Raw genomic sequence first — 144,179 nt, forward strand, 5'->3', positions numbered from 1 at the left:
TGCTAACCATGAAGAAAGTTGTGACTTTGTTGGGATTTTCTTATTATATTTTTTAGTACACACCAGTTTTTTTTAATGTTTGGATCTGGTGGTCTTGGACAGGTGTTGCAGGCTTAGGGAGCAGTCCGGTTCCCTGGTAGTGGTTTTTTACTTCACGATGCAGTTTAACAAAAGCATAACACCAAATAGAGGCAAGTGGGATAAGGTGTGAAAGATACATTATATCAGTCATTCAAATTTAACATAAGAGGGAGCAGCGAAATAATAAAATAAGTTAGAATTTGGAAAATCAGAAGACGGGAAAGGTCCAGGCTTAATTTCTTGGTATACTTGTTTTTTGTCTTTTTTTTTATCATTTTAAGTGATGAAAATAATAACTTAAATTCATTAATAAAACAAGGGAAGGAAGGCTCAGAGTTCCTCCATTTTGCAAAATGGATATGATATTTACCCAACAGAATGAGAATGTTGATAGTGTCTGAAACTGACAAGGTTAAGGTTAATCCAAAAGCTGCCTCGCTAAACTGAAATCCAGCCTTGTGATACAGGCCTCAGGAGGTGGTGTTCTCTGAACAAGCCCATGTGCCAATATTGAATCATACAGTAGGAGTCTGGACACGTGTGGAAATTTTGGGGCAGATTGGATGATGTATGCGCTTGTTGTGAGGAATTCCTTGCTTATCAAATCAAATCCAATTAATTTATATAGTGTGAAATTATAACAGATTTGAATCAAGGCACTTTACACATAGAGCAGGTCTAGACAAAACTCTTTATGGAATTGTTAAAGAGATCTAACATATCCCTCCAAGAGCAAGCACTTGATCACAGTGGGAAAGAAAAACTTCCTTCTAGAGGCAGAAACTTAGGGCAGAAACTCTGCCTCAAATGGTCGGGTTGAGAGAGGAGCAGAGAATGTTAAAGACATGAGAGCAACCTTTAAGGAGAGGAAGGGGGATTCGGTAGAGGGCTGGTAACTCAGTGAAATTGGTGCCACACTAGTGAATGTGAAGTCATTTGGATTAAAATTGTAGGACTACTTTTATCTATGAGGCATGGTTCATGGAGAGTGACTTCTTGTGTCCAGCAGGCGGCGCTCTACGTCTGATTAATCATTAATACATCTACGTATTCAGCGGATTTCTGCCTGTGCTGACCTGTCTTAAGTCCTTCACCAGCCATATTCCACACATTTTAGCAGTTTTAAAATAAAGACTAACCCTTCACAACTACATTGTGAAATGCTTTGTTGCATCAGACCCATACAAAAACATCTCACATATGCAGGATCAACTTTTTTTCATAGACCTGACTAAGAATCTCCACTGCGAAACAACATTGCTATTCTTTAAAGCACAATGATGATGTTGTGGACTTTGTTGTGCTCACTGACCATTTAGGGGCAAGTATTTATGTTAGCACTGACGAAAGAATACAGAGTACGAATGCTAAACTATATTTTGCAACCTCACAAACATGCTGTTAGATTGATATCTAACAGCCCAGTCTAAATTAGCACAATTATGATATGATTACAATCAGCATATAAAATACCAGTAAATTGCCTGCCCTTTATATTAACAGCTCACATACAATACAGTCACCACATTGTTGTTTACCTATACAATAATTTGTTATTATATAATAATATAATTTATGCATTACTTCAGGTTCTTAGCCCACGGTTTGTTGTGATTTGTGTAGCTATGTAAACCCAAAAGTGATACTGCAAATTTTAATGTCAAATTAGCAAATCATAGCCCCTCCCCCTTGTGTTGTTTAGACAGTAGCAATGCATCATATATATATATATATATATATATATATATATATATATATATATAAATGTCGATAAATGTCGTTAACGACAGTTATACATACGTTGGAATAAAAATTCCAGGATTGTTGCTTACATTTTTGCGTTGCGCCCGCCCCTTTATTGTCAAAGAGGCTGGCTGGAAGATGTTGCTACGCTGCGTTACGTAGCAGACGTCATTTGACGTTGACAGAATCGCCAGGACCTTCCGCGTTCTCTCTCCTCAGGCGACTGTCACTTTGGGATTTTGGCTGAGAAAACGCTCCGGTGACACGATGAGCAGCGAAAAATACCCGCGGTCCTCTATTGAAGACGACTTTAACTATGGCACCAATGTGGCCACCGCCAGCGTCCAGATACGGATGGGTGAGTAAAGTCGTGTTTGGCTGGGACCGCTCAACGCCAACCGTATCGTCACTGGACGTTACTGGACGTTAGCCCAGCATTAGCCCGATGGCACAAGCCTCAATATATAAAGTATGATGCTGAGCCGTCAGCAGCGTCGTTGGCTTTGAGGAATTGTTTACAGTTGATAAGTCGGCTATTGTCATGAAACTTTATGAAGCGTTACCTGGCTGTTAGCTTGTAGTAGGAGCATGCTCAGTTAAACAAGCTAAGCGTGTTGATGCTGACTCGCACTGCTGCCTGTGGTTCATTGTGAGGCAGCTGAGTGTCCCCTGCCTCAGCTGCCATAATACAAAACTGTCTCAATACTGATGTTTCCGTTTATCAGACTTCCTGAGGAAGGTGTACAGCCTCCTGAGCGTCCAGATCATCCTGACCACGGCCACATCTGCCCTCTTCATGTTCTCTCAAACCATCAAGGACTATGTCCACACCAGGTGAGGTGATTTGTCAAACCTGGGTGCAGAGTACTTAAAGTCACTGGAAGTCTAGAACCAAAGAGCTTCAGATTACAAAGCGTTCAGCCTGGCTCTGTAACATCCCCCAATAAAGACTGAAGGCCAATCATCAGCTCAAGCCAGTCTAAACCACTTCCAAGTAACCAGTCCAAACAAACAAATGACAAAAAAGTCATTGTGATGTCCTTGCTTATGCTGAAAACAATATTCTAATATAGACTGTGAAAAGTCTATATTACTTAAAAGGCTGTTAATGTGACACAAGCAATGCAAAAAGGGAGATCTCTGAGGCCTTCTGAGTTTCAGTTTTTGCTTTGTGTGAAATTCAAAGGTTTAAAAAGTCATCAAAAGATTTGGATGCCCAGCTAAAATGACACCTAATGCCCAGTTTAGAGGAAAAATTGGAGCAGGATGGAAATCAGAGTGCTTGGAGACAGGAACCATGGTGTCCTGTCATGAAAATCATGTAGTCAGAGGAAACTGATGCTCTGTGTGGAGGTTCTCAGTCATCAAGTCCTAGTTCTGAGGAAGTTGAATCAGGTTAAATGGATTTCACCAGTTCTTAGAACATGAAACCATCTTCCCAAAGATGAATTACTGTGGAGAAGCATGGGTGGCTCATGGGCAGTTCATCAGCATTGAGGGCAAAGACTTCCCATTTTTTTTTATTAATGTCTCTTACAGGATAATTTCAGATTGGCTTGACCTGCAGAAACACAGGAGAAGTTGTGTGATGTGGGTCAATGAACTTTACCATGAATTAAATTACAACAGAAGGACTTAAATCAATGAATGAAACCAGAACTCAGACCTTAAACGAAGAGACATTCTTACAAAACATGGTCAAGTCTGAATACCTCTTGAACATTGAGCAGATCTGATCAGCAGTTACGGAAAGATCTTTCAGTTCACTGATGCCAAAACAGGTTTGCTCAGTGTTTGAATCCAAGGTTTGACTTACTTTTGTACCAGATCTGTAAATGTTCCATGGGTGTGTCCCATAAAGACCAACAGATTACAATAGTTTGTATGATATCACCTAAGTGATGCTGTATTTATGTACATGTGTGCCCAGGCTGATCACATCCTGTTTAATGGACAAATAGAGACAAATCCAAAGCTGATGATTTGGAGACACAATGGTCCACTTTCTGTAGCTATTCTCTCAATTATATCTTGAGACTTGTGTTAGCAGTGTTGTCTGACTGTTGTGGTTTCCTTCTCAGTCCTGCTGTGGTCTTGATCTCAGGGCTGGGCTCCCTGGCTCTTCTGGTGGCCCTGGCTGTGTACAGACACAAACATCCAGTCAACCTCTATTTGCTGCTTGTGTTTGTAAGCACGCTTTGTCTCCTATGTGTAGCGCAGTGGTACAGTGTGTACTTACCTCTAGCTTTGTATTGTCATGATAGATTATCTACTTGGGACAGTGTCACTAGTTGTGTGTTGTTTGCAGACCCTCCTGGAGGCAGTTTCTGTGGCCACAGCTTGTAAGTATTTTTTGAAGGCGTCTGTGCGTTCCCATTGTTTCAAGGACCTCAAGGACCAAGCATCCTGACTGCAATCTGTCTCCCCACAGTGACCTTCTATGAATACTCCACTGTACTGCAAGCACTATTCCTGACCAGTGCTGTGTTTGTTGGACTGACAGCCTACACCTTCCAGTCCAAGAGAGACTTCAGCAAAATGGGTGTAGGGTGAGTGTGTTGCAGCTTCTAGTGTTTTTCTCTGTTCCTGTAAAAGTTCATCAGTCACTGTCTAATGACTGATCCAAGTCCAAAGCTTCTCAGTATCCAGAAGTGTTTTCATTTTGGATGTATAGGGCGTGACTTGCTGGGATTTAGGATAAGCTAAATATCCCAGAATGCATTGAACACAAAATGACAGGAGAAACTCATCCAGGCTTCATTTAGAGTAAATATATCTCAGGTGTTAATACAAATATCATCGATTTGAGGGTCCTGGCAGGTGGCATCAGCAATTCACTGCCCAGCTCAAAAGGTCGCCTGCCATTCAGTGAGCGCCACAATCCTATTGGAACGGTGTTCTTCCTGCAGCTACATATTGATATATGGTGTCATTTTTCTTCTGGAACACGAACTTTGGTCTTTGAATTAAGATATAGCATTTGTTGCTCCTCTTGAATCTGAGCTTGACGTGAACAAACCCAAATTTCTTGAACAATGTAACAGTAGCACACCTAATATGTACAACTACAGGACCACATTTGAGTAGTAATAAATAACTATGAAAGGAAATGAATGGCAGTAGAGTTTAAATTCAATTTCATTAAATTTTATATATATTATATAAGATATTATAATATGAATTGGTATGTATGTTTCTCTTCAGTGTGTCTTCTGAGTTTTGTGGATCTATTGATCATCATGTCATTTTGATTATTATTTTAAACTGCTGATATCAAGAAGAACACACACTTCCAATTCTTCATAGTCCTTCAGTTCTCAGGAGTCTGGTCTTAACTGAACTAATTCAGAACTGAGAAAGGTTTCTATTACATGTCTGCTCAGTGGTTTTATCCCTCCGGTAGAGGGAGCCCCTACTAGACTTATAGTGTCCCATCTCTGACCTTCCAGCCTCTTTGCCTGCTTGTGGATCCTCATCCTCGCCAGCTTCATGAGGGTGAGTGGATGCTGCTATACAAATGTGGCTATTTCATGGAAGAGAGGCTGTGAGAAAGAGTGTGTTCAAACACACATACATCACTTCAAAGGCTACACCACACCATGCAGCATACACACACCTGTGACACTGTAAATGTGTTCAGCCTCAGCTGACTTCACATGGACTGTTCTCTCTGCAGTTCTTCTTTGACAGTGACACCACAGAGCTGGCCTTGTCTGGAGCTGGAGCTCTGGTCTTTTGCGGCTTCATCATCTATGACACCCACCTGCTGATGAAGCAGCTCTCCCCTGAGGAGCACATCCTAGCTTCCATCAACCTCTACCTGGACATCGTCAACCTCTTCCTGCACATCCTGCGGCTCCTTGACTCTTTGAAGAAGCACTGAAGTATCCAGCTTGTTCTCATTGGAAACTCATACGCTTGTGCTGTGATTAACATGTGCTCATGTGAGTTTTTCTGTCCTGAACCAACAAGATTTTAGGGAATACTCTTCATAAAAAACAGAAGCTATTCGTTTTTATTCAACTCAAGGTGATTGTGCTTTTGTATTATGTGAAGCAGATGTAAATCAGTGAGACTGGATTTAACCATCATGCTATGAGACAGGCTCAGTTTCTTTCACCTGCACAATTTAATTTAATATAGCCCACCTGGCACAATGGTTGCTCCCCTTGTTCCATTGAAGCGTTCCAGTACAGTAGTATGACAGTGATTCAGAGCTGGTGAGTCTGGTTTTTGTTTTTAACATTGTGTGTATATGAGAAGTGTGCTGTACTGCCAATGTCCTCTCATGATCATGATCCAAAAATCAGGATTTTTTTTTTTTTTTTTAACTTCACAGCAAGAAGAGGATATCATCTGTTCATTATAAATGCATGTTTGGGGTTTGTTAAAATATGTGATTGTACATAGTGTCATTCTATTGCACTATTAACTATTATCCTAAAAGTAAATCAATATGTGATTCTTCAAGTTTTGCTTAAACCCTTTGTAGTGTTTGTTTTAATAAAGACAATGTGAAATGTTCTTGTAAAATTTTTTTGTGTGAATAAGCAGTGAGAGACCATGAATATCTTTTACAGGATAACACGTCTGTCTTTTCCTGTGAACACTCGTGAAAAACTTTTTCAAGGTAAGCAAGGGAAAAAGGTGGTCATTGTGTTTTTGTTGCTGTTTGTGACATTGGTACATTATAATTGTGTGATTCTTATGTAACAAGTCATGTTTCCAAAACAGTACAATTATCCCAGAAATTGAGTGTCACAGAGTGGGCAGGATAAAAAATATTTTGATCTTGCTCGCTGCCAGCAGAGGAATACTTCATATAGCACTGAAAGCACTGAAATGGCTATTTGGACTCTCAAGGGATGTGTTGCTTCATGTCTTCTTTAAAAAGTGTGGGAGTGTTGGGAATGATTGAAGACCAGACAAGCTGCTGCGTTCTGCAGCTGTGAGGGTTTCACTGGACCAGGAGGTGAGAGGAGCACTGAGTCAGGTAATACTTGACGTATGGAGCAAAGTGCCCCGACAGAGGCAGCATGGTCAGCAAAGGATAACTCGTAATTTAACAAAAAACCCAGGGTTGTTGCATCTTTCAGGTAAGAGGTGATTTTGATATTGTGGGGAAGAGGTTGATTAGTCAGAATGAGTGGGACATCCAGCTGTTGACTTTGCTGGAGCTACCTCTTAATCTGCACTTCTATATTACTGATATTATTGTGTTTTTTTAATGTAAAGCTCCTAGATAAATCTTTCATTAGGAAAGAAATGTTTTGAGATAGTAACTTGCAGTTTGATGGGCAGCATTCTGAGGAATACCCCCCACCCTCAACAAAAAAACCTTACTGTTCTGTCTGTTATCAATTTGGCCCTTAGAAAGGCCTGTGGGGATTGATGCAAACCCAGATGAAACTCTTAATGGTCTTATATTATTTTTTTTCAATTTGACTTATTGCATAATATTCTGATGTCAGGCTACAGTCAGAACCTTTGATTTTGTACCAAGGAGAAACTGCATCTGATTCATAATCACAAATTTGATGGCATCATGGAATAAGCTGGAAAAAAATAATTCCATATTTGGGTGAAGGTCTTTTCTGCACCAGTCTCTCCCTGTTTGGACATTGGACTGTCCAAAAAGGGTCACAAGCTTTTCACACACTATTGAAACCACAAACACATTGGATATAATAATAATCATCTAAATTGTCACCTTGTCAAAGGTTTGGAACAGATTTTCAAAAAGTTGTTGATACTGAGCAAAGACAAGTCTGCAAGACTGCAAGAACACATCAATGTATGCAACATCTTTTTTCTTTTTTTTTTTTAATCTTCCAGCTTAAATAGATTCAAAATGGCCCAAATCATACCAACATGACATCAACAGACCACTTGTGACAGAACAATGAATATGCTGTTGAAGTACAAAATCTGAGATTTACAATAGTTGGATATGAGGATAAATTAAGGCATGGAACATCAACAGAGGATACAATAAAATGGAGTACAAATAGAAGCAATAGAAACTATGGACAATACTAGTACAGTAGCAATAAATAATAATCTTAATATAAATATAAATTAAGATGAGCAGGTACAGAGATAAAAATGCAACTCTGAAAAAATCTTAATCAGAATTAAATACAGAAACCAGTTATTGTCTCAATTAAATTATAGTAATAATGAATAACTTGCTATGCAACAGATTCATAATTTAATCATTCATTTTGACAAATTTAGGATGAAAGCCACAAAATAAGCCCCGTGCATTGCCAGACCGCGGTATTTCTATTGTTCTTGTTGTCTGAATATAAATATATATTAAGACAAATACAAATATATAATATAAATAATATAAATATACTCTTCTTGCTTCAAACTCAATGTCTTTTTTTTAAGAGAAATTACAATCCAATTCAATCCAATCCAGTTTTGTGAAGCAGACTATTGTATATATCAAATTTATTAAATAAATGTTTCATTGTCTCTTCTTCTGTTTTCCAAAAATAACTTTTGTTGAGGACTTAAATATTCTTCACATTATTCTATTCGACCTCTCCTGATTAATTGATATTAATAGTAATATGGCAGGAACTCCTGATCATTTTCAACATGTATTAACTTTTCTTGTTTAGAAATAATATAGTGCATGTTTTTTGCATATTTATTGATTTTAATTTGCACCACATAAATTTACAGAGCAAACTAAGAAGTCCTGCGTCATTAAGAACTTCAGTTAAAGATTGCAACCCGCCATAAAATGAAAAGAAGTCATTAAGAACAGTTTCTAAACTGGATGCTGTTGTTCTTGAACGCAGCACAGTTGGTCAACTGCCACTTCACCCTAACGTCACTTCCGTCACACAACCTTCTCTGGGAGTTTTGTCTAAGATGGCGTCAATGCAGTTAACGGATGAGGAGCTTTTCTCCGAATTAAAGCGCTTTGGTTTCACTCCAGGCCCGGTTACTGAAAACACCCGTCCGGTTTATTTGAAGAAGCTGAAGAAGCTTCGGGAAGAGCAACAGCAGCGGAACTCCCGGTCTGGTAAAACCCGGAGCAGTGGGGCCATCAACAGCACCACTGGCGGCGGCAACACGGCGGGATCCAGGCCAGCCAGCCATGACGTCACGCACCTGAGCTCTAACAGGAGACCGGGCCGGAAGTCTTCCGTCCTCGGCTTCAGCTCCGACGAGTCTGACGCTGAAACGCCACTGAAAAGAAAGGGCCTCAATCACAGCGGCAGAACGGAGCGAAGCTGTGGTTTTCAGCAGCAACCGAAAACACGGCCCGCTGCAACACCGACTGTGGCGATCAGAAGTCGGTATGGCGCTGGGAGTGCTCTGAACAGCAGCGGTTCTTCCCCGGGTCCGGACGGACAGAAAGGTGTCTCGCTGGGTTGGGGGGTCCGTGCCAGATCCAGCCCTGAGGCGAAAGGGAGGGATTACGACGAGTCGGGAGAAGACGACGATTATGAGGGGGGGACTGAGAAGAACTCTCGCTCTGTAAATGGCTGTGGGGCGTCTCATTTGATCACTAGCAAGTTAGCCGGGGATTACTCAGACTCGGACGAGGAGGAGGTTGGGGCCCTTGGCGCCGCCGAGCGACAGCGGGATAGGTTGGAGGCTAGACGGAGCCACCCAAAAGCGGTGTCCCCTTCCCACGGAATCGGCCGAGGGTCTCAGACGGGAGGGGCAGCCAGTGAGGTTAACTCGCCTGCGCGTCTAAACATGGTGGGCAGACGGAGGGAGGAGGGGGAGGAAGACGAGGTAAAGAAACGGGACTCGGACCCATCGGGAGGCTTGCGGAGCCACAACTTTCCCAGGAAGTCTATCTACGTCTCCCTCACCGAGAACCACGGAAAAGAGGCCGGGAAAAACAACCACGTCGACAGCGAGGACGGATCGTTCAGAAGCAGCTCCAGTAGGTTCAGTATTGGGCTGAGACCGCGCTTCTCCAACTACAGCAGCCTGTCCCAGCCTTACAGGGGCAACCACTCCAACCACACCGCCCCCAACCACTCGTACAGCCAGACAGCGCTGAAGCACAAGCTGTCTGTCCCGGAGGATGAGCTGCTCCAGCAGTTCAAAAGGGAAGAGGTGGCCTCCTCTGGTAGCTTCAGCGCTCACTACCTCTCCATGTTCCTGCTCACGGCAGCCTGCCTGTTCTTTCTGCTGCTAGGCTTCATGTATCTGAGGATGAGGGGCTCTGGATCCCCAGAGGTGGATGCAGTCAGTAAGTATCTCATCAGGTGTTGATGCTGTTTGGGCTTTCCCATTCTACCAAGCCACTTTCCAAAGCCAGTGTTTCTGCTGCATGTCTTACTCTTAAGTGGCACTACTGTTTCCTTTTAGGTCCACATCTGTTTGAAAATTGAAAAAGTATATGTGTGTGTGTGTGTGTATATATATATATATATATATATATAGTAAGGTTTCATGAGATTTACAAGAATAATCAATTTAATTCAAGCTCAGACTACCTCAAATAAGTTTTATTAAAAAGAGCTCACAATTTTTAATGAACAAATTCTTAGCTGGAGAACATATCAGAGTCCTGCTCTCTGTCTGTCCTGCATTTGTAAGAGACCAGCAGGAACGTAAATCCATCTCTTAACAAGTCTCCAAAACACTTAACTGGCTTTCACTTTTCCTTTTGGGCTGTTCTGCACATGCAGACCTGCACACTTAAAAGTTGTATTGCCAAAGTGTGCTAAGAGCCACAATTCATCAAATTCACGCAGACTTCAGGGAGTCAAGAAAATTATGCATTTTGCAAACCAGTATGTACGGGTAACGATACTCTATAACTGAAAGGCTCACATGGTTAAAATCAAAGGTCAGGGTGCAAATCTTATCTTTTGCGGTTCTGACCATTACATAGAAAACAAAAGGTTGCTTCTTCATCCATCATCTTTTTAAATGTGGAGTCCTGAAACACCAATGCAACCTCAAACATTACACCTCTTGCACATTGCCAGCTACAAATGCTCTATTTTACACCACACAAAAAAATGCTTTTGTGCAATGCTGCCTTGATGTCTGATGTTTATGAATTTTATGCTAAATGAATCCAGGCCTGAAGTGCCAAGCTGATGTGGTGAGGTTTCGAGGGTTGAGCCTCGTGTACAGACACTGAGTCACATGTGATGTCTGAGCTCCACTCACATCATGTCGTCTTCCTGTTAAAGACCTAGTTTTTCCTCCTGCTGTTCCAGTGTGTCTTTCGTTGAAGTGTGTTTCTGTCCCCTCACTTTGTTGCTCTCTTCTTTTGCAGTTAAGAGCCACCCTTTTGGGGGAGAGTTTGACTCTTCTTATGTAAGTATACATTTTCTTTTTTAAGTTGTAATTACAACAACGGTTTATATCAAAGTTTCTTTCAATAAATCCATCACAGGAAATACAGTGAGTACATTTATCCTGGAATTAGATTACAAACATAATGGATGTAAGTAGTGAACGCAGGCAAAGTGCTGTAAGCAGTACTGCCTACCACACTCTTATTATTTGTTGTGATATGCACATTGTCTTGCTGGGAGGTGTTCCATACGCTTCGTCCACCCGCATTGTATCATCAAGGGTGGATCAAAGCTTCAGGCTGTAGAACCAGTTCATCTAAACTGAAACAGAACACAATAACTCGCATAAGTTCCCAAATTAATTTGAAGACTAAATCTCAGGTCATAGATTGTGCACAGGTCTTGACCTTAATCAGGCGTATTTTAATGCTGAAACAAAGCCGATTAAAATCCATTTGACTATGCTGCTTTGTGATTCTGCCACAATGGCCTGTTAGAGCTATAGTGCTGTGCTCCTCCGTGACAGCCGGCCTCTAGAGTGCAGCACTCTGCTGCTTATATGAGAAAACTGCGGGTATGAACATGTGGAGAGTGACTTGGGACCAGTGAGCTCAGACACTGAACTCTGTTTACAATCACTGACAAAAAAACAACACCAAGAGCACCAGACCTTGCGTAACATCAGCCATACACCTGCTGCTGCTCTCTGGTTAAATTGGTGATAGAGCCTGTTTGCAACTCATTGTTTATGGTTGTTCCTACAAATCTAACAAAGAAATACATCTCCCAGCCAGTGGTGTCAGGAACTGCAGGTTCTCAGTTTTCTCAGCAATCTTACTCATAACATCTTGTCAGAAGGCCATTATTTGGCTTAGGTATGCATACATAGATAGATAAACACTTCATTTAAGTTGATAGGATGTGGTCTTGGACTTGGTGAATATCTAGTAAGATATAGACCTGACTATACCTATACTAGACTAGTAAGTCTCTACTGCAGTTCAGTTGTCCACTAAGCATTTATTGTGTTTGCAGAACAAAGCAGAGAAGGACCTGATCCTGAAGCTGCTGCTCAATCTGCACGACCACCTTGCCCACATAGCAGGTAGGTTAGGTAACCTGAACCCATCTCCTGCTTTAAGATCACCCCAATCACAGTTTCAGTTTACATTCACTCATAGTCACAGGTCTATTGCTCTACTACATAATTTAAAGATAACTAATGGACATCCATGGAAAGTGCAGACACAACTTTGGGTTCATTTCACAGCGTGGTGAGAGCCTTATTTATCTCAATACCAATAATGAGTGGCACAGAATTACCTACTGACATCTGGCTTTTTTGGCACTGGAAAAGGTTGCACTCAGCATTCAGATCCGAGTCACATAACTGCAGCAGACAGACTCTAATCAACCAATTGCATATCGGTATTCTAGGAGCAGCGGAAGATCCTGAACACTCATAGTATGGTGTTTCTAATAAAGTTCTCAGTGAGATTTTAGTATACTGGACACATATACTACCCAGTATTTCAGACGTGTGCTCGCTCTCGTTAAGTCTCTGATGTAAACATACAAACAGTATGGTTGTATTGATTGTTTTGTTTTCATCAGCCTGCTGATTGACACTGTTGTTACAGGCCAGCATGACTGTGGCGACCAGAGGTGTCCAAACAGGAGTTTGACCATGGACGAGGCCTCTGCATATTTAGTGGTATATTCCAGCCACATCAACCTCCCTGCCTGTTAAACAACCCTTAAACACAAACTGTTATCATCAATAATGCAATTCTAACACTTGAATGTTGGAAATTCTCAAAGGAAATTCTTGGAATAACCATTTGAATCAGGAAGTTGGGAAAATCAGGAAAATCTGAGCTGGATTCAAGAATGGGAATTCTGCAGCAGAAAATAGTTTGTTTTCCAAACCAATAAGTGGAGAGCACAAGAGGAGCAGTGTGTTTATATCTGGAGCATTGATCATCTCTCACAGCCAGTATACACAGATATCCCCACAGCAGCACAGTAATATACACAGTGCATTTATGCCCCTGCCTGTGTCTTGCTTCTTGAAGGCCACCATTCACTATGTTTCCTTACATTTACTATAGAGGACATCTGAGTGTTGTTTTCTGTTGGTAAAATCTATTTTAGGGCCATATTTTAACTCTCATCTTTCCTTTTGAAGCGTTGATGTTCCTAAGAGGATATATTTATGGTTTTAAGAACCAAACCATCTCAGTATAGTTTTACATCTCCTCTCTCAGATGTTTTCTGAGTGATTAAGTTAATAAGTAATAGATTTTGGGTTAATGCACAGACAAACTATATCCTGTACGACGGGAAGGTGGGTCCAGTCGAAAAGGGCTTGGGTATGGCTGAGGGCAGTTACTGCTTCATGGTGAAATCACAGAATTCTTGACAACTGTTTTTAATGTTCAGTGTCTAAACACACTTTATCTTTGGACTGAGACCTTTGATACTTCCAATGTATTAATATAGAACATAGATCTGGTTTCTAAAGACAAATGGACATCTACCTTTTAGACTGGACCTTTAGATTAATCAAGCCAGTGCGCTTTGGTTCCCAAACTGTATCTACCTTTATAGTATATGGGACCACATGTAATATTATTGACAGTTTGATGCATGTTGTTTCTCTGTTAATTAACAATATGTGTCTTGTTTAGGCCCAGAATCAGGAGTTCAAAAACTTCATTCTCACCTCTCTGGAGTGGATCATCCGAGCGGGCCAGGATGTTGGCATCAGGCTGACAGGGCACATTGCAGATGATCCAGTGACAGATGTATCAGAGATCTCCCGGCTGGAGTCCACGCACCCCAAGATGCCCTTCACATGTCGCTTTCGCAGAGCCTTCGTCACTGTCATCAGTAGAGTCTTCCTCATTGCAGTTGGTAAGATAGAATGTTGCACAGCTAACACATGTTTTTCCAAAATGCAATTATGTATAAACATATCTACTGCCAGTCTCAATTAGTGTAACTGAGACAAATGGAACCATTCAAATAACACTTCCAGAAACAAGACAATAGTTGCTGAGTTGCTAATATCTGTTACCTAGGTGACAAACCCATCTATGATAGCTGATTTGTTTTTAAGTTATTATGGTCATATCTATGTTTAGAGATGAGATTTAGAGACACAGGAATCAAGTGCCCTAAGTATCTGTGTATGTTGTTTGTCTCCATGCAGCAGTCGGATGTGTGTGCAGTGTGGTCTGGTACATCAAGTACCGCTGGAGGAAAGAGGAGGAGGAGACGAGGCAGATGTATGACATGGTGGAGCGGATCATCGGTAAAAAATGCCAAGTGCTCACATCCAGTTCTCACACTCGGACGCAGATTAGGGAATTTTTATAGTTGGAAATCATTTCTGATCTGATTTCTCCATTTGTTGACTTGCATTTCAATTACATGCTATTATCGCTCTTGTGATGTTCAATGTGAAGGTTGTTGTTCATATTTGATTTGGCTGGAAATCGCGTAATTCAGATTTTTTAACTGTTAATATTTTGGCTAGCTAACGGCAACAGAAAAACTGCACTTGTTTCCACAGTAACAGTGAACTGTCACGTTGTATGAATACACTTACCCGGACAAGGATGGGGTACACTCTGGACAGGTCACCACTCCATCATAGGACCAACACTTAGAATCAGACAGAGAAGAACAGCCACTCTCATTCACACTCAGACCTATGGGCAATTTAGAGTCACCAGTCAACCTTGTATGTTGTTTATAGCAAGTCCATGTAGAATTTATTTACTACATATTCTACATGGACGTGCACTGGAAAAAGTGCAAATGGGGCTGCCAGCAAGTGCTTAAATACTTTTCAAAAATGGCTGAATGGTATGAATTGATTTTTGTTCAGAAATTATTGAAGTCCGTGTCCATAGAGAGCATTATGTGAGATGATGATGATGATGATAATAATAATAATAATATATAATTAATTGTATTAATTATTGTACCAATTATAATTTAGCATTTTCCCAAATATTCTTCACTCACACTAGAATAACACATTTGGAGTATCTTCAAATTAGATTCAGTTTAGGGAGATCTGTGCATGTGTATGCATTAGGTCCTACAATTCTTCCTCCATGTCTGGAATGAAAGAACAACATGAGGGAACTATATAGACTAATTTGCAGATGGTTTTCTCAGTAGTCATCAGTCAGGTCACATGACAGCTTCCTCAGTTTCACAAAATGCATTTAAAGATGGCAGCTCACCAACTCTACATTCTGTCTGATACAACCTGAGGCGATATGGGTGGAAGAATGTGGCTGAATGCTCTTTTTGATGTCTGATACATTTGCAAATATTTAGTTAGTATGTATTGATTTGGGTGTTAAATCTAGTACAAAAATTTCGATGTGTAGATTTGATCCCCTCTCTTAAACTTTTTATACTCTAACAACCTTCTGTTTTCCAGATGTGTTACGGAGCCACAATGAGGCTTGCCAAGAGAACCAGGACCTGCAGCCCTACCTACCCATCCCCCACGTCAGAGACTCCTTGGTTCAGCCTCAGGACCGGTCAGTACCAACACACACAGAAAGCCTCAACAGGGTCCAGAACAGTATATTAAGACCTTTGATTCACAGCTGGCATCAATTTTGGGCTGATCATTAACAATATGGAATGCCACAATGTTTCCCACAATATAAAATATTTTTATATTGTTGAATATATCATGTACAACACCCAATTCATAAAGCATGATAATCTAAATACTATATACACTTACAGGCAACAATAGAATTATATAATGTGATGTTTGGTATTTGCTGCATTGAGATATTAAATATTAAACATACAGAAAACAATTTGAATGAATGAGTTTTCCTATGTTTAATTTAATGGGCTACCTTAGCACTCTGTTTTTGCTCCCAAATATCACTTCTAGAGCATCATAACTCTTCGAACTCAAAATGAAATTTTGGCCTCAGAGACTTGACTTGATTATTCTGAAAATGTGTCTCATGTTGCAGGAAGAAAATGAAAAAGGTTTGGAGCCGGGCTGTGAACTTTGTCTCAGCTAATGAGTCAAGGATTCGTGAAGAGAAACAGATGATCGGTGGAGCAGACTTCTTTGTCTGGAGATGGACCCAACCACCTCTTAGTTGTGACAAGACTTCCTTAATGCCCTCAAAAGTCTGGCAGGGAAAAGGTAACGTGCATTAAATACTTTTGTGCTCATTTGACTTGTAAAGTAGTGACAACTCCCTCAGAAATCCAAAAATGCAAGGTAGCCTGAGTAAAGAAATACCTAGGGCTGGCAGCACAGCATCACTGCCCAGCCAAATTTTCTGGCAGTAAATGTATATCTGACCCTTTACTTTAGAGAGTAAAGGAGTTAGCTGTGACATGATCCTGAGTTCATTTAAATGCTTTGCCTCCCTCTTCCAGCGTTCCCTTTGGACCGGAGGAACTCACCCCCCAACAGCCTGACTCCATGTCTGAAGATCAGAAACATGTTTGACCCAGTCATGTGAGTATTTGCCTCCCCGTCCTTGCTAATTGAGCTGTCAGCTGATATCAGGCTCATTATGATGGGAACCTGTGATGTGTTTGTTTGTTTTCAGGGAGGTTGGGGAGAACTGGGATTTAGCCATCCAACAGGCAATCCTCGAGAAGTGCAGTGACAATGATGGCATTGTTCACATCACTGTTGACAAGAATTCCCGAGAGGTAAGCACCATCGTCCAAGTGATGACAAATCTCCTTATGCAGTTGGCTGCAGTGATGTACACTGTGCTTCTTCTCTCCCCACAGGGATGTGTCTATGTGAAGTGTCTTTCTGCAGAGCACTCAGGGAAAGCATTCAAGGCACTTCATGGCTCCTGGTTTGATGGTAAATTACACATTTAATAATGTTTGCATTTTCAACACATTGCATGACTATATGCAGAAAGTCCTGACCAACGCTTTATAACAATTATAAGGGATTACAGTTTGCTGCATCAGGAAATGAATGCAAATGAGGGCAAAATTTGCATGGGGAATCATAAAATAGTGACTCCAGAATTGACAAAAGTAAAACGTGTGACAAATGTTGTTATAAGTACATTATAAGTACTTAAAATACTGATAAAAAATTTAATAACTGTATTGAATGCACAGTAAACGGTTCTACTAACAGCAATGTCTCTTAGTAGTTGATAATATTAAACTATATGATCTATTTTTCAAATGAATCCTACATATCATTTTATTTATTTACTGACATTGGCTGCAATGTAAGGTAAAGTTAGTCCGCTGGGGGTTTCTGCTAGCTGGCTAGGCTAGGGTGGCTAGTTAGCAGTGACTGACCATTCTAATTAAAACTCACATACAACTAATCAGAAAGAAGTAACAGCTCCGTCCAAACAAATATTAGACTTGAGCTAAGAAGAGGTAATGATTGGTTGAGATTTAATTTGGAAGAGTGTCACGGGTGTGGAGAATAGCAGCAAGAGGACAAACATCATAAAGAAACTTGAAAGCAGCAAGAAGATACAAAACTTCACTTCTGGTTAGGACTTTCAGATTAAGACCAGTGGAGACAGGATGCAGACTGTGATTATCATAATGGTTTGCAATTCTAGCCACAAATATTGTGATCTTTTTGCCAAACTGCCCACCTCCTCTTTTGTTTGTGTGTGTTCATGAGAACTACACAGCAAGTACTCTTAATTTCATGTTTTCTTATATTTAATTTAATTATTTGTTTGTATAACTGGTGAGGTGGTGATTGAGAACAGATCAGTGTGTGGGAGGATTTGGGTCACTTGTTTGAAAGCAAACTTTAGCGTCCTACATGCAGCTGTGGACTCATGAATGCTAATGTGATAATTAGTTGCATTTGTTAAAGGGCATTATAGTGATGGCACGGTTACGGATATCCAGTGTTTCTATTTGATAGGTAAGCTGGTGACGGTCAAGTACCTGCGTTTGGACCGATACCACCAGCGCTTCCCTCAGGCACAGGGCTGCAACACACCCTTGAAGGCCTCCAGCCTCCACCTGAAACCCACAAGCAGAATGGACTCCACACCCGGCCTGCAGCACCATGGCTCAGATAATTCTTCAGGCTTTTCATGAGATCACCGTTAAGCATTAGAATTAATGTTCTCTTCTGTGCCCTCCCAGCATAATGGCACCAGTTTGCTGCTTCTCCTTTACTGCTTTATAACGGGGAAGACTTAAATTTAATGTTGTCTTCTGTGCCCTCCCAGCATCACAGCACCAGTCTGCTGCTGCTCCTTTACTGCTTTATAACGGGGAAGACTTAACTCTGTGCAATGGGAGAGCTTTTTTTTTTTTTTCTCCCCCCCCCCCCTCCAAACACAGGATCTTTGCAAGAAAAGCTGTTCAGCGTTGCAGTGTTTGTTTTCTATAATCTTTGTATTAGAAATGTCATGGATTTAACAAGGAAACAAAGCTCTTCTCGAATATTTAAGATGTGTGTAGATGCTCTGATCCACCCTCCTCCTCTTCCACAGTATAATTAACTGATCCCATGATGGAGTTAATTTGGGCTCTGTATGGAAACAGCTGCATGTTTCAGCGTATGCCTCTTTTTCAGAGTATGCCTCTATGTAAGCTTTTCAATGCAACACAGCGTGGATGTTGATTTCCTGAAGATGTTGATGTACTCCTTGTTATTATTATTATTATTATTATGATTATTATTATTTAGTCAAGCAAGGAAGGCATGAACAGAGGGTGTCCTGTAAATACATGTGACTGGTGGCACAAGCTTTATTACATCTTTTGTCTTAACAAGCAAAGCATAAGCTCACTTTTTTTTTTCTTTTTTTTTTTTTTTAAACTTGCTGCTCACTCAACAGTGTACATCCGTATCCAGAGGCAAACACTCCCAGAGAGGCCACAATAGTGCGTGCGTACACACACACACACACACACAGAATAGTTCAGACAGGAATGCTGATTCAGCCACTGTGTTGTTCACTCCGTGTATTCCATGTATGGGCTTTTCCTTACCTTTGTCCTTGGTTTTGTTATCAGTATTCCCATACCCCCAGCTTTTGAGCAAAATAAGAAAATCAGGTGTACCTTTTTAACAGTCATGAGAAACTTTCTACTGCAGATATAATCCAATGTATCCCCAAGTTATTATCACTAATTATATTTATTATTTACCTCTTTCAAGCTGGGTCTTCAATCGGAGTGAAACAGTGAAGTCAGGATGTTTCATAACCAGGTCATAGTGTGTGTTTCTTGCCATGATGGAGCCTGATTATTTCACTGCAGCTCTTTCATCATATCTTTCTTGTAATGATGCTGCCATCCCTTTTTCTGTTTGTCATAAGGAGTACTGTGAGAATGTTGACAGTTTGTGATGCACTATTCTGTCTATCCCGACCCCACCCCCTTCTGTACAGAGACTTCAGTGAACTTAGGGATTCCTGATTGCCTGTGTGTTTTTACAGTGGAAAACACTAAGAATCCAGGATATGCTAGACATGACATTTTTTAATGCAGTGAATTAAAAGTTGGATTCAGTATTTGCAGTGTGAAATTGTACAAATGATGCACATTTCAAATGTTAAAAAATTGCAGCAGTAAGCTGCAGACAACCCAACAGTGCCTTAAATTTGTGCTTTTTTAAGACTGGCACTGCATTACTGGACAATACTGGATTTAAGAAATAGAAACAGTTCAAAGGGTGAGTAAGGCCTGCCATAGATGTAGTTTTGTTAGAGTTTTACATCTTCAGATTTGGTATTTTCTAGCAGTTTCCTTTGATATTAAACCAAATGCTTCTCTATATTTATTTCTTTTTTTTTTTTTTTTAAACAGCCATGGTGATGTATTATTTTAACATCACTATAAAGTACCTGTTGCATATGTTTCATAACTTTATTTCATCAACAATCGACTTTACATACACTTCCAAACATGTCAGAATGTCTAAAACAACAAAATAAAGTGAACACTTTAAGAAATAAGCCAGTTGTTAGTGCATCACTGTAATCTATTTTTGTACTCCACCATAATGGTGCTCCTGCAGAGTCTCACCTCACACTGACTATGAGGCAGAATGTAAATGTTGGTTTGATATGACAGCACCTCTCCAGACTTGTGCTTCACCTATAAATACATCCTCATGGATGCCTCCTTTTCCTGATGTATTTTATGTAAACACTGTACATTGATATAAGTGTAGTCTGTAGCTTTATCTCCAATGCGTTTTATGTTTGGATTTCCCACTATCCCTAACCTGCTAGCCAGAGGGTGGGTGGGGGGTGTAATATACAAGATATAAAAATAAATAAATAGATGTTTTAATGTAATTTGTCAATTGTACAAACGGCTCAAATTAAAGATTTACTAGGGGTTTTTATATTTTGTTTGTTGTCATTTTCTGTCATTTGCAAATATCGGCGTACAAGATTTTAAAAAATTAAACGGACATATGTTATGAGGCTTCATTTGTTATTGTAACAATACATACCATCTACTATATACTATATATATATATAGTAGAATTTAACGTGCGTCTTATAAATATATGTGTGTGTGTATGTGTTGGTTATCCGTTATCTGAATAAATAGATATATAAACTCAGCTAATTTGTAATTTAAAAAACTCAGGTTTATTAATTGTAATTAATTTCCACAAACTGAACAACCCATCAAGTAATTTCTTCATTCGTATTAATTAACAATAATTTAGAGACATGATAATTTACATTGCCAATTTTGGATCTCCATATTTTCTTCTACGTCAGTATACATTAAACGGGAAATAATCCTGTCACAAACTGCAAGCGGCATGGTTAGCACTGTTTCGGCTCCGCGCCTTTCCTCCCACAGCCAAAGTCAAGCTCGATTTGCCTTTAAGTGCGAGTGGCTGTTTGTTTCTGTCTGTTTCTATGCGTTAGCCCTGAGATGGACACCCGGAGAATTGATCGGGATTCCTACGACCCGAAGAGCTGCGGAAAAATAAGTGAGCGGGTGAGAAACTGAGAAAGCCGGTCGATGAAGTTTAATACCCAGACGAAAGGGTGAATGTGATTGGTTGGCGTCCGGCTTCGTTGAGTGTGACGTGGCTGCTATGTATAAGCAAAACGGAAACTGAGTGGGGTCGTGGCCATATTTGGAGTTGCGCAGGTCGCCGGTCAGCCTGTTGCTCAGCGGTAACGGACCTTGTGGTGGTGAGGTCTCCGGTGTCTCTGCTCCTGGCCCGGGCTCATGAGCCGAGCCCCCTCAACCAGATTACCGGGGACACACTTCTTCGCTGTGAGCGTCGCGCTCCTTCTGCTGCTTTCTTCTGGTACGTCAGTGTGTTATGAGCGGGTGTGTTTTGAAGGGCATGGTTAGCATTCCCGGTGACTTGGGCTGGAGCTCAGCGGGGGATGGAGACCGTTTCACCAAGGAACACAGCAGCAGAAAACTATACACGAAACAAGTGTGGCGTTACGGATAGGTTCTGAAGAACGTTCTGCCAGGAAAGGAAACAGAACATTCTATTGGACTAAATGTTATTTTGGGGGGGTTCGCCTCGAAGGGCTGAAATTAGCAATGGCGGCAGGCTTCTAACGTTACATAACGCTGTGTCGGACAGTTTGCTCTGACGTCTCTCGGCACTAACAACTTCAGCTGAGCGGACGTTTGCTAGACAAGAGCTGTCTGTGTGAGATAACATCAGCAACACACTGTGTTTTTTGCCTACTGTTACTGGCTTCTAGTGAAGGAGTTCACAAATTCAGCCCCGCAGTGTTTGTTGTTAACGTACGCCGAGTCATTCATGCTGACGTCAGGCAGAAAACGTTAATGAGTACTCACTTTGGTTACTTTAACTTTACAGCAATGATTCGTATTTCAATGTGTTATTAAGGACTTCACACCTAACTGGCATCTAGTGGAGGTGAGTGCCTCAGTACTTCACTGCATACATAAATGCATCCTATTAATGAGCTGCTCCTGAATACTGCACAGTGGAATGAATATGAATTATTGCTGAGGGACTTTGTTTACATGAGGTTAAAATGTCAAGAGCTCTTATGCTGTCACACAAAGTATTTGTTGTAAATGTGGTTTAGTTAAGCAGTCCCAGAGCAAAGTTAATTGTCCTTCCTGGCTTTAATTATACAAATGCTGCCAGGGGAGGAAGCTGAATATGGCACAATGTTTGAGATTGTTAGGGTGGGACCTGTTCAGCACAGAGCCAAGACTAAAAAAAAATGCTGTGAGATGGAAAACCTAAGGGAAACCTGAAATTTGTGCCACACAGATATCCAAAATTGGATATCTATATCTAGGAGTCATTATAACACATTTACCTGTTTTGATGGAAAATGTCTAATTGTAACTGTGTGTCATGTAAAGCTGAGCCTGTCTAAAGCTAGAGTGGACAGGTTATAAACAGAAACTCTTTAATATGAGAGGGCCTGACTCTCCTCAAAATACCAAGTACGGTGAAACCGGTATAATTAGTCCCTTTGTTTTGGATCTGAGTACAGCTAGTAGTCAGCAAACGGCCTGTGTGAGAAAGCAACTAATCTGCAGTCACAGAACAATACAAAAGAATTTGCACACCATTGCCAGTCTTTTTAAATAGCCAGTCAGTCTTTGATGTGGAATGACTGCAGCCAGTGACGCAAGACATTGTGGAGGACATCAGGCAACGCTGAACCACAGACACTGTTTGGTGTGTCTCTTCAGTTTGTTCATTAAATCTGCCATATGCCATCTGAGTGCTACTTTCTCTTTTACTATTTTCAGGAAAATAAATATTTTGTCTAGCTTTCATTCTTTGCGAAGCTGATCGTCTTTCCTGTTTACTTTCTTTAGGTCAGGATTACTTGACACACAGTTGCAACTTGATCATTGTTTTCAGACTGCTTGAATGACAATATTGCAACGTTCAGGGATACATTGGGAGGAATAAAGCCCTGAAAATTAAATCATGGATTCCGATGGGCTGAGCTATGAGCTGATGGCTCTTTTAAAGAAACACTTGTTAGATATGGGCTGTGTGTATTTTGTTCATTAATTGCACATCTTGATACTTGATAGTATTTTTATTAGGGCTTCACATGTAACAAAAACTTAATTGAAATTACAATATGGCCAAGTGCAACATCCAAAGCATTGTTGAGCCCCAGAGATGCCCCGGCGAAGGGATCTTGCATGTTTGTCTCATATTGCATCATCATTTTAACATTTTTCTTCTGTGAAAATGAATTAAATAAACAATCATAAATAAGCTTTTTAATATGGGGCCTTTAAATATACAGCACAAAAAAGCGTGCAGATTTCAAGGGGTCTGAGTACTTTCTGAGGCCACTGTTTATCCTCTGGTAGAAAACTTCAGGGTTCATATTTGCGTGCTGCCAGAGACGCAGCCATATAAGGTCAACTCTGCAGAGCTTCTCATCACAGAGCTGCACAGACAGAGACTCTCCTCTTGGACTCTTGGTCTTTGAGTATCACTTTGTATAATGTGAATACTTACTTTTGTGTATCCAGAAATGAACTACAATGCAAACTTCATTGTTAAGAGGAATGTTTAGTAAGGTAGTTAAATATTAAGAAGAAATTGGCTGTTTTCTTTCCCTTTCTCTATCTAGTTTGACACTTTGTCTCATGGATGTCCTCTTCAGACGTTGTGTGTTTGTGTCCGCGCGTCTTGCTGTCAGCAGAGCAGTCTGCCGCCCTGCCTTGCTTGCTGCTCCACTAGGTAGAGTAACTTAATAGCTTCACTATTAATGTAGTTTTGACTGTTTAAACCCATATATGGTGCCTACTTTATGGCTTAGCATATCATGACATGGCAAGTCATACAATGTGGAGTACTACCATGCACTATTTGACCTAAAGTATGTGGACAGTCCATATATCTAGAGCTTATCATATGGATAGCTCTACTTATCACAATTTTAACTGTACATATTTCCAAGTCCTAACAGTGACATACAATCCTAAAATCACGCTGCACAATATTAATATCACACACACAATGCTGTTAGATGCTGGAGCAGCAAAAAAAATGTGTTTTAATTAATCAAATTCTACATCAATCTATTTGAAGATTCTTTGGCCTGGAGAAGCTCCCTCCAGTAGAATATAGCACCTCTTGCAGCATTTGATGAAGACACCAGGTCTGTTTTTGCTGGTGTGTCACAGGAAATCCCTGTGCTCTGACATAAAATGACTTATCGTGAATTTCTTATATGCTAAAAAAATCGACTGTATTATAGATATGACCTTACAGCTCTGTTTAGTGACCCTGCCACTAAACAGACCTGTAAGATGGTTGCAATTGTTCAGTTAAGGAGGCAAAGTATAAAAACAAGCTAACTTAATTTAAATAGTAGGAAGTGCAGTTAAATTATTGTGTTGATTTGATATGTGTTCTGCACCTCTTGGTCACATTACACTGGAGCTTCAACTGCAATTCAGGAAGCAACTATGGGAGACAGAAAGTCTGAAAATAGCAGATTGTTGCCATTTTGTATTGTGTTGTGTGGCTTTGATGAAATAACCTCATGATGCATATTTGTGTTTCTGTCCCTCTATCTTTCTACTCACAGCTGCTGGCCCACTCTTTCTGTTTTTCTTGTAAACAATGCTGCAGACTTTACACTAAATCCATTTGTGTTGTCTCATTATCTTGTGTAATTGTACGTGCTGTAATTGTTTAAGTCTGCAGTATGTTGATTTCCACGCCCTCTGGAAGAGGAATTAAACAGTGTCCCCAGACTTGCAGTTTTAAAAAATACTCCTGTTGAGAAAATAAGTCATGTATTATTCTGTTTTTTTCACAGAGCAAGTTTGATTGTCAACTTGATTCGAGAACCTGTGATTTCTGAATATATATATATATATATATATATATATATATATATATATATATATATATATATATATATATATATATATATATATATAAAATAATAACAATAATAATAATAATTATTATTATTATTATTATTATTTTTTTTTTTTATTTCAAAAGTTCAACTGTGAGATACAAGATGATTCTTCTCTAACCATTTTTGTGCAGACGGCTTGTGTGAGATTGGTTTTCAAACTAGTTCAATCTTAAACTAAGGTGAGCAATTTTTCTGTTTGTGGGAAAAAATGCTAAAGATGATGCTATTGATTTTAAATGACTATACATAAAAAACAACAATTTCTATACCCCCCCCCCAATAGTTTTCTTTATCCTACTATTCTTGTGGGGGTTATTTTCTGTGGTTTGTGTATTTGGGCTCTATCTCACAGTCGTTACTGAGTCTGCACAGATTGCAAATATTTAAAGCAATAATTTGTTTCAGTTTTCAAGGTAATCTATTTTGGTATATGATGAATTATAGACAGATACTAGTCCAGAGTATCAACCAGTTGAAATCCACTGAGCATCAGCATGTCTATGTGGATGACAATAAAAGAATTGGTCACCTACCCAGGAGAAGGTATTACCAGCTGTGTCTCTAATCGGGGGTCCTTCAGGGGACAAAGGCATGGCCCTTTATAACCCTTGTGTACCTTTTTTAAAGAAGAAACCAATGGTCAGGTTTATGAAAGATTTTCGCTTGGTGTTACTCAGCAGTTGCAAGGCCTTTGGGTATCGCATTTGTTCTGTTGAACTGAGCTGTAATGAATGTTAGGTTGGAGGAAGGTTTGGCCATGAAGGGTCCTCCATAGTTGCCTGAGGAGAGAAGAATGGAGGTCTTCACTGCTGAGTCATACAGAAGTGATGCAGTCTGTCTTTAGACTCTGAAGGATGCTGCCCCTGAACTGAAACTCAGCCCATAGGTGTGAATCCATGTTAACCAATGCCCCTCAAAACAGATTCCAGTGACCCACTCTTGCTCCACATTTTGTCTTCTCGTGGTAAACCTGTATTGTCATGTTATTTCTCCTTCTATGTGCTCCCCTCCATCTAGCCCGGTCCCTCGTGTAGTCCTGCTGAGGGGTGTTTGTTTCTAGTGGTGGGTGGAGCACCTCTGTCCAGCAGCCATGTCGGGCTTCAATCTGCTGCACCTAATAACCAAGAGTCAGCCTGTAACTCTGAGGTCCTGCAGTCTTCCCTCAGGTCCACTGACTGGTCGCTGTGTGCCTGCTGTGCTCTGCCTCTCTAAAGCCTTAACACCTGGCTGGTGTGTCAGCATGTCTTTACTGTCCCAGTCTGTGTGTGTTTAGACTGATATGAGCTGCTTTCACTTCTTTTCCCACATTTGATTTGGAAAAACAGTCAGTGTTTTGCATTGAATTATGCTGCAGAGCTATTTCATTGGACCAAATCTGAACAGGGCTGGGTACTGGACCTAAATACCTATCCAAGTAGTTAATGATCTGTATTTTAGAAATATCATAAGCTATGATATTTCTAGTTCTAGTTCACAGTGCTTGGTCAGATGGTCAGATTTTAGTATATTTTTATTTCATATTGATTCATCTTGGCATGGAAGGTGCTTCTCCAACTCAAAGAAAAAAGTATGCGTGTACCTCTGCTATGCTAAACTAATGACACTGCTTGGCATTTAGTCTTGGCAGGTCAAAGTTGCCATTTGCTGGAAAACGCTGACATGAAATTCACCAATTCCTTTATCTGTGCTGTGATTTAGTTTTAATGAAGCATGGAAAATGCAGGTTACAGTGAAATTCAATTCAACAAGTTGTTACAGGGCTGGAACATAAAAATTAGCAATTTATTAAATATTTGTCATTTAAATTATACCATTATTAAAAGCAAGCACAAATAACCATGTATTGCATCTTATTGAATCTTGCATTGTTGTTTGTTTGTTTGTTTGTTTTTTTTTTTTTGGTTTTTTTTTTGGGGGGGGGGGGGATTGACTGCAATCAAAATTTTCTTAAAGATGTAAATATTTGTTTAATTTAAAGATGCCAAATGTTAAAATGTTGTAGAAATGATTGCATTATTTGAAATGGATTCACACAAATCGTCACATTCAACAGTAAGTAATAAACCCAAAACGATCCTTGCGGGATACAAATTAATAAGACTTTAACAACTGAACCACTGTGGTCGAGCATATAGTGTGATCAATTGTGAAATTCAGTATTCAATTGTGATCGCATTTAGATTTTACATGCATTTTTGTCAATGTTTCAAAATATTTTTTTCAACACCACTCCTACAAATATTACATTCCTGAGATCATTTGTTTTGGAGAATGTTAACCTATCATTTTGTGGCCGCTTGAGTCCAATAAATTGCTCTGAGATCTGGAACGTAGAGCTGTGGAAAAAGACCCTGTTAAACACAATAAATCACTAAGTCTTGTGTCTGTACCAGAGAGAAAGCCAGGGACCAGTTATGTCTGGCTTAATTTTACTTGATTTGTTAGCTCAGTAAACATTTTCCTTGTAAGTATATGGCCTCAGTCCCAAGTTTTACTTAATACAACACAATGTAAAATTTATGAAATGATTGTCCCATTTAGATATCCAGTACAGGCCAAAAGTTTGGACACACTTTCCTATTCATTTGAATGAGAAGGTGTGTCCAAACTTTTGGCCTGTACTGCATATGCATAAGGGTGTGGGTACAGTGTGATTGACAGACTGTACCAAACAGATCTGATCAGATCAAGCCATTACTACTCTGCAGCCCCACCTTCTCCTCCAAATATTGTTTCTCATGGTTATTAAAAACACAGACAAAAAAAAAAAACTAGAAAACTAGATGGCTGGTGGACAAATTACAAACTGGAAGCTTCAAAACTGTAGTTTGCAAACCAACAGATGATGTCACTGTTGGTCGGCACTTGTGTGCAACAGATGAGTTTTGACATCTAATCTTGCCCTTGGGCCACAATTAAAATTTCCAGCCATACCAAGCCATTAAATCTGGAAAAAGAAATGACTGGGACGACTGTTTGTGATCCAAACTGACATTTCTGTGTGTACGTGTTAGTTTCCTCAAGATTTAAAAAACAAATAACTCACTGAATTTAGATGTTGAAGACCTTATTAGACTAAACATTCACATCCTGGAGAAACTGCCACTTAAAGTTGTCTAGACTCTTCTTTAGTCGCCTGTATCACATTACCCACTCACTCTTGACTCGGTCTCAGACTCAAACAGTAGCACCACCAGTGGTCATCATGTCCATATTGGACCCTTTTTAAATGGTCAATAATAGCATCTGTTGAGTTTGTAGCTCAAGTCACATGTTTCCCTCACACAGCTGAACTTTCAAATACTAACACAATAATCAAATGAGTCACTGCTTGGCTTTGGTTTGTGATTTTGTTGAGTAATTTTTATACGTGAAAGGTTTTATTGCTCATGGACATTTTGTGTTTTAGGATGCAGAAAAGATAAATAGTGATGTGAAAAGTTGACATATTTCTATGTACAAGGATTTTAATTTCCTGGTGCGTGGCTACTTACTATTTATGTCCTCCCCTCAGGAGCACGCAGGACTAAGAAGACATGGCCAGTAAACTTCTCTCAAGAGGATTTGAAGAAACGTCTTACACCAATGCAGTACCATGTCACTCAAGAACAAGGAACTGAAAGGTATGACCAACCACCGGTGTCTGATCATTGCATTTAGTTTTCTTTAGAAGTTTAAAATAGACATCATAGCTCACTTAAATCTCAATTTTATACACTGAACTTTAGCAGTGTTGATTATTTAATTGTTACTAATCAAGCTGTTCTTTGCAGTGCGTTTACCGGTGAGTTCACACATCATAAAGATGAGGGGAGCTACGTCTGTGTTGTCTGTGGAGCTGTGCTGTTCAGGTAAGAAGTGCACTGCATGTGTGTGTGTGTGTGTGTGTGTGTGTGTGTGTGTGTGTGTGTGTGAGAGAGAGAGAGAGAGAGAGACAGGAAAGCGAACAACATTGATTATCTGGTTACCATGGCCCCGATCTACGGGTGGATATATGAGGCATGAGGTGAACATTTAGTCCTGAAGTTACTGTGTTGAAGAAAAAATGGTTCACTGTGAAGATGAAAGAGACTTTGATAAGAACTGTGATGTGTAGACCACTGAGTCTTCAAATTTGTAGCTATGCTATCCTGCAGAATAGACTGATCTTGGTCTGCAGGAAGCACAGCTGTAGGGACCATGATCAAACAAAAGTCGCCCCAGTAAGGTGAGAGCTCATTGATGTGGTAGGGAGTGAAGGCTGGACAGTGTGACTTGATACAACATAAGAGCTACTGTAGCTCAACCTGCTGAAGAAGTTCATGCTGGTTCTGATAGAAAGCTGTCAGGACACACAGAGCTTCACAGTCTGATGTGTATACTGTGTAGCTGCCGGTGGGTCAATAAACTAATATAATTAAAATTTTCTGTTTTGCAGCTCAAACACAAAATTTGACTCAGGATCAGGTAAGTTTAATCACATAACTCTTCTTTTCAACTCTTGATCTATTTTTGCGTTACTTGAGCCTGAAATGTTTTTCATTGAACTTATATTTTTAAATCATTTACATATGGTTATCTTTATGTACAATATAATCAGAAAATCTACTTAGTCTTCTCTGTGTATCAGATCTTGGCATTCTGAATGATTTTCCATTTGCTAATATTCACTGTTCAGGAGACACTGCACACACTTTTTAAAACCTGTTAAACCACAGTAAAAGCCATTAGGTTGCATGTTGGTCATACAGTAAATGAGCTGCCTGAAAACTATTCAACCATGATATAAATGATATGGAGCCTCAGGGCCGCTGAGTTAAACTCTCCACAAGTTCAACTCTCTGGCTTAGAACAACATTGTGTTTATAGTTTGTGCAGGTTCAACAACATCTTCACGCTGTTCACTGTGGTTTCATAACTAGGTACCTTAATGCTGTTCATGAATGCAGATATAGGCCAGAGAAGTCACATTGAGTCCATCTGCTCTGTCATAAGAAGGCTCATGACCTGTATCAAATCACACCACAGTGGTTCTCATTGGTCTAAATTAGAGGTGATGGCAGATCTTGCAGTCAGTTGGCTGTAAATGTTATAGCCTGTGGATTAGTATCTGTTTTAACTACAGTCATTCAGCAGAGGGTGCTGCTCCTCAGTCTGGACATAAGTCGCAGTCCTCTTTCATTCTATGTAATCATACATTGTGATAGCCCACAACTTCTGAATGTTGATCACAGCAGAAGTGAAAAGTTCACAAACTGATTTAAACACGTATATGATTAAAATCTGAGAGTTGTTTATATCTTTGTTCAGCATAAATGGAAACATGAACAAGAAAGGATTCATCATTTGGACATCATGAATATCTATGCAGAATTTGTTATATTTAAATTTAGACGAACTCATCAAAAATAACAATTTAAGTGAATGGAATTATGTTTAAGGAGAAATAAATTGGAACAAACTAAAAAACTATGATAAAGCAGTAATTTAAGCCCCCTCTGAGTCAGTCATATCTTATTGGATTATATTACTTTGTGCTTGTAAACTGATGTATTGGTCAGATGTAAAATGTAACTAACAGGATACTTTCACATCAGATGATCAGTGTGACTAGAGCTAAATTATCACCACATGTCCTCATCTATTATCTTGTGCTGACACCTTTCTTACATGATGCTGGCTTGTTCTCAGGTTGGCCGTCCTTCCATGATCTGTTGAAGGAGGATTCTGTGACTCTGACTGATGATTTCTCCTATGGGATGCATAGAGTGGAGACAACCTGCAGTCAGGTACAGTACTGTTTGTGGACCATACCACAAGAGCTGCTGTTTTCTCTTTTAACACAAAGCCACTCTATGAATAGAATGAAATTCTGCAGCTTTCTTCTGATTTCACACGCAGAGGCTAACCTTTTGACTGTATCTAAATATTTCATAGCTACTAAAGTTTTGTTTTGTCTTGTAGAGGAAAAACTATGACCTCATTCATGAAGGGGGGGTGGTCCAATTCCAAAAAATCCAGTTCTTGTTTCTTTAAGACCATTTAGTTTAGACTTTATGGATGTTTAATGTCTACCTTAATAAAGTATTCTGAATCTGAATCATTTGAACTGCATGGACCTTTGATATCTCCCTTTTAGAATGTATGGCCCTATAAAAAGCCATTAACAAATATGGTTCAATACATTGGACTATACATCCAAACAGTGCAACTTCCTCATGATGCCTTCATATACAAAATTGGTAATCTTGAACAACTGTGTCACAGTAAAACAGGACTTTGGCCACAATCATAACACTGAGTCTGTGTGGTTATGTCTCAATCAGACTGACACATCTGGACACTGCAATTTTTCTCCATTATTCTTTGCAAAACAGCTCAAGCTCTGTCAGGTTTCTTGGAGATCAGACGTGAACAGCTCTTTTCAAGTCCAGCCACAAATTCTCAATTGGATTGAGATTTGGGCTATGACCTGACCTGGGCTATGACCTGGCCATTCAAAAACATTCACCTTGTCGTCTTTGAACAATTTCTGTGTAGTTTTGCTATATGCTTGGGGTCGCTGTCTTTCTGAGAAGAAATCTTCTCCAAAATTGTAGTTCCCTTGCCGATTGAATCAAATTAGGGTTTGGTAATATTTTTCTGCATTCTTGTTCCTTGCTACCTTTACAAGCCTTCCAGGACCTGTTGCTGAGAAGCATCACTAGAGCATGACAGAGCATGACACCATGAGATGGTGTGTTTGTGGTGATGTGTTTGATGTTCACCAAACATAGTGTTTAGTCTGATGGCCAGAAAGCAAAAATATTGTTTCATCAGACCAAAGAACCTTCTTCCAATTGACCTTGGAGCGTCCCATGTCTTGGGCAAATTCCAGGCGAGATTTCATGCAAGCTTTTTTCAACAGTGGCTTTCCTTTTGCAACTCTTTCATAGAGCTTCGACTGCTAAAGAACCCAGACAACAGTTGTTGCATGTATAGTCTCTCCCATCTGGGCCACTGAAGCTCACCAGTGTTCTACTCGCCCGACCACTCAGTTTGTAAGGGCAGCCAGCTTTAGGCAGATTTGGACAAGTGCCATACTCCTTCCATTTCTTATTAATGGATTTAACTGAACTGTGTGGTGCCCAGTAAGTTGGAAATCCTCTTTTAGCAATCTAATTTCTTATACTTTTCATGATCATTTCTGTTATTTGCTTGGAGTCTTCTTTTGTCTTCATGTTGCACTTGTAGCGGGAATACTGATGAACCCGAGGCTGTACCTCCCACACAGGTGTTTTTTTTATACAACAGTCACTTGACAGACATCAGCTGTACTTGGGTGCTCTCCATTTCTGTTGGCATTAACTAACTGGAGCTCTGTTGAATTAAGTCAGTCTGTGATAGGACTGAATATTGATGCAAACACTCATTTTGCACTATGTACATTCATTCATCTTCTGCCCTTATACCAGCTCACATTGAGCAAGGGCAGGGTACACCCAGTGCAATGTAGGACCAACACACAAAGACAAGACAGATACAACCACTCATACTCATTCCCACAGGCAACAGGAATCCGAGGGGATACTTATACTATACTTTTTATGGGCAGCGACGCGTGTCAAAAGCTACATTTCAGTCTTTCCTGCATTTCAGTGTGGAGCTCATCTGGGGCACCTGTTTGATGATGGACCAAAACCCACAGGGAAACGTTACTGCATCAACTCAGCCTCACTGGGTTTCCAGCCCAAAGATGCAGCTTCCTCCTCCTCCCCTGCCTCTTCCACCTCCAGCTCGGCAGTTGAGGGTGGAGCAGCTGGTGGCTCAGTGAGTGAGGGGAAGACCGAGCTCTAAAAGACGGACTTGACAACCAGACAAGACTGATGACTGGGCCTCTGCAGGGAGAGTCCAAATATCCTCATGCATAAATTAGCTAGGAGTTTTGTGGTTTTGATGCACAAAGTACAAATAGAGTGAGGTGAGTTTGTTACAAAATGAAGAAATATGCTCAGGCATCAGGCACAGACCAAATACTCTGATGTTTAATCTCACAAAAGAAAAAGCATGTTCCCAAAACAGTCATGCCGTAGTCAGTCAATGCTGCAAGACACTGCTTGAACTGATTGCCTTAAAGAGAGCCCTCATTGTTTGTCAGCCTGGGTCTTAATCTGATGCAGTTTACCACAGTACTTATAGGAAGTTAAAAAGCATGACTTTTTACATTTGATCTGAAGCAAAGAGTTTCAGGTATTTCTCTTCATCATCCTTCTGGATTCTGTGTTTCCTACCTTTTTACAACGTATTGAATGAAATGGTGATTCAATGAATTAACGAACAGCTAAGGGGAAAAAAAAACCCGAAATTAAACATTCATGACGACAAATCCAAGGATTGCATCCCTTTAATTCCCCAGCTCTGGATGAACACACTTCCACACATGCACAATTATGTATTTGTGTACATCACTAAGAATTTATGTTCGACACTGAGACATTGCTTCCATGATATCACCTATGCAAATGCTCCTGTCAGCTGTGATAGTGGGGACAGATGGCACCTTATTGTAGGTTCAACACTTCTGTGGCCTTTGTTACTTCCTGTATTTGTTACTTATTTAGTCCTTGGCATCAGAGAATATATTTAGTTTTCACAGCTTTGCTTTAAAATATTAAATGGATAAATAAAATATCTTGAGACCCTGGCTTTTTTGTTTTTATTTAAAACTGATTCACAGAAGTCAGTCATGACATTAGGACCACCTTGTCTAGATCCTTTTTGCCACCAAAACGGTCCCAACTCATCAGGACCGATTGAGCTGCGATATCTGGATAAGACAGCAGATAACAGCAGATTCTTAAAGTCCTGGAAGTTATGAGGTGGAGCCTTCGTGGATCTGAATGTCTGGCCCAGCTCAACTCGATACTTCACTGGAGTGAGATGTGGGGAATTTGGAACTAAGTCAACTTTGAGTTTCTCAGTAGTTAAGCTCTTTTATTGATCACGTAGCACGGTAGAGTCCACACAGGTTACATTTCTGAAATCCTTTCTGAAGCTCAAACGAGTCAGAGATTTCTGTTAGGGGCTAAAATGAAACGGTCACTGCTACCACACAGAGGCATTTCTGCATGACGCTGACGTGACGACAATGGTACAATTCTGCAGAAAGATCACTGTCCAGCTTGGCCACCTCATCCTCTAGTTAGGACACTGATGAGCGGTGGCACAAATTTGAGAGAGAGAGGGAGAGATCTAGATGGGACTTTCCCATTCATGGTTTTCATTCAGGATACATCTCAAGACATGCAGATTTGTATCTCACCACACAATGTTTAGAGAATTTTCAAACTGCTGTTTTATTTCTCTGTGACTGCATGTTTATCAATAAGATGAGGAAAAAAACATAGCAATATCCTGTTTTATTATTTTGTTTGGAATATGTCTTATATTTAGTCATCTTTAGTCATTAGTCTTTTTACACTTAAAAAAATACTTCAAGCTAATTTTTACTGCATTACTCCATGGATGGAGGTTTTTTGCTTGTAATAAGGAAAAAAAAACTTGCTCCATGGACAGATTTTTTTTTCTATTAATTCCAAGTGAAAATAGTCTAAAAATAAGTTACTTTTTTAGGTGATGAGTCTTCTTTCTAGTGTAATGAAATGTGTTTTGGCTAGAAATTTTTGGTAAGATTTTGAGTTTTTGCAGTGTACATACACATACACACACATACGGTTTGACCATGTTGTGACTGTTTGAAGTAGGCCTCCATTCTTGCTGTTGTGGTTTTGGTTGGTTGTAGTAACGTGTTTGCATCTTCATGGTTCACCAGAAAGCACTCAGAGCAGAAATGAAACACTTTGAGTAAATAATGACAATACTTACTTGCTCCGTTTTATTTAATGCGGTTGGTTGTGGTTGGTTATTGATCAGTAGGATAACACTGGCTTGGCACAAAGTTGGTTAAATTTAGTAAAAAACTTGGATGCAGTTTCACTACTTACATTTATTTTGCTGTTGCTCAGCTTGCTACATTTCTGAGGGCAATGGCTTTGATGTAGTTAAGCTTCATTTAATGGTAGAGTAACTAGTAGCTTAGCTCACTACACTTTCCAGTGCTTGCCCAACACTGGATGCAGTGCACGAAGGAGCATTATCCTGCTGAAAGAGGACACCGACATTTCAGAATACTGTTTCCATGAAGGACTGGACTTGGTCTGAAAACAGGTTAAGGTCAGTGCTATGTGTCAAAGTATACTCACGTGAATGAAAGTTCTGTTCCCAGTAGGACATTGTTAGAACTGACACCGCCAGCTCGTTGTCTTCCTATTTTCATATTTAAAATGAAGGGACACAGAGGAGGTGTTTGTCTGTCATAGGAAGCAGGAGCACCGATTACAATAAGAGACGGGGACCAGAGTGGAAGTATATTTGGAAAAGAAGTGAGAGGCAAGTTATTCTTGTTGCTGCCTCATGTTGCCTAATTAATTTCGAGGCTTGGAGTGGCAGAAGGGCAGGAAAGGCAGGGGACACTTAGCAAGAGAAACAGGCGTCAAATATGAGGCCGGGAATTTCTGTGGGTTTCGCCGGATAAATGGCATCACTGGGGAGTCTGTTCCCCAGGAGTAGTTCAAGGAGAAATGAGATGAGGCCACCCAAGAGTTATTTACAGATATGGCAGCAAGTCGCCATGCCTACTCCTCTGTCAGGAGCGCTGTGACAACCTGAGGATGCTTTAGAATACAGTCAGCATATATGGCAATGATACAAAGTGAATGACAGATGAGTAGATATATATCACAGCTGGGTTTGTGAAGCTTTTATGTACCATCACAGCTTTTTGCAGAGCTCTTTTGGTCGTGGTGGTGCACCTGCTTTGCAAATGTTTAGGTTTAAAAGATCTAATGAGGAAATACAATCATTTGTCACAATTGTTAATTCTGGGGGGGCAGGTGCTCAGTGAAAAATAAGGGCTGCCTTATTATAGCAGTGTGAGATAAAAAAAAAAAAAAGTCAAAACATTACAGGCATGTTGAATGTAATTTCAAATTTATTTATGTCAATATGTTAATAAAAATGCTTGACCTTTCAATTGGACTGTAGCACTGATCAGTCAATCACTGTTGTTTTATTTCTCTGGGCTAAGCACACATGGAGAGGTTTTTAGCAAGTTAGGAAGCTACAACAAAAGATCAGTGTACTGGTTGCAAAATATGAAGCACATATTTTTTCTTGTCAGAACAAAAGAAGAGTCATTTTGAAGTGAAGTGTGCATCGCTACTTTTAAAGATTCTGATGACCTCACTGGCTGGTGGGGCAAGGGAGGAGGTGTGTGTGGGCTGCAGCTGTGCACGTGCTGCTCTTGCTGCAACGCCTCCGTTTGTGTCCGCTCTGCGAGTTGACGTTCACACTGCCTGTGTCTACCTGTGCACGCCACTGATGTCATTATTACTATATCAAGGTTTTATATTCTGAACGTGTCAGCTTTTAAACCATGGGCCAACTGTAGACAGTTTGTATTTAAAAACTGTTGTAAGAAACCATCAAAACTTCTATGAGGTGTGTTACATTGAAAAATTCTCCACCCTCAGCTATCCCCAGCATGGCCAGCCTGGACTCACCATCTAGCCTTGCAGGATTGTAGGTCTGTTTATCTGTAATATTAATATTTTATTGGAACAGTCAGAAAACAGGTACCCAATCAAAAGAGAGGATTAAGATAATCCAAAATATGTTTTGTTTTTTTTCAGGTCATTCAGGTCATTGTGGACTCCAGACTTTCCTAATATTAACTAAAGTGCCTCAGTATAACTAAAAACCATTTTGACAACATTCTTAGTGGAAGAGGAACTATAAATATTGGTCTTTTTCTAAGAGATAAAGTTAGGACTAGGAACTGTCAGAAAGCGTCTATAAACCTAGAAGCTCTTGTGCTTGACACAAAACCAGAAAGTGCTTTTTTTTTACTCCAGTGTGTAACTGTGACCTCATCTCCTCCTCTTAGGTCCTCTGCTAGCAGAAGAACTTAAAAGACTGATAACATGTCTGTTCTCCATTCTGTTTTGAGCACCGTATTGATAATGTCTGTCCTGACTGCTGAGTGTTGCTACTGTTTGGGTTATGACCTTGTTGACTCCAAGAAGTCTGCGCTCACATTCCTAACATTCCCAAACTACACTTGGCAGTAAGCTGTTTCCTGAAGGTTTGGGTGCAGTTAGAGCAGAGTAGAGGTTTTAGGTTCATCATGAAATGTCAGGGGGCATGATGGGACCCTCCATTCCTCTGTTCGTGGGTTTGGCAGAGTTGTAGAGGAAATAGATGGACCTGCTTCTGCTCTGTGATTCTGGACAACAACTCTGAGAAAACAAACCTGTTTCATCTTCTTATCAGCTGAGGTGATAATGCATGGCTCAGAAGCCTTCTGAGAAACTCCAGGCACCGCTTGACCACAAATTTCATGTTGTCCATGAAAGACTGACCTGTTTTCCTTCACAACAGAGTTGTAAAGGAGCAAAAAGCCAATATTGTTTTTATGTCTCCTGTTCTTACAAATTACTCTGCATGCCTTATAAATTACCCCTCAGGTACAAATAAAGTGTTTTGGGATTTGAGGTAAAATGTACCTGTTCAGGTCACGCCATTCACTGGGTTCTTTTTTCTATTTAAGCTTATTAAAAGACTTTAAGATGTTGGTTTGATGTGGAGTTAAATTCAAATTTTCCTGGTTTTCATAAAGATGTGCCTCAAGAGCACACATATTTGGTGCTGTAAAGATTGACATAAACAAATAACTGTGCATGCTATTGGAAAGGTAATTATATTCTATTTGTGTAAAATTATTTAGTTGGTCCTAAGGTTAGAGGTTTGTCGGGAGTTAAGTTTGTGATTAGGGGAATGAATGTGGAAGCGTGTGTGTGCACACAGGAAGTTGACCTGAACACTCTTAATGCGGATTAGTGTAAATTTAAACATCCTCCGGTGAAAACAGGCCTGGAACATTTGAAAAGAAAGACATGCTGCTTTGGATTGAATTTTGTGTGTTTGAGCTGCAGCTGCTGCTGTCACTTCATCATGTCTGCCTGTTGCCCTATAACCAATACTTCCTGTGCCTCCTACGTGGTGGAGCCTATGAAGAACCAAATATTACAGGCTGTGGGTCGTCTGAAGCAGAACGTGCCTCTCACTTCCAGGACCTCAAATGAAAACACAGCTCTTTCTCTATAATGGAAATGAATGTGTGTGAAGCCTCTTGTGGATGATGGTCTCTACATGCTCCACTACTCAACTCAAGGTTCCCTAACAATGAATCCTGATGACTCAGCAATTTTTTCTAGGAAAGATAGCAGATTAACATTTGGGTTATTTGGTTTATTAATATGTGTGTGCAGATCTGGAGTGTTTTGAAAAACTGAAAGTAGATGCATTTTAGTAACTAATTTAATTCTATACTGACAATCTACATCAGCTGGAAAGGAAAACATAGATGTAAGAATGTATTTTAATAAATAAATACAAAATTATTGATGTATTTCTACATTTCCTTTGCCCCAATATTCTCTAGATTTCTAAGTGTTTTACGAAAAAGCCCATTTGAATCTGAAAAGCCACAAAGTTGGCAAGTGGAGGTAAAACTCTATATCGACACAAAGATGAATGAATACAGAGAATTCAGGAATAAATGAAGAGATAACACCTTTAGCATATTTTTTTTTTCTTTTTTTTCTTCACAGCTATGGCATTTTTTGTCCCTAATAATCTCATCCCATTGTTTTGTGTAATGCTTATTAGCCTTCCACGATGTAAAAAATCTGAAAAAACATGCTGTTTTGTTTTTTTTTTTAAGTTAGGCAGCTTTGTTTAAAAAAATATCACTGAAATACAATCAAAAACGTGTGACAAGTAGGTAGGGCTATATAAGTACAAGAACAACGGAGGAAAGATGTAAAAAATGCAGAGCTCCAGCAGAATGTGACTTCCTGTATTTAATCCTCTGTGAGCAGGTTGATGGGGCTGGGAGATTAGCCATGCAGTGGAGGTTTTAGGGCCAGCAGGTGGAGCCGTCTGCTTGTCATCAAGGACGTGGCAGCGGTAGACTATCTAGAAACTAAAGAGTAAAGTCCTGCTAAAGCTACTCCTGTTTAGCCTGATCATAAAAAAGAAGAGTCAGAATCTTTCAGACAAATCTCCTTCAGGCGCTAACAAAGTGCCCTTGGGAAAGACTAATAAATTCCAAGGTGACCTCTGACCTCTGTGGGTATAGTGGCTGGATTCCACTGCAAATCCACTCGAGGTCAACTGCAGCCCTTTAAAGGCCATGTTTTTCCAGTTTCCTCTGTATCTCCTGCAGGAAATAAACACACCAAGTTGTGACAGAAAGCACACGTTGCGCCTGCACCAGCTCTAGGCTAAAAACACAACCAAGCTGCTGTGGAGACATTTGCCGCCTCTTCTTCATGTGACAGTTTGTTTATGTCAGTGTTTATTGAAGCTGCACTGCTCCTGAATCCTGTCAGAGCAGGGAAGCTCCTCTGTCATCAATAAGATCTTGAAAACTCATCATTTTCAAGAGCATCTCCTTTAATACAACCCATTAACATTTTTCATATGTCTAACAATCCCCTACTACAAACTTTAGTTTTATCATTTTATCTGATAACCTGCACTTAATTCATAGATGCTGGACTAAAAATCCCAGACAAAGCTTCACTTGGACTGGTGTTCCTCATTGTAAGTCATGTTTTTAAGACTGTGAATGTAAATGTATGAGTAAATGTGATATAGTGCAATAACAACAGTGATACTAGATGTAATAGTCAGCACTACATTGTGTCTGCCTCTGCAGCTTTTATAAGAAAACTTAAGAGGGTCTGAGCACTTGGAAACAGGAAGTGAGACACCCTGTGAGGACTTTCTCTGTAGTTTCAGGAAGGAAGTGATCTATTGGCCGCCCATTCAGATTAACTCCTCACTTCATCCTGTGATAAATCACATTGTGTACTGATGATAAATTATTTTCTATGGGACAAAAGCTTTTATTTTTCCTCTCATCTTAGTATGATTGCCTATCTGCCAGTGTCTTTAAACTCTACTTCTATTGAATGATATAGAAAGCCTCTGTTTTCAAAATGAATGTAAATCAGGAATTTGCGTTTCATTTCTCGACTGAAAAAAAAAAAAAAAAAAAAAATCAGTCTGTCAGTCAGTCAAAACAGTTTGAATATGCATAAAAAATAGGATTTTGTCACTAACATGATGAACCATCTGCTGCATGTAACTCTAACTATCATTTTAAATCTGGTACATTAAATTCCCTGTCCACCTTCCAAAGATTCCTTTTGTTTCCCCAATAAAGCCTTTAATAATAGAAATGCGTCCGTTATGGTCTAACTGTAAAGGAGTTACAATATGCACTGTCCCATTCATAACAGTAAAGCATCAAAATCAAACATGGATTCATCGATTTATTGACAGTCTTGAATAAAACAACATTACGGCTTGTTACAAAGGAAGAATGAAATGAACTGCAATACATTTAGTTATTTAAATACATAAAGGTGCATCATCAGCGGACCATTGAAACCACCATGCTTGGTATTAAAAGTCCAAAAGGGCTAAGAAAACATTTGCATCCATCAGCCTGGACATGAAACGGGGTGGGTTCACAGATTTGGGCACTAGCCACTTTCTCTCAAAACTCTCCCATGATACCTCAGCAAAAATTCAGTCATCAGACAATGGATGTCAAATGTTCTGGCTTTTCTGAAAGAGCAGTTTTTAGAATAATGTGTTTGAGTGAGATGATTGATGAAATTTGAAATGTGTGATGATATTTGATCAATTTATGTTGTGAAGAAGCGGAAGACAGGAGGTTAAATAATTGACAGTGGTCATTAAAGCAGACCATCTGGATATTGAAGACAGTGGTGTGGGTCTGTTAGCGACGACTATGTGGATTGGTATTTTCACTTCGGTCAGTATTCTTATATCCATCTATATATATGAAACAGTTTTTGTTCCTTGTGGTGTGGATCATCTGTTCACTCAGCTGTGTTTGCTCCCATGATCAGTGGACAGACCACTGATGTGGCTGCAGCTGAAGTGAACTCAGTACTGAGAAATGTGGGAATTGTTAAAGAAACAGTAAGAGACTCTGAATTTCAGGCAGCCAAACATATGGATCTCCCACCAGCTCCTATATTTAATTTGCCAATTTCCTCTCTGAGAGTGGGGATGAGAGACAGAGACAGGACCTGAGCTGTGAGGAGGCTTCAGGAGCTACATGTTGTCCAGCGGATAGAGCAAACTCAAGGAAAGAGAGACCAAGACAAATGGAGTCTTAATTGGCTTGAGGACACCACTGTAGTGGGACATCCAGAAAATATTTTGTAAAAATAATGTAATCCAATGGCAGATAGAAATAGAAATCCTTAAACATTCTGAAGTGTTTGGCAGATGGCCTCTCAGCTCCCTAAATGCGTCACATATGTGCTGCTGCTTTGATGGAGACTGGGAGGAACATATCTGGAGGATATTCTAAAATTAAAGGATAAGTCTGGCGTTATTCTATATTTTTCTTATGGTTAACAAATTCCATGAAAAAGACCAAAAGTTTCAATGTGTTGGTCCATCTGTGAACACTTTCTTTTCCTCCAAGAAATACTCTGAGTATTGATGTGATTTCATATAAATACATGTAAAATAAAAAAAAAAAAAAATATCTGTAAAAAGTATTAAATGAAATCTGATGGAAACTGCAGCGTCATATTGACAGGCATATCTAGGCATACACAAATGTATGTTTACAAATTTTCTGCTCATATTGTAATTTAAGAACTAAGTTTTATATGTATATTTTGATTGACATTGCTGTCAACATATGACAACAATGTTCATGTAACACCAGAGGAGAGGCTCATTAGTAGTGATGATAAAAGTTGTTTGTAAATGCTGTTTCAACTCTGGAGGTTGTCTGGTTATAGCGCATGCCGTGTTTGAATCTGGCTAGCGACATTTGTTGCATGTCCTTGCCCTTTCTCTCTCTCTCCCTGTTTCCTGTTAGCCTCTCTGCCAAATAATGACTAAACTAAAGGCATAAAAAACACCCCCCACCCCGCCAGTTTGTTAGTTAATGAAGCCACCAAATAGAGACCTTTGTCTCAAACAATTTCCCAATATTTTAATTGTAGGCATGAATTAAAAGTTTGGATGTTGAATACTCTGATGTGGAACACATGAGACAGTCACACAGTGTGATCAAGTATTAAAATAAACGATGTGAGGAGGAAAGCTTGTGAGTAATGAAGCACATTGAGCTTATGCTTGCCATAGGAAATGTGCTGTGCAAATAAAACTGACTGTGACTTTAGACTTTAATGAGCGATAGCTGACTCACAGTCACTCATGCACTTCATAACAGAAACACATTTACTCTCTCTACTATTTTAATTAAGCCTCACTCATCACAGAAAGTTTGAATCATCCAATGTCGCTGGAAGTAAGTCTAAGATACACAAATATTATGTACTCTTAGTTATTGTGGTGTAACTATCTACACTAATAACCGATGCTATTGTTGATACTGTTTATTTTCATAATGATTAATATGTTTAAATTATTGCCATAAATTTATGATGGACATAAACTCACAAAAATCCTGGAAGCAGATCAAATAATCCAATATTGCTATTATTACTACAATAATAATAATAATAATAATGCCCGTAGAAATTTTATTTATCATTGTCTAGTGTGTCTATTTGGTCCAGAGGGACACTTCTGCTAAAGAAGGTGAAAGGTCATTGGCTTACGTACTAGCCATAACCACAGGACCCCCCCCCCCCCACAACACACAACACAACACACACACTGAAACTTTCTGTTTCAGTGCAATAACACATTTATTTCATGTTTCATTGTGCCTCTGCTGGCCCAGCAGACAGGAACGCATGAAAGCACCCTGAGGTAATGGGTCTGCGCAGCCATTGATTGTATTGGTTCGGTGCTGACGCCGCTCTGTCTGAAAAGGAGGGGTCTGCACAGAAACCCCTTCTTTGGGGGTCCAAAGGCTTTGAATGGGGCTTGTGAATGAACTGAATAGCGGCTACAAATTAACCACACACTATGTAAATTGACTGATTCTCGGGGAGGAAGTTATGCAGTTATGGCAATCGATGTTTTGTGCAACAATGACATTTCTGTTAAATGTCACAAAGCGCAGAACACGACTGATCTTCACCGGGTGTTAAACTGCTTGTGCTCATGTTATGCAGGGAGAGCAGGCTGCTGGATCGTGGGAAAGGTCTCCCACGTAAGGCGCTTTATTCTTTGTGTTTGTTGTTTTTGTGTACTTGATCTCATTCCACGTCCACAGCGGATTTCTTCAAAGCACCGCACTTTTTTTTTTACACTGTTACATCATTTGGAAATATTCTTAGTTTATAGTGCATTTTCCCAACATTCAAAGGCAGAGTGTCTGAAAACCATTTGGAGGAATGAACAAATCCTTTTCTGTTGATGTGAACAATGTAAGATGACGTCAGGGTTGTAACCCCCCCCATGCACTGTATAATAGTGAGGGGAATGGGGATGGGGGTGTGCATAGGTGCTCAGCAAATAATTTTGTGAAGGTTAAAGAAATATTAACAGACAGGAACTTGTGGGGAACGTTACAGGAATGCGTACATTTTAGCAAACAGTCTACCTGCAAAAAGAAAAGGGTGAAAATTTGTATAAGCAAAAAACTTTAAAGTAAAGGCTTTAGACGTGAAAATAATTTGCACATTTAAAATACTGTTTCACCGAGAGTTGTCATGTCCTACATCCAATATATATCTTCTCAGTTCACCTAAAGGGCCCATATTGTACTTTTCAGAACTTTAAAAAAAAAAAAAAACATCTATAACTTTCTGTCTACAACTTTCAGATAAACTCTCTGAGCAACCACAGAGGCCAACTCTGAATGGAATCCGGATTTCACTGAAACGCCTGAAAATGTGAATTTAATTCATAAATGCGGGCCTGTCGGGCCTGGATCAGGGCCAGGAATCCGTTTTCTGTCTATTTTTTCTGGCTCCCATCCAGACCCCCCCCCCCGCCTGTGCTATCCACCCACAGGAGAGAGGTGATTTCTTTCCTTTTTCTTCTTCTTCTTCTTCTTCTTTTAAACTCCATCCTTACTGAGTGGAGGGTGGATGTGGCTTTCATGCCCACACTCTCTCCGCCGATCCGGACTGAGCCGTCACGTCCCGCCGCTGCATGGTCCTGCCCGGCGCTGCGGAGCGTTGTAGCCGAGTTTCGGTCGAAACTGCTCGGCGTCTGAGAGTCCGATGTCCCCGGTGTCCTGTCCTCTGCTCCCTGAGCCGACCCTTCCAGCTGCTCCCCGACGCGTCTTATCAGCTTGTCCGGTCTGAGAAGGACTCACCAGAAGACCGCGGACCAGAGAGAGAGCCACTGAGACCACCGCCGTCCGCTCTTTCTGTCCCCTCCTTCCGCTGCTGAAGTCGAGCGTGTTCACCGGGAGAACGGAGCAGCCGCACCGGGAGCCATGAGCGGACGCGGGGACGAGGCCGGGGAGAGCTCCGGCTCTCAGGAGCAGACAGGGGCCGCGGAGCTGCAGAAGAGGAGGCCGGGCAGACCGAGGAAGCCGCAGAAAGTGAGTGTGAGGAATGAAATGTTTGAGCAGGAAAAGTTCATGTGCACACTTCGGCACTTCGTCTCTGACATCAGCAGTGTGTCTGTTAGCTGTGTGAAAGTGCAAAAGGCTCCGATTCCGAGTGAAAACGAGCTGATCCTGCAGTTTTTTTTATTTGTTTGTTTGCTGTTGTTGTTTTTTTTTTATTTTTATTTATTTTTTACATGAAATCAGGATGCGCAAACTTCTCCCATGCGTTCCAGCCTCCTGTTGAACACAGTTTGTGTTTCAGACCGAGGCCACTGCTGTTGGGGAGCCCTGCATTCCTGTACAACTTCTCAGGAATTATGTCTCTCTCCAACTGACAACACTGGGAAGAGGACCGAGCGTAGATGTGCAGATCTTCTAATTAGGAGTTGACCTGAAAGTGTTTGCAGATTAATGAATCTCACGGATCATTATTTTATGTCCATAAAAAAAAAACGCAGGCTGCAGAGTCAGTGTCAGAACCTGGACACTGGGGCTCTGTAGCTTGCAGCTACTAAAAACAAAATATACAAATAAACAAAAACAGAGAATTGCATGTTCAGTTGTTACCAGAAAGCTTTATTGGTCCTTGGTGAATAAAAACACTGTTATTAAATTGTGTGATGTTCACTATGAAAGTTCAAAGTGCAGAATAAGCAGCGGTCTGCCGTTTCCTATGATGTGTGGCCACATGTGCACATAATTCTGCAACGAAACCTTATCCTAACCCGAAACCAGGTCTTCCTCCAACACGTGCTGCATCGGACTCTGTTGTGGAGAGTCTTGCTTTTTGTCCCTAAAAGCAAGTTGAGGCTGTGTAAACAGATTTATGTCCCTACAACATGCACTGACCCAAGGAGGGTGGGGGGTTCAAAGCTTTGTTTCCTGTCCTTGACACCCATGTCATGTCCTCCCTTCCTTTCAGGAGCAGAGTGGAGAGCCTGTCCCCAAGAGACCAAGGGGCCGCCCCAAAGGAAGTAAGAACAAGGGCCCCTCCAAGGCAGCGCAGAAGGTGAGGAGCCTCATGGCACGAAAGTCACAGGCACCTTCGTACAGACTCATTGTTTCCAGACCTGCCACATCACAGATATCATTAGAAAGAAAAACTCTCTCCAGCAACAATCTGCCATGTGTGTTCTCTCTCTCCCTGAGCCCAGTTAACATTTGACTGATCTCATTGCAGCATTTGAATGAAAGCACTTCATTGGCTCAGTGCCTGAATTGCAAACCTCAACTCAACCTCCATACAACCTCAATTACAACACAAACAGACACGGATGCTGAATGACTCTCTTGCAGGGTTTCTGCTGGCGCCTTACAAAAAGCTCATAGCTTCTGATTTCCAACTGACTGACTGGTTATAATGGTCACCTGTTCAAGAACAGATTCTCCAGTCACAGCCCTGAAATAAATCCTGCTTAGTGCAGTTCAGAGTAGAGACCTGAGTTAAAGATGAGTGCATTTAAATATAGTTACAGCAGTGGTGGGTGTATATTAGATAACACTGCATAGCCAGGTGTTTTTGTTTCTTGGGACTGGCTCAAATAAATATGAGGAAAATGGCCAGTGTGGGGGAGTTATTCAAAATTGAGTATATGATCTCATATGGACTATCCATATTTGATATATATGCGAAAATAAAATACGCAATATTAAAACATGTTATCAATTGGGATAATTTTACATATACATACAAGTATATCCCCTATAAATATGTCAGTTTATGTAATTACATTTTTATTATAGACAGATGTTAGCTAACATACATCCATCCAAAAGATTGATATGTATATTTTATACACAACAAACTAGGAAGAAATAACATGTATAAATTGTTTTTGCAAACGTACATATTTTCATATATTTGTGTATAAATGTGAGAATAAAATAAGTCAAATATATGGCAACGCCACTCTTGATTTAAGGACATAAAAGTCAGATATTACATTTTTGAATAGCTGCAAAAATACCCGCTGTGTTTTTTTCTTCTTTTTAACAAGACTTGTGCATAGATTGGTGCGAATATTGGATATTTTCTTTCCTCGGCAACATGCTTTTTTGTGTTTAAGAAACATTACTGAGCCCTGATGCTGATTCAAGAGTATAAGGCTCAAGTTATATGCCTGCAAAGGCACGTCATTCTAAATGTACACAAAGGAAAGGTGTTACAAGTAACAGAAAATATGTCTCTAGGTTAACATCTGTGCATGTTTATTGGCAGTCAACCGAAGCTATTTCTAGTCTGAAAGGGTAAAATACCCCAATAAACAAGGTACTCCAACAACAGGAGCCCAGACAAACTATAAAACAGCTGCAAACATGAACACAGATAGACAATTGCAACCACAACTGAGCAGGGAGACAGTGTGCAAGAGAGATGTGGGGATGATGAACCAGAAAAGGTTAAAATTCCAAAGGAAAAGCTTTGAAATTTTACAGCAATATCCCACCTACCTTTTAGGTTGTGTTACACTTCCCCGTGTCTTCATTTATTAGTTAGATTAAGCCGTGACAGACTCAGAATGACAGCAACCTTAGTGCTCAGTTGCCAGCATGACCCACTGTAAACATTCCCAGCACTGCTTTGAAAAGTTATGAACCACTCTGCTCTGGCCCTAATCCAGCCCAGTCTCATCTGACATTGTTATAATAAACACTGCACATATTAGTCTTTTCAGATGAAAGGCATCCAGGCACAACCCACACCTGTAACATACACTTTTTAAAAGTTCATTTCCTCTTCCCATATCAGTCACTGCCGCAATCTTTGACACTCATCATGGCAGCTTAGCCGAAGTTGCGCTGCACACCTTGACTGGACTATTACTCTTACCACAAAACATAGTCAACAAGGTTTTACTAGGGTTAAACAGGAACACGATATCCCAGGATTCTCTTGAAAATCTGCTCCTGTCCTCATTGAAACATCGCCAGGATAGCTTGCTGCTTTAGAAATCTGAGCAGTCTTTGCTAATAATAGTAATAGTTTCACTGTGTCATAACTTCCTTTGTAGCTGACGTGGACAGATTAAGAGACAAAGATTGTGCAATGCCTCATTTTGCTTAAAACAAACAGCCCTACAAAATGAAGTCTTACCTGATCTGAATGGCTGCGATCAAAGGCAGGAAGAAAAGATGGCAGGCCCAGGCTGATGATTTGTACAATTAGGAGCGGTTTAACCTGGAGGCATTTTTGGTGTTGCACTTGATCAAGCACACAAACAGTATGTGTCATGGGCCTGACTCCTGGACTTTTCTTTGGGGGGGGGGTTAAGAAAAGCAGGCACAGCTAAAGCAGCTTGAAGGCCCAGTTACATAATCCAAAATACTGCAATTTAAGCAGTATATGTTTTTGTAGTGGCCTTGATGTGAGAGATAGAGAGAGACAGGAAACAGCAAATCAGTGAGATGGGCAGCGACAATCAGGAAAGAATCACACACCAGCTGGGAATCAAGCCACAGACACCTGCTCATGATGGGCTCCTATGGTACGTGCCCTAAGGTGACCCGTTCTACCTTCCTTTTCTGCTGTATTATACAGCCTGGGAAGGATCATCTATGCATCACTGAAAAATCTATAAAACAAACTAAATTCGCTATCCATTCTTCGTCACACTGAAGAGAAGCACGCATTGCTGCTTTTTTTTTTTTTTTTTAGATGTGGAAACGCATGTGAGATTAACAATAAGAAGCACCACACATTCTTCCTCCACCTGAACTGTAGAGTACCCGGAGCCAACCCTTACCTTGACCTGCTCACCATCTCTGGAAGGGTGTTCAGATTTAGCTCCTGGAATTCATTTTGGACAGTCTGTTGGAGAACAGTAGAAACATAAGCATTCTTTGAGTAGAAAAGTTTGAGATAAAATTTTAAGACATTCATGGTGTCTGGAGCATGAAAGCTGACCAACCTTTGATGATCCCCTGACTGAACTAGTATTTTACACCACAAACACTCCCTCACCCTGCTTTCACAATCCAAACCACAGCGGCGGAAGAGGAGATAGTGGTCATCATAATCCTCTGGTAATGGTCATCTGGAATGATATTTAATGTGAAAACAGCCACATTCTAAGAAACGAGTTACAAATTACTTCTTCTGAGATTTTCTTAGACCTGCCAAAACAAAACTGCATTAGGTCTTTCTGTAGTTTTCTTCAAATTTGTCAAAAAATAAATTAGACAATGGCTTTTAGGACGAGCAGTAATAGAGTACTTTGTTGCAGCAAAATCTGCTCAGAAAAAGAAAGATTCGCTTGGTGCAATGTAGTTCTGTTTCATTTTGGCTATTGCTGTTTATAACTGTTTATAGAGAGAAAAACGTGAATTTATGGGAATTTACAGCCGCTTGAAATACCCTATTTACTCAGGACTTCTGTTGACTCACTGCGTCTCTCTGCTCAAACATCAAACATTGATGATTAATTAAACAGGGTGTTGTCTTTCAGACCATTAAATCTCCCCATTAAAAATGCATCGTCCCAAACAGAGAACTGGGATTACAGTACACAGATTAGTTGACCAGCAATGTATCATGATGAGGACTGGCTGATGAACATCACATGACACATCATCCATATGCTGTGGATTCAACATAAAACTTGAACTGAAGGGGCCTAACCTCTCCCCTTCCCCTGATTCACCCATCAACACTTAAAACTTTTTCATTTTGGCACATACTCGTCCAACTTTATTTCTTGCCATTTTTTTTGTATTGTTATCAAAATTCAATATTTACATTTCAAAGTGTAATCGTCAGACTCTCTGCTGGTGTTTTTGCTGTGTGCAGTGACTCTTTGGATAGATTGGCCCATGAAGGATCCACCTGCTGTACGCTTTGTTTTTCCTGGATAGGCAAGATACATTTGTCGGCCACACATGAATGGAACAGTCTAGTCGCGCTGACAGTGACGTATTCGGTCTTCAGATGCAACCCCTGAATCAGACACAGCTGTGGTTAAGGCTTAAGGTCAAGGACTGGCGGATTAAGGCACAAAAAAGATCTCAGTAAAGATCATGGTTAAAATCAGGACTTCATTGTCATGGTTACGAGTACAAACATGTGGTTATGGTTATACTTCTGGAACAGTTATGGATAAAAGAAACAATATTGACTACAGCTAAGCAACAGTTGACCCATCCATCAGCCCTTCACCCCTCCTAGTATGGACTCTATGCTCTATGTTGCTCTATGTACAAGGTCACCTGACCTCTTCTTATGCTCCTGTCACTGATAAGTTATCAGTGATAGCACAGCCTGGGGTCACTATCCATGCGCTGTAATAAATTGCTTGTATAGTTGCAGGAGGAGAATGTAGCGTTGAATAAATACTCTATTCCCTATATAATACCCTATTCAAATATTCAACTGAATGATTCACACAGAGAGATTCCCAGGCCTGGGGCCTTTCTGTGCTGAGTTTGTATGTTTCCTCTCACCGTTCAAAGACGTGTGTTTAGGTTAACTGGTGACTCGAAAACGTCCGTAGGTCTGAGTGAGAGTGTGAGTGGTTGTAGTGGCCCTGTGACTGGTGACCTGTCCAGGGTGTACCCTCTCTCACCCAGTGTGAGCTGGGATTGGCTCCAGCACCTTCTCGTAACTCTGGTGAGATATTAAAACCTATGATGCCTGCCCGGTGTGAGGATGACAAATGACCTAAACCAAAACTACACACATGTCCCAACACCACACCGTATCAACGATAAGGGCCTTTTGCTGGCCATCATCTGCAAAATTCATTGCAGCTCAGCGATTTGACTAAGATTTCACCTGAATCCCAGCCAAGAGCCATGGAGCCTGGATATATTGGATGAATTATTGACACAGGTCTGGTCTGGTTGATAAGAGTGAATGCAGGTCTTTGCCCTCTGGTTGTGCCAGACAGCTCTCACCCACAAATCATTCTATTATCTGAAAGAGCATTGTGGAGGAGACTGGCCATTGTTGTTAAGGTTCTTTTCCACAACTGTTGTGTGATGATTGCAGTTCAGACAGACAGTTTTAAAATGTTTGCACTGCACATGTCAATTTTTTTTTAATTGTCCACTGTGGTAGAGCTTATGATGCAAGTAAGTGTTGAGGAAATGATTACTCCAATGCAAGAAAAACACAAACCTACTACAGTCAGCACTTAGAAGGAAGTTTTATAGGTAGCTGGCTGTGTACAATAGCACTTTCTCTGCAATCTCAATCTGCCACTGCCAACAAGTTAGTTATGTAGTTATTTTTCTTATCAGAGTAAATCTTCAGCTGTGGAATTTCATTCTATTCAAGCTTAAATGGGGTGGATGAGTATTGACTGTGTGACCTAACAGATAAGGAGACTGACAGGCAGCATATCCAGCTGCGTGCCTGCCAGTCTCCCGTTTCCCGCTCTGCATTGTCACATTGTGGAAGCAGCAGGAAAACAGTTCAGCGACTGCTATTGGAAAAAGGCCTGTTTCTACAATTACACATTAATGTGGACAATAATTTTGGTGGATTTTGTGTTCTATTTGAATAATTTTTATTCTGTTGTCAAGAGTAATGGCTTTTCCTACCCTGTCAACCTTTGAAGACTGAAATCTTCAAAAATTTTTATTTTTTTTTCTTCACTGAAAGGTTGCGTGATTTCCCAAAAAAGAATGAATAGCACAATTGTCGAAGATATTCTCACAAACAAATGACACTTTCATCTTTGATGATTAATTGCAATTCTTTGGTTGTACAAAACTAATAATATTTCTAACCATATTTTTTTTCACTTGATAGATCATCACATCACAAAAGTATTTTTGACTTCACTGTTGTCACGGATATGAAATCAAGGCATATAAAAGAAATTGGCCATTGAATATGTGCCACCAGTGCAACAGCATGGCTACTTGTTGATGTTGTTTTGTACTCAAGATGTGAATCTTAAAATGTTAAAAAAACTACTTGTTTCAAATGCTCAGAAAGCTATTGAAACACCTGGTCACTGTAGATTTAGAAAACTTGACAGGAGGAAATTGAGCATTTGTTGGGAAGCATATTAAATGGTGGATTAACACACATTTGATGCTGTAGTAGATATTAACAAATTCAGATAACATCTGTTAATGATGTTAAGGATTCGGATGGCCAGACTGGCTGGCAAATCCCCAATAATTCAAACTTGGGCTGGGCGATAAAACGATAACGAAATAACCTTTCCTTGATAAAAATGTCAAACATGGTCAATAGAACTCATTCCATCCATGTTTTGACAGACAAAGCAAACAGCCAATAATAATGAGAATAGCTCTGTGCCGAGCCAATCATGCAGCTGTAATAGACTTACAGCCACGTCATGGCTGTAAGTCTATTACAGCACAGTTCACCAAAAAGAGCCGACTCTTTCTGCTCTCAAGTGGTTCCTCAGATTTTATAGCTTTGTATAATTAACATGGAGCAGAGTGCTACAAAAAATAAACATGTATAAATAAGTACAAAAACAAAGACCCTTCTCAGTTAGACAAAAGGTCCAGTTGCTGATTGTATACCTATTTATCAACATTTAACTATTTAGTGTGTAACAGCAATATATACGAAAAGAACAAAATAAAAACAATAACAACAACACAATAACAATAAATAAAAATGTGTGGCACGAAAAGAAAAACAGGTAACAATTTCAGCTAGTCTTTAGAGAGGATTGGCATTCTCTCTGTAATTATTTGCCCTGTTTTTTAAGAAGTTTTGCTCAGAGGGGACGGATGTGGCCACAATACACAGTCTCTGTGCCATCACATGTGCAAGGCGTGGGTAGACTGAAGCCTCGGTCACCCATTCTGCCTTTGCTTGATCAACGAAACTGAATTACATCAAAATTTTCCTTCTTTTCCTGCCAATCATTTTCAATTCCCACCTGTTTTCAGTGTCTCTGTGTGGGTTTGCTAGTGACTGTTCGCTCTCTGTGCTGTTTGTAGCCCCTGCCCTTTCCCCTCATGCTCAGTACTCATGTAGCTGACCAATCACATGCGGCTTGTATAGAAATTCATCCAGGCAGGATCCAGTTCCCGTCGTTCATTTCAAAGAGCCGTATCGTCCATGACCGACACATCACTAAAGCATACATGCTTATGTTTTGGCCACCAGTACATTAGGAGTGGGAGCAAAATATGTGACAATGGCAGAAAAAGTTACCATGAGCGACAGCGTTCCCGAAGAAGACACACCAATGGACACAGCTCAAGGCTCAAAAGAGGAGGGCATTGTTGAGGAATTCGGTAGTGTTGGGATATTTTGGCTGTTTAAAGTCCAACAAGAAACAGAGTAGCACTGCAAATTGTGTCAAGCTTTTGACTGGTCAGAATTGAGACTTTTCTATTTTGTATTCCTTGTATTTGCAATCGACCAAAGAATTTAACACCTGAAGCTTCTGACTGGTCAGAATTAAGATTTTAGTCTCTTATGTAATCATTTTATTTATTTGAAATACAGTTCTACAAGGTCTGTAGTATATTTCATATGTTTAACTTCTAACAGAAAATTAATAATATTTAAACCAATATTAATTTGGTATCTTCACATCTCACATAGGAGTAGAAAGGAACCTTTGAACTTGACAGAAATAGTTATTTGATTTATATTGTGATATACTGACTAACGATATCGACTGATTTGAAATATCATGATAGAAACTATTTAAGTCAAACTTTTTTGGAGGGGAGAACTAACGTGAGTCAAAGTTTACAGATCCCCCAAGCTTAGTGTATGAAAGTGTGCACGGAGGGATATAAAGTGCGTGTCCAGCCTGTCTAGTCATGCAACTGCTCTTTTCTGACCTGTTTGACTGTGTCGTAATGATCTCTTTCACTTTCAACACTACTGCATGTTTCAACTCTTTGGATGATCAGGCTTAATATATATAACAACATGGTAATGTCTTTTATGGCATGAAGTCTCTCCTGTGTCTTCACAGAAAGCAGAGGCAACTGGAGTGAAAAGACCCAGGGGACGGCCCAGGAAATGGGTAAGTGTGTGATTCCCTGAGACTACATCCACTCTGCTGTGCTTTTGCTTTGAAGTTCATCTCTGGTGCTTTGTCTTCACCTGTCCACACTACTCTGCAATTTGGAGACATTGTCAGTCTGATTTTAGTTGAAAAGTCTGGCAAAGACAAAGTGCTTTGGAAATGATGATGTACTGCTGATTGGGTCTTAACACTATTCCAAGTGTTACTGACCTTGTTGGCTTTGCTAGCTACTACTATTCTGTTTAATCTCGTGTGCTGTTCTACATTTCTTGTAATTTCTGCAACCAATCACCTAAGAGGGCACAAAGTGCTGCCTTTTTACACCTACTCATACACCCAGTGCCTGTGACTGGACAATGTGTGGCTATGCGTGTGTTTTCAGTCAGGTTAGTCTGGATACACATTGTTTCTGATCCAGGGCTAAATGATTTGTAAAAATGAGCCCCATAGTTGTGTAGCAGTTTTAAGGTCTGAGCTTGTGTGTGTGTATGTGTGTTAGCCGCTGCTTTGCTGGACTCTGGTACACGTATCGAAAGCAACACACCACCGAAGAGGAGCTGCGACTAGAGAACTGTGAGAGAAGAAGAAACACTTCAGCAAGTGATCTCATGACTGCTTCCTAGGTATTGCTTTATTGGAAATGAATTCATTTTTTGCTATTAACTTGAATTATATCCTTACTCTCTGGTTGTTAGTGTGTGTGTGTCTGTGTCTTCAGGCAGATGGCCAACATGTTTGTGTTATCAGTGAAAGAAAATGTTTACTCTCCACGCTGACCACAGGAACACTTAAATGATTCTACCGTCAGCTTGAAGGCCTCAGTGTTTATCAGCTCCAAAGTAACAGAGTTGATTGATAATGCAGGGAAAAGCAGCTGGCATGTAGAAGTGCCACCAGGAAGGGTGAGGAGAGATGCATATACCATGCCTGCATTTTTATGTGCCAGAGGGGGAAAAAAGAAGTGAAAGCCTCTGATAACAGAGCTGAAGGGTCATAAAGTGTGTGTTTTAGATTTATTTTCCTGGAACGAATGGTGTGTTCCAAGAATCAGCAGTGCAGATTCAGTATATTCTCCACTGTCAACACTCTGCAGGCTCATGCTGGGACTTGTTCGGTCCATGTGGCAACTTTAAAATCTACAGCAAGTCAATTAGCCGTTGTGCTTCCATGCAGCATATCGAATCCTCAGCATTCACGGCCTTCATGCAGGTCTGCAGCTGCCAGTATGCCAGTTCAGGCTTTTTATCAAGTCTAATATCTGTGGAGAAACTTCCAGGAGCCACTTTTGAGAGTAGGCAGACTATGTGCTTTTCAACCTGTACATACATGAAATTGTTTTAATGTAAAGCCGTTTCCTCTATACATGTGATCAACAGACTGTACCACACGTTCAGGATCGATTGCATGATGTAAACTGCAGGCTTTGTGGTGGGTTGACACTGGCCAATGATAGGTCTATATTCCCTTGAGATTATATATATATATGATAATATATATGATAATAATTGCTGGCAGCACTGATGCCCCATAACAGGAAGGTCACAGGTTCAATTCCCAGGCCTGGGGCCTTTCTGTGCAGAGTTTTTATTTTCTCCCTGTGCCTGCGTGAGTTTCCTCTGGGTACTCTGTCTTTCTCCCACCTGCCAAAGACATGCATGACCCTAAATTGTCTGTAGGTGTGAGTGTGAGTGTTTGTTGGTCTTTGTCTATCTCTATGTTTTGGCCTTACGATGGGCTGGTGAGCTGTCCGGGGTGAACCCTGCCCTTGCCCAGTGTGAGCAGGGATTGGCTCCAGCACCCCTGCAACCCAGAAACAGATAAATCAAAGAAGATGAATGAATTAATGAAAAACAATAATTGCCATCCTGATAATGTGTGTTGCACCTATAGATTAGAAACAAAGAAACAAAGACTTTAGGTAACAAAATGGATGTAGCCTAAAGTGAAGTCACATCAGATTTTTTTATTTATTTTATTTTTTTTAACCCTCAAATTTCTAAAGAGTGGCTAAATTCAGTGTGGGCTGCTCTGCTGATGGCAGTGCATAACTCTGCCTCTACTCTCAGCTGATCAAAAATTGGGTAAGGGGTGGGGCATGTGAAGGCAAGCATTCATGTACCTCTTAAATAAGCCATTTGAGGGGATATATATAAATTCTGATTTGTACAGTTATCACGAGAGAGGAAATTAGCTATAGAGATCAATAAAGTTAATTCTGCTGCCCAAAAGATTATTTTAAAACAGGAGTGCATGGGAGCGACTCACTGTCCAAGGCAGACTCTTAATAGTCTGTAGAAATTTAAGCTCTTCATTGTTGGTCAGTGCAATAGATTTATGGTTACTGGGTAAATCCGTTACAATCGAACTACTATTTAAGATTTGATCAGATGCACCTTGCAGCTGTTTGCCAGACCGTCAGCATCAAAAAAGCCGTAGCTCCACTCAGCTGCAGGCAGCCCCTGAACCCTTGAACTGCACTGATGAAACAGTTGGGATTTACAACATGGCGGCCTCTGTTGCTTTATGGCAACCCTCTGATGGAACTTCAGACAAGCCGCTGTGTCCTGTAGACTGTGATCCCTCTGACTGCTACACGGCATATGCCGGAAGCCACGATAGTCCAAGGTGCTGTGTCCGATGCATGTACGCGAGAAAATGTTTAACTAGCACAATGATTTGTCGCCAGGATCATTAGTCTCTTTAGCAGCGTCTCTCAATGTTGCCTTTAAGGATTGCTCCCCATTTAAGGATCCAGGAGTGCTGACTGTTAAATAGATTAGAAATTCCCTCTGAATGTCAAAGAGCATCATGTGAGAAAAAGACAAACTGACCTTCAATCTTGGTTCTTTTCCCGTAATCATAATTTTTTTCTCTGCATACTTCTGTTCCCATGGCAACATTCCAATTTAGGTGTGTCCTGATTCAGGGGCTGCGTCCTTCAGCAGATGAGGGAGTGGCCCTTTGCGGCCATTATACACCACAAAGGCTGAGGTGAAATGAGACAGTCTAGTCTATGGAGGATTTTAACTTTACGTAATCAGCTCTTCCTGGCTTTAAAGCGCGGTTCCTGTTCCCTAGCAACTTTGACAACACACACCTTTTTTTTTTTTTGTGAAGGCCTGAGGTTTTAAGGGGCCTTGGTTTGAACAGTGTTACAGTTACCTGAAACATAATACCTACAGTTAACAGTGTAACCTTCTGTTTCTTGGTGTCAGCTTACTTTCAATCCCAACGCACAATAAACCTGGAAAGGTTGGGTCACAAAGGATCCACCTGATGGATGATGTTATTGCATCGATATAGCATTGCATGTCTTGAAATTAATTATGTACAAACCCAGAGGAGTGTCTCCCAGCATGCATTGGTTCTCCTGTTTCTCCCTCAGAAGCAGCAACAACCACTCAGGTGAGGGAGATTATCAGACAGTCACTAGGCAGCCGCAGCTGCTTTGTTATTGAGTGAGTGGAGTGTATGGAAGGTAACATGACTTACTGCCATGCTCTGTCTACCAGCTGGAATCTCTTACTGACAGTGCGTTTTATTGTCCTTTTTTTTTTTTTTTTTTTTTTAAATGTTTTAATGGTTTAACCATCTACTTGGATTTTTTTTGGAATTGTCACACAAATGTTTCCTCAAAATAATAATTTATTAATTTTGCATGTTAATAACTTTAACTCCATTGTGTTACATGCACAGTCTCGCCAGGACAAAAAGGGATTTTTTTTGCAGGACTGTTGTATTAGACAACATTAGTTTTAGCTACTAAACCAATGATTGAGAGCTGACTTGGTTTTCTTTTGCTGTCTCAGTGTGGATGATAAACTGGTGTGAATGAATTCGTTCACCTTCTACTGCTTCTACTGCCGGTCCGTCACAGCACAAACACACAGAGACAAACCACTCACACTCACACTCAGACCTACAGACAATTTAGAGTCACCAATCAACCTACACATGCATGTCTTTGGACTGTAGGAGGAAACAGGACTCCCCAGAGGAAATCTGTGCAAGCACAGAAAGGCCCCAGGCCTGGTAATCTAACCTGTGACCTTCTTGCTGTGAGACGATGGTGCTACTATGCCGCCGTGCTGCCCGCATTTTTGGTGATTGATTTGTATTCAAGAAAATTGCTTGTGAACTGCTGTGTCTCCTGTTGGCACATATATTGTATGCAAAATGAATTGAATTTAATCTCAGCATTTACATCTAACTTGTTTTGAATATTGGTAAAACCTTTAGTTGCTTGCAGAGCCAACTACACTGAGAACTGAACCCACTGCCCTCTGTGAAAGCAGAGAATTTTTGGTTGCAGTGTGTTGGGCTATCATGGCCACTGTGTGTGGTGCTTTACTATAGTTCTAGCATTGATGATCTGTGTGATATTGAAGACAAAGATGTACTAACTACTGATATCATATTGACAAACAGGGGTCCTAGTACAGATAAAGTGACTACATAGACTTTGGGGAGAACTTCTTTGCTTATAAACCAGGTCTAGGTTCTGCATTAAACTTTCAAAATCTGTTTCCAGAAACTGAACCTGAAAACTAGCTGCCAGGACTTCTGCACTTGGCCATGTCACAACAAAGCAGCTATGACCCAAATTGACCCACCATGCTGGCAAATTGGCTTGCAGGTCTGTTGTTACTCGAGCTCCAGAGTGAAGAAAGAGATATGAGAAGTAAACTACACTGAGATGGTTTTTGGTTTTTAAAAAAAATATGTCTTATGGACATCAACACACACAGATAATGTAATGTAAATTCAACTGAATAGGAGGCAAGGTAAGTTGTAATCTTTATGTTTCTTGTATCTGAGTAGTTGAAATTCACATGCTCTCTGACCATCTGTAGTGTCAGCACACAGCTAGCAGAAACTACTAGGGTCAGGATGGTCCATGATCAGTCCCTCATTGGTATGTATGTCTTCATGTTCCTCCAGTGTTTGGCTGCAGGTCCACTCCTCCATGTGCAGGTGCTGAGATGCTGACCAGCTGAGCAGCTTCCTCCTGCTAATAAAAGCCTGAAGGGGGACTCTTCCCTCCAATAGATCACATTCATCAGTTGTGCACAACACTTCCCCTTCACTGCTGCCAAGTGGCTGCTCTCCTTTGGTTCCCTTTCTGACCAGCTAAACTCTCTGCTGCTCTTATAGCTTTAATAGCTTAAAGCCTTGGTATCCTCAAAATGTGAGAAAGACTTTTATGTTGTCATTGCATGTCTTTATGAAGTTGTTGTTGTTCTTGGTCCCCTACATGTAATCAACCTGGTTAAAGAGGCATTATCTATGTTTAGGGATTAATCCTTCATTCCTCTGGAAGCGATTTTGCTGCTGTCCTGTAATGATGGATTTTGTGGAGGAAATAAATTAAATTTAGCTAAACTTGGTGTGCGAAACCAGGCCCTTTCTTTTAACTGTTGAAACTAATGGTCTTGCAGTATGTGACTCTTCAATGCCTGTATGGGAGTATGAGTATGAGATAAGTGCTAAGCAACCTATTAGCGAATGGCAAAAAGGTATTTTTTTTTTTTTTTTTTAAAGAGACTTCCGCTTACTCCCCTTCCCTTTATATCTTTAAAATTTCTGCCATGGTCATAATGCAAACAACTTTGCTCATGTTTATTGATGGTATTTCCCAGAAAGACATGGCCACAATTTGCCCATCTGTTTGACCTGCTGAATATTTTCACACCAGTGTTGTGGGTTTGTGCACATGTGGGTAGAATCATGGAATTAGAATGCAACTTGGTGAAGTGGTAGGGGGATGATTGATCCACGTTGGAAAACTGCCTTCAGTTTGAGGACTGCTTCAGGCACATATATGTTTTAACCAGAGCAACAGACTTAGTGAAGCAGAGATGATCATTGTTCCACCATACGAGAGCAGGAATCTCATCATTTCTAAGAGCACAGACAGGATAAGATAGTAAAGAGAAGATTATGTTCTTCTTCTTTCCCCTTTCCTCTGGTCAGCCACTTGTTCTCTGCCACAGTTTAGAACCCAAACTGTTTCGCTGCCCCAGGCGTGTCCAAACAGATGCCCCTTTGTGTTGGATTCTCTGCAGCCACATCCGAAGTAACTACCATCCACGACACTCGCACCCCATCTCCCCTTTTTGTGTCAATGCAAAGCCTCGTGTTAAATGGAGTCCTCTGTGACACTAATGTCCTCTGCATTAAATGTGCGGAAATGAGGTGAATGGATGAGGAAGCACAAGTGCTGCAGCGTGTGTGTGTTAGGGGAGTTGATGTAGTGTGAGGGGGAGAGGTGTACTCCCATCTCACTTATGGCTTTGCTGCTGTTGGCTTCTGGTCAGAGTGAAGGCAGGTGCTGAGCAATGGACGAGGAGGAGGGAAGAGGGAAAGTCAGGCCAAGTTGATGAGTTTGTCCAGCAGCTTTGAAAAAGTGATTAGGGGCCTGAAAGGGGCTAAACTAGCAACACATTAAAAACTTCTTCCTTCTCTGTAAGAAAAGCTGCAACATTGTCAGACATTTAAAAGCTTTTTATAGCCCCGGCACGCCTCACAGAAAATAACTTGGCCTCAAGGGGCCTCAGGAGTGACTCAGGCCTGTGGTGCACAGACATGTTTTATAAATTCTGGAGAATGAAAGCTCAGTGTTGACCTTTTAAAGTTCAAGTTCAATCAAATCATCTCAACTCAAGGTTCACATATTTGCTTTTAACCACATCTCAAAATTTGCATTTGAATTTGCTCTTAGACTATCGTTTGCCTCCAAGCATGCCTCAACTTAAATTGTGATGTGGCTTACTTGTTTTCTGATTTAAAGAATTATGAATCAGACCCCTGGTTTAATGTAAAAACAGTATAAAGCTAGAAACACAAGTGAGTAATTTGTATTTCACAAACTATTTTGAATCAAGGTCTCAGTCAATAGAATAAAAGTCTTGGACTGCTACTTCAGCTGGGTTGTGGTTGTGGTCTCAATGGAAAGTATCGTGGATTTTAGGGTGGATTGTTAATTATTTTGATTCGTTTTCAGTTTTCTGAGGTGAACATGCCACAAGTCTCAGTCATGGTGACAACATCATGGTAAAACTGGTCACTCATTGAAGTTAATTGAGTTTCAACCTCCGATCAATACACAGCATTTAACTACTCAGCAGCTCTGTGGTCACTCTGACTGTTTGAGAAACTTTAAATTGAAGACTAGATAATTGAACAAATTTACTCACAGATGACCTGGTTCACAGACTGCACTTTAGAAAGGGCTTGCCTGGATTCAAGAAAAGATAGAGGGAGCACATCTGATGTCAAAGGTTCTATAGTTTGGAAGCTGCAACTACAAAAGCTCTGTCACCTTTTAGTTTATCAGAAGTGATTGCATAGCACTGAAAACCTGCTTCAGGCAAAGCAGTAGTTGGTACCACACACATACACACAAAGGAAACAATCTTAAGCCTGTATTTCTGCTGAGACAAGAGGCATAAATCAGTTCATTCATGTGTAGTGGAGTCACTTCTGTTTACACTGAAACTTGACACTTTTCTGTGACACAACTAAAGCAAAAGCAAAAAGCCAGGTTGGACTTATTTTTTTAACATCTGATGATTTTGGATTAAAATAAGAAACTAAGAGGACTGCAACGTGTTTATTCATTGAGAAACGTCTGAATAAGATCTGTGTTAATAAGATCAGTCTTATCTAGACGGCGAGAAAGAAATTTACAAGCTAACTTCACTTCTGTTAAAGTGAATCGTTACGCAGCAGTGTTCTCTGCATTGCTGGTGACTTTTTCTGCCTGAGTCAGAGCCATATTATGTTTTAAGTTTATTGTGAATGTGAAATATCAGAAATTAAGGTTAAGGTCACTGTGTCCTCAAAAACCATGTTCAACAAAAAATGCATGAATTTATGCATGCAGACACTATGTTTCTCCACAGAAAAGTTGTCTCTCATTACTATACATCAGCACAAGACAATCTCAGTGGAGACTATTCTGCTCTGCGTTTCCTTGATGGTGGGACCAAGTCCTAAATCCTATTAGAACAGGGATATCCCCCGGGTCTCCCCTAGAACCTCTTATACACTTATCAAAACTAGAGAAAATTTGCTTTCAGCTGATCTCTGTGTGAATAGATGATGTATTTACTACTTTCAATTTGGGATCTGTGTGTTGGTCGTATCTTCAGTTCTCTTCTGTCAGGCCTTTGTTTGCTCACAGTGACGCCTTACTCAGACAAACACCTGAAAGGTATGGTTCAGACCTACTTAAATGCATCTGCGGTTTTAAAAGGATGAGACTGTTTCTTTATTAAGACAGATTTGCTTTAAAGTTCCCATACTTCAAATGTCACAGAATCAGAAGTCAGAATACAGGCGGTGCTGAGCAGTCCTCTGTTGACTGAGGCCTTTGATACTTTCACTGTATTTATACATCTGCTGCTTTACAATCAAATCCTTGGAGAGCATATTTCTACAGTGACTATGAGAGCCCAATGCATTGCAAAAAATTCATTGTGTTCTCACTGTAGTTTCCTCTGCCAGAAACAGAAATGCTGAGAAATATTTACAGTAAAATGCAACTTGGCCCTCAAGTTCAAAGTAAATGCTGAGACAGTAAATGTCTGCTCACCATGCTCACCACCACATGTAGACTGCATGGATCTTTAATGTTTATCTCAACGCTGATCATTCACATTAATGTTGACGGAGTGTCACACTGGATACGGCATGGAAGGTTTGCCTTCAGGAAATATTCACAAGTGCTTTTGTCAGACTTGTGAGGAATATGAAATTGTCCATCTGTTTGTGTGTATAAAGAAGACAGGAGTTGTTGTGTTAAGGTCGCGGTTAATTTCATTTGTAGTGGCATGGTTTTTGTGCGCGATGGATTTAGTTATTTTTAGGTTCCTGCTGTATCCTACTGATTCCTCAGGCTATTTGTACAAGGGAGAGAAAGCAATACCTCAAAGACCACAGAGAAACTCTGAAAGGAGTTGGGGGTGGGCAGAGGATTTGCCTCATTCCCTACATTCTCAACCCCCCACCTTCCTCCAGCCAATGCTGCTGCCCGGCGAAAAGGTTGAATTCCAGCCACTAGAGGCCTTTGTTCAGACAGGGGTTCAACAACGACAAACACAAGGAGTATTCTGGGATCTTAGTGGATGTCTGCAGGTCCCCAAGTCTCCCTCCCCCAGCTCTTACCCCCGTTGTTCTGCTGCAGCTTCTGGAGTTTAAACAGTTTGCTCTCAGTCTTTAGCTACAGCAACATGATAGTAAGCAGTGAGAGGAAAAAGCATTGCAGTTTGAAGTAGAGATAACAGGGGTCACAATATTCAATATCCAGCTGCAATGATTTCATGTTGTTGCACTTCATCTATTTTAACAAAACTGTGACTTAATGTAAAGATCTGACACACAGTGTAATGTTTGCAATAAACAATATATATGGAAGTATATCTCATAAACAGAAACAGGTCGTGACATAGGCAAAGTTTTCTGGGGTGTCTGCACTTTTGTCTATCAGGTCACTCCAACATATATTGATTTTGAGCTGGGGAATGAAGCCTATAAATAAAAAAGCTAAGCTAGGTAACTTTCTCGATGTTCCTTCAGGAATCCCCCTGATGGAAATTTAGGTCATTGCTATAATCAGTTTTGATACACATTTCAGACACAGTGATATATGGATTAGCATGTTGACATAAATCACATTGATGGATTGTTAATACAAAATTGTGGAATGACAACACACACCATATGCACTGTTGTGTTGTTGTTGTATTGCAGAGATGACTTTGATTTCTTATTTTCAAATCCTTTCTGAATGCAGTTCTTTCAAATTCCATAATAGATATGGACATTTATGGCTTAACAGTGTTTCTGCTACCACAATTATGAGGCAGGAAGTGAGTCGCTCCAGACACTACAGGTTAATTCATAACATCTGCAATGCTCTGTTAAAACAAGACAGTGTTGAGACTTTCCTGTTTCAAAACAGCCACACATGCACGCTGGGAAAGAGCCACATGCACTTGGATTAAATGGTTCCAAGAAACTGAAGAGTGCTGAGCTCACACACATAACACACAATGAACCAAACAGAACTTTATTTGTGTTTGTTTTTATTCCTTAAATGGTTTTTATTCTGTAAATGCAAAATTCAATAACCAAGAAGCAAAAGAAGGATTAGTTAAGTCTGAGTAGACATATTGGATTGCCTTTTTTTTTTTTTTCTTCTTTTCTTCCGCTTTTCCTTTGAGATACTTGGGAACAGATTTCACTTCATACAGCAAAGGCTCCTAAATGGAGCTGGTCCAATTTGTCTGTGCCTTTATTTCTTTTCAGAGCAAACCCCCCCCCCCCCACCAAAAAAAAAAGAAAGGAAAAAAAAAAAAAAACACCCTCCCAACAAAAGGCTGCTTGTCTGCAAGGAATTTTCCACATTCTTTGCAACGACAGACATTTTCCCCTTCGGCAAATTCCCCCTAATCACAGGATTTAGTTGGATCCTGATAGGTGCAATTCATAACTCTGGTGGGGCAGTGGCTATACCGGGATTGGGGGGAATTCGGGGGTTGGCTGAGATTGGAGAAGGGTAAAAGTGGTACACAGTGGACAAGGTGGATGAAGGGCAACTTCCAGCGAGGAAATACTAAGTATTTAAGGATGATGGTGAGGCCAGTGCTACTTGTCTGCAGATTCTTGGCTGGGTTTGAGAGGAAAACTTCTGGGTGGCCCAGTTCATCTTCACTGTGGTGGTGTTGAGGTGGAGTTTGCCCTGTGCTGAATGTTTGTTCTTGGTGCTCAGATTGTTTTCTTCTGTGTGTAAGGGGTTAAGCTGAACTCCAAATTTACACAAAACCTTTACATAACCTTTGGAATAAAATACTGTATATTCTATAATCTTTAGAGGAAGACCCATACAAACCAGTCGGACTGCCTAGTCTACAGGCACCTAGACAACAACCAGCCCTGCTGAGACACTCCTACTGATGACATGTTGTTTTTGTCAATTCATACTTAATAATCTGTGTCAAGTTAAAGGTCTGGCAGGGTGCTTGGTGAATGGTGGGGGGCCTGTTATCTCTGTCTCTACAATAAATCATCCCAAGACTACAAAGACACAGGCTTCATGGAGAGAGCTTTGGAAGACAATGGGGAGCAATTTTTCAGAGGGGGTCGTCTACGTAAACCGACCCTTCCTCCAGGGCAGAATGTGGGTCTGCCCTGGAGGTCTGCCAGACCGCTGTTTCAATCAGGGGAAGACAAAGACCTTAATAATACCATTAATTCCTTTTAAGAAATGCAAAGAAAAAAGCAACAGAGAGAAGGCAAAAGCATGCACGTGTGTGTGTGTGTGTCTGTTGGGGGTATTCACATTTTAGAATTGTATGTGTAGAAAACTTGATGATGTCATCAGTATTCAAAGGATTCAGTTAGTGTCAGTGTCATTCCCTAAGAATGGAATGCAGTTCTTTTTTATTATTGAATAACTTTACTTATTCACATGGAAATATTTAAATATATTGCATAACCATATGTGGAACAAGTGTAAGTATAAACTACACGCCAAAAAATATATCTGAAAATGTACATGTTATGTTTGTTATACGCTGTTGCATCCACTTTCCCAGAATCTGGAGATAGAAACCCCCCACCGCCCACCAGCATGCTCACTAGTGTGTACAGTTACATAAAGACACTATGTAATTGATAATACAAATTTTAAATTGCAATCAAACTTAAGCGGGAATCTAATTATTAATTTGACTAGATTATTTTCAAACAGTATTATGTAAACCAGGATATAATTTTTCTTTTTGGCATGGAGTGACCCCCATAATAAGTCAACTCCATACCCCAAAAGGTTCAATTGACTTAAGCATACCCAAAATTACCATTTGTTTTTACAGACTTGCCAGATACGTCAAATTTGTAGCGACCTAAGCACTCCTTAAGGCAAAACTCTCACATTTTAACAATTGAAATGGTAAATATTCTGGGTTTTAACAGCCTCACGCTCTGCTCAGCATTTCATCTGCAGCCTGTTTCACGCCAGGCTTTTCATGCCAGTGTACATTAACTTGAACTTAGCGGGTCGAATTATACATTTTGCTTCAAAGGAGGTCCAAAGGTTAGCAGGTCCGGTAACGGTTAACCAGAAGAAACAGCAGCAACACCTATTTTATCAGACAATTAATACTGACACTGCAAGGACATGTATATGCTCTACATATGTCCTTAGGATACTAGCAGGTATGTCAAATAAAGATATATATATATTCCAAATGTATTACACACATGTTAGACATTTCCTCATGACATTCATGCAATATTAAGGCAAGGCAAATTCATTTCTATACAACATGACCAAACATAGAGGCCATTGGATGGGCTTAACAGCTAATAAGAGAGATAATCTTGTAACGTATACTACTGAGACTATCCAACTTTGATTTGCAACTACATTTCAACAGCGCTGGCTTCTGTCTGTTTGGTATCATGCAGTCTAGTGTCACTTTCACATGAATAAAGTGTAAACCGAGCATGAGCAGTAATGTGGCCCGTGCAGACAGCTGGATTGTTTAAAATAGGAGCGAATCTGTTCCATCAGAAGTGTTTAGGATGGAATTGAGACACGGCCAAGACATCTCCCGTGCAGACATGTCTTTTAAAGCACTTAGCTGAGTTTATTTTACATTGTTGCCTTATAGTTCTGGTCTGTTCTAGGTCTTTTTTACTCTTTACAAACGAACCATGGAGGGTAAACATACATAGAGACTGAGGTTTAAGTGAGATTGTGATACATCATCAGACCCTATGTGGCGAGGTGAGACCAAGCGGTCTAGGTCCACTTGTTTAGCCTGAAGGTCAGTTAACATTATAAAATAAACAAAAGAAAAGGTTACATCTACTTAAGCAATCACTAACCAAGCCCACAACGTTGTGTGACCAACAGGTTCATGCTTGGTCTGACGTTCAGCATTTCCAGCCGTCAAGCCACTCAGAATTCATCATCCAGCTGTCAAGCCTGTGGTCACTGGCTGACCTTGTTGTTATTCACAGTCCGGAGGGGTATGTCAACAATGCGTGTTGCCTTGCAACATAACATTGTGCGTATGCACTACAGTGCAGAACTTTCTCTGCTTTTTATGTGATTGTGAGTATTGTTTATACCTTGGTTGTTTGCCTTAGTGATACTGTATTCTGTTGTCAGTTGTTTAAAAGTGAGGAGGGTTATCCCTCTGTTGAAGAAATACACTTATTATTGACCAGTACTGTATTTTTTTCTTCTTAATTCTCGTGTTCGGCAGCACAGTGGTGTAGGGGTTAGCGCTGTCGCTCCACAATAAGAAGGTTGTGGGTTCGGTTCGCGGCCTGGGGCCTTTCTGTGTGGAGTGTGTTCTCCCCGTGTTTGTGTGGGTTTCCTCCAGGTACGCTGGTCTCCTCCCACTGTTCAAAGACATCATGTGTGGGTTAATTGGCAACTCTAAATTGTTTGTAGGTCTGAGTGTGAGTGGTTGTTGGTCTCTGTCGGTGTCTGTGTGTTGGCCCTGTGATGCACCTGTCCAGGTTGTACCCTGCCCTCACCCAGAGTGAGCTGGGATTGGGTCCAGCACCCCCCGCAACACAATGAATTTTAGTGTTGCTGTGCTGATTACACACTGATCATGCATAACATTATGACCTGCCTCATATTGTGTAGGTCCCTTTCGGGAGGTCGAGACCCCATGGATCAGGCCTTTTCATCCATCTCATCCCACATGTTCGACTGGATATAGATCTTGGGAATTTGGAGCCCAGTCAACACCTTGAACTTGACGTTATTCCTGGGCAAAGTTCCACAGTGTTGGTGTTCCAATGGCTCTAAAAGGTGACTAAGCTGTAATTTGGAGCTTGGTCGACGGATTGCCACTGTCTTGATTAGTAGATTTGGAGAATGTAAATGGTTAAAAGTTTAGGCTAGCACACTGGATAATGATAACAACAGATGCCACAGGCTGATTAATGATGTTCTGAAATATAACCTTTTAGTCTGCCTCAGTCAAATCTGAAAGATAAAAGTAAAAAAAGAGAAAATATAATGATATACATTGCTGTAGATGACCACACAGGTTTAGTAAACTTACCATACTTCAAATCAGTTAACACAACAATAAAAAATTTTTCCTAGCAAAACATTTATTGATCATTATTTACCGATTATTGTAGTTTTCCTATTGTTTTCTATTGCCCACCAAGCACCTCCTGGAACTTTGAGGGGCTAAATAGACCACATGATCGGTGAGCATTTTGAGTTTCACTGCGCCACTCTCTCTCTAAAGGCACTCTAGTGTGAGCTATTTAATGTCAGTTGGTCAGGGGCCAGTGTCTGGCGAGTGAGTCGATCTGACAGGCAGCAGCTTTGTGTGCCTGCTGAAGACTAAACGACAAACATGAACCAGAAAATGAGGAGAAGCAAAAAGATGATGATACAGGGCTGTGTCTCTCTAGTCTTCCCATTCTGGTGCCTGGTTAGGACTCATTGGCGCCACTTATAACAGTTACAGTCTTAATGTGCAGGATAGCCTCAGAGACTTCCAATGTTTTCGCTGCTTTGAAAGTTGACACATGAGTGCTGGTGAAGCGAGACTGCTTTGTGGTGTGGAAAACATAAACTTTTTCTCAAGCAAACCACACTAAAATCTTGATTTAACCTCAACCAAAGTGCTTTTGTTGCCTAAGTGGAATCACAGATGGGACTCTGGGTGAAAAACTTGTCCTGGACTTTGCAACCAACATTGACCCCTACAACCTGCTTGTGACTCCACCGTGTTTGAATAACAAATTTTGGTGTAAAAAAGGATTAGATGGGGAGGACTGGAACACTCGGACATTTTCAAGCTAGAGGTAGTTATGAGTTGGAGATAGTCAGGATGTTTTCTCAGGAACTCTCCAGACTCTAAAAGTCGTGAAAGGTTGTAGCGCATTTGTGGACTGCCCACTGACGGGAGAGTGGTCGTCTCAGCAGGTCGTCTTTACCTGCAAAAGCTAAACATCCCATCATACTGGCCAAGGACATTCTTGGCATTCGAAGGGGAATCCATTAAGAAGTGAGGCATAACCACATGTTATTCAAACTGTGGGAGAAGTGCTAGATCACTGGCTCTCTTGAAGACATGAGTGTTTCATCTGTTCAGTGAGTGTCCCTGCAGATGGCAGCCAACTATTAGTTTGAGGCTGATTTTTACCTGCACTTTAACATTGGCAAGCAGTCAATATTGACGTTACACTTTCACTGGATAGGGACGCACTCAGACTCTTCATAGCAAGTGGTAACGTTTTTGGACTTTGAATGTGCCAAACCCTGACAAAAATGGCCTTCATCACCAGCCACCCAGTTAAAAAGCATTCATGCATCATGTAACCAAATTCTTTGTTCATTTACTTTTCTTTACTTTTATTTTTGAGGGTGCAGCGACAGGAAGCATTACTGTGATGTGCTTGAAAGGTCAGATATCAAGCCAGTCAGTTTCAGACCCAGTGGAAAGTGAAAGGACTGCTACTGTTATGATGGCGAGGGGTCCGCCTATCGTGATAGGTGGGGCTTGGGTGAATGGTAGCCTGTACAAGGTGCTTAGCCGAGCGGAGTCATTTCTGTCTTTGATCAGCGTAAGACTCTGGAAAGAGGCTGCTGGGTGGTTTTCGAGCTTAGAGCCTGGAGCACTGCATTCTTGGAGCCACGGAGGGATTGGGTTTCAGCCGAAATGGGGTCCTCACTGTGGGGCTTCTTTTATTTTATCATAACTCGGAACAGTTTGAGCTGCCCACCATGCACTCATGCTAAGCCTCAAGCTTCCTGCCAAATTACTTGTAGGGCTGAGCAGCTGCTGAAGCCTGCAAGTGATTCATGATGCCCAGCATTATCAAAGATCTGCTCGTGAAAGACAATGCTTTCCCCTTTGTGTTACAGAAAGAGAGGGGTCTGGGTCGGTGGAGTGAGGAAACAGAGGCTTTACTAGCAGCAGTGCCTTCTGGACTTAAATAATGTCCTCTGCTAATGTCTCTGAAGACTTTGTCCCAGATGCCTTGCTACTGAAGCTGCAGATATAATTAGAGGATAGAAATATATAGGACATGCCATTCTTTTGCTATATGGTCATTCAATTTGAAACTTCAAAGCATATGGTCTACCTATAGAAGTATTTACTTTAACCCTGACTTAAGTTTCTGCACACTCTCTCTGTGCTGTAGTTATACTGATATTTCATACATTTAAACATGAAATATTTGTACTTAGATAGAAATATATACAACACGTAAAAAATAACACACAAAACCTATTAAAATTTGGAAGACATATTGATATATGGTATTTCTAGCCCATACAAAAATATATTATGCTAATATGCATAAATTTTAAAGCATTGCAATATACAGTTTACAAAATAACACAAAGTTCCAATATGGGAAGATAGACATGTTTAAAATGTATGAGACAGTAATAAGAAAGGTATATATAAGCATGGAGAATTTATTATTTAATCTCTAGTGTGAATACAGCCAAATCTCAGTCAGGATGGATTTCAGATCCGATCACTAAAACAGCAGAGGCAGTGTGAACAATGTCAACACAACACATGAACATAAAAACCCGATTCCAGTGTAGAGCTGTGTGCAGAATCTTCATTTGCTCAATCCCTCCTTGCCCGACTCTCTCTTTTGCATCCTCTCTCACTCGCACAGCCCATGAACACATTGTGATCAGACCTGTCAATCTGATCGTCTCAAAGCACCAACATACCCGTATGTTTGCATTTAAAGTGAGTAAGTGAGATCTGGTAACTCCAGACGTCCAGATTCTTTTTAAACAACATGTGCACTGTCCACCTGTGATAGGATCACAATACCACGTCTGAGAAGGGACCTAGACAATGTTCAGAGAGTCAGCATCCTCCTGTCTGTGTGCACTAGTTTCCAAATCTTTCCTCCACTCCTGCTTGCATTCCTCATGCCGGGCCCATCCGGTGTTGACATGGACTCCATTACTGTGTTTGAGCCCACTGACATTCCTCCAAGAGCTGGCAAAGAAAACACCAGCTGTTTGAACTGATTTGGGGTGTGTGTGTGTGAGGCGGGTGGTGGTGGGGGGGGGGCATGGAACTCTCTATTCGAGGCCAGCAGCTGGTCGGGCTTACAAGCACCAGGGACTCTCTCTACATTTTTATTCTGCATTCTCAGAGCTGTTGGAGTGCTCAGCTGTTCTGCTCTGGTCCAAAGCTACTTCCTGTGTGTGGGTGCTGTCAAAGGCCAAAATGAAAAAAAGCTGCAGTCAAATTAAAAACTCAGCTTGTACTTGCACCTCTGAGAGCGTCTGAAATTATTTCACTTGAAATGTATGGTGAAAACAGTGCAAACATTAGTTACAACTGTTCGATCATCCCTAATTTAGATATGCTTTTTTTTTTTGCAGTGAAAGTTATTCTATCTTGTTTGCGCAAAGGAAAATCAATACTTCTTTATGCACAATTTCACACTCAAATACAATGCTATCAATGTTATCAATGCTATGATGAAATTGGATAACTCAGCCAATTGAACCTAACTTTGTTATAGAATTCCCAATATTTTCCTTGGATTCATTTCATGTGGCTGTCATTGAAGTTTGAGGTGTCAGAGTCATCATCATAAACTCTACGTCATCTACCATGACTCTAATATCTTAAATTCTCTGTGGTGTGCTGCTGCCTCTGTTTGGCTTTTTGCCCACAATGACAACATTGTTTACTGACTGGTATTTACCAGGTTGGTCACAACTTCCTATCCAATTGGTTATGTGAGCTCAGTGATCCTGATCACCAATGGAATTTTTCCATTGCCCTGTAATACTTTAAAATGCTGAAAATTGCCATTTGATTCTAGGTCAGATTGTGGTTACCTGTTGTTTGAAATAATCCAGATTTTCATTCTATACTGTATTATTTAGACAGAATCAACACACAGTTGTACAAGGACTTCAGAAGTACAAAACTCAGGGACTTAATTGGTGCAATTGTCAAAACTTTAATTTACAAATTTAAAGCCTGCCATCAGTTTATCTTTTTTGTGTCTATATATGTGTCCTCTTCTTCAATCTCTCCCTCCCATCTCTCTCTCCCTCTCCCTCCCTTTCTCGATGGCTGGTTCTCTCTCTCTCCCTCATGCATGTACATTCCATCATTACATGACTAACTTTGTTTCTTCCTGTAGTCTGTGTTCAGTCCCTCCTGTCCTCTATCTTCCTGTGCCCGTCCTCCAGGTTCTGAATCCTCTGTGCTCAATGTTCCTGCTGCAAGAGTTACCTTTAACAGCATCTTTACAGGTTTACCTAAAAAGTCAGTTAGACAACTGCAGCTCATTCAGAAATCTGCTGCTCGAGTCCTCACCAAGACCAAAAAAGTGGACCACATCATCCCAGCTCTGAGGGCTTTACACTGGCTGTCCATCAGAGATTAGACCAAAATACATAAGTGCCATCCTGACCCAGCATGAACCTTCCAGACCCCTCAGGTCATCTGGATCTGGTTTTTTATCAGTCCCCAGAGTCAGAATCAGACATGGAGAAGCTGCATTCAGCTTCTACGCGCCACATGTCTGGAGCAAACTCCCAGAAACCCTCAGATCAGACCTGAGCTATTTAAATCCAGGTTGAAGACACACCTATTTTCAGCTGCATTTGAATAAAGCTCAGAATCTACTGGTACTCTTAAGCCTGAGTTTTAAAATCTAATCATATTTTAACAACTGATTTTATCTATTGTTCTTATTTCTTTCTTCCTTTTCTTTCTCATTTCCCATTTTAACCTCTTCTTCTGCCCTTCTGCTAATATTTACCTGTGCACATTTCAGACTACCAGGTTGCAATCACTGTATGTTTTCTGTATATTTTGTTTGTATTTTCCATGGCATCTTCTCTCCTGCTTTTCTTGTTCTATCTCCATGCCTCTACCGAGTCCCCCCCTTCACACTCTCACTGCCTCTGCTTCTCTCTCTCTACCCAACCAGTCGAGGAAATGGCTGCCCCCCCCCCGCCTGAGGTTTCTGCCTCTTAAGGGAAGTTTTCCCTTCCCACTGTAACCAAGTGCTTGCCCTTGGAGGGATATGTTAGGTCTCTTTAACAACTCCATAAGGGTTTGGTCTAGACCTGCTCTATGTGTAAAGCGCCTTGATGTAACTTTGTTATGATTTGGTGCCACTTAAATAAATTTGATTTGATTTGATTTTGAATGGCTCAGTGTACACTGCTTGGCACAAAGTTCACATGATGACATTATATATGATTTGTGTTCCCACTGCTCAGTTCATAATTGTATGCACTATATAGTATTGTTCTCTAGATTACTTATTTACTGTTTATTTGACTTCAATACATTGACAAATTAATTGCTCCTCATTCTTGGCTTAATGGTGTGTCGATGCCCATTAAATGTTGGTGTTTCTTTTTGTTTTGCCTGGATGCAATCGAAGTTCCAACTTAGGGACCATAATGATACCATTATGTTGCATTATCTCAGAGAATTCATGTCATATAATGTACACATGACATAAAAAATCTAAATGACCATTTCACCCTCTTGATTAGGTGAAGGTGCTTATGTTTCTTCTTGTGCATGACAGCAAGTGGAGAAACGTCACTAACAGTTCCCTTGTTGTTCTCTTGCAGCCTCAACAAGTCGTCCAGAAAAAGCCTGCTCAGGTAAGAGACTGTCCAGACCGTGCATGTTCACATATATTACAAATCACTCAATACAATATTTGTTATTCTGTCTTCCAATACACTGCTTTTATATTTTTTAAATAGTGTTAATTAGCACTCACACAATTCACAGTATTTGACCAAGTTAATTTGAGTTTGAGATGAAATGACATTGTTTGTACTGGACATAGCACTGAATGGTTTCCTTAGCAAACAGTTTTTAGGTATAATGAAAACCAGCCCACATCCAAATATGATACATGTGCAGTATATTGGATTTCCTGATTTAAAATTTTTGTCCATATAAAATAAAAATGAATGTATTCAAATTCGCTACATATAACTTGTGTGTTTATGTTTGTGTGTGTGTCTGTGTGTGTGTCTGTGTGTATATATATGTTTTATATAAAATATCTATGCTAGGTGGACGTAGCTCAGTGATACAGCACATATACATCCCCTGGATAAATCAGTTTATCAGCATATTAAAACCAGTACCTTTATTAAAAATGTTTGTATGATGAAGCTGATGGAAGAAACTGCTTTTTCTAGAAAGGGTTAGTAAGTGACGACAGACACTGCAGAATCATTGACTAGAACTGTCAGACTGCAAACTATGTTCAGATACCATCAAGAGCACAATCTACTAATTTCCAGAAACGCATTGCCTCAGGGCATGCTGGGTAAGGGTTCCACCCGCTAACCGTAACTCCACTCATTGAGCCCTAACATGTGAAGTATATAAAATTTTTGTACATTGTTTAAATGAACTTGCATGAAGGATTAAAAAATGTATGAACACATATAACCCAACTTTCTACATCATATAAAGATGAATCATATAGACATTTCTAAAAAATAGCAACAGATGGCATTAGACACATCCTGGCTGGTACCAGACATGAATCCAGTGTCAAAAAAGTTGATTTTCAGCATGACCTAACTGATGCTGTGACTCCTTGGAAATAAAAGGCCTGCATGTTAAAGCCATTGTTTAATTTCCGTTTCCCCTGCTGCAGTTGTGGCTGTCATATTATTTGTGACCACATAAAGGCTGTGATGGATTCATGGTGGATGTCTTGCATGTGATATCTTGTATGACTTGTGGTGTCTATGTCGCTGATGCAGCAGTGCCTTTGCTTGTAGCTAAAGTTGAAACGGTTGATATGAGATGTTGGCCCAAATGAGTTTGTGTGGCAAACTGTGGCAAAAGTCACATCTGTAAATACAGGCACAGTTTTGGTGAGAGGTGAAACAAGATGTGAGTTATTTCTGGTGCTCCTGGTGAGAAATTCCAAAGTAAAGTGCAGGTCTTCCGTGTCTGCCTGTTGGCATGTAGTAGATAATTAGATATCGTTTCTTGTTGCTGGTGTGAGTGTCCAGATTAGAGGGCCAGTGAAAGAAAAATGGTAGTAAGTGAGCGAAACATGACACAGGACCCCCACCCCCCAGCATTCTCTCACACTCCAGGAATCCACCAGCCTCCCTCCTCTTATTGGTGTGGGCCACTTCTTGGTGTGAATGCATAACTCGGGTCTGATTTGTGGCTGTGTGGGAACAGTGCTGAGGTAGTTGGGAGGTGCAGTGAGGCCCTGGGAGCCGCAAGCCATAAAAATGTCATTTAGCTCTCCCACTTTGATAGGCTGCTTTATATCAACCCCACCTCCATCACCCTACAAAACCTCAAATCCCTTTCATTCCAGAATTTAGTGAATTTGGTGCATGACCCAAGTGGAAGCTGCACAATTTCCTAATAAAGTTTGAACTACTGCTTGCTACCAGATATTCTGTTTTCTCCCTCGCCATGCTGTCTTTTGCTCTAAAATAGTCTTTTATTTTAATAGTCTGAATATCACCCTCGCTGTTGGCTCAACCAAACTAAGGCCAATTAACAGTAGGAGTGGGAGAGGTGTGCTCATAGACAATTTGATGGTAGATGCAACCGGAAATGCAGCTATCTTCTATCATGTGCTGGGAGAGATTAGCATAAATTCAAACCACGCTATACATGGCATACTATGGCGACTCTCTGAATGTTGATGGTTAGAATCAGGCACAAAGCCCCTAATTTGCTCTTGGTCAACTCTGTTTTGACTGACTGACTAACTGACTGATCATATTTCTCCCATTAGTCAGCTGAATGCCACATGACTTGCTGTTGATATTTGAAAATTAATCGTGTTAGAGTTGTCTCTAGATTTTCAGAGGCTGTTTTCTCCACAAAAGTTTGGGAATTACAAGCTATGAGCAGCTTTTTTTTATTTATTTTTATAGGCCACATTTATTCCAACAAATCAACTATGTTTATTACATGTATGATGACTAATGAAGGAGGCCAAGGAATAAGTAAATATCTAGTTATTGCCCACTTGTATGACAACCCAAACAACCCTAGTGGTTTGCTTTCAGTTGTCAGCTGGATTTAGCTGGATTCCTTAAGTTGCATTGAGTAGGCACTTGCAACACACTAAACCTAAGGTGATAGCTTTTTTAAGACAGCTAGCACAAACCACAGTTGCACTGAATATAAGATCAGTGGAATGAGCAAAAGGCATCGACCAGGAATTATTGAACAACCAGAGAACGATGGACATTCCCATTCAATGCTAAAGTAGCAGGCACAGCAATGAATGGGTATGATACAAAGTCAATCTGTGTGAGCTGAGTCAACTTAATGAGTGTAGGTCAATGAGAGGACTGGGAGGAGAATAAGAGGAATTGCAGGAAGTGTTCAAGTTTTGTTTTGGAGGAAATCAAGAGAACGTTGTTGTTCTTTTCACATTTGTTCATAAGCAGGAGGTGTGTGAAACTTATATGCAAAAATATGTAGTATTTGTCAAACATTATGAATGCCCGGGAGAGGTAATTGTTCAAGTGTGCAATTCTAACATCGCTCACCCATGGCACCTTGGGGCAACCAAGGCCAAGTAGTCAGGGCCCCTCACCACATGGACTCACAAGCTTAGACCAGGGAAGTCCCTGGTTTGAGTCCTGACTGGCCAGACTCTTTCCTGTGTGTCAACCATCCCCTCGGTTCCTGCTGGCCTCCGTACTCTGTCCGTTGTAGTAATAGATAAAATACCAAGAAAATTCATTTAAAAAAATAACCTGCAGTTTTGCACCTTGAATCGCTGCTGCTTGCAACAGGTACAAACGCTAAACTTGAGATACACGTAAAGACAGAAAACGGTGACAACAGTAATGGACACTGTCAAACAAAACGCTGTGTAATACATGCAAATATGCAGTACAGTTATGACTTATGTACATAAATAAATAAATAACATATTTTATATATAAATATATCTTGAGCCCAAAACCTGTCAACATATGAAGATATGTTTAGCTCTTTTTTAGTTGACCACCACCACCTTTTTTTTCTCTCCTGCTCTCACTTGGCCCTTGTCACACATGGTAGCATTTAGTGGTCCATTCAAGGCTGAAGTGTGTGAGCACTAATGAATGGATTTGGAGTTGCAGAATTCAGACAGGCCCCGGCAGCAGACCTCTACTGAATGGGCTGCACTGGGAACAAAAGTTGGTTATAAATTGTATCAGTTAGCCTCCCCTAATAAAATGAAGCCATGTGGAAAATGAAATCCATTTAATCCGTGAAGGGAATGGGAACATCTTTGCTGGTTGTCACAGTGGTCGGTAAACAGACAAACCAAGCAGCATTTCTTCTGGGAAAATTGAGCCCCCATTAATACTGCAGCAGTGAGTTCATTTACATTCACAGGTCATAGACAGGTTTTTGCATTAAAATATCTGGGAGGTGTGACACTGATATGAAAACTCATACCCTAAACATTACCATATGACATATGACACGGCAGAAGGCAAAGTGAGCCTGTGTTCTTCATCATGTGTCTAATATGAGCCTCTTTAGTTTTAAGTGGCCGACATGTGGCCTTGACTTGAAATGGTGAATCAGTACTCAACATTATGGTGGGTTTTCATCAGGTGGAGACTTTCCTATCATACACATGACCATTTCCTGTCAGAGTTAATCATTCAACTTGGGACCATGGCATTTAGCTGCTGGATTAATGCTGTGAACAGGTGACTGAGCAGATGTAATTGGGGGCATCCTCATCTTCGTGTGAAGGGGTCTGCAGGAAAACATTCATTCACGTGAAACAGTCAGTCCTGAAACTCAGGAGACATTGGTTTTCAGTGATACCTCAGGAGACCAGACGCTGTCCTGTGTTCTGTTAGGTTTTGTTGAGAACATCTAGTAGTTGTAGTCATGGTTACAGGAGCTAAGTAAACGTTATTATAGTATCCATGACACGATTATCTAATCCTGGTGAAGTAAACATAGTAAGGAGGGAAGGTACATGGATAGCAATACATTTGGGGTGTTTATTAGTGTTACCATGACAGCCAAGGTACAGCAATCCTGTCGCCATAGAAATAGAATCAGAATCAGAAATCATTTATTGATCCCTGCAATGAAATTCTTCTATAAGGTAGTTCATCTTCTAATAGCTCAGGAGTAGTAAAGTCTGATGGCAGTGGGAATGAAGGGTTTTCTGTATGTTTCCGTCCTGCATCATAGCTGGATTAACCGTCCAATGCTGTAGTCTCTGATCAGAAATCAGAAACACTAGCAGATGTTGAAGATGTTCAGTTTTTTCAAGTTACTATCAGAAGCTTATGAGGCACTATGGAAAACTGATATGAGTTGTAGTACAGGCATGTGAAAAATGTGGCTCAGTTTGGTTGACTGGTTGTGCTTGGAGAACTTCAGATTGAAGGACTGGTTCAGGTTAGAGGACTAGTTCAGGTTGAAAGACGAGAAAGACGAGACTGGCTCAGGTTGTGATGGCTGATTCCAGTTAGAGGACTGGCTTTGGTAGGTTGGAGGACTGCTCAGTTTAATTCATCATACAGAGAGGGAGTTGAACTGAAGCTCTGCTGTGCAAAATTATGAGCCTTATGCTCCTTATACTGAAGAAAAGAAAAAAAATACACTGTGTGTGTGTGTGTTTATTTGTGATATAACAGTTTTCAGTCACATAATAGTTAAACCTTCTGGAGATGTCAGTACATGCTTTTATTGCATCACATTTAGATTAATATTAACTCTTTGTATCTGTCTGAACTGATTCTTCCCACAAACTGCCCAAAATACTGTTACCAGTATTTTACCTCACTGACCTCGTCACGTCCTCAAACTCTAACCACTAGCTTAACTTAAATTGACTTAATATGAGTGAAGAGGGCTAATTTTTATGTTTAAAAGCTAAATGCTATTATTTAGTAGTTTTTCTTTATACTGTCTCCATTGTCTTTATGTGGGTGGAGCTGAGAGGGGAGCATACACATACAATACTAGTTATATCTAATTGCATTTTGCGTTGTGTTTTGTATTTCCTTTCTCATACAATAGACAATTGATTCCAAAAGAGTTGAAATGGCATAGCTCATCTTGTTTTTATTTGCAGGAAGAAGAAGAAGAAGAAGAAGAAGAGGAAGAAGAAGAAGAAGAGGAGGAGGAGGCTGAGGCTGGAGAGTCCCCAGAAAAGGACTGAGTTTCCACACCATCAAACCTCTACCTCATTCAGGTGTCAGGTCTTTCAAAGGGAAAAGGCTGCCTTGACCACTTATTTTTTTACTTTTTCCAACTTTACTTTACTTGGTTTAATTTCAGATCCAGAACTTTCATGTTCGTTTTTCAATCTTTGTGTGCATCCACACTGATCCGTCACTGAATAGCCAGAGATGTTCCGTACTACGCATCTTTGAATTCCTTTGCACCATTTTTACAGAGGACTAAGGACACAGCAGCAAGGGAACAGCTCACACAAACCTTTGGTTAACTGTACTGCTGCTGGTTCCTGTTGGCTAATCACATAAGCAAAGCTCATCTCAATTCTGCCTTTTACAGCAGACTCAGATCAGGCACAAACAGACATGTAAAACAAACCGACACTCCTCAATGAGAATCAACTGCAAACAAACACACAAATGCAGCCACTATCAAATGAATGAGGCCCACGGTATCATTCTGCAGTACACACACTATCACACACCTTGTTGACTGATTCTCCAGATGTTGACAGTGGAGGAGAGACTGGAACAGCCTGTTTTTGTCATACAGAGATGTAGAACAAAATGTCTACAGTTCCAGTTTATCACTTGTGGCCCTCAAACAAATGAACAACCCTGACCTTCCCGCCGATGTCAATATGGTGTCAGACCGCTAAATACAGGGGGACACAGAAATGTTTTCTCATGGCAGTAGTTTGTCCTGTGGCTAAGCAAAGATCATCCCTGTTAGCAGTGGCACATATTAGTTTCTCTAGATTAACTTGCAGATGCAGGAACAAAATGCAGGAACAAAACAGCACAGCACCCAATACAAAGGCCCTTGAGAGGCTGAGATATATGCAAGTCTTTATTGATAGAGTAAATGTACTGTAAGTAACTACAGATAGATGATGTTAGTTACAAAGACAAGCATCCCAATCCTTCCTGGTAAATTCTAATAATACACAATAATTAGCATATTAACACAGGAAGCTACATTATGTCCAGCGTTGAATTAGAATCCAATCAAAATGTCTTTGACTGTTTAAAATCTCAGAGCAACACCTGAAAGGGTGGTTGATTTATATGATTACCAGTTGACAAATAAATTAAAACTCTCTAAGGGATCTTTTAATCTAAGGCTGGGCTGTGATCTGGTTTTGCTTCCAGTTCTAGGCTAAACAAATTCGTCCAACTCTGGCTAACTAATTATTGCTGTTATGCTCAGATGAAGCATTTCGTAGTGCCACCTGAAATTACCAGCTGATGATTAGATCATCTGTGGCCCAAAATGAGACCTGACTTTTGTCAGGTTTACGTGCTTTCTGCAGACTGGACTCTGCACCTAGCCAAAGATCGTTTGTTGTCCCCATTTTTCCAAAAATTAGCTGCCTGTAATCACAGGTTAAAGCTGGTAAAGCTCAAGTGAGCCCTTGGCCTTTTCAGCTCCTTCACATTCTTTCACCTACACTTTAAAAAATCTGATTGCATTCACATTCTTCAACAAATGAACATATTAAGTCCCTCAAACCACATTGATTTAAAATGTGGACCCAGATTCTTGTGCACACAAAAAATATCTTTATTTTTCCCACTGTCGGAAAATCAATTGTGCTTAATAGAAAGAGTCCAGTTCAGCCATGCCTCGGATATGTATTCAAAGCTTTAATTTTGACATCTAAGGTCACAGCTTTGCCCAGGACGGTTTCATCTCAGCATGATTGTCAGATATCTTTGTCTCGTCCCTGTGGTTGAGACACCTCCTCATCCTGTTGGTACTCCACACCCAAGCTGTTTCACATTGCATCAGACTACTGTATGATTCCAACTGCTCAGATTTACATTAACATTATCTTAAGTTCATTCAGTTTGTTTTTTGTACGACATAGCTTTAATACCTTGATCCTATCATTGATGTCACACTGCTACTAAATCCATAGACCTGCTCTGCCTTGTTTTCAAACCTCAAGAACAAAAACCACAAGAACAAACCACGCAATACCTCTCAACACACTTGATACCTGGATTTAGTAGCAGTGTGACATTGGATGACTCATCTCGCATTGTAACTCCAGGGAGCCTCAAGTTAAAGGAAACCTGACAGTCACTGATAGGCAACGTCTTCTCATTATTTCAAACTACCTCTGACTCAGCATAACCAGCTTATAAAACGCTGTTGCTCAGTACACACAAAGCAATGCATGGGATGGCAGGGCATGTTCAGATATTCGACCATGTGTTTTTACTTTATACTGTACATTAAAGCGAGGTCACACCGGTTGTTCTTGTCATGGGGGGATGACAACTAATCTGCAAAAGTTTTGTTTGATTCAGTTAACTCACCAAACTCCACAAAGAAGTGGAGGTTGACCGTTATAGAGTCATGTTCATCAACATTAAAGGAAAATACAGCTTTTTTTTTTTATCCTTGTCCTGTAGGTTATGATGGGTTTCAAGGACTACACCCACTGTCTTAATATTTAAAGTCCCATATTGGAGGAAGCTTCCTTTTTTGAGGAGCTATCTTAATACTATGATGTCATAGTCATACAGTCACCATCTTCAGCTGTGGCCCTAGCTTGGACCACCATCAAGTGGTGCAGGATTTTCCTTCCTCAAGTCTTTATCTGAAATCTGCTATTTGGAGCTTATCTCTCAGTTTTTGTATAGCCTTTGGTAAAGCAAAGCAGCAGCAATCTAGCTGTTTACATTTACCTGTCAGATTTACCAAGATACAGTTCTAGGCTATAATATATACCTCTAAAACAGAGGCTCAGATCCTCTCTTCTGATTGGCTGACTGACTTGCTCAAAACCTCATAGAAAATCAATGGAGATTAAAAAATGATAGTTTTTGGTTCTTAAAATCCCAAAATGTATCTTTTTATAGATGTTAGCACTCAAAAATAAAAAACATGCCAGTGACAAATGGGACCTTTTATAAAACTCATCCATTTTAATAACAACATCACAATATTTTCACTAAAATGAGTTGTGGCTTTCAGTTTTAAGCATACAATTAGAAGATGTTTTAAAATTGAACACAAAATCTGATGATACACACAATAACTTTTATTACTGCACATTCTGATGTTAAACACTGACCAGAGAAGCGGAGCCAGAATTCCAGTTGACACTCTGGATAGAGTTTAAGTTTTTATTTTATTTTTATTTTTTAGAATTTCAATCTGAGGACGCAATTTACTTGATCACTTTGCCAGGTGACTCCAGAGCTCTGCTACTAGCAATGTGACTGAAATGTCATCATAACCTTCAGTAATAATGGTGAAAACTGTGAAATAAGACCAGTTCAAAAGAAAAAGCCTGAATTTTCCTTTGGAGACAGACACTAAAGCCTGCAGTCTAACTTTATAATTCACATGTCCATATTTCCATATTTCAGCACCATAGCTACAAACCATATGTTTTTTTTTATAGTTTCAGTTTTTCTTTCCATGCTAAAAAAATGAATGAATATTTTTGATACAGTATATATTTATTTCTAAGATACAGTTTTTAGAGTTTGTCTCCATGGAACCCTGGCACTGACTTACCATACCTTCAGAGATTTATGGATTCGGTTGTCTTTTTTTTCTTTTTTTCTTATACTTAAACACAGAAGCAGCTAACCTTTTATGTACTGTTTTTCACGTTCACCTCGATGTTGGTTTGTATCTAAACATTGTAATGAAACATATTTTACACTATCTGCAAACTGGGACTTCTGTTTGACAAACTGTTAACTTGAATTTATTTTGTACTGATTTAAACAGTGGTTTAATACAGATCAAGTGTTTGTATGACACTAATATAACTACAAACGCTTGTTTTTTGGCTTTGAATAGTTGTCTTTCCTGAGTTGTGTACTACCTATATATGTATAGTACCTCAAATAGGCTGATATAAAATGGACTCAATTGACAAATACCTACCTCCAGTCTTGAAAAAGGAATTATTTTGCCGGTTTACTCCTAGTTTGAGTTACATTGACAGATAACAGGATCCATATCAGGACTACAGAAGCTCCTTATATAAAGTATTGATCATTCAAGCTTCCAATCTCAGTGCATTTGGATTCTCACCTTTAAAGTGACTTTCAGGTTTTGAAACAGATATGTTTGGATTTTGTATATTGCATTCATGAGTATGTTTTTTTGTATTAGTAGAGATCAGTATACTTGATTAGCTGTTTTGTGTACTTCACACAAATGTGATTTTCTTGACATGTTATATGGTTAAACCAGATGTATATGGAATTGCTTTTTCACTTAGTGATAGATTATATAATTTTTCATGGCATCATCATGGCAACCTTTGAAAAGTTAACATGGTATTATGAGCTTGGCCAGAGGTAGAACCTCAGAGGAGTGACACTGATCCTGTCAACCTGTCTTCAGCAGCAACACCAGTACTGAACAGTTTAACACACTGACCAGCAATCTGCACAGTATTTCAGAGTGTCAATCGAAATATAAAGCATATTTCACCTTGGTCTATTGCGATCTGACCCCTTATCATCCAGTCAGGGTTTATTCGCCACTAACAGAATCACAGCTGTGGCAGTCCTGGCCATAGAAACATACATAGCAAGACTGTAACTACAGTGTAAGTGTTTGTGTGGCTGCTTACAATCTAACCAATCCCTAGTTCACTAATGAATATTTTTATGGGCCATGTTCTGAGGATTGAAGTCAGAAAGTTTAATCTGCCCAGGGAAAATCACAGTATTAATCTTTATTTCCAATTGGGCTACTTTGAGAGATATTTCCCATCTAAAAATGCTTGCATGCTGAGAGTGAAGTGAACCAGAGTCAAATTCTTTCTTTGTGTGCACAAACTTGGCCATTAAAGACAATTCTGATTAAAGACGACTGTGAAAAGACCTCAGGATCATCATTAACCTACTGTCAGCACAAAAATAGGTTCTAAATGACATTTAGCAGCTTAAGTATTGTCAGCGACACACTGTCACTATGGTTAAGGTTGGAAACACACTGGATGCGTTATGTGTGTGGGACTGCGAAATGTCCCAGTTTTCATTCTAACAGCCATGTTAACATATTAGTGCAGACACACTGTCTGTGTGAGATGTACGTGGTACATGCTATCTAGCAGTAGAAATACACAGAGAAAAAAGTGGATGACAGTTGTTTTGACATCATAGCTACTAAGTGTTTCTGTGTTCAGGCTCAATTTTATCTATGTGACAGATATGAAGAAATACAAAGACATTCTTTAACCATTTTAAAGACATTTAATGTCCAATACAAATCAGAATTCACTTAAAATTAAGAGAAATTGAACATTTACATGTCCTGCAATCTCTATGTAAGTAGCAGCAGTGATGCAGCCAGTGTGAACACGTGTTTTTTCGCAGATCAGTGCCAACAGCTGTGACACACACATTACTCATCCAGTCTCAAAGTGCTTTACATTACAAGTCACATTGACCATCTCACACACACAGTGCGTCCAATACACATAGTCACACATTGATGTTACATCAGAGGCAATTAAGGGTCAATATTTTGCCCAAGCACATTAAGCATGTGGATAGGAGGAATCAGGAATTAAAGTGGTGTCCTCCTCAGTCGCTCTAGCAGGACTTAACACTCACAACATATGTATGATTCACAAACATCACACAAGTGTAAGCAATGGCAGTTCTCGGTCGAAATGTTACTTGGAAAATTTGGGTAAAAAATTGGGTGCTTTGAACTACTAACACCCAACTACTGTGCAGGAAATAGTATGTCTAACCATCCAACGGATCTAAACAGATAAAATGACAAGCTGCTATCATTCCATCAAGAAATACTGTATGAACTGTGTGCTCCTGTTGAAGCAGGTGGATCAGTTGCCTTGAACAAATAGCTTTGACACAGATGGGCTTCATCATTTGAATTATTATTGAACACCACACCACCACCACACCACAGAGCTCCTGACACTGTATTATCATGTGATCTGTACCTATCCAAATTAGAAAAAACAAGCTTTGAAAAGATATGTACACCCTCACAGTCTGAAGTTCCTCTTGAATTTAAATTTAAAAAAGCATTACAGGATAGTTGTGACTTCATGCCTTTGCTTTTGGTCCAGTTGGCGAACCAAAGCTCAGCTGGTTTTTGTGCACCAGAGAAAACCATATTTGGAAGAGGAGCGAGGGGTGAAACCTGCTCTTTACTCTATCCTGATTGAGTGGTACAGTCTGTCAATCACACAGCGTTCGCCCCCCTAATTCATACCTTGCTTCATGGTCTGTTTTTCTCCAAATGGAAGCATCATTTAAAAAATGGACATCATGCTGAATTGAAGAAGACTTGAAATGAGAGACTGAAGATGTTTTCTAATCTAAAGGAATGCCTATTATGTCAATGCTACCAGCATCTAAATGTGTCAATCCATGTAGAGCCAAATTGAATATGAAAATCCAGGTAATTTTCAATCCAGATACAGATCACATGGTAATACCAGTTATAGATGACATCTACATTCCCAGTTCAGTGCAGTATAAACCATCAGCTAATCTTATCTGGAGGTGAAATTACCTCAGCATTGGGAAGAATAATCACAGGAGCCGCTGTTGATAAGCTTTCATCTCTGGGAGTCTTAATGAAGCTGATCTTTTCTCTTCATGATATCATGTTCTAGTACAATCAAATACACATTACTACCTCCAGAAAGGCCTACTTTTACCTCGTTTTCAAACCTAAATACTGTTTAATATCCAAGTGTCTGAGAGCCGACGGAGAACATCTTGAATTTGTATGTGTGTATATATACACAGTACAGGCCAAAAGTTTGGACACACTCTCCTATTCATTTGAATTAGAAGGTGTGTCCAAACTTTTGGCATGTACTGTGTGTATATATATATATATATATATATATATACACACACACACACACACACACATATATATATTTTTTTGTTTATTTTTGCGGGGGATCAATTTGTAAGACTGTTTTTCTCTGCCTCTCAGTCAACATTAAGTAATACTGGACATATAACCTTTGAAAAGATATTTTCTTACCTTATGCAATATTATGTAGTTTAGCTGTGAGGTAGGTGGAGAAATTTCCATGCTCTCCCTCTGCCTTCTGCCTTCTTTATCATTTCAAATGTCTTCTAAAGTGTCTAACTTTTATTGCTTTCTATATCCACCTAATATTGCTATCTTTGAGCTCACTACAAATTTTGCTTGCTTGCTAAACCGAGTCTTTATAGATATTTACTGTGTTTTATTCAGCACAATAAAATGTATGGCATCCATAAAACAAAAGTGTGGGCTTTTGATTTCACACAAAATGACACCAAAAATTAATTAACGGATCTGTACATCCTTACATATCACACATGAATGGGAAATTGATTTCCTGTGAACACTTCTTCAAGGAACTCTGACTTGCCCTCACTGCCCATGAACTGCAGAATGCAGTGGGACTATCTGTGTGCTGAACCTGAAAGAAAGAGAGCTGGTATGGGCCAATCCCTGTTTAATGTCATTATGTATAGTACAAATAAGTGAATGCATTGGAAAAAAAATTTGCTAGCATTTTGCATTTCTGCACGCATTTATATTTGTTAATCTGTCTATTTATTTGTGTATTAGGAATTTATTTATTTAGACATTAATTTAGTCCATGTCATATCGTCCATAGACAAGCAACAATCAGTCTAACCCTTCCCCTATATTTAGGCATACACCAGACAAGGTTTATATTTGTTCCATTCTGCTCCCCACTGTAAAGGGATGAAGAGGTTAATGTAGAAAGTGTGTTCTCTGAGGACAGTGAATTACCCTATAGTGAGTCATCTTGGTAAGCCCGAAATTACATCTGGAAGATCCATATCTAGGTTCGAGGAGATGTGGCACCAAAGCAGGTGCCACTACTGCCTAAGACCTGGTTGGTAAACCAATTATCATTCCTGGATCTTTGGAAGAAGAGGTATTCCCTGCAGAATGATTCCCAGGGTTATCTCTGCAGGGAGCAGGTTTTTTTCACCTCAACATACCCAGAAACATTCATTCAGTTATTTTCTACCCCTTGTGCATTTCCAGGTCGTGGGGGGTGCTGGAGCCAATCCTAGCTCACACTGGGTGAGGGCAGAGTATAGCTTTCAAAGTTCACCGGTTCATAGAGACAGATAGAGATGAACTACCACTTACACTCACACTAAGACCTACGGACAATTTAGAATCTAAACATGCATGTCTTTGGACAGAAAGTCCACACTCCACACAGAAAGGCCCCAGGCTGGGAACTGAACCCGCAACCTTCTTGCTGTGAGGCATGCCATACCCAGAAACATGGTCAAGCAGAACATGTCTGTGAATAGATAGGATACTGTGCCATCTGCAGTAACTGGATATGGCCTGATCACTGAGGGTGGCTGTTAAAGATGTGATTCAGGTGTCATGACTTTTTCTCCTGCCTGCTCCTTCCAGTAAGCCCCAAAACAGGGTGGATTTGAATATGTGTTTCTGCAGGCAGAAATGACCAACCTGCCTCTGCTAAGTTTGTGTGGCTACAAGGTGCATCTGTGTGTGAGATCACTGAGGCTACACTAGAGGGAGGATTTGAGGAATTTGAGGAATGGGCTGGTTTGAGTTTAAAATGTCTTTACAGAGGTTTTTGTGCAGGACTACATAGAAAGCCAAATCCATTTCATAATTACTCACACAAAGTTATTTTGATTGTCATATACTGGGATCTTGTTGGACACCTGTAAAGTCATTCGTCACCTTTCCCCAGGGCTGGATTAACAACAGGGAGAGTGGCCAGTTGGCTAGGGGCTCAAGACTCCTTGAGATCTAGAATGCTGACTTCACTAAATTACTGAAATTCCATTTCATCATGGGGCTTTTGAATATTAGTACTCACTAGCACAGAGATGTGTTAATCTTGTACTGCCTTTACCAACTCATTTTGTATTCTTCTGCTTCTGTTTGTACACACTTTATTCTTTGCATATATGAATGATATGCACTGGCAATAAGATTCGACACAAAGGTAGTTGTTTCTTGTATCAGTTTTACACAATTTCATTTAATTTGATAGGCTAGTTGTCTGTATTTCTTGTCTGTGATCCATCCCCAAGTCAGACATTGGAAAGTGCATTTTGGTGTGCATGGATGGGATCTCATCCCTTCCCAGTACCCCTCTTGATGCATGCCTGGTAACTAACATCAGATCATTTCAATCCACTGACTCACTTTCAGTTTGTTTCTTCTCTCAGTAGCTCAGCGCCCCGTCATTCCCTCCAGATCCCAGTAATCAAAGAATTATTTCACCATAACTTCCTGTCCTCTTCCTACTTCTGTGATTCATTTGGGCTTCAGTTTCCCCCTGCTTCACTTCTGAAAGTGGACCTCCTTCTTTGCCTCCTCCTGGCTTTTGAGCATGACCTCAGTTTAATGAAGCACAGGCTCTGAAGGCTGACTGAACCAAAACAGCAAGGCGCCCTCCCCACCACCCTTTTCCACTTGCCGCTCAAAACCACTCCTAAGTGGCGTAATGGTGCACCATTCACATTTCTGCAAGAATCAAAGCCATGCGCTGCTATTCAGTGATGTGTCTGCAAATTCTTTGGCAGCTGCACAGTAAGATAAGACAGGACTGGAATGAAGGAAAAACACGTCCTCTGGGGATTCATGAGAAATGAGATTAGTATGCACCTATAAGAAGCCAAAATGTTTAATGACGGCGGAAAAAGAGTTCTGTTGGCATAAAAACAGCAATGGTAACCTGAAGCTAGTTTTGGGGAAATTCCACCTCAAGTGTGTCATGACAAAACACATAGGATAGCAGAGTTTGTGAATGCATCTTACTCAGGGGCCAGACATGCTGAGGAGAGAGGTGTTTACTATTTTGTACAGGGTAAGCAGTCTGTTCAGAACACATATAACTAATACACACAGCACAGTCAAGACTGGGACAGTTTTACGTGTTTTAATGTTTTCTTCTCTATCTGTTCCTTCAGTTTCCCCTCCTGAAATATACATTTACACTGTCACTAAACTGCATACAACCCAAGACCAGGAAACACACACAAGCACAGGGAGAACATGCAAACATAGGAAAGTCCCAGACCAGGAACTGAACCTGCGACCTTCTTGTTGTGAGGCAACAGAGCGAACCACTATTCCACCATGCTGCCCCTGCTCTGGATTAAAAAGTAAAAAAAAAAAATAATAAAAATAAATAAAAAATAAATAAATAAAAACTAGTATTGCACTGACATCTAGTGGATCATTTTGAACTGAGCGGTACAATCCAACTGAGCAACTGAGACAGACACAGAACCTTGGTCCAGAAATTTCTAAAGTTAGTTAGATTGTATAATGAAATAAATTGAAATTCACTGTAGTGTTTTAACAGTCTACTGGTTGTGGCTGTGATCTGTTGTATGACAATACAGATCACCCTTTCCAGTGATTGTTGTGATTATGTCTTTTTTTTTTTTTTACTCACAAGGGGTGCACCGCAATACAAGGGCTCCCTAACATATGTGTCCATAATATGCAGTAGCTTCATGGTAACTGAGCAGGATTTGGCTCAGTCCCGGCTTCTCCCAGCCACAGATCTGGGATGCTGGGGTCCTGTCTTGTGAGCTGGCTGACTGGCTGCCTGTACATGAAAGCCTGTTAACTTCAGTGTGAATCCTCTCCCATTGGGCTGTGTCCTGTGTGACTGATATTATTCATTCGTTAATTTCATTCAACCTCTATTGCTTATCCATTTCTGGGTTGTGGGGGGTGCTGGAGCCAATCCTAGCTCACAATGAGCGAGGGCTGGGTACACCCTGGACAGGATGTCAGTCCATTGTAGTTCCTTCATATAGAGAAAGACAGAGACAAACAACCACTCTGATTCACTCATATTCTTACCTACAGGCAGCTTAAGTTAACCATGCATGTCTTTGGACTGTGAGAAGAAACTGAAGTAACTTGAGGAAACCCATGCAAGCATGGAGAGAACATGCAAACTTCTCACAGAAGGTCCCAGGCCCAGGTATCAAACCTATGACCTTCTTGCTGTGAGACAACAGCTCTAACCACTATTCTGCCCCACTGATATTAGTATTTGCTTATATCATTAACCCTAACCCTAACCACTTTGGATGCAAGACAGAAGGGCTAAGCAACATGGTCTAGATGAACAGTGGAAAAGTCTTGTGTAGATTTGTGTGTGTAATCAACTGCCCATGCTTTTATTCAGTCAATAGAATAAACTCAGACAAACTTCTCCTCACTCTGTGATCGGAAAAATACAGGACTGATCCCCGAGAGTGACAAATATGTCCATGTTAAACCATCTATTAACAGGGACGTCCCATTGTCACTGTCGGAGTTGGGAGCTCAGTCCATATTAAGACCTGTGATAAGTCAATGATAACATATACATTGTTAAAAGAAGGTAAAAGCACCGACAGCAGTTTCCAAACAGATACCGTAAAATTACAGTAAATAACTGTATCACAGAACTGCATACAATAACTGTAAAAACAGAGTAGATTTCTACAGTCAAAATAAATTTAAATACAGTATATTACAGTTGTTAAATTCCAATTATACTGTAAAATGACATACATACTATGTCAAAAAACATTACAATCAGATACCTTTCATATTAATCTCTGTAATTTCATGGTATACATTATTTATTTTAGGAAAAAGCCAAATCTACCTACAGTAATTTCATGTTAAAAGACAAATGTTCCCATGTACAATAATATTATAGCGCATAAAAACAAACTAGGTTTATAAAATTAAAGATCAGTGTCTGCAAATTCACAGCATTGATGTGTTACTTTAGAGAATTTGTATATTAAAAAACAACATTAGAACAGTGGAAAAACAAGCTAAATACATTACAAATGCATCTAAAATAGCAGCATTTAAGGACAATCCCTGTTAATTTTGGGTATTTAGTGGTCATTTCATGTCCATCTACACTGATTTCCTACATAATTGTTGTTTCCCCAAATAAAAAAACAATGACATAATGTATAAACAAAATATGTATCTTTAATCAAATAGGAATTACTGCACATTTACAGTACTACAGTAGTTATTTTAGAGAATTGGATAATGTGAAATTAAACACTGTAGATCAAAATATATTAATAGAATATATTTAAAGATGCTATCTGTAAATTTAAGTATTAAGCAATAATTTTAGTAAACTGAGCAAATATTCCCTGGGAGGCATCCTCTGTCATATATTAAACACAGAAATTGTTAGCTGTGAGAGTGCTAGAAAAGGCTTTTTTAACATATGAACTATTACAATGAAAGAATCAATTTTGCACAGTAAAATTAAATTACAAAAAAAAAAAAAAACAAAACAAAAAAAAAACACAAATTGGTTTTAAACAGGTTAGTTTCTGCTTTCAAGGCTTCCGCATTAAAATTCAACAGGAAACCCAAATATAAATGACGTAACTCGGTTTTTTATATATATATATATATATATATATATATATATATATATATATATATATATAGATAAAGCATTAGGTAACCAAACTTAATATGGTAACCAGAAAACGCATTTCGCTACCTCAGTTTAACAATCAAATCCAGATGGACTAATATCACATTCAGCAGCCATCTGTATCATTTAGCAGTGACAACATGTACAGAGCAAACAGAGCCGGAGACGAGCACAAGATTATTTAAACACAAACGAACAAACATCTCCATTCTTTTGGCGACAAACAGAAACCAACTTCTGGCGGAAAAAGGAGCAGACTCCAGCGAGGGAAGACGGCAGTGAGCAGGCTAAAATAGCATGCTAATGCTAAAACTAATTTTAAAACTTAAATTAACGATCTCAAGTCTTTGCGAGACTCACGCAGGACGAGTGGGACATTACTGAGAGCGGCGTATGGTCATTCCTACTACTCGGTGCCTTTTCAGCCTAGTTAAAAAAAAAAGATAAAACTTTCCATGAGTCTGTTATTTCATCTGAATACTATATTGGAAGACTATATTGGTCCAGCTCAGAAAATTTCGGTCTAATAATTTGACAAAATGCTTTGAATGTGACCAAATGTCCTCCCTGTTACCGGACATTGTCATCTCTTAACATATATCTTTTAATATATGTTTTTGAATGTACAGCTATTGTAACAGTCCCATTAGAGTTAAAATGTTCCTTAATTTATCATTGAAATTATTTTAGCAAATATTCACAAAAATAATGAATTACATAAAAGAGTCTTGCTTTAATTTAAGGTACAATGTCTCTTCCACACATGTTTTTGAATCAAATGGGATTTTAATGTGTCTGTATTTTTAAGTGATTTAATTGTGTTAATTTATATTCTGTAAGTAACCACAAAGACAGGCTTAATATTTGTTGGTTTTATTTAATTACTATCAAAAAACAGACAGGTAACAGGATGGATCTTACATCAAGGAACAATACATTTCATTAACGATAGTCAGTTTATTAAACATTTAAATGAGCGTTACATTTGTAAATATTACTTTCAGTAACAGGTTAACAACAATTAACCATTAACATTTCACCCTCTCAATCCATCCTGCCCCCCTCTGCCCTACACAAGCTACAACACATTCATATTTTGTGACTATTTACCTCAATCAATTATTCACGTCAACAACCAAGAAACTCCACACTGTCTTCTCCAGGTGGACAGACCTCTTATTTAAAGGTTGTGGCTCTCTCATCAGGCACACTATCTGGTCATCCATGTACGAATTGATAACATCTCGTGGACTTGGCCAGTAGAACTTATTGATTCCATATTTGTGCATGCACTTGACTCTGACATCATCTTCAACATCTAGGATGAGTCCTGGGTAGGGTTTGCCATCATAGGTCACAATGCACCATTGCCCAATGTTTTGCCTTTGTAATGACCTCAGTTTGTGACAGTTCATCAGTGTGGCGTCGGTTTGCCTCCTCTCCCTAACCCATCTTGTCTGCCTGGCAAAGGCAAGTTACGTCAAGGTATTTAATTGTCCCTGGAAAGAGGCTGATCACCTGGTGGATTTTCATTTTTCCTTTTATTAGCACAAGTGGGGGCACATCCATCACTCTCCTCTCAACATCTCCTTCTCACACAAGGAAAAGTTTCCCTTCTGTTTGTACTGTGTAGCAAGGCCATCCCTGAAGACACGATTAATCAGAGGATATCTCTCCCTCACCATGTCAACACAGGGTCGAGGTGGACACATATTGCTGGGGGATCATGGTGTCTGGAAGGCGAGATGGAGCAGAAAGTCACTGGAGATGCTTCAGCTGCAGTGTATAGCACTTCAGTATAAAGGGTGGCTTGTTGGTGTGACCCTCCAAAGCGGACAGATTGAATTTCCTCTGCATACTTACATAGTTCTCGCTAAAATCGACACATAGAAGACATTCATTGTTCCGCAAGTTATCCCTCAGCTGTCTGTAGGCTTTGTATTGCCATCGGATATTAAAGGTGTGCTGCCTAAATCTGAACAGTCTGTGCTGGAATTCACTTATAAGTGCATCCTCTGTTGTCATCACTTTTTTTTTTTTTTACCTTAGTCATTGACCTTCTCACTGACTCCTCTCAATCATTCAGTTTGTTATTGTGCTCTAAAGACCATTTGGTAATTTCTACCTCTGTGTTTGTAGGAGGTCTCAACATTGTATTTGTTGAGAGGACACAGTCTTTACACTCACCATATGCATAGAGTTTGGATTTTGGACCACACATTGTTGCATCTGCCATTTCCTCCAGGTTTTTTGATGCTGTCAGACCTTGGCTGTACAGGATGTTGGCCATGAACTGTAAGTTCTCATGGGTTTTATGCTGACAGGTTTCTCGATCAGCCTCTTTTCTCCAATAGTTGTTTTTGTAATAATTTGTTTGTCTTGTTCCTTCTTGCTGCTTTTGTATTTATTTTGATGTCATCAATTATTGACTCCTGCAGGAATAGTTGTCTCCTAATGGTGTTGTTAAATTCACTCTAGAGCATGGTGATTTTTCCATTCCTACCGAGCACTGGTACCTCTTATATTTTTCCTTTTTCTTCCTTCCCCTCTCTAATAAGGCCTATAGCTGTTCAATCTCAATGTGCAGTCTCCTTCTCCCTCGCCTCACATTACTCTGTCCAACAATTGCCTAAAACAGAGTAAGCATATTTTCACAGTTAATAATCACTCTAACCGCTGTGTACAGAACGTGCCTAAATGGACTTACATCCCCAGTAATCCATGTTCACACACACACATGCAACTCTGACCTTGAGGGCCCTGGTGCCAGAGGGTGCCTTTGTAGAAAAGTCATCTTCCTGGCTCTTTCCCTCAGCTTTCTCTTTCTATCTCACCACATCTTTCTCTGGGCTCTCTTCTCTCTTTTACTGAGATGTGACACCTTCTTTTTTTTTTCTTCCTTCTCTCTCTTCTCAATCTATCATTCTCTTTATTTAGATAAATCTGCCTTCTTTCAGGGTCTGTATCTTAGCATGCCCTGTACCGTAGTTGTTTTTCCGCAGCAGACGGCAGTGCCTTTTCTTGACAAATACAAGCATGACATTTCAACAAATCTTTTAGCAGTATATAAATCAATTCATAATCAATAATAAAAACCAACATATGCTTGAAAAATTTGTTCATCTAGCTTTCTTACATCCACCCTCTTAATGCATGTCCCCCGTTACCTTGAAAACCAATAACACAGGAAACATTTTATGCTGACATTATCTTATTACAACTCATATGATGAAAAACAAGCTAGCACTTGGTGATAACGATGAAAGATTTTTAACATATTTGTGAACTGTATTTTAAAAAATTACTAATTAATAAGTGTAACAGTATGGCTGTTTTATGCTCTACCACATCAGACAAAAATTCTAAAACATTGCAAAAAAGGTTTATAAAAGAGTGATACTTACTTTAAAAATAGGATGTGTTTGATTTTCCCTCCAAAAGTGTAAGCTATTTCCTGTGTCATGTCACTCGATGAAGAATCAGGGGGTGTGGTCAGGGATCTTTACAGAGTAACAGGGGGGACAGTTGACTCAGGGACAATATATTGGGAAAAAAAAGAAAAAGCCATAGCCAGGCTATGCTTTAAGTTTAAATATCAATCTCCCAAATCACTATGAAAAAGGGTAAAATGTGCAAACAACTTGAAATAATCTAGTTGGCTACAGACAAACCCTCATAAAGGAACTAACCAGGTTTATTCAAGTTTCAAATAGAGCTTGTGACCTGTACATGGATTGCCCATTCATTCGCAAACCGATTGATATCGAAGGCCAAGTGATTCGAAATGCTTTACTTGGCGAGAGATTAGATGTCCTGGCATTTCCAGAGGAGCACCTGTCGTTTATCTCAATAACATTCGCCGGCCATACATCACCAACCTCACACACTGTGGATATGTGCTCACATCATAGCAAGTTTTTTTTTTTTTTTTCTTTTGCATACAGTAATTTTCTTTACAACATCAGTGATGCAGAGCACTTTGGAAAGGCAACAGTGTGTACAGCTGTGAGAAAAATAACTCTTGCACTGAAACAGCTGCTCCCAATGTTGGGATTGTTCCCGAGACACAAACTTTTAAGAAACATAAAGAGGAATTCAACAGGATTGCAGGTGACTGATTTAGAAATCATATAGTCTATTACTTTAAATGATATACATTCTGCTGCTCTCCCTGTGGCAGCAGACAGTGTTTCTTCTTCATCATCATCCTCCTCCTCCTTTGGAAAAGATTCTGTTTCAGAATACTTTGAACAGCCACCTGAGGCAAGATCTGAGTCTGGAATTCTTACAGCTGCCAGGTGTTCAATAGTTTCAGTCGGAGGCAGAACGAGACACCATCCACAACTGTGGTGGTGAGAGGAGATATATATATATATATATATATATACTTTTTTTTAAGACTAGTTTATACTTGAAATAGGCACTTGTGTCCTGGGCGGTGACCCCGGGATGCCCTCAGCTCCTCAGCCTCTGTCAGAGGTGGTGGTGGCAGCTCTACTCGTTTTTGGGGCCTCTGCCTTCTTTCTGTTTGCTAAGCAGAATTTAAATATTAATCTTTTTTCTCAAATTAGTAGATTTTATTTCGTTCGTGTACACATCGTCATTTTTTTAATTACTTAATAAATAAAAATGGGTAAACATTGTATGATGTGTTCATCTACTCAGTGGGCTATTAAATGAGATGACGTTAAAACATTTTGTTAAGGGTTTAAATTAATAATACTAATAAATAATAAATTATACTTTGTTTAATACTTTAACTCAATTAAAAAAACAAACTAAAATCAAAGTGAGGTACGATCATAGCCCAGCAAAAATATCCCTTACCTTTTTTAATAATGTTTTGATATTTAATTTTTTTTACTGCTTCCAAGTACGCTTCTCTCCTGATGGACTGCACCTAAATGAAAATCAGATTTTATTCCCATTTATATTTATAACTGTAAGCCACGAGCTCTTACGATTAAATTTAAAATCAATCGAAGAATACATCCAAACTTACGCGTTGACTCGGGTAGTAATGTTTTCTCCTGCTGTTTCTCCTTCGCTGCTGAAGCGGTGTTACATTTACGGTGAAACGTGCTCATCCTCTCCATCGGCCTGCATTAAGACCTCCAACTCCAGCGGGTTGAAATAACTGGACCTTTTTTTCTCGGTTGTCATGGTGACTCGTGGTATCAGGGCTGTATTGATGATGGCTTTGTGGACACGCGCAACTCAAAGTGAACATACTCAAAGTTGATTGAACCAACTCAGATCAGCTGTTCTGGAACTGGATACTCAGTTTCCCCATCTCAGAGTTCAGGGAGAGACTCAGAGTTTGTTGTACCTCCTACCTGGTGTAACAGCCGTTGGAATGACGATTCGTGAGATCGACTTGATGCTTAAGGTCTTCATTTATTTTCTCTCCTCGTGATCCTTACGGCACTGTGAAACTGTTTTTTTAACACATCAAAATACAATTTCACAGCAAATTCATAAACTTTTACAATTTTAAAACACTTCGCGCATACCTTGCTGCACTCTTTAAGGGATGAATGAATTGCCGGTGATTGTCAACAAACCAAATCATGAGTAATATCTAATATTTCTTAATATCTTACGAACCAAACAAAATGTTGCCAAACCCTCACACGCAAAGAAACAACCTTAACCGGCACAGAACTACCTGGACTGTTAACTACAGCGCTGATTTGACAGGAAACGCTTAAACTCTCGGGGCACACGTAACGTCCGGGCCAGTAAATGTTTATAGAAAAAATAAATCACATACAGCAAAACAAACAAACAAACAAAAAAAGAACGCTTTACGACAATCCAGAACATATTTGCCCCTTTGATTTTATAAATCTTTTATTTTTTCCGTTTTACCTTTTGGATATTCACACACAACTCAAAAAATACAACTACAATACAAAGTATCTGTGTCCTTCAAGAAAAAAATCAATAATACAGAATAGGAGTCCCTTACAAGTGAGATTAACAACAATACAGAAAAGCAGAGATATTCGCCCCTGTAATAAAAGTAAAAAAATAAATAAAATAAAATAAAATGAAATAAGATAAAAGGGGTTGGAGGTTACTGGAGTCCTGGCATTGCCTGTACTAGTAATGACCATCTTCCTTCAAACAAGACCGGTTTCAACTGTAATCTTGCTGTGATTTTTTTTCCCACGATGAGCAAAATTTTTTTTACCCTGTCTCTCCATTGCGTTATGTTTGGAGGCTGTGGTTTCAACCAGGAATCTGTCATTGTGCTTTTTGCTATCAATAGCGGGATTCTCAGTAAATATTTAGAGTTCTTATCTGTGATGCTGACAGGTATTATACCCAAAATGAAAATGGCTGGTTCCAAAGATAAATTAATGCCCATAATCTGTTTGATCTCCTTTTGAATATTTTTCCAGAATTTCTGTAATTTTGGGCAATCCCAGAATATATGGGTGGAATCACCCACTGCCTCACAATCCCTCCATCATAAATTAGTCGCGTTGCTGTATTTCGATGTAATGAACGCAGTGTAAAAATAACACATTTTCACTTTCCAATCAAATTCCCAACTTTGTTTGTCAGTAATGTTATGACCCTCTCAAAACGTTTTCTCCCACTCTTCTTCTAATATTATGATATTCGCTTCCAGCTCCCACTTTTCTTATACATCCAAGTTGTTGTCCTTAGATTCTGGTTGTAGTGCTTTGCAGATTTTTGATATCGCTCCTTTTTTGACTTGTCCTCTGAGAATGACCATAACACCTCCTCTAATTTAGATGGTGTTTTACGGATGTTCTCCCATTCCTGGTGTTTCTGTAGATCATGGACGTGCGGTCAGGGGAAGCAGGTGAGGCATCATGAGAAGTAAAAAAGAAATAATAAATACTATTAATATTTGTCCACTGGTCTGTGCTTTCAACGCAATTTCGGTGTGGTTCCTATAGGTTTTGATCATTTTACCCCAGATTGCGCAATCCCTCACAAACTGGGTTGAGCGCGTGCATTTGGCGCGTGCTTGTTACCATTTCTCTGTATGTTTCTAATATATCCAATAATCATGTTTGGAGACACTTTTATTATACGTTTTAGTTTCTATAGTGTTCGGCACTGTATTTCTCGTATGTGTGTAATATTTAAGCCTGATTGATCTGACGTGAATCCACACGAAAAAGGCTTGCCTTGAGGCAGCCAGTACCGCTGTCTCAACGTGGGGGGCGATAGTGAGCCTGTAGTTCAAGTTTACGACTCGGTTTACTCTTCAAAAAAATGTCAAAAAATTCAAAGAGCATCAACGTAACAACTGCACTGGATTTTCACACTGAACATGGAGGATATGGTTTCCACATTAAGGAATTGCGGGATAATGTATAGTAAGCTTGTGATTAGTCTCCAAGAGTAAATCTGGAGGCAGATCTTTCAGTAATCAGGCTCCTCTTCTATAGAACCAACTTCCAGTATCAGTCCAGGGGACAGACTCTTCAGCAGTTTTCAAGACCAGGCTTAAAACGTTTTTGTATGACAGAGCTTATAGTTAAAAAGTTAAAGTCCTCTACTCTTTAGCTATGCTGCTATAGGCCTAGGATGCTGGGGGAAGGACTGAGCATCTCTTCCCCCCCTGCATGCGCTGATAAGAACCATGCTTCTTAAAAATCCCTGTTTCTCCCAGTTCTAAGAATTTGTACTGCATTTACTAACCATGTTCTCCCAAAGTCTCTGTCTCTCCCAGTTCCTCTCCTCTCTCTCCCTGTCCTCATCCTGCAGGTGGTGACTCATCACCATCCCATGTTCCTGCAACACCTGCTGGTCCCATATCTTCATGAATTCTGTACTACAGCTCAACTCCATGAACTTCATGCAGCAACATGTTCCTGCCTACACCCCCCCTCCCCCATGCCTCTCTCACCCTCTCTCTCTTTCTCTTTCTCTCTCTCTCTCTCTCTCCCACTCTCAACCCAACCAGTCGAGGCAGATGGCCACACCCCCGGGCCTGGTTTTGCCCGAGGTTTCTGCCTCTTAAAGGAAGTTTTTCTTTGCCACTGTCGCCAAGTTCTTGCTCATTGGAGGATCTGTTGGGTCTCTTCTAATAATTTCATAAAGAGTTTGGTCTAAGACCTACTCTTCATGTAAAGTGCCTTGATGTAACTTTGTTATGATTTGGCGCTATACAAATACATTTGATTTGATTTGATTACTGACAAAATAACTAAAAACAACAAGAATAGTTCCGTTTAGGACAAAAATGGGTTTGAATTCAAACTGGTTGTGTTGTCTTGACACATTTTTTGTCATAACTTTGGAAATCTGTTTTTTGCACACCACTCTTTACTTTTGTTTGTATTTGTATTTGCAAGAGCAAATATGCTCCCTCTGAGTTGCTACAAATGTAACTGCCAAATGTAGCCCTACTTGTGTGTAAGGATTTCTGATATGAAACATAATAAGCAGTCAGTGTAAAATCTGCCAACTGAATTGTGAATTTAAGCTGTACTATTAGCATTATATAATCTGACTTGCGAGTCAGTACCTCCCCAACCACAAACCTCACCGCACATCACTGCTGTAGGTAATCTCTTTGCTGTAAGAATTTCTAAAAGTCTTGAGCTGGTAAATTAAATTCCTTTTGAAGCTGTGTGAATTATTTCATTGTTTGTCCCTGAAACATTTGATCAATATATATTAGCCCCTTGTTAGCCCATCTGTTAAATCCTGCGTCCATGGTAGATGGTACCAAGTCTGGGTTCTTTGCAATCTTGGTAGCTCTTCCTATAGAGTTTGACAGTTTCAACTTCTTTCATACCACTGACCAAATTTTCATTGTTCCCTTGATCCGTTCTCTGCCCATCTTGAGTCTCTTCCGAGTCTTCTCGTTTAAAAATGGAAGTGATTCTAAAGATATATTTCAACATGCTTCTAGCTGTTTTATTTTGCCATAGGAATTTAGAAATGATTTTGTCCAATTTTTTCAGAAAGGCTCAATCATTTTGTATCTCCGTTATCAGTTTCCCATAGTTAGCAATTTATTTTTTATGATTTGAAGGTACAACGTTGCCACTAATTACTTACTTCTGTGTAATCATTATTATTAGTTTTATTTAAATTCTTTGCTTTTCTGTTTCGTGTTGATTTTTAACATCTCTGCATGTAATGCTAACCCTAATTTAAACCCTAATTCTACCTCAGATCTTAAAACCAAATGTTGTCCTTATTTCTAATTCAGATTATCCCCCAAAGACTGTGCAAAATGGCCCCACTCTGTCAGGAAAATATTGTTGTATTTAAAAGCACACACACACCTTCAGCACTGCTGTTGTTCATGATGTTAATAAAGTTGTGGGGGAAAAAAAATTACTTCCGCATCGCTCGTAGTCCGGAAGTAACGGTCAGTTCTACTACAGCTGGCTGTTAGTGTTAATCTCAACACCTGCATTCTATTAAACATTCCTCATCCATAAACATGGCGGCAAGGAACCCAGGCGTGCAGTTCGGTGAGTACAATGAGCCCGGCTTTGTGTTGCCGAGACTCTTACACAACTTTTTGTCACGTTATGTAACGTTTAATAAATTGTTATTTTACCACATACTCGTCGCTACCTCTCTGTTTAAATGTGAAGCACACAAGAAAGACGGCGACCATGACACATAACCTTTTTTTAATAAGTAACGTTGTGGCTGTCACTGACCTGCAAATACTTGTATTTATCATTATTATTATACAACGGGTTGTGTAACATACGTACAGCATAGACTTGTTACTACTGTGAAAGTACCATTATATAAACGGGCTGTTGGCTCTGGGATATAAATATAAGTAGCATTACGTGTCTGTTAAGTGTAGGTAGTATAAAGTTAGATATGGTGTGACAACGACCACTCATGACACCAATTGTTAACTCATGACAGTTCTGTCTCTTCCTGTTCAACTCACCAGCTAATCTGCTCACTTCAGCAGTCACATGGACAGCTGCATGGTTATCAGCAGCTCTACTGATTTATTAAGGCTGGTTTAACGTCAGCCTGCTGTGTTGTCTTACTGTTCCGCTGTATTGATTCTTCTGTTTGAATACTACAAGTGAAAAACTTAAAGATACTATGTATTCAAAGTATTTTTTCTTCTTCTTCTTCTTCTTCTTCTTCTTCTTATTATTATTATTATTATTATTATTATTATTATTAATAAATTTGAAAAGAAAGAAAGAAGCAAACTTATCAGCTTTCAGCAGAATTTGCTGTTTTGGGATCAAAATAATATACCTTGGACTCGGAGGAGTAATAGTTCACAAACGTTTTCCTACCTTCACTGTGGAAGGCATTTTTCCCAGCACACATTCTATGAAGACTATACAGGGTGTCAGTAAAGTCTCTACAACTTAAAAATATATTACAAAAGCAAACGAACAGACAAATATGTAGAAATATTACAAAATGAGGAGTAGATATAGATTTTATTTATTTATTTTGCATATAATACACTTTTACATTGACACCATTAGTTGCACAAAGCACATCAAGACGGTACTCAATTTCTTGCAATGTTTGCCGTTGCATCACCTCATCAATGGTCGCAATGGCATCAGTGATGTCCCTTATTTTTGTTAAATTCTGTGGGGTTATCTTTAACATAACCCCACAGAAAGAAGTCCAGGGGAATGCTATCTGATGAACGCGGTGGCCAGGGAATTGGGCCATCCCTTCCAAGGGTTAGGGCATTTACCACTACCTATGTCATTTACATTGTAAACCCAGATAAATTGAGTTTACTTAAAAAAAAAATTAGGAAACTGGTTGCCCTAAAAAAAAATAAGTAATGTTTGATGAAAACGTGAATTTAACTTAAAAAAATGAGTGGATGGCATTGTTATTTTGAGTTCAATACACTTAATACCAAGTTTGTTCAACTTAAAATCATTAGTAATATCATTTGCTTTACATATTTATTCCATTTATAACTTTAAGCTGAATACACTAACCTCCAAGTTGATTTACTTTAAAAATTGCTTTGCCCAATTACTCCACTATCTGAGAAGTAAAATAAAATATTTTTAATAAAAAAAACCCCCAAAAAACTATACAGATCAAATTAACCAAGAAAATAAAACGCAAAACCACAGGAGTACATTCTTGTCTACATGTTTTATTAAAGTTGTCTTTATCATGTTATCAAACAAAATAGGTTTGCAATAAAAAAATCAAATAGGACTCTTGTGAATCTTGTGAAGGATGACATTAAACTACAAAAATCAATGCCATTGCTATACAACATAGGTAACAATAGGAAATAAACTAGATCAGCGCTAATAACACAAATCACACGCCAATCAGCATGGAATCAAATTGCAAAATCAGTGGCAATGCATAAAAAGTTCCATATCAAACAGTGAATATGGTATTTTCAAAGTGCAACATTACAAATAACCAAGCACTCAGATCCAGAGCAGCAAGTATTCAGACCCCTCTTTTAAAGAGACTGAATTTTGGGTTTCAGCTCACTTGTGCCCAGGTTTAGCATTGCGTGTTGAATAAAGTGGAAGGTGCTTTTCATGCACTTGGGGTAATCCAAGTGCAAAGCATAAATCAGTCCAAAAAGGACACAGAAAGCCTGTGGCAGGTTGGCCAGCTCCTCCATTACTACACTCCCTTCCAAGGTGATGCTCACTCTGGATTGGTTGAGTTAAGGATGTTCATCAATGCAGAGGATTCCCACTGGAGTTTCACTGTACAAGTCGTTCTCAGTTGCATCCTAACAGAAAAAGAAAAACAATGAGAGGACATTGTAATGTCAATAATGCTGTATTGACCACAGAAATTAAGACATGGCAACACCAATTTTAAATTGCCATAATTTGATCTGTGCATTACAAGAGCTGTTTGAAAACCTGTGTGCTTACATGGTTTTAATGGCAGAAAAAATATATAAAAAATATACAGTTAGCGTGGCAAGAGCAAAAAATTTCCAATGCTGAGAAACAGGAGCTTCAAATATCTGTTTGAGCAACCTTTTCAACCAGCCACAACACTGGAGGTTAGGTTTAGGAGCAGATTCAAAATGTTGGTTTTGAGCTGCCGCGTGGGGGTTGGAGGGTGTCTTCACTGCTCACTCTAACACAGTGGTTCCCAAACTTTTTCTGCTGGGCCCCCTTTTGCTACATAAGAAAACAGAAGGTGGCGGCGGCAGCGCCAAAAACTCTGGAACAGAAGGAGGCATAGGCAGCACTATGAACTCAGGAACAGAAGGCAGCGCCGCAAACTCCAGAGGGGGTGGCAGCAACGGGAGCGCCTCTAAACCTGGAGGCGGCGGCAGGAGCCCAGCAGGAACAGGAACAGGTGCACGGGATGGCTGGTGGCTAGCTGGCTTAACTGGTGGCCTCAAAAAGGGTTGTGGGCTGGAGACCCACAAACCCGAGTCTCAGGGGTTGGGGGACAGCAGGCCGAATGGGTTGCCGCCTGGCCCTGAAGGCTTGCTGCACTGAGCGAGGGCCTCCCCGGACCAGACGGGTTCCCCAAAGAGGGTTGTGGGCTGGAGCAGGCTCCGGGCCGGTGGCTCGAGACCCACAAACCCAAGTCTCGGGGGTGGAGGAGACCGGTTTCTTTCCGGGACAGATTTGGCAGGCTCGAAAACAGGTTGCTGGATAGTCTGCTGGATTAAGTTATTGAGTGTTTTTCGTATGGTGACCAAGTGTGGGATAAAATGGCTAACCCACTGCTTTTCCTGGAAGTAACTCTGTTGGTTGGTGATCTGGTCCATATATAGTGGTTGCAGATGAGGGGGAGAGGGAATGAGGCCATTTACAGCCATTTCAAAGTCCGTGACCTTTCGTTCAAAAAGGCATCGCTCCGCTGACTCCATATCTGGTCAGATCCTTCTGTCAGGGGTGGTGGTGTGGGAATGAGGACCCAAACGCAGGAGCCAGGAACCAGGTTAAGGTGAAAACGAAATACTTTTAATTAACAAAACCAAAACTACAAAATAACTGAGATAGAGGGAAAACAGGAAGAGTAGTGGGGAGAAAAAAACGTTTTCATTAGCTAAACTGACGTGATAACACACTTGGCTAGCAGTGTAACGGATATTTTTCTCTTCTAAGACACACGTAGCTTTAATAGCTGTTTGTGAGCAGTGACGACGTTTTAAGTATTAACATTGATGTTTTCACTTGTAAGAGCAGTGGTTCCAAAGTCTTTATATTGTTCTGTGGGGGGCACAGAACAATTGCAGGGAGGGGCGCAGAGCGCAGGAAAATGAATGAATAAATCGTCCTGTCGCCCTCTTTCGTCTCCGTTACTCCATTCGAGGCACACGTCGTCTGACAGGGCAGCCACTGGCATCGACGGCGTGTTTAGTGATAAAATTAGCTACAGGATCCGCGGTAGTGGAACTGCTGTTTCTAGTGCTTACAAATTACCCCTCACTGTAAATAAAAAAAACCCCAACAACTAATACATTGGAAAATGTCTGCCAGACACAATAGCAGCGAACAGTTGAAAATACACGCCGGCCGGAGAAGTGACTTGCTGCAACCTGCCATCAGGCAGGTTACCTGTGCTGCATTCAAGTGGTGTCAGAATAATCGGGTAAATAATTTCCCGACCGACAAAAATCACACAAACACTGATAGGCTACAGTAAATATCTGCCCATGTAGAGAAAAACAGATTAGTGAGTTATTTATTTGCATAATCATGATATCAATGATATCAAGCCAATACTTTTGTGGTTTTAGATATTGTAGAGTCTAGTAGTAGAATACAAGAACAAGTCTGGGATTACATCACTGATATAAAGCTTAAAAAGTGTTTCTGCATAGTTGAACACGAAAAATGAAACATCACCAGAAACCACTAACGATGTCTTTTGATATGTTTTGAGTATTAAAATCTAAAAAATCTTCTTTGTAGCATCCACTAAGTTAAAAAAATGACCTCGGGAACACAAACCTTTCTACACTGCTTGAATGCAGCGGGAATTTAATGACCAAAACTTAAAAATTCCATCCCATTTAACTTACAGTTTCTCATTCACACATTACTTTCAAATGTAAGTATATTCTACTTTGAATTAGTCGACTGCGCTTAAATTTGATAGTTATACAATCAAACTTAAATTATCTATGTACACTGAAATTGATTGAGTAGAAATTAAATCTGGGCTAGCAGTGTAGGGCTGGGCGATAAAACGAGAACGATAAAATATAGTCCTGTAAAAGGGTTAAGTTTCAAAAGCAATTTTATACCTTTAAATTCAGTAAATGCTTTTAAATTACACCAAATACTTTTTAACTTCCTTTTAGTCAGAGTAAATACCTTTTTAACTTCCTTTTATTTGAAATAAATGCCTTTTAAAAAGAATAATTTTTTTTTTTTTTTTTTTTACTTTAAGTAAATATCTTTTTAAATCCTTTTTTTACAAAACAAAATACCTTATAATGTAAACCAGTTGCAGGCCTGATTTGAAGCTCGGCCTAAAAACTTTAATGCCCGCAAGTTCAGTTAGTTCAGTTCGTACTCACAAATCCCTTATGAATTGTTAATGGGGGTAGCAGTCACAGGGGCAACGGCAGTCACCACTGAGCAGTTAGAACACATCATCAATATCAATATATTGCACATATTGTAGCCACCATAATTAGCAACTACTTAACTGTTACAAATAGAATATCAGAGAACACAGATGTAGTCAAACACAAAAATGTATCATAAAAAGGGAGCACTTATCTTACTTGCTCTTTATCAAAAAAAGGCAATATAAAATAGAAAGTGTAGTAGCTAATAAAAATAAAGAAAATTTTAACCCACTCATAGAAACAACTTAACTGCTGCAAATACAATCAACAATCAACAAACGTGAATATGACACAAAGTGCAGCATCAATTCAAAATAGTTAAATGAAAAACCTTATTACCACCTGCAAAGCAATGTAGTCATCGTAGTCAACGCCAAATCCAAATGATTCCACACCATGGTGGATGGCGACCCTTCACATTTTCTTTTTTCTGAATCCCATTCACTCGTTCAAGTCTTACTCTCCACTCTCTTTTCCAGTATTTGCATGCCGAGTGCTGAAATTCACGGACTTCTGATTGGTTCTGAAGGCAGCATGAACAGAGCGTGGCACTGGGCCTGAACAGTGCAGTGCTACTCTCTCTACTGTTTCTGCTTATAGTGTATCTAATCGCACAGCATGTGCTGTACCAAGTTTTTATAAAGTTTTGTCACATACCGAAATACTGTTGTTTTCCCTTGTGTATTGAGCCAAACAGGACGTATTGAAACGTTCAATAAGATATTGTATATTGTTGCATTTCTAGTGTGTGTATATAACTGCAGGAAAAGCTACAAACACTACAGAAACTCCCCAGAAAAATCAACTGACCGAGCAAAAGATCAGCCATTGCTGTTTCTCACCAGTCTAATAATCAAAATAATTTCAAAATAGGCTGTTAAATTGTTTATCTTCTTCTGAATTGTGTCAATCAGGAGGTTAAGTTCAAATATTGACACAATATTTTACAACCTGACAACAAAATATAACAAAAATACTATATATATTAGATATATTAAATATTGTTTCTTACTTATCCTGCATCAGATCTGGAGTGGATATCCAGAGTAAGAGTAAACACACAGGCTGTTTTGAAGAGGGCTCAGCAAATCCAAGGCCTGAAGACTCCCAAGAAACAGTGGCAGGTACGTCTCATGTGATGACAAATCTGTGCAGCTTTGTCAAAACAAAAATAATTACATGAGTGTCTTCTATGTGAGCTTCAGCAAATTAAAGGTCCCATACAGTCTAAGGTAGTCTTGTGGGTTTTTATTTTATTGTAGAACACATCTAGGCTCGATATTAATACCATAAAGGTATTAAAGAGCTCAGCTCACAGAGAAAGGAACACAGGAGAAAGTCTTATGTTATTATAAGCGACTTTAAAGAATTTGTAACATTTCCTGCAATTGCCTTTAACAGCCAGTGATAAAGTGCGGGTCAATTACAGTAATAACCACGCTTTATGCTGTGTAAATTACCCTGTATTACCTAGCCTATATACAGTTACCGAAAAAACTGTTGGATATCTGAACAGTGAAGTTCAAACTGTTTCCTCTGTTCTTGCCACTATGTGACCACTATGTATTTGTCCTGCAGGCCGCCTGGCTGCTGAAGGCTGTAACATGCATTGACCTGACAACTCTTGCTGGAGATGACACACCATCCAATGTCCATCGGCTATGTCTGAAAGCCACCCAGCCAGTCAGACAAGACCTGCTCAAGAAGATGGATATGCATGACAAAGGTCTGCTTCAGTTTTACCAAGCACATACAAACCAGTTAAAACATAAAAGCACGAGTTTTACACTTCATCTTGTCAGTCCTGTCTCCTCAGGACCAGTTTTTTTCTCTCATCTTAATTTTGTTTATGTTTTTTTTATTGGTGTGTCTGTCAAGTCTTGATTGAGGTTGATGCGTCCATTCGACAAATTTCTAACTGGTTTGCGCACATTTACTAAACAGCTTCTCTTTTCTTTCCCTTTTATCTTCAAATCTTCAGTATTTAGTTTTTATTGTTCACACATATTATATCATCACATCACAAAAAACAAAAAGGTAAACTTCTGCAATTAAACAACATTTGCATAGATAACGTAATTTTTATAAGTAAACCATCAGTATTTGTCTGTATTATTTTACGTTTCAGAAAAAACTAAACATTTTATAATTTTTCTCATTAAATTGAAATTTAATCATTTGGTTGTTTCAATCACCTTTTCTTGATGAAGTGAACCAGAATTAATTTATTGCAACATAAAAATAGCAGTATGTGCTTGTATTAATAGCTCATGATCCTGTAGATTGGAAATTTTCACCACGTCTAAATATTCAACAGTATATAATTTAGTTTTAGTCACCTCCTAAGAATACGTTGGGCAGCACTCCAGTTTGTATGCCAGTGAGCAGCATCAAATGGTTAGCACTAGCATAATCGCCTATCAGCAACCTGAACAGGAGTGGGCTCAGCACAGAGCCCTGGGGAGTTTCAGGGCTCAGTGCATGGGCCTGGAGTTGCAGCTGCTGATTTGTCCTAACTGTTGCCCACGACTGAAGAAGTCATTGGCCTGCTGGACCTCTGGTTTCAGCTTCACAGCTTTTTTGTTGAAGCCTGAGCTACAGACAATGAACAGCATTGTGATATAAATATAACTCCTCTCCAGTGGGGTAGGGCTGAATGGGGTCAAGCATACTCAGTCGACCAGACAGGAATAAGACAATATTTCACCTTTATTTGATTTGGAGTCTGCTGAGGATAGCAGACAGTTTGTTCAGAGCATGATTCAACCTGCAGAGGGCGACACAGACCACTCTTTCTTTTTTTTTTTTTTAAAAAACCATGTCTCTTCTCAGTTGGACTTTTATTTTGTGTCAGGAATAACAACAGCGGCTGTATGTGTATATCCATCCCGTGTGGCTGATGCTGTCATGACACTAAAAGCTGTCAACTCCAGCCTCCCTGTGGCCTCAGGTAAGATACCTGACATTGGCTCTAACTTAGTTTTTACTTAGTAACCTAGTGGAGGAGAAAGTGAAATACAACTAGGTGACCATGGATGTTCACAATCAGAATAAGAATTACTTTATTGAGCCCTGGAGGGAAATTGTTTGTGTCACAGGTGCTCCTGACAGAACATTCGGGCATAACAAGTACAATAATAGTAAGGAAATATGTACATTAGAGTTGCAAGAGGCTAAATATGTATGAAAATACTATGAAAAAGCTTAGATTTTTTTTTTTATATTACAGCAATAAGTAAAATCAATATACACCAATATATCAATACACCAGCAAAATGGAAGTGCAAATATTGCACAGTAAAAAAAATGCTACTGTGTACTTTATTGAAAATGAATACAGCTTGAGACTGACAGTGTGTTCTCCTTCCTCATCAAGTGGCTACTGGTTTCCCAGCTGGCCAGACACCACTGGAGACACGCCTGCAGGAAGTCCGGATGGCAGTGGCTGATGGTGCCATGGAGATCGACATTGTCATCAACAGGAAACTCGCCCTGACAGGATATTGGGAAGGTATGTTGTGATCCCGGTTGATCACCATTGAGTCCCCAAGCAGTAAACATTCACAAGCTCCATATAAATGAAAATTGAATCCTTGGCTCCTGGAGGCTTGTCTGAAAAATCCAGGGCACTAATGCTCTCCACCCTCAAAATGTGTTGTTACAGAGCAGGGTAAGTGAATACTGTAAAACACTGTAAAAGAACTAAGTGAGTTCTGAGCAGAGCAGTAGAAAGAGGGCAGAAAACTGGAGAGGTTTGATATGTTAAACTTTAATATATCCCGTCATGGGTGGGTGGCACAGTGAGACTTACACACACTGCAAAATGCTGGGAGAACAAAGACAATTATTTTGCGCTGGAGCAAACTTCATACACGAGAGCATGATGTCTAGCAGTCTTCACACTCATATTAACCTCTCAATGGCAAATGTCACTCAGTACCAAGATGGTTAAGAAAAAACTGAGACAAGTCACAGGTAGAAATAGGAAACCCTGTGATGCTGCTGCCAAGATATCATCTCATGTCATCCCCCCAAAAGGAGCTGTGTAGGAGGACAAGGATCTCGCAGAATGTGCATTAATACCATGTGGGTGGTCTTTTCTCACACAACCAATGACACAGCTGCTGTTTTGTCAGAGGCATCCCTGGGGAATTCTCTCTATAGTGCCTTTGCAGCTGTTAGGTCTGTCTGAAGGCTGCTTTGCGTGTCACATAATGAGACAGTGCATGCGTTGAACTGAGGCATTGAGACTCCTCCTCTCCATCTAATTTATTTTATAGCCTTGGAGTGGGGGGGGTCAAGGAAAAAAAAACTGTTACAACTCCCATCGTTTTGAATGAGGAGACCAGAAGAGGTGATGCAGAGCATTTACTGTACACAAGAAAACAGAGACTAGGGTCCCCTGTGAAACATCAATAAAATATTGGAGAATGCAGTTTGACTTATGCATTAATTTTATTATTTTAAATTGAAGTATAGAATTGTTGTATCATTAAAAACAAAGCTTAGACAGACTTCATTAAATAAACAACCTCACTCTACAACCCTTCCACCTGGGACCATGGCAATACAAGTCAGACCACTTTTGACCACTGCCACAATTGCAATTATTCCTCTGGTTCTAAATCAAGGGTAATTGGATGTCATGGTTATAAAAGATCCTTGGAATGTCACATTATCCTCAGGTTTGAGGTTGCACTGTTGTCTGATGTAGCATAGCTCTACAAGGTACAAAATCACCTGAACAGCTAAGAAACCTGACTCATGTTTCCTGAATATAGGAGAAGGTAGAGGAGAATCAGTAGGCAGCTACTTAACATAAGCTGAAACTCAGTTGAAGCGGTGGCCAGGAGGTACATGATGAGCCTATCCACCAGTGACAGAAGATGCAGTGGTCGTCCGTGAAAAATGACACTATGCATAATTCATGATTTATAAGACCCTGAATTGAAATACAGACAGTTAAGTTCTTTGGACTTGGCACAAGATATAATTGTGGAAAATGGTGTTTCAGTGACTAATCTGTCTGTGAAAGAAGATGAAGACAACCTCTATGGACGACATCCAAGAAACTGCAGAGAACTGCAAGATTAAACTTTGACAAAGAATTTGAAAAGAGCCCTCAAGCGGCAGCACATTCTTTGTTCCAAGGAAACAAAAATGATTCATTAGAGTCATTAAATGGAGCTCAGCATGTTTTCGGTGGACCTGGTCTACACTACCAAAACAACTGTATAGTACCGACAATGAAACATGAAGGTGGGAATGTGCTGATATGGAACTGCACAAGGTGTTGGTCGATGACATTTATACATGATACCGTGGATGTGAGTGTGTAATACAGGATTGAAAGATGACTCCCAGTTTCAAGAAGCTTGACTTGATTTTTCCAACATGCCAATGTTCCCAAAAGCACCAAGAAGAGTTTGTATAAGGAAAAAAAGTTTTTATGATTGAAATTCAATAGAACAACTCCAAGTTAGTTTAAAACTGAAAGTAAAGCAACAAAACCCATACATCAAAAAGCAACTGAAAAGAATCACCAGTGAGGAAGGAAGATCTTGCCACAGATTTGACTGGTATCATCCATGCCCAGGAGGATTGAGTCTGTCAGTGGAAATCAAGGTGGACACACAAAAGAGTGGTTGGTTGTCAGCATGAAAAGATGGTTGTTCAGAGTGTGGAAAAACCAGGGGAAATTTCTACTGTGCTATTGAGTGAAACAAATTTTGCTGTCTTCGTGTTCTTTTCAAGAAACATTTAAACGGTGGATGCTCAAAGACCTCTGTCTGTTCCTTTTCAGGGAACTAGGCCCTGAGGCTCTGGCCTACTTATGGGAAAATGCTGAATAGTATTATTTTCAGAAGTACTGCAACTATATGCGATGGAAATTGTCACATTTTGCTGGACATCGTTTTCAAGAACCACAATGCCCTCCATATTATATCCTGTTTGGGTATGCACAGCCGAAGGACCACAAGCTTGGAGATTCAGATGTGCACCAATGGAGATACAACACGAGTGATTCATTGCTCCCCACCTGAACAAAAATGCCATTATAAATGTTATGTAGCTGTGTAGCTTAGTTATGTAGCTGTCTCTGTCTGTCTCTCACCAACTATTGAATTTAAATGGGGGGCAAACTGGTAACTGCAATCCTTTTTTTAATTTTAATTTACCATCCTAACCTAACCTAATGTTCATTGCAAGCAGACTTTGCTACTTTGAGTTATTATATTCTGAATCTGAACCACCGTTAATGTGCTCAAATGTGTGAGAAGTGGGGAGACCACAAAGAGGGGGAGGGTGTTGATGGTCTGTTATGTTCGCTTGAGATGAAAAATCTCTTTTGCTTGTATTAACTTTGTTTGATGAGAAGAGCTTGACTCAACAGTTGAGTGTGAGTCTAGCGGAGTCAACATGTATATGGGAAATATGCATGAACAGAAAAACCTGCAAACCCTTCAGAGGAGAGGAAAACACAGAAGAAGTGATTGTTGGAAACTGCTTTTTATTGAGAAGTGGATCACTCTCAAAAAACTGCTGTGCTAGGAAATCTCCACATATATCTGCTCATCCACTGCATCCCATGTTTGACAATCAGGCAGGTTTGCCCAGGTGCAGACTCCCAATATTCTGGACTCTTCGGGCCCTACAGAGTCTTGGGAGTCTTTACCAAGGTGGAGCTGAGTCCCTTTCTCATCCATCAGATGAATGCAGGAGGTGTGTCTATTGGAAACGTGGTACAAAGAAAAACTCAGGGCTGTCCATAAGACAATGGATCTGGAAATTGAGACATGTGAACCCAAAAGCCCTTAGCACATTCAAAAGAAAAAAAAAAAGCAACACCTTGTAGCTAACTTTGCAAATGTTTTATAAATTATTGCAGTTTCAAGGTATTTTTGGTGATGAGGTGTATGAACTTTTTGTCCATATGTTAATCACTGATGAAGTATGTTGACAGATTGATTCCTTTCTTCCACTACAGCCATGTATGATGAGATCCGTCAGTTTCGGAAGGCCTGTGGTGATGCCCACATGAAAACTATTCTGGCTGTTGGAGAGCTGGGAACCTTCACCAATGTCTACAAGGCCAGCATGGTTGCCATGATGGCTGGTCAGTCTTGCCACAACCTACTTACATATTTCATTGTGTCTTACTCTTATAGTTTCAGTTTATGTCCAATCCACTTAGAGAGAATACATATAGTAGTTCTCAAAGTATTTGACCATCAGCAACATCAGAAGGGTTAAAAGAACTTCAATATCTGTTTGTTTTCCTTGAGGGGATGAGAGGACACCATCCTGTGGGCAGTGAAAGAAATTCCCGAGTGAGAACACGCTCAGAATGACTTATGACCTGTCAAGCTTTCTGGATTACACGTTTTTTCCAGAGAGAGCTCAGGTCTGTCAACTGGTCACCAATAATCTTAAAGCAGACTTTGACTATGAGAGACAAGAATAGCCCCAGAAACACTGTCAATCTGTAAAACCAGCAAATAAAATAAAAGTTTAAAATATTTTCAATGAAAGAATTATAAAATTTACATAAAATGTCCCGAGAGACATGAGAAAACCCAGCTACTGCATCAAGTGGATCTTTTGTTTTCCCCGTTTAACAATTACCTCTGTGTTTTTATCAAACTTGAGTTTGGAGTAGGGCAGCATGGCGGCATAGTGGTTAGCACTGTTGCCTCAAAGCAAGAAGGTTGTGGGTATGATCACCTGCGTGGAGTTTGAATGTTCTCCCTGTCCCTGCTTAGGTTTCCTCCAGGTACTTTGGGTTCCTTCCCACAATTCGAAGACACACATGTATAGGTTGATTGGTGACTCTAATTTACCTTTAGGTCTGAGTGTCACTGTCTCTGTCTCTGTGTGGTGGCCCTGCAATAGACTGGTAGCTTTTCCAGGGTGTAACTCACGTTTGCCTCAGCATTGGCTAGGATTGGCTCCAGCACCCCTCTTGACCTTTGTGGTGCTAGAAAGTGCTAGAAAATGAGTGAGAGAGCTTGGATTAAAATAGTGTTCCCAGATAATTATGTCTCCACAATTTAAACCTTTTCTCCATGAATGATGCTGGCTTCTAGGTTATAGCTTTTTTTCCTAAAATCAATGATAACAAATGATAATCAATGATAATCACATTGAGGTCCAAGTAACTTTGATCACACCACTTTACAAATGTTGACGGGGCACAGCCATAACCTGATTTAGCCCAAGGAAGAAAAGTGCTGGACCTTATGACTGTTCAACCCCCTGTCAGCCATTCTGTCAGTCAAGAATCTTAAAAACAACAATGACATCTGATCCAATAGATTAAAATACATATCAAGCCGCTCAATTAAAATATTAGGTTTAATCTTGTTAAAAACTGAATAAAATTCAGCAACCTTTTGGGCATTTGAATTGAGTTTTTTCTAGGTGCTTGTATCCTCCAAGTTAAAAATCGTAGCATCACCATAACCTCTTTCATCTTGATAAGAAAATTGAAGTGGATCTAATTTACCATCTAATTTACCATAAATTCAGGAGACAATTTCATCTTTCAGTATTTCTGAATATTGAAGTTTTTCATCACAAAGGATGCTCAAGCACCTGGTTTGAAGTCTCACAATTCCCTTGGATTATTGGATTGGACAGAGTCTGGGCAATCTGGGAGATGTGCTAAAAAGATTTTTCCAAGTCTCAGGTTTAAGTCAAGGGAAGTTGAGGGCTTGATGTAATTCCTGCTGTCATCCATCCTGTGGCACTGCTGCTTAACATTTTCTTCTGCCTCTCTCTCTCATTGAGTTAGACACACACACACACACACACACACACACAAAGTATGCTTAACTAGCCATCACATAATAAGCCGATTACAGAACCAAATTGTCAGGGGCCCTGATAGAGATCATTATTAAAATGCATTGCTTTTGTCGCCACACCCGCTCCTTAATCTCCCCTTGTTCCTATGAATTGCGTATGAGATTCCTGAAATTGAATGATAATTTCACCTATTAATCTCTGATGCAGGCTATTTTACTCTGCCATTCCCCGCCAGTATCCCCCTGCCCATGCAAATGAATAGAGCTTCATTACCGCCACCCGCATTTAATAACCGTTATCCATTATCTGGTAATTAAGACTCCCCATAACGAATCTTAAGGATTATGCCAGTTTGAGGAAGAGGGGAGAGAAGCTGAAAAAAAAGACACTGACTGGAAGAATACATAGAACATGTCTTTAATGAACTGGAAAATGTTCATCTTGTTCTGTTCAGTAATGAACAGTCATTATACACCAGGGAGGCAGAGGGGGTGATTTTTTTTTTTTTTCTTTCTTGCAGCCTGCAGTTTGTGGGTAATATATTAAAGAGCATCATTTCATCTTCTATTTTTATCAGGAAAGCTGATAAAACATAATTGGCTGTGAAGAAAGGGAAGGAAAAATTAAGAGCGTTATTGATGAGCATGCAGCTGCCCTCTGTGCTGCCATCAGCAGCAGCATATGTTCTTGTCTGGCCAGGCCAGAGAATCAGAATAATGCCCTGTCCATCCTCTGTCTGCACCCTTACAATGACTCCCCTGCTGACTCTGCTTGCCTACTTTAGCATCTCATCATGTGGGAAAGCTTCATGAACAGGTTTGAATAGAAAACACAGTGACAGATGAATGATAAGTGCAACATGACAATCTGTTAGACTGTGTTACATGCTCCTCTATGTGTCACTTGTTTAAACCCAACAGGTTCGGACTTCATTAAGACGTCCACAGGAAAGGAGGCTGTCAACGCTACTTACCCTGTTGCTATAGTGATGGTGAGAGCCATCCGTGACTACTACTTGCGTACAGGCCACAAGGTATGGTACTTAACTCTTTCTGTATGCCATGAATGTTTCCTGGTTAATGAGTAAGAGGGAAAATAGGAGGCTCACTATTGATCAGCTATCTTTACTGGTGACATAGTCTAAATTATTAGCTCTATTTCATAACCACAGGATGGGAAGAACAAGGATTTATGACTTAAAAAGGGACATGCAGTTTTGACCTTCAAATTCATCATCTCTCCCACAATGAACGATCAATGGATGTGGGCTATGGATGAGCAGATACAATATTTTCATTCTAGTTCTTAACCCAATGGAGAGCCTCTTTTGCTCCCCCCCAATGTTGGAAGACAAAATGAATCAACATTAAAGATCAAAATTGTAATATGGTAATGCTTCAGTTTAACTGGAGAGCGTAATAGGAGCAACAGGAGAGTATGAAATATTAAAGTGGAATGATATTTAGAAGGAATAATTTTGGCACTTTGGACCCCAGCACGAAGGGGATCACAATGGAAGTGTCCATAGGTTCAAGGTTTTCCCAATTAGAGGACTCTTCCCCTGGAGCCTTGACACTGGTGGTAGTGATGAGGAATGAAGTAAATGGTGGGACATCTGGATGAAAGGGAAACTTCTTGCTGGATGGATTGATTGAAGATTGTCTGGCATCTATGGTCAAGGTGATGAAAGGTTGGTGGGTCACAGATTGAACACTGTGCTGAAATGACAGTTGTGTGACAGCAGAGAGACAGACAAATTTTCAATTTTGCAGTGTACAATTGATTGGCTAAAAGGTCACTGTGTCACGTTGTGATAGGATAAAAACAAGAATGGGGAGGGGGGCTTATGGATAGCGGGAAACTGCTTCTCCCTAAAAAGTGAGGAGGAAGTCTTCCTGACTGAACTTCGACTAAGCTTCATTATTTTTGTGTTTGACATAGTCGGTATATGGGAATGGACATTGATTGTTGGTTTAGCCAATGCTAAAGAGTCTGAAACCTTAATTCTAATGACCACTGGTTATTAAAAGAAGTCAGATTGGATTGAATGCTAATATGAAAATAGCCCTACTTCTGATTTATTTCTGTGATAAACATTTTCCTAACAACTTTATGGTCTCAGGCTCGAGTTGCAAGTCATCTTCAATGCAACACAGATACTCATTTAAGTTTCTGTAAGTAAAGATTTCAGTCATCAGTCAAATATTTCTGGAAGTAATGATCCTGTAATTTTAGCATTCTAGTACAACCACCTATATTGTAGTGCCAGACATATGGAGAGATGTTTGATATGCTGGGCAGAAAAATCTTCCAAAGCCTCTTTATGCTCTTGAGCATGACCAGAGTGTCACAGTGAACTATAACTAGGCCAGCTATATGCATGAAGTATAGAATCCATGGAGATATTCATGTTAGTGTTAAAAAAATAGTTTGAAACACTTTGCTCTTTTATAACATAATTTTCAGTTTCTGATTCCAATGAGATGCACAAAAAAATTCCTCCTGTGTTCCAAGATCAAGGTGTTCATTACGTTCAATAAATGGGGCAGGACTTAAGTTAAAAAATGTTTTTGAGAGTATTTGGTCTAAATAACTTAACTCTTCTACATATCAGTAAAATTTTAAAGTTCTCAGATTTTATCCTGTGTGTGTTTAATCTGAAGTGTCAATGTCCAAAAGAAGATATATTTGTGTTTTTAAGAACCAAAAAACCATATTGTAGTTTTACATCTCTCCCAGGGTTCTTTCTGGAGCTCTAGTAACACCAGGTCAATAAGCCAATCAGAAGCTCTCTTCTGATAGGCTAACTGCTTTGTGGTTGATCTATTACAAATATAGCAGATTTCATGTTAACACTCAGAGAAACCAAATCCTCCAAGGTTGAATAATGGGTCTTGCAATTTGGTTGAAAGAAATGGCTACTTTGTTCTTACATCATCACAAAGTTCCAGAATCTCTTACAGCTGTTCTTAAGGCTCAGTTTCTGAATTACATATGAGCATTTCTCTCTGGGCTGAGACCCTGTGAGACCTTTGTGGACATTGACACTGTTACTATAGAACACTGACCTGCTTTATAATCAAACACATGGAGGTGTACTGTAAATTTACACTGTATGGGATCTTTAAAGTAATTAAACCCTGAAAGTTTAGAGTGTAATCAATGCTTTAAGTGAAGCGTGTCTGGTTAACAGAGGTGTGTGTTCCTTAAGGTGGGCTTTAAGCCAGCAGGGGGAATCCGAACAGCTCAGGAGTCACTGGTGTGGCTCAATCTGATCAAAGAGGAGCTGGGAAACGATTGGCTCTGCCCTCACCTATTCCGCTTGGGAGCCAGTAGCCTATTGGCTGATATCGAAAGACAGGTGAGAACAGAGATGCACATGCACACACACCACTTATGCTTGAAAGCTGGAAATGTTAAGGATTAGGCTAATGTCAATATAACAGATTTTCCTGTGTAACTTGAAGAAGGGGCAGCACAGCCCACAATAAGAGAGTCGCAGGTTCGTTCCCTGCTCGGGGCCTTTCTGTGCGGAGTTTGCATGTTCTCCCTTTGTCTGCGTGGGTTTCCTCACCTCCATCCAAAGACATACATGTCTAGGTGGTGCTTAATTGGTGATGCTTAATTGACCGTAGGTGTGAAAGCAAGTGTGAGTGGTTGTTTGCCTCTGTTTGTCTTTGTGTGTTGGCCCCTGTGATGGACTGGCGACCTGTCCAGGGCGTAACCTGCCCCTCGCCCGATGTAAGCTGTGATTGGCTCCAGCAGCCCCAGAAAAGGATAAAGCGGCTGAAGATGAATGGACTTGAAGAAGTCTTAATTTTTGCCAACGCAGGGAATTATTTAGTTAGTACAATAAAATCTGAGTTAAAATCAGTTTTAAAGCTATTTTGTAGACTTTAGTAGGTAATATTTTGTCATCACTACCATTGTCTTCTTTTGCTTATTATAAATTTTTTTTCTTTTGTTGTCCAATTAATTGTGACAAACTGTATTGCTTTTTAATGGGGCCTCTCTGTGTTTTTGTACAGCTCTATCATCATGTGACTGGACAGTATGCTGCCTATCATGAACTGCCGATGGCCTAAAGCCACACACTTATTATATTAAAGACCAATCAGAACCTCATGTTCCCCAATCAAACCTGTCAGTAAACCCTGTCTTTCTATTAAAACAAGTTTTAAAAGTCTTAAAATTGTAACACTGGCCCTTACTGACAATAAAAGATAATATATGTAGAGCAGTAAGTGACTCCTGTCCTTTCTTTTCTCTCTTTGTTCCTCCAAACATGAGAAGACACTGGATCATTACAGCACAGAGAGATGTACTGAGAAACAGAGCTTCCATCTCTTCCATGAACTCTCTGGTTCATGCTGCCTGTGAGATTTTGCATACGTTTGTCAAGTCTCCGATCCATCCCAGCAATGTGTGCTGAATCGGTTATTGAGGTTTTCTTTGCTCTTAATTTCATAAGCAGGAAGCACAGCCAGCTGAAGAGCACTGGGCATTAATCAGGGGTTAAGTGAGTTTAAAAGATCTGATTGAACAGCTCACAAATTTGAGGCTTCGTTTGAAGACAGAAAACTTTCTTCTTCCTTTTCTCTTTAATTAAAATATCCCAGGCCTTGACCTTGACTGGAACAGAGGATAAATGAGTAAATTAATTGTAGAGGGAAGAGGATGTGAGGTTTTGGGGAAAAAATTTTGGGATTAGATGAAGAACTCATTGGAGACAGTCAGCCCCAGAGCACTGGTACCAGGGCTGGGAATGGGGCCATGCTCATTGAGATCTTGTCAGTGGTGGTAAGGAACACGGAAGGAGAGTCTGCAGGGGTGTGGACAGTAAGCCTCTGGTATCCACGGCGATCATAGAACAAATACCACAAAGCTTTGAAAGGAATGTTTCGCTCATTCCTTCATACATTCCCTCATACAACACTTTGGCCAGTCATCTTGCTCTGAATTTACACTGATCGGCTTTATCATTATGACCACTGACAGGTGAAGTGAATAACTAAAGTGTCCTTAATTTGATGTATTGAAGCAGTAAAAATAATCAAGTGATTTGATTTTTTTGACAAGTTTTTTTTTGACACTTTGACAAGGACCAAACTGGAATGGGTAGATGACTGAGTCAGAGAATCTGTAACACTGCAGGTCTGTGGGATGATCCTGGTCTACAGGGACCAGGATCTAACAATCGTGGTCTAAGGAAGGAAACTTTAAAGTAATTTATGAGAATAAATGACAAACAGACATTGTGACCCTAAAACACAGGAGATAAGGTGTATGATGTTTTATGGTTCAATCAAGTAGTACCTGATTCTGCAAAAATTATACTACCACTACTACCACTAATAACATAATTGTAAACTGTTATTGAGGGGTGTCTTGCATATTTTCATAATTTTATTCATTCATAATAATTTCATTTATATTTTAATTTGTCTTGGTCTCTTGGTTACGTTTGAATTAAATGAAACACTTTGTTCCTTGTATTGAAATTACTATACATATAACATTATTATTATTATAACTATTACGACACAAGTTAAGGCTGAGGATTCATACTGCGATTCTGAAGAATCATCCATTGAAAACTCCTGTGTTGTTGTAGAGCAGAGAGATCACCATTGCAGCATAAACGCCAGGCTCCAGCCTTCTGCTCTTCATCTGGTCTGCTGGACCTTTTCCCATATCCCTACATTACAGCCCGGTGCTGGATGTTTGACCTGTACCATCTATTTAGAGTGAAACCATTTAGTCATCGCTGGTGTTAAAAAATGATTGCAACTGTACCTCAACTTTGCAGCAAAATAGTTTTTTTTTTGTTTTGTTTCCTCCTGGCAGACAGGGAAAAAAAAGAAACAAATAACTCCCCCCTGTGTGTGAGGTGTGTGAGTGGGAATGATGGAGTGAGCTCCTTTGGTCTGCTCTTGATGGATTAGTCCTACTTACATAAAGGCATGTAGATCATCTCAAATCTGGACCATTGGTCAGAACGCTAACACTTGACAAGACAGAGGCACGGAGGCTGGAGCTTGATTCCGCTTGATTGATTCTCTGGGCCATCCATAAAGATCACACACACATACACAAAGAGCGGAGAAATGGACTGCTGTAGGATTAAAGGTTTAGTAGGTATGGCACCTGACTAAGATCTCAGGGCTGATGATGAGGGGTCTGTGATCTGCTTCTGGGAATCAGGAAACATTGTAATGGTCTGATGATGCTTTAAACAAACCACTTGTTGCCTAAATGTGCCTGAATGGCTGCACTGGATGGTAGAATTAAAGAAGTCTAGTTCAGGATGAGTCTCACTTTAACTTGGGGTATTCACTGTTTTCTGTTGGTGCATAAAGAAAGTCAGAGCATCAAGAAGTCAGGACAACACCTACAAAACAGACAATCAAACAAATTTCTAAGAGAGAATCACAGACACAGCAAGGCTAAAAAATCTTTCAGAATTGGACATTAAAAAGTTTCCAAAGAGCAGAGCAGAGCCATATATTATTATTAAAGAATAATGCTACTTAATAATGTTACTATTAGTTAGTAAAAGAACAGTTACAAGAAAACAAACTCAGAGACCACGTTGGAAAATAAATATTTAAAACCAAAGATTTGAATCAATTGACACTGAACTTTCCATTTTGCTTACTTAAGGGTTCATATAGTCTAAAGGTAGATGTTAAGGTCTTGTCACACCAGGACTTAATTCTGTATTAACACTGAAAGTATAAAAATCTCAGCCCACAGAGAAATGCTCACAGCCTGTAAAACTCAGAAACTGAGTCTGAAAACCAATTGTCAGGACTTCTGCAACTTTGTCACACACACACACACACACATAAATATATATATATATATATATATATAAAATGTGTGATATTGTATTATTATTTCACACCTATCAACTATTGAAGACACACACACTGATACATTACACATCCACTGAAAACACACCTTTCTATAATAATGTTAATATCAGAATGTCTTCAATCCTTAGCTAATTTAACATAACAGGCCTGTACTCACCCGTGTATCATGAAAAAAAAATGAGTAAGTATGAGAGAGTTGAGAAACTGTTGTTGAAAAATGTAATTACTAATATGCTGAGGCTCATTTGCAGTTTGGTGGGAGTTCTTTCCTGAGGTGGGGGGAGGGGCGGGGGAGGGGCAGGTGCAGGATATTATCATTATTTTAAATTGCTGTTACCAGCTCAAGCATATTTCTTTGTACCAGCATTTTTTACAACATACACACTGCTTTATTTGATAAATTGACAGTTCTTTTTGTAAGAATTTGACCAAAACTGAATCCTCTGAGCTAACAGTGGCCACACACACCCTCCCTGCTGGAGTGTGGTGAGTTGGACAGCATGAGCTGGGTATTTGATGTGAATTGGACAGTGTGTTATTTGACAGTGTGCAGATCTGTTAGTACTTCCACCCTTTCAGAGGCTCCTAGTGGTTTGAATGAACACCCAGCAGTAGCAGGGCTGAATTTGTCACAAGGGGCGATCCAGTTGCGCATTCCTGACAAATCGGCTCGCTCAGATTGATTGGTTTCCTGTTGTTTAATTCATCAGTGTTTCTTTAGCCTGAAGCAGGTGTGAAAAAAATAACACTTTGTGAGACACCTAAACCTCAGACATAGTTTATGATGAGTAAAAAATGGCCGGGTGGGGGACAGTGTCAGTAATGGACCGACTATTCATTATCAGCCACAGCTCTGATTTGTCATGCTATCTGTGGCTGCAGAGGACACACAACCAAGAGGATTCTCTTATTAATAACCCAACATGCATCTCTGCTATAGGCCTTTATAGCTGATTTGTTCAAGAAGTGCTTGACATATTTGTGTCTTTTTTCATTTCCCTACAGCTTCAACATCAGTGTGAATCAATATCCCATTCAAGTCATCCCATTTTAAAGCATTCTTCTAATAGGAAATGTGTGACTCATCCACTAGACATAAATCAAACTCACAAGTATTCAAAGCTTCAGCAAAACCTGCAATGAAATTTTCCATTTGGCTAAATAAATTCATTAGCCACCTCCAGGACAACAGCCTGCGGTGGTACAGAGCTAACATACTGTGAAGAGGCAATGAAGAAATGGCAGCTAATGGAGTCAGTCATATGACCAGCACTCAGTAATAATACGGAGCAGACCTATTATCAATGATCTGCATGCTGATGTGTTCAATGAAATGTTAATGAAAAGACATCAAGAGTGAGAAAGCACAGCGTCTCCAACAGATGTTTTTCTTATATGGGAAAAATGTGAGGTTCCATCCTCATGTCTTCACACACACACACATTTTAAGTGTGTGTGTGTTTTAAGTTATATTTGGATGAAACTAAAGGATCGATTCAAAATTTTTCAAGTCTATCTTTATGAAAAAAAAAGAAAACCCAAAACCCTCAAAAGTATCTTTTTTTAAAGACTATTAAATATGGAGTAGCATTTTATTAAATAATAAATTAATAACTACTTACATAAATAAATCTGTACAGCTATGAAATAAATAAGTTGGGCAAAAAAAAAATTAAAATCACAAGTCAATAAAAATATATTACTGACTAATTTTTTTTTTCTCAAAAACCACATTCATTTCCCATCTTTTTTATTCGCATTTTTTATATTCAAATGAAAATGCCAAGATAGGGTTGTCTGACACTGACATCTGGGGCCACATTAACCCATGATCTCTGGAGGCCTCGAACAGCTTGAAGGTAAATCCTAACAGCGGGACTATTGGTATGTTCCACATCTACGAGTAAAACAATCAAGAAATAATTTCTCTGCTTGAATCACTGCTGCTAGTCTGAAAATAACATTGAGATGTTCACCCTGAAAAAAAAAAAGGTTTAATTGGACCAATCTCATACTGTGACACGGACTGTATACTGTACAAGTGTTCAATCATAACTGTTTAGCTCACGTGTCTAATGGTTCAGATGTAGGTTCTTTTTCAGGTCCCATGGATAGAGCTGAAATAATTTTTACATTGGCATAGTGGTGCACATCCATGCTGAGTAAAGACATTCATCTGCTTTCACAGATGAAAAGATCTTTTAAAATTTAGAATACTGATAAACAACAGCAGGACAACAGGAACGATGGCCTCATCACTCCACTTTAGCTCCCCCTTCTCCATATAGGGTCTCTTTTTGTTTCAAAAGTCCAGGATGTCTGACTGACGAATTTCTAACTGGAGGCTTCAGTTTACAAACGTTCGGGTGATGTCATGGGGGGATTTACACTTGATCAAAGATTAGTAAAATCAAACACATCTCGAACAAGAAACCACAGAGGAGCACCTTGATGCTTGATATTATTCAGATTAAAAAAAGATGAATGTTTGATCAAATCAGATAAAGCAGAGTGACACTAAGAACTCAGTCTTCCTGAAAGATAATGGCAGATAAAAAGTCTGAAAACAGAGTCACAGTTTAATTGTGTGGTTTGTGCGTCAGAAATAAAATACACAATTTTATTGATTTTAAAAGAAACTAAGACTATGGAAAACAAAAGTTTCAAAATTGGCCAAGTGAGACTGGACAACAATTAAAATGATTTCTGTGTATTAATGTAAGCCCCATACTCATACCTGACATACCTGTCAGTCTCGACTCATAGAAAAATAAAAAAGAGAGCTGGGAGGCACGACTCCAGAGAGGGGCATATTCATCAGGATTAATCCAAGGGGGGGAAAAAATCTATATTGTTCATGATAAAATCCTAGCAGATAAAAGGCTTATTAATGAGGGATCTTGTATGAAGTAAGCCATGTTTCAGCACGGAGTGTTCAGATTGTTTCTATATAGACTGAGGACATTTTGGCACTGGGGCTGCTTCTGTCAGAGATGGAGAGATGAAATGCAGAACTGGGATACTGTTTTGCTGTTGAGGAAACTTGTTAGTAATGGGTAAAACTATTAAATTTGATAAAATTGGGATGCATTTATTGTTAGGTTTCCAGACATTATTTTGAAAAATCTGTCATGAAATACAATGATTCAGAGAACAGAGACAGTAAATACATGTTTGAGCGTACTGACACAAGCTGCTGCTTATTGGTGTCTGGGAGCTCAGCAAGTAGATTGCACTGGGGGTATACACATCTGAACTAAATAAGAGACTAAAACAAAATAATCACAAACAAAAATGTTTTAAGTATATTGCACAATATCACAACTTGCCTGGGGATGTAGCTCAGTGGTAGAGTGCATTATCAGCAGAGACGGAGGGCTCGAGTTCAAACCCCAGCCACAATGCATACGAAGAGTAGGCTTTGGTTTGCCCACAACAAACCACAATGTCACAACTTAAATGTATTACGTTATGGGTCATTTCACCACTTTCAAGTTTAACTTTAGGCTGAGAAGGAATGACGGTTGCATCTGACCTGCCCTGTGCTCAGTGTTGGCAGATACCAGCAAAGTTTTCCACCCCAAAACCTCATCAAAAACTGCGACAATGCACAAAAACACACCCAAAATAGTTTTTCCTTGTTTCTCATTTAAACACATTTAAATCATTAACAAGCTTTAAAGGGATACTCCAACCCAAATGAAATTGAGTCAGTCATCGTATTCCCCAGAGATAGAAGTGAGAAAAAGCGTTTTCCTAATTACTTCTTGTGACCTATACTATATTCCAACAGAGCATCGCTGCCATGGGCAAAGACATCACACAGCCTGGTAGTCAGGCTGATGTGTTGACGGAAGTTGGGGGTTTGCAGGTGCTGCGTGGTGTCTTTGGCGGTATAGTCCAAAATCTATATCTGCCCAGAAAATCCCTTCCGTGTTAATTAGCATTGTTATGTGCACTCGATGTAAATGTACAGGTCACAAGAAGTAATTAGGACAATTCTGGAGTTATTTTAATCACTTTTGTGAACGACATGCTAACTGGCAGCGGGACATTACAGCAATTATGCTAAACTAAGATAACCAGATTAGAACAATGTCTGGACCAGTTTTTTCTCACTTATCTAACTCTGAGGAATACGGTGACGAACTCAATTTCATTGACAATTTGTCAGTCAGCTAGCTAAGTTTGAAAACCCCGCGATCTAGTGTGTTTGGGAGGCGGGCGGTGCCGCATGCGTGATGTGAGCTAAAATAGTGGGTGTGTCTGTTGTGCGCTTGGGGGGCACATCAGCCAGAGCTGTAGTGTATGTGTGGGTGCATGAATGACCCTGCTGCCTGCTGAACAGACAGTCGCAGGAAGAAGGGTCGAAAGTGCTGGTGTTTTGGCCGAAACCAGCCCATTTTTTGCCCATAAAATAGATTGTGAAACCGCCCAATCTGGCAACCCTGCCTATGCATATGATACAGACACAGCAGCCACATCCTCTAATAAATCCAGGCTAAATAAAGCACAGCTTTCTGGTCTATATTCCTTTAAATGGGATAGTAATTTAAAAAAATTAAATCATGTCGTATTGAAGGCTTGAAACTAAGGACTGAGGCATAAACGCATCAGGAAAACATTTACTGAGCTAATAAATCAAGTGAAAAGCAGGGCCACTCTCACATAGACGTTAAACACAACGCAACTTCATTTTACAGCCGTTGGTTATTAGATAGAATGCAGGTTTAGACTCTTTCGAATTGGCTTCACCTTACAGACTTTACTGGATTCTATGCCCATTTTAATAGACAGTCTACATTTCTGATCACAAAGCAGTGCTCCTCCAGGTACTAATGGATACTAAACCCCCCTACTCTGATTCACTCCCAAACCCCTTTAATTCATTCTCTTCCTAATTTTCTGTCAAGCTTTTAATGACTCAAACACTTTTTAATAGCCATTAGCATAATGGCCTTGAAGTGGAGCAGCTTGTCAATGTTTTTAATAGCACCCGCACAAATATTTAAGCACTGCTACCCCTATCAGAGTAAAAAAATATTTGAATCTCTACCAAGGATAAATGAAGAAATAAGCAATTTAAAGAGACAATAAAGGTGGAGGGTAGAGTGGAAATGGAAGAGGGGCAAACATAGTGATCCCTTTACTTCTCCTAAACATCTGATGCCCAATTATCAGCGTGAGGCCAAAGAAGCAAGAACCCATTTGAATGACTTTACAAATAGCTCTTTAAAGACTGTGATTGGTCCCCTGTTTAGGCAGCTGCTCAAATCCTCCCCAGAGAGATGTGAAGGCTTTTCAGAAAGCTTGATGTTGACTCCTGCCCCTCTTCAGCACTAACTTACTTCAGAGAAAGATCTCTGTCAACTCTGGGACGCACTGTGGCACTTTCAAAATCTTCCATCTGCCCTTCAGATGGCATTGACTTTGACTTGGTTTTTTTAAAGGCAGGATTTCAGGCAGCTGGTTCAGATCTTTAAACCATTGTTAACTGCTACCTACCTACTGGCATTTTAAACATGCAACCGTTTGCTTACTTTTATCCAAGCCTTTAAAATAATCTGAAACCCACTTCCAAGTTGCTGAATGCAGACATGTGCTTTATTTCAGTTCCCCTTGAGGCCAGGATCAATAAATTAATCAGCCTTCTGAAAAATACATCTGTTCTTCTATGTTAAGCTCGGAGATGTCTCCTCCTCTGAACCCCTCTGGTTTTGGTGACCTCCAGGGATCTATTCTGGGTCCCCTGTTACTTAATATATACCCATGGGCCAAATCACACTGAGACGCAATATTGAGTCTCATTGCTACAAACGTCCTGCTAAAAGCTGACAAACTGCCAAACCACACAAATAATACCATCAATTCTTTATTCCCTAAGTCCCAGAAATCAAATCATGCATCCTATATAAAGGATCAGAGCTTAAAAAGAAAGGCACAGATGCCATTGTTGCCTATCACAACTGCTCACATCGAACCACAATTTTGTGTGGTAAACATATTTGAACTTATTTTATCATTTAACTTTGTCGATCAAAATAAAAATAAATAGCCCATTACCCAAAGACTCCCAAAGGTTTAACATCTGCCGCCTGTTTGGATGCTGCTTCTGCCGGCACTGCTGGTACTAAGAGCAGAGACCACATCAGTTCACGTCTCCGGTCTTTCACAGGCTTCCAGTCCCATGCAGAACTGTGTTCAAAGCTTAAAGGGCATATTGCAGGTATATATATATATATATATATATATATAATATTGTCTAAAAAATTCCCTTTGAAAAGTTAATGGAGGTTTGAAATCTTTTGTCAAGACATGAGTGCAAATTTAATCAAAAAAATGACAGTTTTAGAGCTAAGCCTCTAAAAATGCTCTTTTTTTCAACACCGCATCATATGACATAGGCAGAAGGAGATACATGCTAGGCTCTGCCATCACTCAGTGTGGGAGTAGGTAGTTATCAGTCAGAGCGGCCGTGTTATAAAGAGTCAGTGTGTTTCCAGTAATGTTGTATTGTATTCATTTTTCATTATCGTGGTAAATTACTGCGTTTGTGGAGGTTGCACAAACTCCACCCTGTCAGGACATTGAGTCCACAGGTTTCCTAACAGGAAAAAACGGCGCTATCCTCTGTGCCTGGGTGCGTTTTGTGCAGCTGAAGAGACGGGACTTCACGGCTGCATCGGCTACGACAAATGACCCTTCAGACCAGAGGATTATCAACCAAGCGATCTGATGGAGTTCAACATGGGATGGCGAAGCAAGACCCAGGTGCCACTGACACCAGGCGCGGTGCCTTTGGTGCACACAGCCTCCTCAGCTCAGTCGTCCGAAGCAGGCTCCGGTTGTGCTGGAGAAATTTTGGACTTTACAAATCTGCTGAACATTCAGCACTATTATGTACTTTATTATCCTAGTTCAAATATGGAAAATAGAACATGTAAGTAACAAAGAGAGTAAAATAACTAAATAGAAGAATTCATTATTTCTGCCCCAAATATAGCATACTCGTGACTGCTGGCCTGGAGAGGTCCATGCTCCATGAAGGCTGTCTGAAGCACGAAGGGATTCAGACAGCAAGCATCAAATCCTGGGTGCTGTGTGAAGCACTGCACTTGGAGCCTGGGGCTGACATTCTCCACTAAGGCCCAGTAGGTATCTACCCCCCCGCAGCACATGCTCTCCTCTGCTGTGGTCATGGCCTCGCATTTCCCACACAAGCACCTATCAAAACAAAACGTAGCTCACCAAAGTGGTTCTCTCCCTCTGCAGTAGTACAACACTATACCTCGTAGTGTTGACGGATATTACGAGTATGAGACACTTCATCAAGGTCATCAATTTTGATTATTTGTAAGTATCAATACTCCTCCCTGTAATGGATGACCATTAATAATTTTGCTATTGCCTGACATATGAAGGTAATCTGTGCAATATTATGACGTGAACACAATATTTCATAAGCTAACACCACCTGCCCTGCTCTCCATTGACAGCTCTATCTCTCCCCTCTGACCATTTCCTCTCTCCCTGCTCTCTCCCTGGTCTCTGGGGCACATAACAGGCTCGTAGTTATCGGGCTGCGGTCTGTCATATGTGTAATGGTACACATTTACCGTTTCTTCTGTGTCTGAACTGAGATTGGAATCTATTGTTTTCCTTTTACCCAGGTTCACTGCTCTCCCTCTGGCTATGTCAGTTCCGCTTTAGCTTTTTCGGAAGTAAAATTTTCTCACAAAAATGACATTAGAAGCCTAATTAATGTATTTACCATTATGTTTTGAGTATATTTGTATACTCAGTATATTTGGGAAATGCAGGAGCTTAATGTAAACGGGTGAAATCTTTCGGTCGCTGAGCATCACCTTGTTAAACGAACTGTAGATCAAAAAAAACTTAAGGAAGAAGCTAAAAACTGCCTTCAAAGGTCTAATCCTGCTCTTCAATCATGTTATCTGTTTTATAATCTGTGTGTAATACTGCTTTCATATTTGGATTTTGTCTCTATTCCTGTTTGTCCGATACAAATAAAGTGGTATTTTATATCTTGTATTTTATTTTTGCTGTTACAGGCTGAAACCACCAGCAGCATGCTCCGTCTGTCTGTTTTCTGTGAGCTGCAGCTGGAATTGTGTGTTTTTCCATCTGCACGAGCACCTCGATGTGGATCTAACAGTACTATTGCCAAGAGTTTAAAGGACGAGAGACCAACAAACAAACAAAAAACACAGTTAACACATTCAGACATATGGTCTAAGGTCGAGTCATAAGGCCGAGTTTACCTTCAGAGGCAGGGCGCACAAATGCGTACCGGAAAAGCTCACCACGAGGCGGGAGGGGTTGTCTCAGAGCTCACCCGTGATGGAGCTGGACCTGACTGGCGATAACACTAGTGAAGGCTTTATTATTTCACTAGATCTTCCTCGCTTGTTTTCCCTCCCTGCTCAGATTCACAGGTGTATACTTATCTCCGCTCCTGCTGTTACGCCGCCGAATTCCTTCATTCATTATTAAATAGTGTGATGAGACTCGGCAATTTAATGTGAACCGCGCATTTTCCTAATCAGTAAACATCGATACACTACGTTACATTTGCCTGTTCGAAGATTCTCTGTCAGTAACCCCCCCCCATGGATAAATAAAGATACTAATGACTGTTTATTGTGCTTTGAGGAACAATGTTTTATTTTGCCTAACAAGCAGAGGAAGAGAAGCGAGAGATGAAGTGCCATCAGTCTTTTTTGTTTCAAGCTGGTACAGCACCAGATTCTGTTCTGTTTTTTTTGTAGTGGGCACGAACTTCTCTCTCAGATAACTGGGCTTATTAAAGGGGATGAGATGAGTTTATGAGATTGGTCATTACTGAAGCTCACCTCAGCTCCACCTGCTGCTCCTGTGTTCCTGCTAATGATCTGCTCTGCCCGTCTTCCACGTTGCGCCCTGTTGCGCCTGGTTTTGCGCCATGCTGGTCACGCCCATTTGTGTTTTATTTTTTAACTGGAGATGTTTCTCCGCTCTAATCCAGCAAAATGGAGCTCTCTATCTCTCTCTCTCTGTGTGAGAAAGTGCAGATAAAGGTCACCAGCCGCATGTTACTCATTAAATGCTCGGCATCACCTTGCATTGTTTCCTTATTATCATTAGAAGCGCTGTTGTGTGTTGAACTTGGCTCTGTCTCCAGGCCAGTTTCAAGAGTCCACACAGCTTTGATCACAGATGGCTGGAAAGCTCCTCTATCACTAGCACAGCCTGTTTGAGCTCACATATCCAGGCAGAGCCCAATTCAAGGTTGAGGCAGGTGAAACTCAAAGAGAGAATAATTGGCCTTAAGATTGCAATGATATTAATGATACAATTAGAGCAGGTCTTTGGTTTCCTCTGTGGCAGAAACAGGTAGTGATAGGTGATACCTAGGGACTTCACTAGTGTCAGTCTGATCCCTCTGATGCCGTGCTGATCCCACAAAAGTGGGAGGCTGGCACACACTTGCTCAGGCTCATTTCCCATGGTGCACCCTGCCTTTAGTGCTAACCTTGGTTGGAAGCTCCCTTGTGGTGAGAGAAGAGATGGAATACATGTTTGAAAGATCAAAACAGTCCAGGCTCACCTGTCTCCAAAAACACCAGCACACGGTTTTCACAGTGCACGTTCATTATAGAAGACGACAAGCATTGATGTATCCTGAGTCACAGCTGTGCGCACTGACAAAAAAAAATAAAATAAAAGAAAGAAGAAAAAAGACATAGTTTACTAACTGATATCGTTTATGCTGTGATGCCACAGCCATGGCATGCTAACTACAAAGGATAACGAATTAACTTCAAACATATGAAAGAGAAATAAGACACAGATTAAATTAACTTCAGTGACCCTTTCATTAAACAAAATATAATCTCCTGCAATGGACACATGAGCATCAGAAGTGGATTGGTCTGGTCTGATGAATCAGATATTCTTTTACATCATGCTGATGGTCAGATGTGTGTTTGTCTCTTTCCTGGGGAAGACATGGGACCAGGATGCGTTATGGGAAGGTGACCAGCTGGTGGAGACAGAGTGAGTCTTTGGACAAAGTTCTGATGGGAAACCTTGCATGGACGTGCGGTCAGGGGAGGCAGGTCATCATGAGAAGTAAAAAAAAGAAATAAAATATAAAATATTTTTAATATTTGTCCACTGGTCTGTGCTTTCAACGCAATTTCGGTGTGATTCCTGTTAGTTTTGATCATTTTTATGGTCAAAATCGCTGTAATTCTGTATTTCTGTTCAAAGACAATGGAGAGACGAGAGATGAGGCAGTGACGAGCTGTGCCTCACCCCAGATTGCGCTATCCCTCACAAACTGGGTTGAGCAAGCATGCTTGTTGCCATTTCTCTCTTTCTCTTACTCTTGCAAAAATTCAAAGACCATCAGCGTAACAACTGCACTGGATTTTCCTGAACATGGAGGATTTGGTTTCCACATTAAGGAATTGCGGGATAATGTATAGTAAGCTTGTGATTACTGACAAAATAACTACCCTCAGGCTTTAGCTTAAAGCTTTTAAAAACAACAGGAATAGTTCCGTTTAGGAAGGAATGAATTCAAACTGGTTGTGTTGTCTTGACACATTTTTTGTCAGAATTGGAAATCTGTTTTTTGCACACCACTCTTTACTTTTGTTTGTATTTAATGTTTATGTACTGTGGAACTGCAAGAGCAAATATGCTCCCTCTGAGTCGCTATAAATGTAACTGCCAAATGTAGCCCTACTTGTGTGTAAGGATTTCTGATATGAAACATAACGAGCAGTCAGTGTAAAATCTGCCAACTGAATTGTGAATTTAAGCTGTACTATTAGCATTATATGTTTGTAAATCTGACTTGAGTGAGTTAGTGCCTCCCCAACCACAAACCTCACCGCACGTCACTGAAACCTTGGGTCCTTCATTCATGTGGTTATTACTCTGATTAATAGCACCGACCTAAACCTGGTTCAGACCAAGTCCAGTCCTTCATGGAAACACTGTATATTAATGTCAGTGTCCTCTTTCAGCAGGATAATGCTGCCTGCCTCACTGCAATAATGGTTCAGGAATGATTTGATTAACATCAGCCAGTTCAAGGTGCTGACTTGGCACCAAATTCTTCAGATCTCAAGCATCTATGAGATGAGCTGAACCAACAAGTCTGTTATATGAAGGTTCCATGTCACAACGTCCAGGACTTCAAGGATCTGCTGTTAATGTCTTGGTCCAGATACCACAGCTCACCCCCAGAGGTCTAACTCAGCGGACAATATTTTCATGGACTGATCTTTAAGGTGTGGCGGAAAAATGCAACAAAATAAAATCATAACCCTAACCCCAACCAGTATAAAAAGCTGTGGTATTTTCTAAATGAAAATGAAAATACAAACTACAAGTCAGAGATGCTGGTTTATCATCAACTTCATGAAGTTGTACCATTGCTAGATTTACTTGCTGTAATTACATTACCTGACCACCCAGCTGGTAAGATTTTCGTTTCAGATGGTTTATGAGAGAATGTGCCCATAGGATCCCCTTTTGGAATTGTTGAAGGTGCCTTAAAACCAACTGCCTTGAGTAGAAAATGTAACTCAGCCTTCTTATTTAGAGTTCACAGGGCTCTGATGAAACACAACACAGCTATTAACAGTTGCAGCACTTTGTGATGGTGACCCGACGCGGCGCTGCTTTGCACACAGCGGTGGTGTGTTTAATGTATGAGCTGACTTGCCCGACTCAACTCTGTAATGCAGCGTATCTCAGGTGGGCCTGGGTTGGTTTCAGACTTTGCCTGCGAGTCCTCAAGCAATAATCTCAAATTCACAGGAAAGACAGTCGATGCATTTATTTATTCAGCCGTGTTTACTAAAATTCATTTTCCTCCAGGATATTGGTGCTGCATCTGTACACCTCCTCACTATGGGTGGTTTACCTGAGGGAGGTGCTGGAGCTTCCTTTAAAGCTGCAGCCCTTGTTCTCATCAGCAGCTCGTGTGGGGCCTTTGCTGGGACCACTGCTGGGGGAGACTTCACAATACTTTCCTGTGGCAATAGAGAAGCTTTCTTATCTATTTTGGATGACACAGTCACACATCATGAAAGACCCCCCCCGGCTTGGGTGGACATGTCAGGTACAGTGGCCAGAGAGGTTGCAGGATTTCAGGGAAAGAGGGGAAACATGGGAGGACTGAAACAGAAACAGCAAGTTCTGAGTTACACAGAAGTTGTTAATTTGAACTACACACACACACACACATACATACACACAAATGCGTGTGAAAGTGCCAAACAAAGATGAAAAATCTCCTACATCTAACTCTACTTTCCCCTAAATCTGTTCTTCAAATCTCACTCCTGACTGAGCTGATTTGAATTAAATCAGCTCCTAGATCCCTCTGTAGAGAATAATCTACATTCAGCTCAAGCTTTGGGTCAATAGCATAACCACTGTGAAGCACGAGGCACCACTGAGACTGATGGAAATTTGATTCATGGCCTAGTAATATAAATCTAGAGAAATCTCTGTCAAAGAACCATGGTCAGAATAATTGTTTGCAATGGGAAATCTCAATGGAGTCCTCAGAGCTCATTCTGAGGCTTTTGAAGTGAGCGCTGACATTGGAGAAACTCAAGGGCGGGGAGGGAATGAGGGGCCTCTGAAATGAAGAAAGATGGAGCCGCGTTCACCTCTGAAATTATAAGTAGTGCTTTCAAGAAGCCGTCAAGTTTAGAGTAAACTGAGGTGTTGGGGGAGGAAGAGGTGGAGAGGGAGGAGGGGGTCCTTAAGCGAAGGAAGACCTGAATATCTGCACTTGAGGAGATCATTAAAAATGAAACAAGTTGTGCTTGCGCGGCAGGAGAGCAACATGGTCTGAAAAGTATGATGGCAAAATATCCCTCCACTATAATGAAATATAAAAAAAAAAATAAAATAAAAATAACGCTCTGGAAACCACTAAAAACCTTGAATTTATTCTCAAATGCCTTGATTCCAAAGGTACTACCGCAGTGTGTACCACATTATGTGCATTGCTGATTGCTATGTTGTGGTCAGGAGCCAGCTCTAGATCCCTATGCATGATGGGAAAAACAGTTGGAAGCCTGATGAGGACCAGTCTGGTCTTAAGCAGCACATCCAGTATTGCTGTTCTTTCCTGTGTTTCTCTTGAACTGGTTCTAATCTGTAGCTGTGTCCCAGGATTGATGAATCATGCAGTAACCAACCCGTCTCCTGTCCACGCTGGGAAATATTTCCAAACAACTTTTAGAAATGTTTTATTAACTACAAGGACTTGACTCCTACATGAAGCCGTATGCTGTGAAACAATCTCAGTTTCTTAGGTCTTAAAATTGACCTGCTTCTAATACAAATACACTTTCTCAAGAGTTTGCTTTAAGATAAATTCTTACTTTTCAGTTATTGGTTATCTATCTACTAACGACCCATACAAATAAAGGGTGGCTGTATTTGACACTTTTTTTATTGACAAGTATTTATGTCAATTGAGGAATTCAGAGCTTGAGTTGCAACATGTTTTAAGGACAGTTGCAGTTTGAAACATTTCATAAAAGAAATAATTTCACTACGAAACTTAGACACACACACAACCAAAATTTTCACAAGAGGAAACAGGTGCACTTCTCTGGCGCTGAATTTCAATTGAATTTCCTGCTTAAAAAAGAAACAATAATAATTTGCCCCTCAATAAAAAGGGCATTGCAGCTTAAAAAAAATATCAATGTCTTGCTCACAAAATGAAATAATTTTTATAGCTAAAAAATATTATAGTAGCAGCAGATGTTGAACAAATGTTGAACCCTTTAAGGCAAGTTTCTAATTAGGGACATACTAACAATTGTATCTAAAATTTTTTTTGAAAGACTTCATGTGCGGAGATTTTTTTATTTATTTTTCTTTTTGGAAATACTTGCATTTTTTTGCAGTAGATTATTTTTCCCTTCATTTTTTATTTACTCATCTCCTGTTTGGGGATAAATTCTATTGTTTATACACAAGTATTAGGGATGTTCCTTAGTAATAGTGGACAGTATCTCTGCCTATTACCTAAGACCAGGGCTTGATTCCTTGACGAGGAACCAAACTCACCCACAAGCCAATGGTATTCTTGTGCTGGTCCCAAGCAGGGAAATGGGGAAGGTTGCATCAGGAGGGGCATCTGGAGGTAAAACTGCAGATACATTAAATCATGCAAGTCAAGTTGGCCTGCTGTGGTGACCCCAAATAGGGATGTGTTAGGGACAAAGAAAGGACATTACACTGCATTCCAAATTATTATGCAAATTGGTCAGTGTGGTCAAGTGTCATAACATTATGCAGCCACATTATTAAGCAGGTCGCAGGTTTCGACCAATATGGGAAAGAAAAAGAATCACTCTGCTGATAAAAAGTGTCAGATAGTGCAATGCCTTGGACAACGTATGAAAACATTAGCTATTTCACAAAAACTTAAGCGTGATTGTACTGGGAAGAGATTTGTAGCTGACTCAGAGCACGGACAGGTTTGTGCAGATAAAGGCATAATGAGGAATGTTTCTGCCAGACAAATTAATTGGATTAAGAGAGCAGCTGCTAAAATGCCATTACAAAGCAGCAAACAGGTATTTGAAGTTGCTGGTGCCACTGGAGTCCCACGAACCTCAAGATGTAGGATGTAATGGTTGGTGCTGTCCCACAAAACGAGGGTTGTGGGTTCGGTTTCTGGCCTGGAGCCTTTCTGTGTGGAGTTTGCATGCTCTCCCCGTGCCTCTGTGGGGTACTTCAGTTCTTTACAAGCTATAAAATGTTTTGTGCATAGTCATCTGGAGCAGTGCATGAGTTCTTTGTACTCTAACGGTTGATAACTTGAAAATTATACCGACTGTCATTTGCATCAACTATTTAGGCAAATCAGAGAAAAATATCACTTGCATAATAAATTGGAACGCGGTGTATAGCCTATTTACAATATGTGGGGACGTGGCTGCAGAGGTGTGATTTCCGTCTGACCATAAGAGGTTATCAGTCTTAAAAGTCCATGAGGTCTAAAGGTATATGTTCAAATTCCATATGGAATACAGGTAGACTTCCATGTGGTCTTTGATTTTAAATCATTTCTAGGTTCTATGATCTATATTATTAGTGAAATTATCAAACGCCACAGGGAATTGCTCATAGCTTGGATTCAGAAACTGAGGCTTAAAACCAGTTGTCAGGACTTCTGTAACTTTGTGACATCACAACAAAGCAGTCACCGCCCTAAAGTGGCCAAACCTCGACCACCTATACCAACGATCTAACCTTACAGGATTTAGTTTCTCTGCATGTTTACCTGAAATCTGCTATATTTCAATGTGATCACTCAGCCAATCAGGAGAGGATCAGCTCCTCATATGCTCATGGATCTCCAGTTATAAATACAAAAATAAAAGGATAAATAAATTGAAGGAAATGCTTTAAATGAATCATAGTGTTGCTGCGTGGAGAATGCATAACAGTGCATCTTAATAGCTCTGCCGCATGATGGGAGAATGTGTCTATTTTGTGAGCAAGTGGGACAGTTGTTTCAGAGCTGATTAGGACTCAGTGGATACTATCAGCAGGCTAAGGCTAATGTGTCAAACGGGGTTTGCACTGAGTGATCCTTCCCTCTGAAGACCCTTTTACCCTCTCAAATTATATCACAATTGTTGAGCTGGTTCTCACGACATTACCTTAGTCGCACCAAACATGTTGGTGCAACTAGTTTTCTGATCTCTACAGTGTTTCCCAAGAGCTGACTATGACGCTCTTTTACCTTTGTGTTAGTTGTTTACAGTGTATATTACATTTATCTATTTCTTGGATAGTTTTTGAAATACATTTTGTGTTTGTTCCAACATTAAAGGTCATATCCATAAATCCATTTATCCATAACTGTACCCATCAGTGGGTGGCTATATGAGGCAGCAGGTGAACATTTTGTCCTCGCACAAGAAAAAGTGTGACGATGAGAGAGACTGTGCGAACCAAACTGTGATTTGTAGATGACAGAGCCAGATCACTGTGAGATGATCCTGGTCTGCAGGGACCAGGATCTAAAAAAAGTGGTCCAAGGAAGGAAAACGATTAAGACTCATTGTTGGTGATTTCATGATCATGTTGAGGGAGGGTTGACCTGTGTGGAGTTCATGTCTCACAAGACAGAGATGTTTTGGTACCTGCAGAATACGAGTCTCAACAGATCCATCCATGTTAACAGCAAAGAGATAATTAGGAAAACATTGGACCTGTAACACTGGGAACACAGTTGCGTCGCCTACCTGCTGTGGCTCAAATACTAATCCCTGATTTATTTAAATTAGAGGATGTGTTATATACTTGCAATTTCATGTCTGTCACATACATTTGATTCAGTCTATAACATAGAAAACTATAGTGAACTTGATGGATGCATCAGTTTTATGTAAGAATCTGGTGTGATGATCTTAAGCCCTTTCTGACTATTTTTGTTGTTAGACGGTTGCCTATGTGAAAAATGAAAGAGACATCAAATCTCTAGAAAAAGGTGTTAGCAAATGATTTATCAATTTAGCTACATATAACAATTAATTTGGCGATACTAACACACCTTAAAAAGATATGCCATTCATACACAGGGCATGTGCAAGCTGAAAGAGACTGCTGTCTAGCTGGTTAGCTGCTCTCACCACTTTCACCACCACCACGAACATGGGGGTCAAATTAAAATGGGTCTGGCAGCATTTCCAACAGCCTCCTTTTCAGGCCATCAAGAACTCCAGATTGGCAAAGATTCCAGGTATACAGCAAGAATCAACCCTCTGACGTTACCCATTGGCTTGTCAGCTGCTGTTTTGAAGCCTCCAGTTTGTAATGGCCATCAGCCATCTTGTTTTTTGAAACCACTTGGGACCATATTTAGAAGGCGGAGCTGAGGAGGAATGATGGCTTTATCTGACCTGTTCTGTACTACATCATGATTGTGTGGTACAATCTGTCGCTCACACAGTAGTTACGCCCCTCATTCTTACCTTGCTTTAGTGTCTATTTTCCATATAAATTATTTAAACAGTGAAAATTAGGTTGTATTGAAGACTTGAAACAAGAGGCTGAAACTATAAACTCATTAGGAAAGTGTTAGCTAATAAACCAAGGGAAAAGTAGAGCCATTTTCTCATGGACTTCAATACAAAGTTGCCTTTTTTTTTTTTTTCTTTTCTTTTTTATTTACAGCTGTTGGATTTGGCCCCTTGCGGTTGCTAGATAGAATGCAGGTTTAAACTTCTTGAGCTTTTCAGTCAGAGGTAGGGACATTTTTACGTGGTGTCCATGACCATGATTTACTATGGTTTACCCCAGTTAATGTATCCCAGGGCATTCCTCCTGCTTTTGCCCCTGGGGAACATGGCAGGCATGGTAAGTATCAAAAAAGACCTTTAATTTGTGAATTGAGGTTCATTTTACTGACCAGCTTTATAGGCAGTCTGTGAGGTAAATGAAGCTAACTGTCTTTTAAGGCTGAAAGTAAGTTGTAGTGTGGCTGTTGTCTTAGAACAGCACATAAATAGGGTTATGGTTATGGTTAGGGTTGTTCTGAAGATACTGATACGTGAAAAAATCGACTCCCCAACCTAAAGACACACAACCACACTGAACCCAAGTGGAAGAGTAGACCTTTTTTAGAGGATATTTCTGTGCAGTGCAAAAATAAAATACACTCCATCCAAGGCATGAAACAAAGAGATCTGTGAAAACCTGTTGTCTCTAACAAAGACAATGATGACAAAATCGCTGAGGTCTCCTTAAAGAAATAGGGCTGAACTATTCCTGAAAGCACAAACAATTTTAGAAAAGTCTACTCTCTGGCCTTTGTTGGATATTTTGTAACAGTTCAAGAGCTAAAGTCACTCCTTAGAAACTAGGGTAGAATGTTTTCAGTGGCATCAAACGATTCTTTCACCAGCATTAAATCCTTGCTAATAGGAAGCTAGCTAGCGGTACCGTGGATATCTATGATATCTATGTCGCCTGGTTACCCTCACAAAGAGAGATAATTGAAGAAAAGCAATGCACCCTAGGTGGTCAGGCCCAGTGCGGCTTGGTGCAGCAGGAGGAGCGGCAGTGCCTCATTAGGGCACTATTTTAACAAAGGCCCCTTTCTCCACACTGTGGAGAGGCACCACCGCTCGACATCCCATGCTTTCCCCCCTCAGCCCTCACAAAGGGATATAAATCTCCTTTGGGCAGGATAATTACCAAGATAATTTTATCCATAATGATGCTTGTCAGTCAGGAGTGCTGATGAAATTAAAGAACTTCTTCTCTGTGAAATTTCTCCCCCAGATTTCTCCTCCAGATTTATGTGACAGGGGAGGAAAAAAAAGGAAAGAGGGAAACTGAAAGTCAGAGAAACTTTTCTGCCTGACTCCATAAATCCATGCTGTGTGAGAGCTGTGTGCATTTCTCATCTGGCCTCAAGCCTGACGTGAAGTGTCTCATCAGTTTAAAACAAAGGTTATGCAAAAGCAAACGGTCACTTTTTACACGTATGTTTACATTTTCCCACCCATGAAACCGTTACAGTGGGTGCAGAACAAAATGTCCTCATTGTGTGGCTCCTGTCATAAGACAACATCATACAGCTTGATACTCATCTTGCTGTTAGCACACATACTGTTAAATATGCAGACATATGTACTGGGGGTAGATCTTGGGAATCCAGGACAGGATCCTTTTAACAAAACAGTGCACTTGATCATCATGTACTGTCGGAGAGGAAGCTGGAGGAAGTCAGCCCTCGCCCTCACTGCAGAGAAACTTTCCACTTTGATCTTGAATCTGAAATCTTCTGTCTTGTCTTAGTGTTTTTTGTTAAAAAGGGCTACTTAAATTATTTCTGAGATGCTGTTATGAGGCTTAGTGGCAAAGGTAAAGGCCTCCTGTGGATAAGATGAGATAAAAGGGGAAAAACAAAAGACATCACTGCCTGAATGTTATAATATTTAGCATAAGCAGCGGCAAACATTTCTTCAAGGAATACATGTCTTGTGCTTTCTTTTAAAAAATTAACATGGAGGAATTGGGACCCTGTTACCCATTGTATCACTCAACAAAGGCAACTGAGCAATCGCTTATGTCAAAGTTTGACAATGACAGAATTAGAGCAGGGTTTTTCTCAGCTCCCTGTCCCCCACAGGGAACCTGGCACACACAACTCAGAGAAGAAGTTTACTTTCGTTGTCATTTGAAATTACACTCATTTGCATTTTCCAGAAGAACGGGACCACATGAAAAACAACGATGCCACCAAGAGGGGCGTGAAGACGCATCTTTGAAATGGAACCTTGGAGTACTTCAATCATATAAACTGTCTGGTGATCACCCCTGCAGGGTTTTGAAGAATCTGTAATTTGGGAGAAGGCAAAACTTCTCCAGATGGCTTCTAGAGTTTCAACCAGTTTAATGTTCCCGCCATCCAACTCTAGTCACGCCGACATCTCATGAGAGGCTGTGTGTCACGTGTATAACCATGCTTTGCACAAAGACTGGAAACAGGGTATGGATGGCTCTGTCCAAGGTTGATATAAACCTTTCAGCTCACGAAACACTCATTAATAACAAACAGACATGTAAGAACCTCCAGTTTTGTTTTTTGGGGTTTTTTTTTTTAGAAACAGTTTTGTATTACTTCGTATCAATCACAGACATGTGCGGGCACAATTCAAATGCACCAGTAGAGCAGCCACGACTAGACATAATTTGAGAAATCAAAATGCATCAATACAATCCAATAACAATTATAAACATTCACCACCCGATAATTTGATATTCTGGACTCTTCCTCCTTTGTTACTTTAAACGAGGGAGCAAATGCATAGCGTGGCTCCAACACAGGTTTGGGGTGTGTCACAACAAACATGTTGTGTTTGTATGTTCATGTATGTGGTGAGAATGGAAGAAGTAGAGCAAATGCACGTGCATCAAATGTTTGGCAACATTATGGGTTTTTCAAGAGACACAGAGACAACTGGACAAATCCACTACGCTGTGTTTGCAACAGTATGACTGCAGAGGAGTCATACTGCAGCCTAAAAGAGGAGCTTTTAGGCTGTTATGAAAAAACCCTTTGTGAGTTTTTATTGTTCATGTATTAGAAACTGTATTTTGTGGTAAACAGAGAGAGTAAATAATTTGGCTAAGTGAATTACATTGCATTGTAATGTTGTTGTGTTGCATTGTATCAAATTGCTTTTGAGTCTGGCTGCCTCTAGGTTGAGGGGAAATGGTATTGCATCAGAAGTTGATGCTTATGTATTGTAAAAAAAAATTAGATCATTGGGAATGTATGGAGACAAGAATAGTATCAGCTAAAGGGCAGAGATCCACAGCCCATGGGGCTACGCTGAAGTCACACAGTGTCAGGAACACTGACAGGCTTGGTGCTCAGGAATCACAGATGCACTATAGCTGGAGACACAGCACACGGAGAGGAAGAATGTACTGTTGATCATCACAAGTGTTAAATAAGAGACACCTGTGCAGCGCCGACATTTCATAGCATCAGCTAAGTGCTACATTCTTGTGTGAAACATACTGTTCCACACAAGAATGAAGCACTAAAGGAGGCAGCTGGGGAGGACGGTGGGTGGAAGTTAGCACAACACAAATCACAATCTATGCTGATTCTCCAGACATGCCAGCAGGCACTCTGACTAGATCACTGCCCTTCATGCAGTGCATTTTTATTCTATTTCTTAGACTAATTTAATATTTTACACCTTTATACTTTGTTTCACTTTTTCACCAGAAAAAGTAGCTATAAGATCAGTTCCCCCTGACACAAAATGTAACATTCTCATTTACCGATTGACTCATAATGCTGCTTCACCTCAGTTCCTGTTCTTGTGGACATAGACCTTCTTAGTAGTTTGAAGGTAGATTGATCATTTTACTCTTTCTTTCATCTATTTAGAAAGACAAGATATTTTTTTTATTTTTTAATGATTTGTTTGGTTTTTTTTTGTTGTTGTTTTTGGCTGTTTTTTTTACAATGTTTTTTTGGGGTGAAATTTCCTTTTTTCCGTTTTGTTGCCTACATTTAACATCTGTATCAGTGTATGAGTATTGAATGAATAAGTATGTAAGTAGTTTTAATTATGCTTTGTCATTTTGTTTCTATGAATAATAATGAGGGGGTGTTGTGATCCAAATTTCTTTGCATTGCCCTGCATTTCAGCCGTATGAGTCAGCAGTAAGACACAGTGTGCAGTTCATTACAAAGAAACTGTATTGTGCAAGTAAATTTTTCCTTTGTTGTTTTTTCTCTATTACAGCCAAATGAAAATATAGCAAATCTGAAGCATCTTCATATTCAATAATCAATACTCGAGCAGCACGACAGCATAGTGATTAGTGCAGTTTCCCCAAGTTTGTATGTTTTCCCCCTTCTTGCATGGGTTTCCTCCAGGTACTTCAATTTCATGCATTTTTAGGTTAACTGATGACTCTAAATTGTGCATAGGTCTGAGTGTGAGTGGTTGTCTGTCTCTGTGTGTTGGCCCTGGGATGGACTGATGACCTGTCCACAGTATACCCTGCTCTCACCCAGCTAAGATTGGCTCCAGCACCCCCCACGAAACAGATAAGCAGTTGAAGATGAATGAATGAATGAATAATCATTACTCTTAAAGTTTCTCGTAAACCATCCTAACTAAAAGCCTGCTGTTATGCTTTAGTTGCCACATGCACACACACAACCAGTGCCCAGCGTTGACTAAAATTATTTTCTTTTGATGTCCACAAAAAATGTTTTGCTTATGGTAAACTGGCATTTGTTTATAAATTTATTTATCAAGGTCATATTTTTAGTCAAAGGCATGTATGAGTGTCCAGGAAAGTAGGTCATTAAGTATCATAGTGTGGCAAAAAGAAGAGATGCTGTAGCTTTCTCACATAGTGGCCTTTCTCACCAACCTTTTCATTTCAAATTAAGATGTGTGTGGGAGAGCCTGCTGAACTTAGCTATACATCTTTTGTGTGCGTACACACGCTGGCCGCTTCGCTGCTTAACTCAATTTCTATAAGGAAGCAGCTTTTTTGGCGTCTTCTTACACACAGTCTTAAAAAGCCCAGAGCGTGCTGTCCGCTCCTCAGTATGGATAACCTTTTAACAGAAGAACATCTAGAAGAAAGGAAATGAAAGATCAATCAATGAGGGTGGATTTTTGTGTGAGCGGGCCAGTGTGAAAGATACAGCGGAGCGTTTCACATGCTGCTGAGCCCGCCGCTGACCTCCGTGCAGTCGCTAGATCAATGGACAGGACAGAGGCCACTGGGATATTGATTGATTAATCAAAGCCAATTTTCTTTTGATCAGCAGAGCCGCCGGATGAACCCACGAAGGCGAAGTAAAGCGGTATGTTTTATTTACTCGCTCTGGGTCCCTTGTTGACTCGTGCCGAAGACTTCAAATAGACTGTGACGATTCTGTCATGGCAGTGATTGACAGGAAAAAGTTTGCCCCACATTCCCGACAGATTCATTCGGCTGTGTGGGTTTGTTTAATCGTAGGTTGTTTGATTTTTGTTAATAAATA

The 144,179-nt window shown here is 40.0% G+C and overlaps 5 protein-coding genes across 11 annotated transcripts; all 5 read left to right on the forward strand.

Moving 5' to 3' along the window:
• Positions 1 to 2,006: 2,006 nt before the first annotated feature.
• tmbim4 (transmembrane BAX inhibitor motif containing 4) lies at positions 2,007 to 6,348 on the forward strand. The gene is made up of 7 exons (XM_029495210.1): positions 2,007 to 2,182; positions 2,550 to 2,658; positions 3,906 to 4,011; positions 4,133 to 4,166; positions 4,256 to 4,373; positions 5,274 to 5,319; positions 5,501 to 6,348. The coding sequence occupies exons 1-7, from the start codon at positions 2,092 to 2,094 to the stop codon at positions 5,705 to 5,707; spliced, it is 711 nt and encodes a 236-aa protein (XP_029351070.1). The 5' UTR covers positions 2,007 to 2,091; the 3' UTR covers positions 5,708 to 6,348.
• A 2,364-nt stretch (positions 6,349 to 8,712) lies between these two features.
• lemd3 (LEM domain containing 3) lies at positions 8,713 to 20,573 on the forward strand. Its single transcript, XM_029495512.1, has 12 exons — positions 8,713 to 10,054; positions 11,096 to 11,136; positions 12,153 to 12,222; positions 12,758 to 12,831; positions 13,808 to 14,033; positions 14,332 to 14,433; positions 15,580 to 15,682; positions 16,139 to 16,317; positions 16,557 to 16,638; positions 16,733 to 16,838; positions 16,923 to 17,001; positions 18,052 to 20,573. The coding sequence occupies exons 1-12, from the start codon at positions 8,713 to 8,715 to the stop codon at positions 18,228 to 18,230; spliced, it is 2,583 nt and encodes an 860-aa protein (XP_029351372.1). The 3' UTR covers positions 18,231 to 20,573.
• A 683-nt stretch (positions 20,574 to 21,256) lies between these two features.
• Positions 21,257 to 33,695, forward strand: msrb3 (methionine sulfoxide reductase B3). 6 transcript variants are annotated; one of them, XM_029495387.1, is made up of 7 exons: positions 21,293 to 21,429; positions 26,051 to 26,199; positions 28,548 to 28,656; positions 28,807 to 28,884; positions 29,451 to 29,479; positions 30,704 to 30,801; positions 32,651 to 33,695. In XM_029495387.1, the coding sequence occupies exons 2-7, from the start codon at positions 26,124 to 26,126 to the stop codon at positions 32,846 to 32,848; spliced, it is 588 nt and encodes a 195-aa protein (XP_029351247.1). In that variant the 5' UTR covers positions 21,293 to 21,429; positions 26,051 to 26,123; the 3' UTR covers positions 32,849 to 33,695. The 6 variants fall into 6 exon arrangements, with proteins under 6 accessions (XP_029351246.1, XP_029351247.1, XP_029351244.1 ...); XM_029495384.1 differs by lacking the exon at positions 26,051 to 26,199 and adding an exon at positions 23,729 to 23,838 and having other exon boundaries at positions 21,297 to 21,429; XM_029495385.1 differs by lacking the exons at positions 21,293 to 21,429; positions 26,051 to 26,199 and adding exons at positions 21,477 to 22,023; positions 23,729 to 23,838.
• A 10,399-nt stretch (positions 33,696 to 44,094) lies between these two features.
• On the forward strand, positions 44,095 to 86,114 carry hmga2 (high mobility group AT-hook 2). 2 transcript variants are annotated; one of them, XM_029495560.1, is made up of 5 exons: positions 44,095 to 44,642; positions 45,574 to 45,660; positions 53,573 to 53,623; positions 73,275 to 73,307; positions 78,758 to 86,114. In XM_029495560.1, exons 1-5 carry the CDS (start codon positions 44,535 to 44,537, stop codon positions 78,842 to 78,844), a joined length of 366 nt encoding a protein of 121 aa, XP_029351420.1. In that variant the 5' UTR covers positions 44,095 to 44,534; the 3' UTR covers positions 78,845 to 86,114. The 2 variants fall into 2 exon arrangements, with proteins under 2 accessions (XP_029351420.1, XP_029351421.1); XM_029495561.1 differs by lacking the exons at positions 73,275 to 73,307; positions 78,758 to 86,114 and adding an exon at positions 54,126 to 54,356.
• Positions 86,115 to 100,693: 14,579 nt separating this feature from the next.
• On the forward strand, positions 100,694 to 118,941 carry dera (deoxyribose-phosphate aldolase (putative)). The gene is made up of 9 exons (XM_029495619.1): positions 100,694 to 100,821; positions 106,920 to 107,017; positions 107,472 to 107,619; positions 108,748 to 108,843; positions 109,270 to 109,404; positions 112,882 to 113,010; positions 115,622 to 115,734; positions 117,913 to 118,062; positions 118,730 to 118,941. The coding sequence occupies exons 1-9, from the start codon at positions 100,791 to 100,793 to the stop codon at positions 118,784 to 118,786; spliced, it is 957 nt and encodes a 318-aa protein (XP_029351479.1). The 5' UTR covers positions 100,694 to 100,790; the 3' UTR covers positions 118,787 to 118,941.
• The last annotated feature ends 25,238 nt before the right edge of the window (positions 118,942 to 144,179 follow it).

The sequence above is a fragment of the Echeneis naucrates genome, chromosome 23, assembly GCF_900963305.1.
Source record: "Echeneis naucrates chromosome 23, fEcheNa1.1, whole genome shotgun sequence".
Taxonomy (NCBI): domain Eukaryota; kingdom Metazoa; phylum Chordata; class Actinopteri; order Carangiformes; family Echeneidae; genus Echeneis; species Echeneis naucrates.

Coding starts and splice junctions, on each gene's coding strand:
- lemd3 (XM_029495512.1), top strand. CDS start 8,713: ATGGCGTCAATGCAGTTAACGGATGAGGAGCTTTTCTCCGAATTAAAG. Junction 10,055..11,095: donor CCCAGAGGTGGATGCAGTCA/GTAAGTATCTCA, acceptor CTTCTTTTGCAG/TTAAGAGCCACCCTTTTGGG. Junction 11,137..12,152: donor GAGAGTTTGACTCTTCTTAT/GTAAGTATACAT, acceptor TTGTGTTTGCAG/AACAAAGCAGAGAAGGACCT.
- hmga2 (XM_029495560.1), top strand. CDS start 44,535: ATGAGCGGACGCGGGGACGAGGCCGGGGAGAGCTCCGGCTCTCAGGAG. Junction 44,643..45,573: donor GACCGAGGAAGCCGCAGAAA/GTGAGTGTGAGG, acceptor CCTTCCTTTCAG/GAGCAGAGTGGAGAGCCTGT. Junction 73,308..78,757: donor TCCAGAAAAAGCCTGCTCAG/GTAAGAGACTGT, acceptor TTTTATTTGCAG/GAAGAAGAAGAAGAAGAAGA.
- msrb3 (XM_029495384.1), top strand. CDS start 23,745: ATGGATGTCCTCTTCAGACGTTGTGTGTTTGTGTCCGCGCGTCTTGCT. Junction 28,885..29,450: donor TGTGGAGCTGTGCTGTTCAG/GTAAGAAGTGCA, acceptor TCTGTTTTGCAG/CTCAAACACAAAATTTGACT. Junction 30,802..32,650: donor TGGAGACAACCTGCAGTCAG/GTACAGTACTGT, acceptor CCTGCATTTCAG/TGTGGAGCTCATCTGGGGCA.
- dera (XM_029495619.1), top strand. CDS start 100,791: ATGGCGGCAAGGAACCCAGGCGTGCAGTTCG. Junction 100,822..106,919: donor GAACCCAGGCGTGCAGTTCG/GTGAGTACAATG, acceptor ATCCTGCATCAG/ATCTGGAGTGGATATCCAGA. Junction 118,063..118,729: donor TGGCTGATATCGAAAGACAG/GTGAGAACAGAG, acceptor GTTTTTGTACAG/CTCTATCATCATGTGACTGG.
- tmbim4 (XM_029495210.1), top strand. CDS start 2,092: ATGAGCAGCGAAAAATACCCGCGGTCCTCTATTGAAGACGACTTTAAC. Junction 4,012..4,132: donor TCTATTTGCTGCTTGTGTTT/GTAAGCACGCTT, acceptor TGTTGTTTGCAG/ACCCTCCTGGAGGCAGTTTC. Junction 4,374..5,273: donor TTCAGCAAAATGGGTGTAGG/GTGAGTGTGTTG, acceptor CTGACCTTCCAG/CCTCTTTGCCTGCTTGTGGA.